The sequence below is a fragment of the Trachinotus anak genome, unplaced genomic scaffold (genome assembly GCF_046630095.1).
Source record: "Trachinotus anak isolate AG129_WGS33_773 ecotype Australia unplaced genomic scaffold, CSIRO_AGI_Tana_v1 ptg000011l, whole genome shotgun sequence".
Taxonomy (NCBI): domain Eukaryota; kingdom Metazoa; phylum Chordata; class Actinopteri; order Carangiformes; family Carangidae; genus Trachinotus; species Trachinotus anak.
Window position 1 is genome coordinate 10,064,752 of NW_027273862.1, and position 144,179 is coordinate 10,208,930.

Genomic DNA, 144,179 nt, shown 5'->3' on the forward strand with positions numbered 1-144,179 from the left:
CTCACAGTGAACATGACTTAAGTTTCATCTTCTTATGGCTGTCTGCCTGACTGTTCACCTGTCTGTGACAGCATGGGTGATGAATTTGTTTTTCAGCCTATTGATTACACCAGCCAGAGGAAGTAGGGCAAATTAAATATGTACACCTATACCATATATTACATGTAATTCCCTGCCATCACTTAAAGTTATTAAAATAAGATTTACTTAAAGTGAAACACATTAGCCACATGGTAGAGAAAGTGAAACTTCTCAACAATCAGAATACATTCAGCTGCTTTACAGTAACTAAAAGTATCAATGATGTAATGTAATGTAAACATATACGAGGAACTGTTCTCCATTCATTTACTTGGGTGAATGTTCAGAAAAATGTACCTGAAAGTATCAAAAGTAAAAGCAACTGTAACTGATCAATTACTTTTATTTGATGGATAGTACAATGCATCAATGGATAATCTGTATTTTAGTGTTGTAGTTGGTCAAGGTAGGACCAATTTTATAAATGTAGTTATTTTGAATCAGTGGTTCTCAACCTGGGGGATGCCCCCCCCCCCCCTTCAAAGGATCACAAGATAAATCTGAGAAGAAAAAAATAAGTTCTGCTGCACAAATTTATGCACGTTTTGGAATTTTCTCAAATCTTTCTCTCTGAGCGACAAACAGTCTTTTAAATGAAACCATATGAGAAGACTAGTGTAGAGGGGAAATGAGTCCGGTGCATAAACCAACTCTGTGCACCACAAAAGTGCGGGGTCTGCTGCAGGGGTAGAGGTTGCTCCTGAGAGCGGTGGTATTTGAGTGAGTGTGTGTGAGTGAGTGAGTGCGTGTGTGTGTTGTTAGGTGTGAGAGTGTGTTGTTAGGTGTGTGTGTGTGTGTGTGTGTTGTTAGGTGTGGGTGGGGGCTGGGGGCCCTGATCTGCTCCGGGAGCCTCCTCATGACTAGAAGCGGGGTCGCTGCTCGGAGTCTCTGTCCGAGGTGCTGATCACGTGACCGCGCTCCCTGCCTCCGCGAGAGCAGGGTGCTCTGCGCGCGTGCGCGCGTGCGTACAGGCCACGCACGCGGACACTTCAGTCCTCATCATCGGGGCTCGTGAGGAAGGTCTGTGGAGCTCGCGGCGTGGACCCGGGGCAGCTGAACGCGTGTCCGTGGCTCTCTCGTTTCTTCTTCTTCTTCTTCTTTCTTCTTCTCTGTCGCCGTTTGCAAACATTTAGCGTGGCAGCTGCGGACGGGCACGCAGGAGTGGGCTGCTGCCCACCAGGTCTGGCTGTGTTTCGGAGCCGCTGAGGAGAAGAACATGTAAGAACCCGCAAGCGTCCCCGCAGATCGTCTCGGATTCGCAGCCAACATGCAGAAAGGGATGAGACTCAATGACGGCCACATCACCTATCTGGCTCTTTTGGCGAAGAAGGACGGGACGAGGCGAGGTTGCCTAAGTAAGAAAAGCTCAGACAACACGAAATGGCATTCAAAGTGGTTCGCTTTGTTGCAGAATATGCTGTTTTATTTCGAAAACGACTCCAGCTCACGCCCCTCCGGACTGTACCTGTTGGAGGGATGTGTTTGTGACAGGGCACCGTCGCCGAAGCCATCTCTGTCCGCGAAGGAATGCTTAGAGAAGCAGGTAAGATGCTGATCAGCCGGGGGGCTCCCTTCAGTCTGACTGGCTGACGCCGTCAAGGTAACCCGTCTGTCGGAGCGGACGCGCTCATCACAGCCGCTTGTTGTCTTTCTCTTGACGGAGAAACTTGCTGTTATCAACCCGACTCTGGGTTTTACAACAATAAGGGGAACAGGCATTTTGTAGACGCTGCAAAATATAAACGACACAGTTGCTGTTTTTTTGTTGTTGTTGTTGTTGTTGTTGTTGTTGTTGTTTTCAAATCCCAACATCTATTTATCATGTAAACAATTTCCCAGAGATGCTTTTGCATTATAGTTCACTTGACGCTCAGTGTTACGTAATGGCGTCACCCTAAGCGATTGATTGTCTCGATTCTGCACTAAAACAGCCTCCCAGCCTTCCTTCCGAGGTAACTCATCAAATGCAAGAAATCCCAGAAACGCACTGGTTCAAAGTTTGCGGGATTAATGCGATTCCTTGTGCAAACTTTGCAAACACAGGGGCTGTACTCTCCCTGCCTCCGGTACTCTTCTCGTCATCAACATCACATTTGTTGCATCACATTTATAGCCGTCAGACGCTCTCATTTTTAGACATCGCAAACGTTCAGAGATTGCAGCACATACGAGGGGAGTAAACTTCAACTGCATCCAAACTTTGCAGGTTGCCATCTTGCGGAGGAGAGCTGCCCCTTCCCTGTCGTTTTGACGTATTGATTTAATTCCTTGTCTTGATATTAATAGCATCCTACCTTGGCAACTGCGTCTCCCCGGTTTATAGCGGCTTGGTTCATTTGATAGCTCTCTCATTATCACGGGGTTGTTAACGACAGCCATGAATGAAAACCAAACGATGTCTCAGGCACGCTTTTGTTTCTCAGTACATCCCCCATTCGTTTGAATTCCTCGGGAGTTTAGTGCCATGGATTAACATGTGTTAGGGCTGTTTTTTTGTTTTTTTTTTAATGCAAGCGTTACAGTCAGAAATAACCTCAGCAGAGGGATGGTTGCCTCTAGTGAAACAGTTTTGAGAGGTAAGGAAGGCTGCTGCTGGGAGAAATAAACCTTATGGAATAAAAGCATTTAAGAGCCAGAGAAGTGGTCAAGCTGCTGTGAGCTATGACTGCAGTCACCTCCTGAAATCTGCTCTGCCAGCTGCAGTCTGTTCTGCTTTCCCTGCAGCAGAGATGCTAAAGAAATGGAGTCAGAACTGCGAGTGATGGGTCATTACTGACTGTAATCTTTGTTTAGGTTGACAGTTTTTTCCCCCACTGTCATTAACATGTTAAATATAGTAGTTGCACCAGTGGATGGGTGTGAAAGTTTACAATAGATTGCTGGAAAACCTGGACTTTAGCCTTTGCTGACATGTTGCACTTTTATTTTGTAGGTTGCTACAACAAATTAAAGGCACTCAAGTTTCATTTTGAAGAATCGAACGCAACAAGTTTGCATTATAAATTTGGGGTATTTTGTCTTTTTTCCTTACATAAATATACATTTGGATATTTTAGTCATGCAAGAAACGTCCCTGACTATCATGACTGGGATTTTAAACCTCAGGCCACCAGGAAGACCCATGGTGTGTTTTTCAGATCATGGAGTGGGGAAAAAAACGAAGAAGAAACAATTATGGGTGTCTATTATTGAGGGCTCACAGGTGTTTTGACCAGGTTTTTGTTCCAACAGATGTTTAAAATAACTCCAGTGTAAGTTTAAGTTGATGGATCAGCTCACACATTTGGACAAATATGATTTGGGTAATTAAAAAATGACTACGTTTCAAAACTCATGAATAAACAGTAAGGGAGGAAAAGATTACAGTAGATAACTAGAGCAACAATTGTTTACTTTCAATCCCCAAAACAAATCAGTCCATACTAATGCTGTCATATATGTCCCATCTACTATGTTAGTTAACTGTGTATCATGCTTTGACAGTTCACTGTGTCTTACCTTAGGTTGTCTGCTTATGAGTGGGTTTAGAACTGTAACCCTGATTTATAATATTTGTGTTTGACTGTAGGTCTACAACCTCTAAGGAGGAATTGTCAATTGACAAATAAAGGATAGACGCAGGCTAAATCTTCTGCAGTGGCACGTACAGTTACGCTCTATGTTCCTGTTCCCGTCCACTGAACCAGGTGTCGCTGTCCGTTGTGCTGAACTCTGCTGTATGTCACGCTCTTCAAACGCTTGCCCTCTGCTCTTTGTTGGCCGAGCCGTCAGGATTAGCGTCCGTGTCACCAAGAGGGCGCTATGCAGATGTGCCAGCAGAGCTCAGACAATTCCAAACAAATAAATGAATGCATGTAAAAACAAAAATGAATTTATTTTAGTCCCCTCCATGAGATTTTTATCCAGTTATTAAAATGTAGGGTTTGGAGTTACAGTCCTCTTAAGAAAACCAAACAGCACTGGTTGTTTGTTCAGAAATGTGACAATGTCTTGTGGTGAGGTGGAGTTTGACTGCCCACCAGGTAGCAAAGGAGTCTTTTTTTCTTCTTTAACCAAGTAGTTAAAGTAGCAGATCATAAAAAGCCCACGTCCATCGTAAGGGTTGTTTTGGAAAGCACTGACAAAGAACCTACTTTTTGTGCCCAGTTGTTGGTCACTCTCATGGCTTAAACTGTTCAACTTTGTCCACTGCCAAGCCCGCTATGTCAAGACAAGAAGCCTGCTCTATTCTGGGGATGAAATATGGACTGAGTTACATCTACTCTGACGGATGTTCATGTGGACTGCTCCAGTGAATTTATTTCAACAGTGAATTAAATGAATTTGAAAGCCTTCAATTAGCATAACACAGTCTTCTGTTCAGCACGTGCCCCTTTACATAATATGTGTCAGGAGTCTCTCAGTTTTATGTTATTTGTGTGGTGGTGTTCTTTTTCTGCACGAACGCAAGTGTGCAGTCAATCACCTGCCGAGAGTGTGCCTGTCTGTGTGCGTGTCCACATCTGTACATCTTGTGGGCCTCTGTGCGTGCCTGGAAGTCTATATTTGCCTTGCTGTGTCCTCCTGCATACGCCACGCCACTGTTGATCTATAAAACCGAGCAGCTCCACTGAGAAGGTGAGATGAGGACAGAAAGAGTAATCAATGCTGCAGGTGTCCGAGGGCATTCTGATTTCCTTTTCACTTTTCCCCACTCTGGCAAAAACAAAGACCGACACCTGAGTCGATGAGCAGTCTGCAGAGGTCGTCCGAGGCGATGCTACTGTACATTTCTGACATTAAAACTGTTACATATGCAGATTGCAGCAGATTCCAGATTCCTGTTCAGCGTGTGTGCATTGTGTGTGCATGTACCGTATGTCTATGTGTGTCAGAGCTGCGAGAGGAATGGCCGGGCGAGCACTGGATCTTATCTGTGTGTGACAGGGAGAGGGACAATGCAGCGAATAGATGCCAAGCCAACTGCCACCTTGCAGGGCGACAGCGCTTTTTATAGCCCTCACTCCTCAAAAAGGCAAAAGATCTTTCTCCCCACCTCTCTCTCCGTCTGTCTCTCCTTTCTCATTGTATTCTTTAGAGTGCTCTACTTTTTAAATGTTCTTATTCCCCATTTAGAAGGCGAGCTACGTTTAAGCCCCCAGTTACTATGGCAACCCCTATTTGCATCTGAAAAAGTGCATTTGAAGGGGCCAACAAAATGTGCAACAACATGCCGGTATTATGCTTCACTAAGCAAGTCAAGCAAATATGGGCATATGAGAAATGTGTGTAGTCCGGGGGTGGAGGTGGTGGTGGTGGTGGTGGGGGGTGGGGGGGTGGGGGATTATATATTTAGAAATATTAAACAAATTAATAAATAAAGCAATGCATAAGAAGTGGACTTTTCACCCATTACTCCAAATATATTTCCAACAGTTTTGACATGCGTAGATTAATATATTTTTACTATTTAATTACGGGTATTTCATTTTTACACAAAGCCATTAGGTCACATACCATTAGGTGTGTGACCCTTGTATTTTTTTGTGTTTGGCATTGGCTTTACTTCATTATAAATTGTATATACTGTATATATGATTATTAAATAAATATTTCTTGTTGTTTTATTCTTTTTTCTTTGTTTTTTTCTTTGTTTTTCTCCTAATGTGTAAGTAGTGAAGTGGTAACTCTTCCTATTGCCATGGACTGAAATATTTCATGATTTAGATGTTATATTGGTCACTCAAGAGAAATGGCATTACTTATTTTTGGGGTCAGTTAGACCCCAGAAGAGGTCTCGCTCTCTGTTACACCTCTCAAGAACAAACTGTTATAAAACTATTTGGGGATCTGTAAAGGAGAGTGATGTGAAAGAATAGATACAGAGAACATAAACAATTCCATTGTATTTAAGCGTGTTTTACAACTGGAGGCTAAACAGAAGTTACGCATCATTTTCTAAAGCAGACTTCTGAAGCACGGCATCAGTTCAAAGTCATGTTCATCGGCAAGTCTCATAAAATCAGAAAAAGTTATCAGGTGTCTGTACTTCTTTTAAAACTTTTGGAAAAACCAAAAATTTTTAATGGTTTCAATAGTAATAAAGTAAAAAAGCCCACCCAAAAAATTTATAATTTATTAAAAAAAAAAATTAATCAAAGAAGTTTTTGGAGATAAACTTTGAAGTTTCGTAATTGAAAGTCACCTTTATCCGTTATCACTAATAAATGTGTTTACTCTTTTCACATTTTCTCTGTTCCAGATGAAATTCAATGGTTTTTGTTCACAGATTTTAAACAAGGATTTACTACAGGCTACGTTGTCTCACTTACCGACAGCTAATGTCTCTGTGGCAAAAAATGTAGTGACGTGGAGCTAAATATAGCTGCCTAAAAGGCTTGACACACCAGCTCACAGGAAGCGCGAGATGAGAAGCACATTATTGACAAAGGCCCGTTCTGCTGCTCATCAGGAAATATGGAACATTACTCCCCTTCACAAATGATTTGCTCTTGGCATTTGGGAGGGATAAAAAAAATCCAATATATTGGATTTGTGGGGGTCTATTTACAATGCATCAGTGTTATATAATTTGATGCGTTTCTACCACAAATAGTCTTTCTGTACTATTATTGCAATGACCACCAATTTGTTGATTTGAGGATTTGATCTGATAAGCCCATTAGAAAACAATTCCACATGCATTTGCCATAATCGCCATAAGTGAACCTCCAAGGCTGTAGAGTCACTGGAGATAATTGGAGAGCGAGTAAAAAGCAGTAAGGTCCCTGGTGTGTTAATGTCACTAAAATGCAGCAAAAATCACTGGGATGTAGGTAAACAAAACTAAACACAACATGGCGTCATTTGAGAGGCTTCCGCCAAAGTCTATCAGGTTACAGACAGAAGGCACATAGGCTTTATAATGAATCTCTCCAGACTTTTCCCTCAGGATCTCTCTCTCCCACTCATTCACACACATGGGCATGCATGTGTGTACATATGCATAAAACTTCAGTTTCAACAAAATCGAAGTTAAAGAAAAAGACAGATTTTCCTATACCTTTCAAAGGCTTTAATATATTACAATTGATTCATTATCTGCTGAACAAATATTTGACTGTCTGTCTCTGTTGTTTTTCCAGTATTATTTTACTGTCACGTTCAATCATGACAACCAGAAGGCTTTGGAGCTGCGCACAGAGGACGTCAAGGACTGTGATGAGTGGGTGGCTGCTATCACACAGGCCAGGTACCTCTCACACATGACCTCTGACCTACATACACACATTCAGCTGAGAATGGTTTTGTTGAGAATTTGTGTGTGTGTGTGTGTGTGTGTGTCAGTTATAGTACCATTAACTTCTTACAGACTGATATTTGAAAAATAAATATACAGCATAACTTGAATCCTAAATAACACTACAGCAGGTCTGTGAGGCTGTAACTAGGCACAGCAGTACTTTGAGCAAAATGCTAACATCAGCATGCTAACATACTCACAACGGAAATGTTCATGTGCTGATGTTTAGGTATAATGTCTACCATTTCAGTTTACCAAATTAGCGTGCTAACATTTACTAAACAAAAAGTATTTGGCCATAAACCAAAGCAGTGAACAAATTAATCTGACCTGATCTGAGATAGGGAATCACCACAGTCGTAATGATTCACGTCTATGGAATCATGAAATTTTATGGTAATTTTTCCAATATTTGCCAAGATTTTTCTTTCTGTGGTGGGCATTGGTGCCTTGGTGGAAGTTTGTACAAAACAAACATCAACCATTCTGCTCCACTGCAAAATTATCCATCATGACTTTCCCGCCAATGCAGGAATCCCACTAGACACATGTTGTAAAGGTCAAAGAGCCATTTTATCCAATGGTACTCAAACTTGTGCTATTGGTGTGAAAGCCTTCTGCGACACAGTACTGACTCTTATATGATTCCCTCCACTGGATTATTACATGGGTAATTACTGTTCATAAAACTATTGTCTAAAGAAATACAATAAACACATTATTATTAAATGTGATGTATGGAGTCCTGAGATGTATAATGAGCAAAAAAGCCCTTTAAGATTCAGAGACAAAAGAGGGTCATGAAAGACAAGCAGTACAATCATTCAAAATGTCAGCAGTGTGCATTTGTATGGTGAAAGGTCAATTGATTGCACTCATTGAAGATTACATTGATTAGTACTCAGTCAAGGCTGCAGGAGTAAGTTGGCCTGTAAGCATGTAATACACAGCAGGGCAATATTTGCTGACTGTCATTTAGCTTTTTTTGAGGTTTCTGGATATCTGGATCATTGCCATAGTCTAATGGTTTGAATTTATTTCTTTATTTCTCTTTCTTATTTCAGCACATTTCCAGTTTAACAAGATGTTTTCCATTTTTGTGTCCGTTGTTAAACTGAAGCCCCCATGCACTGAGCAGCCCCCGCTTGTCAGGAGACATCCGGATTCAAAATACTTTGTGGCCTGATTTACATGAGCTTGAAGGAGTCGGCTGCATTGATTTTAAACCTCGCTTGGCACACGCACAAAGTGTTGAACTGGCTAATGTATAGAATTATTTCTCATGCAGAAGCAGCATTTACACATGGTTTTCTAAGCTTACAAGTATTCGAAGAATTGGTAGCATAAGTGCCTGTGCTGTGTGGAAGGTCTGTGGTTCAAACATATGCTGATCAGAGGTCTGCTTGTGCTTTGATAAGTCTATGGAGAGCCCATGAAACATCTGTTAATGAGGTCCTTGCAATGCTTGTGTGTGTGTGTCTGTATAGTTACAGGAACCTGGCGACAGAGCATGAGACCCTCATGCAGAAGTACCTCCATCTACTCCAAATCGTGGAGACAGAGAAAACGGTTGCCAAGCAACTTCGACAACAGATAGAGGATGGGGAAATCGAGATTGAGCGACTAAAATCAGAGGTAACTTGCTTTGTAATTTCATGCTAGTTACACCTGTTTGTGTGTGTGTGTGTGTGTGTGTGTGTGTGTGTGTGTGTTTTGTCTTATTGTGTGGTGCACAGTGGAGACAGAGAGAGAAAAGATAAAGTGAAAGTAGACAGGCACAGAGGCTAAAAACAGAAAGGGGGAACAGGACAACGGTCAGAACCACAATGTTGTGAGGTCATGGTAAGCATCGAGATGTCCATGTCAGAAACGCTGCAATACTGTTCACTGCTTTGTATCCTAATTATTCAGTCTAAACTAGATCAAATGCATCTCTCTTTAATGTGCTAATGGCTCCAATAGCTCCAATTGAATTGAATGTTTTCAATATGCATGAATCAGCATCTATTGTACCTGATACTGCAGTCTGTACCAGAGCATGATAATCGACTGTCTCACTTTCTATGCTAAAATGTGTCATAGTAATGGATTTTGGTTGGTTTTGTTTAATTTCAGTCCTTTATTGAAAGCTGCTTTTTTTTTCAAATCTGTTCTTATTCACTGCCCAAATGCATATGTCATTCTAATGGGAGTAAATGAAACAGGTTTGAATAAAACAAAGTAGGAACCATTTTGATGCGGCTCCTACAGTTTATTCATATATACTTTCTTTGATACCAGCTAATGGATGGTAGCAAAGTTGAACAAAAAGAAATTTAAAAATAGTGAATAAAACATGCGTAATCATAATAAAAACACACAGTGGAGTGAGAGACCAAGTTCATGAGAAGGATTTTAGCTGCACAGAGTATAAGGTACTCGCCACCTACTGAATAAATGCATTACTGGTTTTTGTGTTGAATTTCAGATTGCTGGACTGCTCAAGGACAATGAGAAGATCCAGTCAAATCCAGAGGTGCCACCCAGTGAGGATGACACGGAGATCAAGAAGATCAAAAAGGTGATATGTGACTGCTTTTGAAAAGAGAAAGCCTAACTGCATTTGTGTGCAGTTTTCTTGATCAAGAAAAAACAAAGCAATTCAAACAGGAAGACCAAGTAGGAAAAGGGAGAGGAGAGAGGGTTTGGCTGAGTGTGAACTGTTATATCATATCAGGGATACGTATGGTTTTTAAACACTACATCATCTCTGGGAACGTGCAGATTTTATTTTTAACCATCATTTATTCAGAGAAGCTTCACACTCACATTCATGGCAGGGTGCTTCTTATCCACTACTACCGACGGCTGGTCCTGTCTTCAGTTCCACTGGCAGCTGCCTGCTCTTAAATAAACCTGGGGAGTTTGGAAAGTGACAAACCTACAGCTAATTCTCACTCAATTCTGTAAGAGAGCATTTTAGTGCCTTTCAGCTCATTGTTTTGTTTTTTTTCTGGCTGACAATTTTACTGTTTTGGTTCCTTCTCAGTGCTCTCATTGGCAATATACAACAGCAACAGGCAGCTGCTCTCACACAGCCAGTGACAAACAGAAGTCAGACAAAGTTAGTGACTAGCTAGCTGGTGGAACATTTAGCAACTAAATGAGTGTATTTCCCTCATGAGTTGGTGAAGACCAAAACATAGCTGAAAGGAGAGTGAATATTGAATTTACAGAAGAGACTTGATTCAATATAAATGCTAATGTCTGCAGGATGTGTAAACAGGCAACTGTTTCCTACATTCTCCATTGCAGCTTTTTAATGTTATGTGTTATTGTTGTGTTTAAAGTTTATTATGATGCCCCCAAGTGGCCAAAAATAAAGTCAAACACTCCTAATTCTTTATCAGCCGTTAATGCTGTGGTGCTCCAAACCAGAGCTAGCTTAAGCTGTTTGTAGCAGTGACAAACAAAATATGGTGCATTTGTGCATTCCTGGCTCTTTACCTTGTAAAGTTGGAAATCAGTTTACTGCCACGATTATCTACATCTTGAAGTGGCTTTTTCATTGTTCCACATTATACAACATTGAACATATGAAGGTAAACAATGATAGTTGTCTCACATCTGGGATATGTAACTCTATTGAATAAATTTTTCCAGACCCAGTTTTGATTGTAATACTGTTTATTGTCACATGATGACATCAGTTGTTAACATATGATTGTCATTCTATAATCAGGTATCAAAGAAGGTCAAGTTAGGTATCAGATTTTTCCAAACCTTGTAGGATAAGTTAAAGGACCAAATACTCCTTTTTTGTTTATTATTCACTAAGACCCTTTGAAAACCCATCGCATTACCTCAGGAATGTACAGTCACAAATGTATGGCGGTGCATACACACACAAACATATGTAGCTTAACTTGTATGTTTTGTATATCACAGGTCCAGAGCTTCCTGCGAGGTTGGATTTGCCGCAGGAAGTGGAAGACCATCATCCAGGACTACATTCGTTCACCCCACGCTGAGAGCATGAGGAAGAGGAACCAGGTGGTGTTTAGCATGCTGGAGGCCGAGGCCGAATATGTCCAGCAGCTCCACATCCTGGTCAACAACTTCCTGCGGCCGCTCCGCATGGCTGCCAGCTCCAAGAAGCCGCCCATCACCCATGATGATGTCAGCAGCATCTTCCTTAACAGGTGGCTGGTGGTGAGACTGGTTGTGATAGTGATTTGACAGTCACAGCGGGAGCTGCCAGGATTTATGAACAAAAACTAATAGCCGCCATTTCGCTTATTTGTTTTATCAGTGAGACCATCATGTTCCTCCACCAAATCTTCTACCAGGGTCTGAAGGCCAGGATAGCCAGCTGGCCGACACTGGTTCTGGGTAAGAGGCACAGAGACGACCCCACAGTCACCCACACAGATCATTAGCCTTGTCTTTGCTGGGATTGTTCAAATCACACAAAAATTTAAGATATTCGCAGTTAAATTATTGTAGGTTTATGAGATACTTACTTACGTCATCAACCCTTGTACCCTGTACAAGGGTTGGTTTTGGCACTCACAGCATCTAAAAATGATATTTGAGAAAACTAACAGCAATTCCTTTTCCAGAAACAATGTCCTTCTTACTCACATAATTCACCCAGGAAACACTAATAGCTAAGAACTCACTAATATACAACCTGTTTCATTTTTAAATTAAAATACAGAGCAACTCCTGGTGTTTGCAGGGAGTTTTACAAATATAGAGCAACTGACTTGTTTTCATTGAGAAATGTGGAAGAAGAATTGTAAACAAACATTTGTTTTTATCTCTTATTCGCTGTTTGTTTGTGTCTCTATGGGCTATATTCATTAGATAAAATGTTTCATGATTATACAATGAAATATACTGTTTGTATGAGTTAAAGAAAACATACTGTACATATTCTGCTTCACTTTACAGCTGACTTGTTCGACATCCTGTTGCCCATGCTGAACATCTACCAGGAGTTTGTGAGGAACCACCAATACAGCCTGCAGATCCTGGCCCACTGCAAGCAGAACCGAGACTTCGACAAGCTGCTGAAGCAGTACGAGGCTAAGCCTGACTGTGAGGAAAGGACGCTGGAGACCTTCCTGACTTACCCCATGTTTCAAGTAAGATTCCTGGGATACAGTGTTGAGTATTCTGTCAACTTTTCCAAGGTACTGACGTGAGTGTGCTTAATGTGGTTTGCCCTGATACAACAACGGTGGCAGTTCAAAGTTTCTCATGTCTGACTTTGAATTTTATCACAGTTAAACCAACAAGTGTAATGTTTTGAAACACTAAAAAATACCTCCACGTTTTCTCAAAATCACACACGGCTCTCTGACATATCATTTTTGAGTTGGACCTCTACAATAGTGCTTCATTAGGCTAATCAGCTTCATTTGTACGGATAGTTGTATTCATTAATTGTCGGTGAGATTTATGCAGCTGGATTTAGGGTCTTTGAAAGTTCTCATAAGATTTAACACCCCTTCTGGTTTGATCTAAACTGGATCAATAGCTCCTGGAAGATGGCATTTGGGTATAAAATGCTGACTGTTAATTGTGGGTCAGGGCAGCAGGTGTACAATTAAACACCACAGTACATCTAAGCAGCATCTTTACAACTTCAAACTTCTTAACTCCAACAATCTTAAACACATTAGTAATGCAATAAAAAAATGTGAGCCATCATTATAATGCCTCTACTAGGCAATCAGTGTATTTTTAAGTGAATGAAATGAAAAAAAAACCAAAAAAAAAAAACAGTATTTTAGTGCAACATTCCACCAAGTCTTTAAAAATGGATCCTTGTGAGATATAACCTTAGATATCATCTGTTAGACGGAACAACTTCTCCACAGTAGAAGCAATTTTGTACAACAATTCAATGTTCAAGTTAGGGCTGAGGTTTTCAGAGCTGCATTACAAGACATACATTTTGATGGAAATATAAAGTTTTATTGAATATTTATTGAACATAGTCTCGTGTGAAAGTGGATTATTAGCTTTCTGTTAAAAGAGACAATCAAAGTCATAGTTAATGCAACACATTTGTATTGATTTCAAAGAAGATCTTTCAGCCTTTCAGGCAAACCGTAGACAGGCCTCGTGACCAACTAATTACCAGTCCATGGTCATCAGAGTTAAATGCCTTTAAAAAGCTTTGAATCTCTTGACTTGAAGTTTGAAGTGTATATTTTAACACAAAAAGTGTTTCAAGCATATCACCCTCCCTCTATGTCTCTCTCTCAGATCCCTCGTTACATCCTGACGTTGCATGAGTTGCTGGCTCACACACCCCATGAGCATGTGGAGAGAAACAGTTTGGACTATGCCAAGTCAAAACTGGAGGAACTTTCCAGGTAGATCCTTTATCAGTCGGTCAAGCAATTGAAAATGTGTTGTTTGTACTGTATGTTACAACTCGGTGAGCTTAACTGGATCCAGAGCTCTGTAGGACTTATATTGTACATTTAAGTTCATTTTGCATTGTTTTTCGTCATATCACAGCGCGCTAACACTAAACATGTGGTTCGAGACACTCTCTGTTCTGGTTTACAAAACTGATCCAAGCTAACTCTGTAGCCCAGTGAATTGTATGTTTTAGTGCATGTAATTGAATCATCTGCAATAAAACATATCATTAAAGCATGCACAGGACACAGGGCTACTCTACTGTTTTTTTGTCGTCAGGTCTCTTAGATCAGGTGAAGTGAACATGGACCAGAGTCACAGACAGTTGGTGATACTCTATTAGCAATAAAGCTTTAACTGTGAAGTACTTGAATCAGTGAATGTTTTCTGTCCTTTCAGAATCATGCATGATGAGGTGAGTGAGACGGAGAACATCAGGAAGAACTTGGCTATTGAGCGGATGATTGTGGAGGGTTGTGAAGTGTTGCTGGACACCAGCCAGACATTTGTTAGGCAAGGTAAGTTTGTATCATTAAAACACTGGCAGTGAAAAGATTAGCAAATAAGGGTTAAGCACAAAACGTAGATAATTAATTGAAGTGTTTAATTTGTCTGGTGGAGGACGCACCACCTGAACACACAATAACTAAAGAAAGGTCATTTAATGTAACTTACAAACTACAAAGCTGTGAATTGCATCATTAAAGTGAATTCATCTGATATTGTGAGAAAGTCAATATACAAACTGTTGCACAAGGTTATAGGATGTCTTACAAAGTTAAAACACAAATGTACAAATGTGTACTCCAATCCATAAAACTGGAGAGCAACCATGCCTTTATACTTAATTTCATAATCTTACACAGCAGGTTTAAATGTGTAAAACAGTATGTTATGATTATACTGACAGAAACAGGGATGTATTACAATAAAATATGAATTCTTCAACATACAGTCAATGCCAACCATGCTCATCTCTCCTGTGGCCTTCTCTGTTGCAATGCATCACATGTCGTTTCACCCAGATGTTCAACACATTCCTCCATCTCTGCAGATACGTGAATAACATTATAGATCACTGCTGCACAAACACAGCTGCAAACCACAGACAACAGAAATCTGAATGTTTACATGCACACACAAACTGCAACTTACAGATACACAGGATGAGTAAATACTCTATGCACTTTTACCTGCCAACACCTGATAGAGTGTCATTTGATTATTAAATTATACATCATGAAAGGCTTTTTGCAGGTCTGACACTAACATCCAGCCTAAAGTCAAAGTCAGTATGAAGACCTAAGAGGAAATTGCACGTTTTTCTAATGTTTGTTTACCTGTGTGCGTTACTCCACAGGTTCTCTGATCCAGGTGCCGATGAGTGAGAAAGGGAAGATCACAAGAGGCCGGCTGGGCTCGCTGTCTCTGAAGAAGGAAGGGGAGAGACAGTGTTTCCTCTTCTCCAAACATCTCATCATCTGTACCCGAGGCTCTGGAGGAAAACTTCACATCACTAAGGTACAGCAGGATTGTAACTGAGAGGCTACAAAAAAAAAAAAAAACTTAAAAAAAAAAAAAAAAGATCCAGTGTAATTCAAATGTTGAAGTTTGGAATTACAATTTCCACAGGAGTACCAATTAAACATGTAAATAGATTAAGAGAGCTTCTCTTTAAAGTAAAACTTTGTTAAAACTACACGTAACTTCATTGTCTATTAGCTGGTAACATGGTGTGCTGACCATGCAACCTTTCTCCCCTGTGACAGAACGGAGTGGTCTCTCTCATAGACTGCACACTGATGGAGGAGCCAGAGGGGACAGATGATGAGTGTAAGTTAAAACGTACAATACAGTATATTCAACTCCTCAGTATACTGCATATACAATCTGTATAAGTTGTCTGTATAAGAAATCACAAACTTGCAGCAACCTCAGTCAGTGATTGATAAAAACTGCACATGCTGTGTCTCACAATACTGACTTCCATGCAGAAGATATTAATTAACCTTACTTGGCTGCTTCCTTCCTTCCGATAAATAAATCAACATCAACAAGCTATCTTGGTAGAAGAATCTTTAAATAAGCATGAAGTGATATATAGACAAAAGGGGCTGAATTTTCACCCCTTAACATACATTTATAAAGAAATTGTAATATGCTGTCCTGACTCCTAGTTGCATCATTTCTACCTTTTCCCCTTCATCCCCACAGTAAGTGTGTAGTTATAATAAATCAATACCTTAATACTGTAAATAAATAACATGTTACATTATTTTCTAACTGAGAGAAGTAGTGTCTTACAGCCCTTTGGATACAAACCTGACTCCGTTAATGCTCCACAATAATCCTGCTTACATGAGCTGTAGACTTTTTTTTTTGGTTTCTTAACAGATATTGTTTCTTGACTCACCACTATTACATTTAACCAACACAATCACAGTCATAATTGTTGACTGGTTGACTGGTGTTACTTGCACATGATTCGTCAAGGTAACCACAATGGATCATTGTGCACAATAGAGCTCTGCTTTCAAGCCACACTTTTCAAATTAGAGGCTGCAGACAGAAAACACATATCTGCTGCTACCTTCAGATGAATGTAGGGGTTTAACTTTCTGAAGCAGAAGGCTTTTATACAGTTGAAAGGGAGTTTTCTTTTGTAACAGATCCTGGTAAGATCATGACAGAGTGAGATTTTTCTAAAATTTCAGTCATTTTCAAATATTTTGATTTGATGGTTAATGTATAAATCAATATAAAACACATCAAATACTAAAATCTAATATTATATTTGGCCCTCACAGAGCTTTGAACTACACACAGTCACTAAAAGAAAAAGTAACTAAGCTTTGCTAATACCTTAATTTTATTACCATTTTCTACATTATGTTGTTTATTCTTTATTCTTATAGTGTTTTCGGTTAGTGTATTTTATTTTGTCCTGTTGTTGAATTTGTGCTTTGCAGCCAAAGGGGAGCGGAGTGGCCAGGACACGGAGCACCTGGACTTTAAAGTGATGGTGGAGCCCAAAGAAGGCCAGCCTTACACCGTCATCCTGGTGGCTTCATCCCGACAGGAGAAGTCAGCATGGACGAGTGACATCAGCCAGGTACGCCTCCTCTTCTGTGTTCAAATATTTAACACTGAATACAGTATGTTCCACATAAACACACAGCAGGATTGTGAGGTGCTGATTTGACTAAATAAGCAGTCATTATATGATGGGGAGCTTAAACATTAAATCAGAGCTCAGACTGCAGGCTGCAAACATCTAACGCTTCCTCCAGATCATGAGAGGAAAGATAGAAGGGTAGGATTGAAATTTAATTAAAAAAAGAGGCTAAACTCTGTAGATATTGTCACACAGTTAGTATAGAAGTGAAAGTTGTATACAGCATCAACAGACTAAAAAAGACTGAAAAAAGAAAAAAGAAAATGACTACGCTGTTGACATTCTTGTGAGACAATTTTTAATCTGTACGTCAGCTCCGTAGTTCCACATGTAATCTGATGAATTTTGAGACATAATCATTTAAAGGATCTGATCTGTTTATGGCCTTTACAGCACCTGGTTATGGGGGTAGAAACGTGTATCATCCACAGGACTGTGAACTCTGTCACCCTCTCGTACTCACAGCCCTTTCTCTGTCTGTGTTCTTGCATTATTACAGTGCATTGACAACATCCGCTGCAACGGTCTGATGATGAACGCCTTCGAGGAAAACAGTAAAGTCACTGTGCCTCAGATGATAAAGTGAGAATCGGACGCCATGCAGCAAAGCACATACATTATACATGCTCAAACCAAGACTGGCAACAGCATTACATAGATACATGACGAATGCATAAATATGTGCCCAAACTCACACGTATACCTCTATACTTGTGAGGACCTTTAATGACATAACCTATGCCCTGGGGTCTAACCTCAACGATCACAACTACATGCTTAACCCCAAACTTTACCCTCACCTCAAACAGCAGTGAGAACACAAATTAGCCCTTACGCAGACAGAAATACGAGAACACAAAAATTACAACTTCCTTATGAATGCATAAAAAACCACCACTAGAAATTTTGAGACTCCCAAGTTCAGCTCAGCAGCAGCACTGACACAATAAACAGCCACAATCCTTTGCCTGGTCCAAGAGACCTTGAATGATGGAGAGTTCCTTTAGGGTCATTTAGGGCCACTAGAGACTAGTGGCATGGACTCACAAGGAGTATGAATCAACTTTCAGTCAGACATAAAAGTCTTTACAACCTTCTGAGACCTTTGCAAGGCTAAAACTACTACTAAAACTCCTGTAGTTTGCTGAACATTTTCAGGTTTTACATATTTCACATTTTTATTCTTGTGGTTTAAATATATTAATCAACAAATTAGTGTTGGAAAACTAATTATCCCTTCCCATTTCAGTGTTTGCACATAACCCGATTAGCTACACATGACCAGAAAATATCTACATACCACTTGGCTGCATAAGTGCTGGAGGGCAAATCCCCCTTGAGTAACATTCCTAACCTCTCTTGCCCTCCTCCGCAGGTCAGACACCAGCTTGTACTGTGATGATGTTGACATCCGCTTCAGCAAGATGATGAACTCCTGTAAGGTGCTGCAAATCCGCTACGCCAGCGTGGAACGCTTGCTGGAGAGGCTGACCGACTTGCGCTTCCTCTCCATCGACTTCCTGAACACCTTCCTCCATTCTTACCGCGTCTTCACCAGCGCCGACGTAGTGCTGGACAAGCTCATCACCATCTACAAGAAGCCCATCAGTGCCATCCCTGCACGGTGAGTGATCCCCTGAGTGAGTTGATTCCTACAGGGTTGACAGAGGGTTGCTTTAATTCCAGATCTGTGGATCCAGGGAAAGTCGACCACTCTGACTGTAGTTCATGAAAAAATGTCTTTAAAGGAGCAGATCAACATTTTGGGTAAACTTGCTTATTTGCTCCCTTGTCAAGAGTTAGATGAGAAGACAGAGAGCCCTCTAATGTCTGTCCATTAAATATGAAACTAGAACACAGCTAGGAAACAGTTAGCTTAGCTTAGCATAAAGACTAGAGACAAGGGGAAATAGCTAGCCTGGCTCTTTCCAAAGGTGCCTCTAAAGCTCACTAAAATTAACACATTATATCTTGTTTGTTTAGTCCTTACCAAAATCTTCTCTGGTTGCCTGACAAATTCAAGGTGATAGCAAATTTTCTGCAGATAATTATGCTTGGCCGAAAGAAAAATTAAACCACAACTTGCCTTAACAAGTAAACCAGATACAGTATAATAGATTAATTAATAAGGGATTAAGTTACTTGGGAGTCATTGTAGTCATCAAGTGTTTCTATAATTTTATCCATCCCTGCACATTCCCTACTAGCATTTATGCGGAAAGTGTTACATAGCAGAACTAAAATCCTTGTGTTACATTAAACTTCTCCAAGTGTCTCTCTGTGAGGCCAGGCCCTGCAGCTTGTCACTACTGATAAAGGGACAAAGTTTTAGATTTTCACATATTTTCTCCTGAAGATGCAGCAACAGTGCTGTAATGGTGCAGTGAAAAGGTGGGACTTCCCTGGTGTTTGCATTTGTCTTGGAGCTCACGTGGACTGTCTGTAAGCACCTCAACATGCTATCATATCTTGTCCAGGTGAGAAGGGACCAGAGAGGAGGCAGTGAGAGGTCACACCGACACGTCTTCGGTCCAGCATCACAGTTAATTGGGTCCTGCATCCACCCACCTCTCCCGAACCCCTCCTCTTCTTTCTCGTTCCTCTCTTTACCCTTTTCCATTCTCTCGCTTTTATTTTTCTTTCCACAAGTCTGACCATCCCTCTCTCCGCTGCGCCGTCACCATGGCAACCCTTCACTCTGCTGCAGGACCCCACCCTCTCCCTCTCTCCTCATCTTCTCCCTTCCACCCTCCCTCCCTTTCTCCCTCCCTCCCTCTCTCTCCCTCCCTTTCTCCCATCATCTGCAGCGGCTCTACGGTATTAAATATTGATGGTGGTGTTTTGCACCCAGACCCTCCTCTCCTCTCCTCTCCTCTCCTCTCCTCTCCTCTCCTACCAACCCTTCCTCCTCTGGTTTTTCCTGTTTAATTATCTCCTCTCTTCTTTCCTCTTTTCCTTTATACGTGTCCTCTCTTGACTCTCGAGTTTGCTTTTTGTCCTGTCTTTCTCATTTTCTTTTTGCCTCATCCTTACCTGCTCATCGTTCCTCTCCTCTCCATCCTACCTCTTCCTTCCCCCATCCCCATATTTGCTCCTCTCATCTTTCTTTTACTGTTTTGTGAATTTAGGCAAGGAGACACAACATGGCTGCAGCTTACACCATACAGGGCTGGAGGCTTCCCATTCGCCCACTCCCAGCCAGCAGCCTTCACTGTGGTGGAATTCATATCCACTATGTTGCTCCTCTCTCACCCCCCCCCTCTCTGTCTCACTGTTTTCGCCCCTGCTTTTTTTTTTTTGCATTGCACCTCTATGTCTTTCTCCCACTTTCCCTCTCTGTCTCTATCTGGCTCCCCTTTTCGCTCTGTTTCTCTCTCCCCATGTCTCTGTGGGCCTCCCCTGGGCTGGTTGCTGTTGGCAGCACCCGTGCCTCCCACACTGTCACTTGACATGCTATTTATAGGCCTTCAGAGGGGGTGGCTCTCAGTGCAAGGAGGATGCTGTCTTAAACAATGTAGCTTAAATAAAAGAGGCAAGAGCTCCCGAGGATCCCTGTGGTTAATGTGTTCCCTCTCTGCTTCTGTGTGCAGACACCAAGTGCACCACATACCCCCAATTCTCCCCTTTCCACTGTCTCCTATTCAGGCCACTGAAATATTCACCCAAAATTTTAGAAAGTGTTTTCTTTTAGTAGTGAAACTTCCTCTTGTTTTTCACATGTCCTTTCGTTTTCTCCTCTGTTTGATTCTCTCCTTTCCTGCAGTTCTTTGGAGCTTTTCTTTGCCAGCAGCCAGAACAACAAACTCCTCTATGGCGAGCCACCCACATCGCCGCGTGCCAGCCGCAAGTTCTCCTCCCCTCCTCCTCTCTCCATCACCAAGACATCCTCGCCCAACCGACGTCGCAAGCTTTCGCTCAACATCCCCATCATCACAGGGGGCAAAGCCCTGGACTTGGCTGCACTCAGCTGTTCTTCCAATGGCTATGCAAGCATGCACTCCACCATGTCGCCCTTCAGTAAGACCACCCTTGACATCAACAAGCTCTATGTGTCCAGCACCATGGCCAGCAAAATCCCAGACGAGGGTGAACCCAAAGCCGAAGGCAAGGCTGACGAGTCTGTCCTCAACAAGCAAGGTCAGAATCACTGTCCGAGGGATTTTGCTCAGTTTTAATGAGGCTCTCGTGTACCGTGGCAGCAGCTTTACAAATCCACTGTCATGCTCATATCTTCTACTGTATGTATCCTCTGTATTCCACTACACTTGTAAAGTGGTACTGATGTATATTCTGGTTATATAAAGGGTCTGAAGGAGACATAGTTAGTTAGGTGCTGTTTCTCTTTTTAATGATTTGGGATTGAACAGCAAAGGAGCAGCCAACAGAATCTGAAATGGGGGATGTGGTTGTAACCGTGAAATGTAATTTTATAACAGAAAAAAAGACAATGACCATGAGTTTGTTTTGGGATCAAATTAAAAAAAAGAAAAAAATTCAACTGACCATGACATCAACCACAGAGATTTAAAAAAAAATCCTTTCTCCTTTCAGATTTCATGGGCTTTGTAGTTTCCCCAGCTTTTGTCCAGACCTTTTGTTTTCTTCTCTACCCCTACCTTGCCGTTCTCAGCCCCAAACTCTAACCCAGTGGTTATGTCTTTGTCTATCTTCTTGATTATGACACACTTTTTTTTTTTGTCCAGATCTGTCGGTGAGAGAGGAATGTGATGAAGACCCAAGTCAGAGTGACGAGGCAGAAGCTGAGATGTCTCCTCCAAAGTCCCCATCAACACCTAAGAATGTCAAGTCAAAAAACTCTGGTACTGTATGACCCAGTGTAGTGACCCAGTGTTGTGCCTTTAAAGATGCTGTACGTCCAATACTTGTGTAGAACCACTTGTGATCTATGTTTGAATCCCAACCCACGGCAAGAATATTAAGTAACTTGGCAAAAAAGTATTAGCTGGCAAACTGCAGTAGCTTAGTGCTTAGTGCTAGTGACATACAGTACTCGCTGGTTGAGCTTTTTGGTGACTGATAATATAACAAAATAAGATCAATAATAATAGATATTGTCAGTAACAAAACCATTGATAACATGAAACATGTTTAACAGACCTGCGATTCCTTTGTCGCATCCTACCATTGAATGACTTCTTCTAAGGAATTACATGACTGAACTTGTTAGAAAACAAAATAATATGAAATGAGCAGTTACACTGGAATGAAAAGCATTTATTTGCTTTCTCACCGAGAGTTACATGAAAAGATCATTACTCAAGTCTGGCCGGTTAGCTTAGCTTAGCAAAAAGACTAGAAACAGGGGAAAACAGTCAGTCTGCCTCTGTCCTAGGGTGACAAAATCCTCCCACCAGAACCTCGAAATCTCACTATTTTCTTGTACAAGTTACATGTTATTTATTTTATTAGTACAAAGACTGAAGGGTAAAAATGATGGATGGTTATGGATGGTTATAATATGGACTATTTCTTGGTCCAGAGCAGCAATTTCCACAAGCCTTGTCATCACACGAGGTTTCCAGGCAACCAGGGGAAGCCCAGGTAGTAGCTTTTAATTTGTGAACATTAAGAGGTGGTTGTTGGATGTGGATTTTTTATTTGTTTGTTTTTTTGTTTGTTTTGAACAGAGGCAGGCTAGCTGTTTCCTGCAGTTTCCAGTCTTTGTGCTAAGCTAAGCTAACTGACCTCTGATGGTAGTTTTATATTTACCATTCACACACTAGACACTAGAGTGGTACCAATCTGTGCCAACCTTTGGCAAGAAAGCAGATAAGTGTATTTCCCTAAATGTCAAACTATTCCTTGAATACATTTAACTTTGCATTTCTTGTAGTCACACAGACATCGTATACTTCCTGTTAACATCTAAAAAATTGGGGAAAAAATCTATAAACTGTAATTATTAGCAGGGAAAACTGTACAAAAATACCAATGTCCAAGTCGTCGTTTCTGCATTATATCAATATCAAAGGCAACATATTGTGTTTTTGCCATCAAATCATTCTTCAGATCAAATCGGGCATGTGAGAAGAGTGAAAAGGTTGAGATTCATAGAGTTCAATAAATATACCCACAGCAGACTTTAGCAAACTTTTTTCAGAAAACGACAAGTGTAATTATAGCCAAATATGGTCTTGATAAAAACCACCCACAGCCTCCTAGCCCTCCCCATACTGCACAGAGAGGGAGCATCCACCCCGTGGGTAGTCAAGCACAATTCATCCCCAGTGTGTTCTCTTCCCACGGTGCTGGATACAAGGGAAGCCAGTACCTTGTGTGAGTAGGTGGAAGGAAACCTTGTACCTTAGCAACGATGTGCGTGTTCTTCTATGCCGCCCCCGGCTGAACGGAGGAAGGCAGGGAGGAAGGGAGCGAGTGAAGGAGGGAGGCAGTGAGGCAGACACGGTGGAGTGTACACCGTCACTGCCACGAGCTGCAGGACACACCGTGCTGGGTCTGTTTTAGCTCTCTCTTGCCCTCTTCTGGTCAACAACTTAGCTTGATATCCACAGCGTTTCATAAAGAGAATCCAATCACCTTAATCGCCCTAGATGCTCAGAAATGTCCAGTGAAATTTCAGAAAACAGGAGCTGTTTTAAATTTAGTGGAAGTTTCTCTTCGCAATTTCAGAACAATAATGGAGAGTGAGTGAGCGGTTTAACTTTACATCTCTGTTTGTTTCCCTCCTTCTAGAGTTTTCCCTGTTTTCCTTCAACAATGGCATGGTGGTGTCATCTTGCCGGGAGCTGGACAATAACCGCAGTGCCCTTTCTGCTGCCTCGGCCTTCGCCATCGCCACCGCTGGTGCCAATGAGGGCACACCAACCAAGGAGAAGTACCGTCGCATGTCTCTTGCCAGCACAGGTCAGTCACATGATGGGATGGTGCTCTTGTTGGCCATTACAAAGGCTTGTTGAGGACTATCTATATGTTTCCTGTGTGTGTTATTGTTCCGTCATTTATATATTATCATCTGTTTTTTACATTCAGTTTGAATGTAATTTTGTTTAACTGGTCCCAGGTTTTCCGACAGACCAGAGGAATGGGGACAAAGAGTTTGTAATCAGAAGAGCTGCCACAAACAGAGTCCTGAACGTGCTGCGCCACTGGGTCTCCAAACACTCGCAGGTACAGTTCACCCTTCCTTCTTTCTTTTTCACAGTTTCTTTCTTTCTGTGCCTTTACAGAAGAGAAATCCTCTTGTAATGACACTGTTGTTGTTGTTCCTGTGCTGGTCCTCAGGATTTTGAGCTGAACACAGAGCTGAAGATGCGGGTAATTGGTTTCCTGGAGGAGGTGATGCATGACCCAGAGCTCCTGACACAGGAAAGAAAGGCAGCTGCCAACATTATCAGGTTGGTTTGCTGTTATCTTCGCTTGATCACACATACAGTCATATATGACACATCTGTTTGCCAGCACCCAGTAGAAAAAAGTTTCTGCAAGAATAGTTCTGATGCCAACAGTCAGACATTGTGATAAAAACAGTAACTGGAGATACAGTACATCGGTGCAGGTCCTGGTCTAAATCTAAGCGCCTGTGCACAAAATACACCTGGACTTTGGCAGTGGAGCTTCAGAAAGTAGAAACGTTTCATCATTACCTCTGAGCAGCACTTTCACAATATTTCTGAAGTATATTCTGTTCCTCTGGGAAAGACAGAGAAGGTTTTTACCTTGGTGTAATTCAGCAAAACTGGAGTGAAAAGTCCAGTATGATGAGCAATCTAACCAACAGTGTTTTTGTTAAACATTACAAAACTGTGGAGCATAAGGCAAAAAAGAGAAATTAATACCCAGCGTGAAGTTTACCACTTTTCATCTGGTTGATTAAGGACATAGCAATTTTGGACAAAGCTGTCAAATAATGGCCAAGATTTGTCTTTTTGTATGCAGGACTCTGACTCAGGAGGACCCAGGAGACAACCAGGTCACCCTGGAAGAGATCACACAGATGGTGAGGGAAAAAATACAAAAGCCTTTTCTCAGTATAGAAAAGCTCTTCTTGAAATTACTGTCTTTTGTAAATGATTTATTTTTGATTTAGTTGTGATAATGCTTTTCACTGTGTGTGTATGAATGTGTGTGTGTGTATGTGTGTGTGTGTGTGTGTGTGTGTGGCAGGCCATGGAGGACTGTAAGACCGAACCGTTTGAGAGCCACTCTGCCCTGGAGATAGCTGAGCAACTCACACTGCTGGACCACCTGGTCTTCAAGGTCATCCCCTACGAGTGAGTACACACGCAAACACACAAACACGGGCTCTCAATTTATAAAATAAAAATCATAGAGGTTGAGTGGGAGGGAGAAGGGAAGTGCACACAGTGAACGATGTTTTTTTTTTTTCATTGTTGATTATCTGAACACATTTTTTTCCCTACAGGGAGTTCTTTGGTCAAGGCTGGATGAAGAATGACAAGAACGAGAGAACTCCGTACATCATGAAAACAACCAAGCATTTCAATGATGTATGTGTTCACACTGCTACAGATAGATAGATAGATAGATAGATAGATGAATAGATAGATAAACATTGTTATCACCATATATCTTTCTCTTGTTTTGCCAGACCAGTAACAGGATTGCCACAGAGATCCTGCAGTGGGACGATGTCAACATGCGTGTGGCAGTGATCGAGAAATGGGTGGCAGTGGCTGACATCTGTCGCTGCCTCCACAACTACAACGCTGTGCTGGAGATCACATCCTCGCTCAACCGCAGCTCCGTCTTTCGCCTTAAGAAGACCTGGCTCAAAGTCTCCAAGCAGGTATCAGTCATTTCTGACATGTTCTTCCAGTGGTGAAGTTAGACAATATTTCACAGTGTTGGAAGATTTTCAGGTTTTTAGGTTTGTTTTTCCGGAATTACCTGTCACTGCTCCAGGGCAAGAAGTAGTTCCAGCATGTAACCCCTCATAAAACCACAACTTGTCGTTTTTACACTTTGGTTTTTTGCGGATTCAGCAGTTGAGATAGTAGTGAGCTTTAGATTGGCTGGCAGTTAGACTTTTACCTTTTCTTACCTTTCGAAATAGGCAGGCCAGCCCCCTCTCTCCAATCTTTATGCTAAGCTAAGCTAACGGCCTCTAAACTCTAGCTTCATATTTAGTCAACAAATATGAGAGTGGTATCAATCTTCACATCTGACTCTTGACACAAAAGTGCATAAGCATATTTTCCAAAATGTTATTGAAATTCCTCTAGCAACTGTGAACATTTCCACCTTTAACTGTTTATAACTTCTATCAAAAATGAAACACAACATTTTGCGAGTGAAACAAAACGAAAGGAAGACAGCGTGCTCTTAGAGAGGCTGGGAATAAATGGTAATTTTGAATAACATTTTTCTCGACTTGTAAAGCTTTGGCAAACAAAACATTTCCATCACATCTCTGGCAATAACAGTTTTGCTTTGATCCATTCTCTAGACGAAGACTGTGATTGACAAGTTACAGAAGCTGGTGTCATCAGAGGGACGGTTCAAAAACCTGAGAGAAGCTCTGAAGAAGTAAGTGTTCAAAGCTCTTATCTTTCCTGTACAGTGTTCACACAGGAATTTTGTATATTCCATATTTATTCTTTGTTTTTTTGCTTTTTTATTGCTTTTCATTGCTTTTATTGTGTGCATCTCTACAATTGCTGTCTCCCTCTGACCTCCCTGGTGTCCTCAGCTGTGACCCTCCCTGTGTTCCCTACCTGGGAATGTACCTGACTGACCTGGCCTTCATCGAGGAGGGAACCCCCAACTACACCGAAGACAACCTGGTCAACTTCTCAAAGATGAGAATGGTATGGACCACCTGTGTGCTGACGTACATACACTACATTAAACCCTCTATTGTTTCTTGTTTGTCATTTATGTTTCGTTTTGGCAACCTGTGCATCTAGTGTGTTCATTTGTTTATTTTTTCTGACTGTGAAACTTGCTGACAAAACTATCAGCAAGTTTGAATTTCATACAATTTTCCTTCCATTTGTCTTCAGATATCTCACATTATCAGAGAGATACGGCAGTTTCAGCAAACAGCTTACAAGATCGATTATCAACCAAAGGTGAGATTACTTTTTATGCTTACTGTGTACTTACATACATTTCCAGGAGCTTAGTAAAAATCAACACTTCCACTTCAAGTTTAAGATGAGAAAATCAATGACAATGTGCACTTTTATAAAAAAAAAAGTACATTCTTTATTTTCCATTTATCCTGAATAAAGAGGCACCTGAGATTAGGCAACACTACGATATACTGCCCACAAGGCTTCTAGGTATAATGTATACCTGTGATTACTAATCAGTGATTGATAATTAACAATATATAGTAAACTTTTCTGTATTTTCTTTTCTTTCAATAGAAGAACGCTACCAGTTATTCATATGATTTTGACAGAAACAGCCTCCTCTTTTGTGAACCAAACCACGTGCTCAGATGGGCACAGGACTATCTAATATTTCCATTTAAAGAAAAATTCACAAAGCAAAAATATCCAATTTTTAAGTAAGAGAGTAAATAGGCCAATAGGCTGATATGACTTACTGACATAAGCGACCATGTTATATATGTTATATATTTAAACAAACAGCAGGTGTGCGTGCTCTTATTTAACATATCCATTCTACACGTGAAGTTTGGAAAAAGCAAACTCTGCTATGATTGTGTTCTTTATTGCTTTAGGTGGCAAAGTACTTGCTGGACAATAGTACAGTGCTGGATGAGGAAAGCCTGTATGAAGCGTCTCTGAGAATCGAGCCCAAAACTTCATCCTGAAGAGGATCTCTCTCTCTCAGCTGTCATATGGAGTGTACAGGAACAGTATATTATAATGTACATATACTATTATTTGTATTAGACACAGTAGGCTGTGCCCTTCTAGTATGTGCTCCCCAATGGACTTGTTGTGTATAATTGTTATTAGGGATTGAGTAGAAGCCCAGAGAGGTTTTATTTATATATAGTTACAGAGTATTTATATGTTATTTATTGTCTGAAATACCATTTTATGATGAAGTTATTTTCAACCACAGATTAAACAGATGAGAGAGTATATAGACATCATATTTGGTCATATCCTGATGGAAACATGCAGTATAAAAAAAGGCGGTCATTTAGGAGAGATGGTGGTCGCATTTGACACATGATGATCAACTCCCACTTTTCTGCTCTCATGTCAGAGTCAATAGAGAGCTAAACTTTATTTAAAGCCCCCGTACAGACATTCTGCCTTATTATAGTACAGAAGCCATGTCTTCAGCCCATTTGTCCTCAAGTATGAATATCTGCTAATCTTCTTGCTGCATGATCATTCATGTAAAGTTGTACTCCTTAAGAGTTCAGTCCTGGTTGATTTGAATTCAACCACAAACAAATAAAACTACTATATAGGGAGGTAGTTATTGAATGTAAATAGAGTACATTGAATGGCTATTGCAGAAAAAAAGTATCAAGAATGGGGTGTGATTTCATAAAAATCTTAAAGATTTGAACTTTAAGGTTTTGAAATTGAGACATTTTTTTTTTTTTTTTAGAACTTTAACTCAGAAATAAAGGAGGTGGAAAGTGGGACTGCTGCGGTGGCTAAACCTGAATCATGTGCTCTGATGTTTTATGTAGCCACTGAAACATAAAGACATTCCTGACACACCTGCTGATCGGGACTGAGCTGGAACATGTTATTAGTGAGGAGGGAGGTGGGTTTTTATGCTTTTGCTTATTATCACCTTATTCCCCTGGTGGGCAACGTGATGTATATACAGTGTAAGCACCGGGCAGTGTATGTAGCAGATGTAACCAATATTGAGCCACTTCAGGAAGTTAAATTCCCAGCTTTTACACTCAGACAGTGAGAGCATAGTTTTTATGGTTAATCCTCTTTGGCCAGTGCATTATGGTTTTGCCTTAATCATGAAATGGATTATATACCACAAAAGTATGTAAACTATTTTGTTCTACAATTTGCCAATGAAGCAGAAATATTTGCTGTGTACAATATTATGTACAGGCGGTCTGATGCATTTCCTAATGTGCAATGTGTTCAAAACATATCCCTTGAAATGTGTTATCCTTATGATCGTTCAACTCTGTAATAACTTTTCTGTGTATGATACTTTAAAACAAATGTTGAAAACAACTTATAAGTGTAACACATTCTGTATCCTGTCTATTCCAATGTGTTAGCAGGAACTATACAGTAGTAATATTGTGCTTATTCTTGGAATATTTATATGTATTTTTTACAGGCTTTGTATAGAACAACACCTAAAGCTTAAGTGGCAGGCATGTGCCACTTTCACGTGTTTAAATCAAATCTATATCTAGGACAGTATGTGTACTGTATTTAAACCCCACCCTTGCACATGAATCTTTATCCTCTAACAGGCACATCAAATGTTTGCAGTGAGCAATACCCAGTGGTATGAGAATTATATTTCAGTCTATTTCAACAGCTTGAGTAGTATTTCCAGTTTTGTATAAAAGTGTATTCTTTCCTGATTACCTCTTGTTAATAAATCTATTCTTTCTCAGGGGGAGAAGTGTCTTGAAGGCTGTTAAATGAATTTATTTTTAATTTTTTTAACACTGTACTAGCGCATTGGCTTTGCTGGGCAAATATCAGAGGCAGGGGGTGTTATGTAGTCATTATGAAAGAGGTCCAGTCATGTGACGCTCTCTAAACTTGTTGGAGCTTAGGGGGAAGCATGGCGCTCACCGGTGTGTGGTTCATCATCACCGTGTTTAGTTTTGTACATGCAACACCGTTGATTTTACCGGAAGGTGAGCAAACAATATATTTATTTATCTTTGTTAAATGCAAAACGGCCGCTGTCTTCTTCATGTCTCGCTTGAACGAATTTAAAGACAGAGAGTTCAACAGTTTTAACACTTCACAGTGTAATGTAAGTTATTCAACTGGTTTACATGAGTCAAAAATGTACTGCAATACAAAATACTCTATCACAAGTAAAAGAACTGCGTTACAAATGTCATGTTGGCAAAGTTACTGAAGCAAAAGTACGTATTAGCAAAATGAAGTTGCAGGTAAGAAATGGTAAGAGCGCTCATGGTGGAAAAAGCGTGCCTGTAGGTGTTAATATTACAGGATTATCGTTGTTGCGTTTATGTGTAGTGGCAATAAACTGTCCTGGTCGAGACATTTCCTCTGGCTAAACCTGTAGTACATATTTTACCATACAGCACATTTTATAAGCAACTCGTCTTATCTGTAAAATATTTTATTTTACTAAAGATTTATTAAATTATTATTTATTATTATTATTATTTATTAAAGAATTTGTCAGATAAATCTAGTGGAGTAAAAAGTACTTCATATAATAACTCAATATGAAATGGTAATACTCAAGTAAAGTACAAATACCATACATTTGTAGTCAGGTGTTGAGTAAATGTGCTTACATTTCCCCAGTGATAAATAAATAAAAGAATGATCAGAAACAGCAACACAACTCCAGGACGAAATTTGAAAGTCTGAATTGATGAGTAAGAGGCTGCTTTGTTCACTGTGGGCTTCTTTCTGTGTCCCATCAGAGGAACATCGATTCAAACAGTGGATGTCACAGGTATGTATGTGATGACAAAGTTAATGAAAATTTACACTGAACAGTCCTGAAATTTCATTTATGCTGATTGGTCCCATTACATAGTTTTTAAAAACTCAATTCCTTCCTTTGAATATGCTGTCGCGTCTTTCTTTTTAACGTCTAGCACAACAAAGCTTACGACACTGAAGAGTATCACCGCCGGCTCCAGATATTCACTGAGAATAAGAAAACAGTCGATCATCATAATGCTGGGAATCACTCCTTCACAAGTACACTGCATATCTCCCATCTCATAATGTTTAATGTGTAGATCATTATCACAGACGATGAACTGCCAATTTTAAAATGATGTGTATCATATTATTAGGTTATGAAATGAATGCAGTTCTCACACAGCTGTTCATTGTCACATCTAGTGGGTCTGAATCAGTTCTCAGACATGACATTCGAGGAATTCAGGAAATTCTTCCTTTTAACAGTGCCACAGGTATGATATATTTTACAATACATTTCATTTTATGCAGCTGGTGCTTTTACTGTATACTGTATATGTGTTGTTTTGGTTTTCCATTGCCATGTTATGATTCTGGTCTCTCGTAGAACTGCTCAGCTACTAAAGGGAGTCATGTCAGCAGGGCTGGTCCTTACCCCGAGTTTGTAGACTGGAGGATGAAAGGCAACTTTGTGACTCCCGTGAAGAATCAGGTATCTTGATATGGTGCTGAAAAAAGAACCAGCAAATTTAGTGAGATAATCAGGATGCAAACAGTTTGGATAAGGACATTAATCCAAAGATATTCATCAACTTTGATTTAACTGTGAGCACGAAAAAGGTAAAGTTTCATTGACAATTAGCTACATAAATAAAACCTGATGTTACATTATTTTCTGGGACCTGACTAAGAGAATAAATGGACAAAACTGCATGACCAAAGCTGTCAATGACAGCAGAAAAACCAAGAGATGGTATTAGCAATTCTTTTTAATGTTATACATCATATAATAGAAGTGGGATATCCTAGATTTGCTTAATATAGTGCTCCCATTTTCCCATCATGCAACATATAGCACTGTGAACATAGACCTGGCTTATAACACAGGGGACATTATACAGCTGTTTTCAGAAGCAATTTACCTTCATGTGTAAAGTCAATGTAACGACCCTTTAACATAAGTGAATTATCAGTTGTTTGAGTTATGTTGTGTTTGCGTCTTCAGGGTCACTGTGGAAGCTGCTGGACCTTCTCCACCACTGGATGTTTGGAGTCAGTGACTGCTATAGCCACTGGGAAGCTAATACCTCTGGTAAAATCTGACTATTTAGTAATACTCAACTTTCATCTGATAGATCTTAGATCTCGAGAGCATGGACAGATGATGGATTTTATCATTTAATTTGGAGGACTTGTGTTAATTCAAAAAAAGATCATTCTCATAAATCAAGTATATCTCTGTAGGAAAGTCAAAAGTAAAGTTGTTTAATGAATGAATGATATGAATGGTCATGAATGGTAAGTATATCTATTTGTCACAGCAGAACTGTCTAGGTATAGAAACCTAAAAGTTCATAACAGTCAACAATGGGGTCTCAATAGAAATAAATTTGTGACTTGACGGTAATAATGCAAAACACAGTTTTGTTCTTATATGTATTTGAGCAAGCTAAAAGTAAAAGATAGGTAATGATAATCATCTCCGCTTGTGTTATTGTTAACACTTTCACACTCTAACATCATTCCACTCCTGTGATAAGGAGAAAATCCACTTTGGGGTAGGAGACAAATCAGGTGCTGATTTAACCTACACTGTGTGTTGTCAGCAGTGCGGCATACTGCAGTTTGCTCTTAAGCAGAGAAATGAGGGGGTGGGAGGGGTTCAGAGCATGCAGTTTCATTATGTTAGCCAAACCTGTGGCTGGATCCTTGGAGGAGGAGCTGTCTACAAACAACTTTAGGTCAGCATGAGGCAGCATGTGTCTCTGAGATCTGGTCTGGGGCTGCAAACATGGCTGCTACACATTCATGAGGCTCACCATCGCCTGGCATGGGAAGAAGAGTTGCAGTTCAACGCTTCACTGTGGTGTTGGCATTTCAAACAGGATTGTATTGTTCCTAAACCAGCATGCTGCTGACAAATGTGCGGTCTTTTGTTCAAGCACAATCATTGAGCCAGCATGAGGAACTAGCAAAGTTGGGTCTTGGTAGCTGACAAAGTCATGTGAAGTGAACACTACTTTCTCAGCAGCTGAGACAGATTTGAAGGCCTGCAGCTCCTGCATTCAGTGCAGATGAAAATAGGCAACAGGTTTCATCTTACCTCTGTGCTCTTGTAGCAAGACAGAAGTCATGTAACTATTTTTATCTACAGTCTGTGTGAATGGTTTTGCCACTCCAGGTCGTCCTAACATAGGTTTGGATTGTTGAGAAATCTTGAGGTCAGCGAAAGCTTCTTCAGTCTTCAGTCCAAGCCATGTATTGGTTAGCAGTGAGGCCTTTACCATAGATCATACTACTAGTTTGGAATCCATTGTAAGATGTCATCCCAAACTTGTTTTTTGGTTTTTGGTTTAGGAAGCTTTTGCGTGGCTACGTGTTTTGGGAATAAGGATTTACCTTCTCTAGTGATCACTAGAGATGCCCCTAAAAGGTTACTTGCTTTTGAACCCATTTTAATTTTTAAGACTAGCTTTATGACCATTGTCACCCAAATTGCAACAGTGCTATGTGTCTCTTTTGTAGGCTCAGGGCAGTTCATGAGGTCATCAGCATACTGGAGGAGCACACTCCTCCCTGGCAATGTTAACTTCTCCAGGTCTTCATTTGGTGCCTGAACAAGAACTGCTGTATTTACTTGCAGGTCTTGTGCAAACCTCCATTCTGGTTTTCTTAACAGGAAAAACAGGAGTTCTGACTAGAGACATGTCACATGAAACAATGATGCCTGTTGCTAGCAAAGAGTTGAACATAGGTGTAATACCTTTAAATGCTTGCACATCTTTGCACAGCTTATAATCAGATCACTACAGGCTCAGTATTTTTAATGAGGCCTATGCCACACTTTCTCTGTGCCCACAGTCTAGGTGGGACTTTTGAGAGCTCTGGTGATGAGACAGTTAACTGTCATTACTGATGTCTGCATCTGCATGTGCTCTGTGGCTGTGGGTGAACACCTCTTTTGGCCATTAAACTCATTGCACATTATGTTCTGTACATGTTCTGTACAAGTGCTGATTGTAAAATACCTGTGGTATTCCTGTCTCCTCCCACTGCACTGCCACTGCTTGCTCTTGGCTGCAGAGATGTGTGGATACAAACCTAACATTTGGAAGTATTTGGTTGATCAGTTGAGTTGGGACGTGACAGTGGCAGTGGCAGCGCACATATCACTTTTCCACTAATGCCATCTTGTCAACTTATCTGTTAGAAATCCTTCTCTGAAGCAGTCATTCTCATAGTCTGTGTCTGCATCATGTGAGATGTGTATGGTGTAATGCAAATTAGTTTCAGCTACTGAATGTACTGAACTTCCAGTTCCTGCATGCAGCTGAGAGCTCGTTTAAGCAGTTTGGATACACAGTAACAGCACTGTGGGGTTTAGGGTTCTGCTGCTCATTTTCAGAGCAAGATTCGAGTCAGTTGTTTTAATTACAGATTTCCTTGCTCATGAGTCGACTAAAAAGACGACTGTCTCACTGAGACTTTTTGTGTGAATATTGGCAACACTTTGTATGTTTCTGACTTACACATTTCATAAGTTGGCCACTGTGAGTGTGTGTCTGCTTCCTGTTTATGCTCCAGGGCCTGTATTGCATCTTGAACTAATTGATGTGTGTCAGTGTTGTTACTGTTCTCTTTTGTCCCTGCATCTGTCTCTGACCCTGCACACTGTCATTCCTCGTGGGTGCTGTGCTGCTGAAGCTCTGAGCAGTGTTGGTGATAAGAGGCTATGATTTCACCCAGAGCTCAAGCATTTTCTTTCCCACGTGCAGATTTTAGTTCATTCGTTTTGTCATGTCCCAATCAGGCCAGGGTCGATCAGAATCAGGAAAGTGATGCAGTGTGGCCTCCTGCCACAGATCCGTCCATGTGACTTTCCAGTCAATGGTTGGCTCCCACCACATCCAGGCCCCTGCTTAACCTCCCTTCCTCCACTGCAGCCCTCAGCTCCTCCTGAATCCGCCTTCCTTTCTCCTTCCCCTCGTGTTTCTCATATGGGCTGGCCTCTTCTTCTGTGTGCCAAACCTCTCCAGGGCTAGACTGGTGACGATGGTTGTGATTGCCTGCAGCCTCCACTCCACTTTGCCCTTCACAGATGCTTTGAGCACCTTCTTGACATCTTTGTCGGCATCCTGTTAGACACTCAGCACCGGTCTCACGCCCCCAGTGCTCTGCTTCTCACCCACTTGACCACGGTTAGGAAGCTGTCATCGGTGGAGGTATTGGAGATGTCAGAAGCCCCAGAGTCCTGCGTGCTTCAGTGATGAGCCTGAGACTAGTTCACTTTCAGTATCCCATCCTTGTTGCCAATTTGTTGTAGAAATTCTAAAGTTATGATTCCCAAAAGAGAAGTTTGTCTTTATTGTCCTTTATTCTAACATTTGCACAATCAGACTTGTGTGTTGAAATTTGAAGGGATCTATTTTACATTGTGGGGCTCTAGCTGCTCTTTTGTATAAAGGCATAATGCAGTTTGTTTATCTTCATTTCAGTCTGAGCAGCAGCTGATAGACTGTGCCAAAGACTTTAACAATCATGGATGCCTGGGGTAAGTTACATGTTAAAAGGTTTTATAGTTACAGGTACAATTTATAAGATATTACAACTTACACTATTATGAGAATACTTGTGTATAAAGATTTAACAAGTTTTAGTAATAACTGATCACTTTTCAGTGAGATAAAAAAAAAACTACCTGGTTTGTTTCAGTGGGCTCCCCAGCCAGGCGTTTGAGTACATCAAATACAACAAAGGTCTTATGACAGAGGAGGACTATCCCTACAAAGGCTATGTATGACTCTTCTGAAGTCACTTTTTCTAAACTAAAGTGTGTGTGTGTGTGTTTATTTATGAAAAGAAATCTAAATAAAAATTTCCTTCCTGTTTTAGGATGACACTTGCCATTTTGAGCCTGCACTTGCAGCTGCTTTTGTCCTGGATGTCGTCAACATAACAAGTGTGAGTTCAGATGTGAAGTTACATTGTGCAAGACATTGTAAGTGTCCTTTAAGAAAAACATCTGGGTCACAAAGTTACAGTTAACTATGTCTATGCCAGTAACTTGATAAGAGGAAGAGACTAGAAGTGGCCATTTTTGCTATGGACAAATTATTTTCCTATAATTATGTGACATTACACTGTTGTGAATACTTGTTACAGTCTGAAATACTACATTGCTGACATTTCACTCACAATATAATAAATGTACCTCTTAACCATTTTTTCTACTCATTTTCATATTAAAATTCCTGAATGTGTCCATCCAAAGAATGATGAAAAGGCCATGGTTGATGCTGTGGCCTGGCTCAATCCTGTGACCTTCAGCTTTGATGTCACAGCTGACTTTGTGCACTATAAAGAAGGTGTTTACACCAGGTGAGACAAGACCTTAATAACTAAACACTCATATATTTACTGTTATGCACAAATAACATGTGGTCAGAAATGTTCAGAGGTTCAGTGGCCAGCTTGTCTCCGTCCCTTTTGCTCTATTAAATATGTATAATTCAATAATTGGATTTTTGTTGCATAATCCAGCAGCACAGAAATTATTTAGTCATGGAATAGGATTATGGAACTCACAAGAATGTTTGTGAAATCTGCAATGAAAATCTGCAGAAATCATGCTTGCACCCACAGTAGAGCAAATGTTTAAAACTTTTGTCAACTTAAATTTTCAGTTTAAGTAATTACAACGATAATTTTGGTTGCACGACTATCTATGTTAAGAATTGATATATTTTTGTTGCTATTCACAGTAGTGCCAGGCCAGCGTAGTGATCAGAGTAAAAGCACAGTGCTATGGAGCATTTCATTCCATTACACAGCGTACTGCCTGCTGGCTTGAAACATGTCCATCCCTAAGAAGGAGCTTATTCTTATTGATGTTCTTATTGTTCATGGTGCTTACAGTTACGAGCACTTGTGATTCACTTCACTACAACTTTCTGCCCTCTCATGTAAAAGTAACTCAGAAGAAGATAACATTTCTTCAAAGTGTTGTGTTTTAGAACTGATAGAGAAAAATGAGCCAGTTTTTTTAACTGTTTAGATTTTATTCATTTTGGTTCAGTTCTGTTTCATGGGTCACTCATGAAGATATCTACACAAACAGCCACACAACACGTCTTTACATAGGCAGGATTAATAAGATATTGAAAGAGAAGAGCAGCCCACTCACACTACAAAAGACATGTACTCTGTTGATCTAAAAGCATCAGTGTTGTCTTTTCAGCACCCAGTGTAAGAGCACAGCAGACCAGGTGAATCATGCAGTTCTGGCTGTGGGTTACGGCACTGGGGAGAACGGCACACCATATTGGATTGTGAAGAACTCCTGGGGCACAGCCTGGGGAAAGGACGGGTAAATATAGCCTGTGTGTATTTCAGTGTGATGACTTTACTGCTTTCAAGGACCATGGACACTTTTCTATTCTATTCCATCAGGTATTTTTTGATTGAGCGAGGAAAAAACATGTGTGGACTGGCTGCATGCTCTTCCTACCCTCTACCTTCAGTCTGAGAAGCAACAAGGCAACAAAGTGGAGGACTGATGAATCAACCTAAATGGACTCCATGTGATGGGTAGTTGGTGTTTGTGACATTTATGTGTTTTCATGTTTCCTGAACAATTTTTGTGGCCCATCCAAAACTCAAGAGTCAAAACAGAAAGGTCTCAGGTTGTTTTCATTTTTGTTTCTACTGTTTTAATGGTCTTGTGGAGTTTTTTGACACAGTTTTTATTAATGGCGACAGAAAGAAAATGCATTTAATCATACTCAGTCCTATAAACCATGTCTGCTCAGAAGCTTGGACTGTACTGCTTTTCGGGAACAGCAATATATAAAAACAGGACAAATGACCAACAATTGACCAGTGAGCAATGAGATCCCCCTGTGACCAATCATCTATGGATCATTGACGTAGTCTTTCAGAGTGGCCTCTTCATGACTCTATAAAGAGAAAATCAAATGTGTAAAAATATCTGGACATCTTTAAAGACCGCTTCTTTGACCTGCACAGTTTCAACACACTTTCCAGATCGCCATTCACAAAAGGTCAAAAAGACACCTCAGATGTCTGTTTTCATTTGAATGTTTCGATAATAAACGTGTTATGCTTTTGTGCCTTTCATTATATTTTTACCTTTATTAGTGATGACATCTTTTTTATCTGTGCTTGGGTATGTCTATGAACTGGGGAGACAGTATTTTGTATTTTAGCTTAGCATAGCGACATATGGGCAGTGGGTGTCAGTTTATTATCGATGCATTCTTAACAAAGATGTTGATTTTAATCCTGTTGTGAATAAATAGCCCAGATTTATCAATAACCCTTCCACACATAATGGTCCCTACAGTGGACAGCTGTTCAAAAGGCAATGTCTTGTTTATGTCTTGGTTTGGATCATGATTTAGATCTCACTACAGTGATCAGGTCGTGAAAACACTACAGGCTGCCACCTAGTTTCAAACAAGTGTAAGTGCAGCTATAAATACCCCAGCATCCAAGATGGCCGACGAAATAGCAGACAAAAACACTGCAGAAATATCTGTCCAGTCCTATAGCAGAAGACTCCTGCAGGTTAAAAAACAAGTTGATAACAAGTATGTTATGAACAATATTAGTGTTCCATTATCTGGTTATAATTTAGCTACAAGTGACAACTAGTACTAACATTTTCTCAGTAAATCAGTCCATAGCTGTAACAATAATGGAATTTGCAGTATGTGAGCTACAAAAACTACTATATTTGTGTTTCTTATAGTCATGTGTGGTCATGAAAATCGCTGGCTTCAGCTATTTAAGAACACAAACAAACGGTGTTACATGCACCCACAAAATCTAGATCTGTCTGTGCCATTTTAGCTTTGCATCCCTGGTGTATTGTCAGTTTTTATAGTCAATAGAGTTGAGTTTTCACTCCTGGCACTGTGAGGGCTGCAATTAAGAATTATTTTCATTATCAGTTAGTCTGCTGATCATTTTGACAGTAAACTGATATTTTTGTTTTATTTTTTTAAGGAAATTTATTAAACAAAAGTCACAACTTCCTATAAAGAAAAAGTGTCTTCACAATTCTACACACTGTAGTTTGAACTCTTTTTCCAAAGCCCAGAGCATATGTTAAAATATGTCAAAAAATATTTGTTTTGCAGTAATAAAATGTTCATGTTCATGGCTGTCACAAAATACAGTTATTTTTATTCGACTGTGAGCTATTACTTTACATTGAGAGGTTAAACGCCAGCTGTCCACCACAGTGAGTGGACTTGTCAAAAACCTCATAAAAAAAACTAAGAATTTTGTAAAGTAAAAAATAAAACACAAAACAATGTTTAATGTCTTAATGGAGAATAAGGAAAAGAGTTTGACCTGGGCGCCTCTGCTTCTTGTCGCTGCTCTTGCCCTAATCTGTCAAAAGGTGGCGACTTCATCAGCGGCTCTGAGGAAGAAGACGCAGGGCGCGAGAGATGAGATGTCAATCAAATCGAAAGGCGTTCATTGGCTGTCAACAGCAGAGAACAGCCCCTTATTCCGATGACGTATTATTTCTAGCCAATGAGCTTCCGGGATTGCGTTTCACAACATAAGGGGATGGGCTAGTTACAAAACATTTCTAGCGTGTGGCGCCAATTGTTTCACGGTCCTCACACAACCATCACAGTGAGCACAGAGGAAGTACACTCGTCTCACCTGCCCGCATTTCTCTCTTGCTAGTCCTTGTAAGTGCATTAATATGTCGACGAGACGAGTGAAATGTGAAGCTGTTGTGAAGCTGCAATTATTGGTGAGTTGCTGGAGTTTTTAAATGTGGTTTCGGTATCTTAACCTGCCTGTGTTTGCCACTGAGTAACATTACATAACTGATTATGTTTGGGAGCGACACTCACTTAATGTGATTTAACAGTAACTCAATAAGGTAAACATTAGCAAGCAATGATTTTAGACTTAAATTCAGTATGCTTCTTTGGACAACTTGAATGAACACATTAGTGTATTATGCCAGCTGTTTGGTCAGTTGTTGATAGAGCACATCTTGCAGGAAAGGATCCCTGTGAATCTCGTGGAGGAGGTCCGACGATCATCTCGAACCACCCTGTTACCTAAACGCTGTCGAGACTCTTCTGCAGCTGAAACGCCCAAGAAGAAAAGGGTAAGAGACACCCCACAAAGACGTGGATAACAATAATAAGTCATTTTGTTTTGCTGTTGTTAATATGTCAACATTTTCTCGACAGAGAACTAAAATGCACAATGACAAACAAACCCACAATAAGACACAGGATCTTAAGGAGGAGGAAGCTGAAAGTGGTGATGAAGAGCATACCTCTGTAAGCATGAAAACCCGGCACAATTAATCATACACACCACTATGTCAACAGGATGAGCAAAATGCAGACCTGTGGTGAAGGTACAGTTATTGAGTTGCTGAAGTTCTGAATGTGGTTTTGTCATATTAACCTGCCTGTGTTGGCTGATCAATAAATAACATTAAATGGCTGATCATGTTTATGAGCTACACTTGCTTTATATGTTTTAACAGTAACTTAGCAAGGTAAACACAGGCAAGCATTATTTTAGGCGTAAATCCAGTGTGCTGTGAAAACGTATGCTTCTTTGGACAACTTGAATTAATACATTAGTGTATTATGCCAGCTGTTTAGTCAGTTGTTGATAGAGCACATCTTGCAGGAAAGGATCCCTGTGAATCTCGTGGAGGAGGTCCGACGATCATCTCGAACCACCCTGTTACCTAAACGCTTTCAATACTCTCCAGCAGCTGAAACACCCAAGAAGAAAAGGGTAAGAGACACCCCACAAACATGTAGACAATAATATGTAAACAATAATAAGTCATTTTGTTTTGCATGCCAACGTTTCCTTGACAGAGAACAAAAATGCACAATGACAAACACATCGAGAATAAGATGCAGGAGGGGGATGCTGAAATCAAGAGGGAGGAAGCTGATCTCAAGGAGGAGGAAGCTGAAAGTAGTGATGTGGAGCATACGTCTGTAAGTATGAAAACCATGTACAATTAATCATACACACCACTGTTCTCATCTTGACTGTGACAAAAGTTTTGGAAGTTTCTACAGACTGTCAGAGTTGTGTCTTTGTGTAACACAGAGTGGACATGGAGGACTTTCTGCATATGAACTGGAGCGACTGGAGAACATCAGACAGAACCAAGCCTTCCTGTCGTCTATCAATTTATTCAAGGTAGGTTAATAAAAATGACCTGCAATTATCAGTTTGTGTGTATTTTGCACAGATGATGCAGTTCTCTTTGGCCGTCTTGCATCTCATTCCTCTCACTGTCACTGAACCGATAGGATCGGTATTAACTGTTGTTTTCTTTGTCAAAAGGCCTCTGAGGAGCTCAAGGAGTTGACACAGCCAAAGCCATCACAGAGAGGTCTCATGAGGTACATTTGGCTGAAAGACTGACTGTTACAAAAAAGCTCTTAATTCAGTGTAGCAATAATTTCTGAATAGAATAATTTGGGGGTGGAGGTGTGTGGCATCTGGGATGAATGGTGAGCGGTAGAAGTGAAGTGTTGGAGACCAATTTAAAAACTGTAGTGACAATGATACAATAGTGATAATTGTGTTTCTTTTCATATTCCTGTGAATGTGTATAACATCATCTTCATGCATTGTACTGCAGATTATTACTTAAAATGTCATTGGTAATGTGCTGTTTTTTTTTTTTAGTTTAAAAGGGAGTAATTGTACAAAACATCACTTGACTTGACTCAAGTCAGACTGACAGATGACTCGAATGGACTTGGCTTTTTTAAATTTATTTTATTATTTATTTTTTATACATGATTAGGTGATCTCTATTTTGATCCTTGCAAACCAGCTATTATGGGAAAGACCAGAAGTTCCACATAGAGGTACATTGTAATAGTAATGACTAGAATAGCACTCAGTCAAGCGCACACCTCTGCCAGGGTCAGACAATCCTACACATTAAGGAAAGTAATAAAGATATTTCTGGATCTGCCCTTTTAACTGGATCTGCACCAAAATGTAACGGGTTCTTCCGTGGCCCCTCCCCCATCTCTCCACCAAGTTTGGTGCAAATCAGCTTGTTACTTTTTGTTGACAAATGAACAGACACAGGTGAAAACATAACCTCCTTGAGGGAGGTAATAGTACGAAGTCTAATAATAATATTAATTGTAGCAGTGGTTGGCTGTCAGTCACAGAGCCAGACTCTACATTGACATAAAATCTGAAATATCAGTAATATTTATAAGGTGAAAGCAGCTGCAACAGTTTTCAGTAATAAAACAAAACTTTCCATGACTGCTGTCTTGTTAGTGATTTAATAGAAACTGAGGTCGATCATCAGAACTTTTGACTAACTTGACCTGAGCGATGACACTTGTCTTGTTTGACTTACAGCCACATGTGACTCCCACCTCCGGCTGAACGTAATTGATTTCTTGACAAAAAAGGAATTTGGCTGTTTTGCTGATTAGTTGTCATCAAGTAAAAATATTATATCTTATTCTATCCTTTTAAACCTTTTAAATTTCATTCATCTGTTTCAAAAGTCAGAAAACTTGTTGATGTCACTGTAATGCTGAGTTTCTGTGGTGGCAGGTCACATTCAGCTGTAAAAGAGATGCTGCCAGCTCGCAAATCCCTTCGTCTCCAAAATAAAGAGGCAGAGATCTTGACACTTCCCCCAGAACCCACGAGCACGTCATTCCATGAACAGGTATAGATACATATAAATAACTTAAAACTTCAGATATTTTTGCTATCAGGTGGAAACCTTGTATGTACAAAACCGTCACTTTTCAGGAAAATGAAAATGTTTTTAAAATAATTCAGCACTGCAGGATTTAGTCACAATGTCTTGTTAATACTTTGGTTAAATATTTGTAAAAACCCACCGACAATTAAATAGACAGAATTAAAGGGTGAGCAATAGCATTGGTTTATGGAAAAAAAATAAAATAAATTAAATAAAATGTATAATGAAATGAAATATCTGAAATATGGAGATATAAGGTTTCTGCCCAACAGTGACAACATACTCTGTATGATGACTCACTTCAGGCCTCTCCACTGCTGTGTGTTCAAGCATTTCCTTTTCTGGCTGTTCTTTTTTAAAAATATATTATTTATTTTATTTAATTTTACTTGCTTTAAAGTCAGTGAAAAAGGCTGTTGGCCCTCTGCCCATGGATCCAATCAACATGGAAGAGGGAAGCAAGCTGCCTTCACAACTTCTTGAGCTGTGCTCTGAGGTAGGAGTCACCTCTGTAATGTTTCATGTGCTATCATGTTTAATATTTGGTTATCAGAGTGGCTTTTTAGATAGTCTGTACTTTGTTTTCTCTCCTGACACAGTATTAACAAAAACACTTTGTTAAGGAAGTGATATAAAATAAAGTTTATATCTCTTTAAAAGTCAGTTCTTGTTGTTCCCATTTATTTGATTGAAAATGGTAAATGCATGCAGTGCTGTTAAGCCGTCGACTGTTGTGCCACCCACACAAGAACACAGAGTAATAGTTAAAGCTAAAATATTTTGGAAATGCCCAAAGGTAAGATATGCAGGCTTACATCTTTGTTGGTCTACTAATTGTTGTTTACTTATGCAGCTTGTAAATCAATTGTAAAGCTTAAAATTGGTTTCCTTTTCATAGGTTTCTGAAGAAAAGAAGGTGGCGCTTGATCTGGATGGGTAAGATTTAAAGTTTTGATTTCATTTCAGCGAATCGCTCAGCTAAGAAAAAAACGACTGCTTCACCTCTGAGGCTGTATTAGTTGCTTTTTGGCTAATGCGTTGATACACATTTTTTGTTAACATTTGAACATGTTGATGCAGGTGAACAAAAATCTGCACTGATGTCTTGACACAGGTACAGATCAGGCCTCAAGAACATGAGGATAACTGAGGGCAGAGTGGCTAAAGTGGTGAAGGATCGCATCTTCTCTGCCACTTTCCACCCCTGCACCAGCAGCCTGTTGATGGCTGCAGGAGACAAGTGGGGGAAAGTTGGCCTCTGGAAGTTGGTGGGTCTTTTTCCTTGTTTTTTTTTTTTTCGACTGTGGTTTTAATGTTGTTGAAAATAGGCATTTGACCACTAGAGGGCAGGGACAGTGCTCAAAACAAACTCAGAGGAATAGCCCTTGACATGCTTGTCTAACGATAACACTAGTAAGAAACAACAGGAAAATGCCATCAGACACGCATTTCTCGCCACTTGTAAAATGTGAGACAAGTTGTTTTAGAATTGCTCTTTCACTTCATCTCCCTTTCATCTTGCTTGGTCACATTGCATTTAACCTGATTATGCAATGTGAACAGCTTTTTGAAATGTTTTATGAATAAAAATAAAATAAAATTTCCTGGAAGCAAAGCATTGGTCACTGGACACAAAGTCCCTTTAAATGTCACAACTGTTCCATGTCTTTGTATGAAATCCACATTAGGAACTGACATGTATTTTTTGCATATGTATATTCCTTCAGGAAGGTGGCTGGGGTGATGATGGCGTGCTGCTCTTTGAGCCTCACACTCGTCCTGTAGGCTGCATGGCGTTCTCCAGGGCTCATGCCGCACACCTGCTGAGTTCCAGCTATGATGGATCTCTACGCTGCATGGACGTAGAGAAGGCCGTCTTTGATGATGTGAGATAACTTTTGTTGCATGAAATGTATGATATAAAAATTTGTTCTGTAGAGGTTGTGAGGGAAACTGACTGAATGCAAACTTGACTTGTAATATCATCATTCATCAATAACACATTTACTCCTTATTCAAAGTGTCCTTTTTCACCAGTTGACGTGAGGTTGTTTTGTTTATTGTTGCAGGTGTATGACATCGAGGATGGCCTGAAAACCTTTGACTTCATGTCACACGATTGTTTGACACTAGTCGTTGGGACCTGGTATGGAGAAGTTGCCATTGTGGACAGGCGCACCCCGGGGTAACATAATATTGGTAGTGATAATGAAAAGAAGTGGTTTTTGGTCTCTTTGTATTGAGATGAATTATGGATCAACAATTGGAACATTCTTAATGATGATATTATTATTATTATTATTATTATTATTATTAATAATAAGAACATGGTGCACTGGTGTTTAATTTCTCTGCAGAAACTCCCATGAGTCCCTTCACCTATTGGACCCAAAGACTTTGCGCTGCGTTAGCGTCCATCCTTTACAGAAGCAGTACTTTGCTGTTGCAGAAAGCAAGTATGTCTGATCATTGATTTTTATTTCATTTTTTTTTATCACGAAAATATGTTTTACTACTGTCCTCTATTTGATGTCGGACTGTTTTTGATGTTAATAAATGAATGTTTTTGTCTTGTGTGCAGGGTAGTGAGTATTTATGACAGCAGGTACCTGAAGAAGAAGAACTGCCAGGCGGTCTCCCAGCTGCAGGGCCACTCTCTAAGCATATGCAGTGCTTATTTCTCCCCTTGCACGGGGAACAGAGTTCTCACTTCCTGTATGGATAACAATATAAGGTGCAGCCAGCTCAGCACTTTGAATAATTGTGTTATACTTACTGTAGTTCATTTTGAAATCCTCGCTCAATGTCTTCACTTTTTTACAGGATATATGACACATCTGCAATGACTGCACAATCTCCCTTGCTGACAAAAATCAGGTACATCCATTCAGTTGAACATGAACTTTGTATTCAGATCAATTGTTATTTCACCAACGTTGTGCTCTCCAGTTCCTCTCTATCCTGTGCCTCGAGACTTGTGTTATCTGAACTTACTTACCACCCGTCCTCTCAAATTTCAGACATGATATGCAAACAGGCCGCTGGCTGAGCAAACTATCAGCAGTGTGGGACCCCAAACAGGAAGAGTGCTTTGTGGTGGGAAGCATGTTGAGGCCCCGGAGGGTACAGGTGTTCCACGAAAGCGGCCAGCTACAGCACTCCTTCATGGATGACGAGAACCTTAACACAGTGCTGTCCGTTACTGCTTTTCACCCCACAAGGAATGCCTTACTGGGGGGCAATTCATCAGGGCGCCTGCATGTTTTCTCTGACTAAGATGCCTTGAGCAGGGTAGAAGAACATGTCACTGCTGGAAACTAGGTGTGACTCTTGCTTGTTCCTCATAATTCTCATATTGTAGCTCAGTAACATACCTGTATTTAAATATCAGTTTAACACTCTTTAATTCACTTATCATGTTCATAGTTATGTTACACTCACAGATGTTACACTCCCTGTGAGTTGGTGCAGTGTCAGTAACGAAGTATCAGAATTGTCTTCCTCACTATTCCCATCAAACTACACACGCTACATGCTGATGTTGCTGCATAGGGTAAGTAGTGTCAGCGAGTAGGTGAATTTGAAGATCGTCAAGTTGTGACGCATCCTGCTCATGTTGGAGACTTAGTGAGTTTGATCATGTTTATTTAAAAAAAAAAAAAATCTATCTATCTTGGATCCTTTCAGATCACATCTCTTCCTTCATTCTGACGTCTGGTTTGAACAAGAACTGAACTTCTTGGCCATGCCTGCATGCTTTCATGCATTGAGTTGCCGCTGCATGATTAGCTTTTTGCATTAATGAGTAGGTGTCAGGTTTCACTAATATTAAATTACAAATATAGAACACCACTATATTCACTGCTTTCAGCCTTGAGTCTACTGTGTGGATGGGTCTACATGAGGACATTGCACTCTTTTCCATTCTTTACAAAACTGCCCAAGCTTTGTCAGGTTTCATGAGGACTGCTAGTGAACAGTTTTCTGCCACCAATTCTGGACTGACCTGAGGTCTGGACTTCAGGATCATACTGTGTTTTGAAACCACTCCTGTGTAGGTTTGGCTTCATATTTGGGTTTGTTGTCATGCCGAAAAATACATCTCAAGTTACAGTTCACTTGCCAACAGCAGCCAGGTTTTCCTCGGGGATTTACCTGCCCTTTTCTGCCTTCATTTCACCCTCTGCCTCAACAAGCTGTCAGGGCAGTGCAAATAAGCATGCCCACAGCATGATACTGCCACTGCCAGCCTTCATGGTGGAGAGGATGTGTTAATCCTCATGTGCGGTGCCTGTACTGTATCTGAAAGAGCTCTGTTTTGGTCCAAATTTGGCAGATGTACAGCTGTGTTTGATTGTTGCCTCCTTCTTTATGGTAGGGGATATTCAGTGCCTTGGAAATTCCTTTATCTCCTGATGGGAACTTCTCAATTACCCCGCCTCAGATATGTCATGTTTGCCATCTTGTGTTTCGAGAGGATGTTGAGTACCCAGCTGTCGGACTTGTCAGATAGATTGATAGAAGTGTATTTAATGTCACTGTAGAATTTCTGTGATAACACACAAGTGATCTGTCTTTCAATTCCTGTCATCTCTAAATAATATCATTTATCAGTTACTTCTGTTTTGTACTTCATCTTCATACAGGTCAAAGTGTGGAGATGTGTCTGCTTTGATACTAGCATTTAATCAGTAACCAGCAAGTAATCACTTCCTAATCACATCCAATGAGATGGGGGTGGGGATGATCAAATATGTATATATAAAGTAAGTTCTTGTTGACTCTGCCGCTTATTTTTCTATTCTTATGTTTACTATTTGTTATACTCTGAATGCCTTACCCAAGCAATTTCTAAAAATAGTTCTTTCTATATTTGTGTTTTTTTTTCCTTCTTTTTTCCTTGTGTAAAGTTGATTGTGTTCATTTCAAGTTTTCTTTTTATATGTGGCTTCTGAACCAAATAGAATAAATATAGAGACACTTTATACCAAAAGTGTTGAGTCTGAATGTTGCTATTGTCAGCAGTGTTAGTATTGTTTGTCCCTTCAGATGGCAGCATTGTAACATGAAAGTATCGTGCGTGTTAGCAGTGTCTATCACAGTCCATTGTTTTAGAGCAGACACACTGAATTCAAAACTTGTAGCCACACTAGCTGCTAGATGTCAAGAATAGATAATATTTTATTCATAAATAGAGTACACCAGTCTTCAGTCAGTGATTGGAAATAAGCAGTCTTGTTGGAGGTAATAAATGCAGAACACATGCTTACAGAGACATTTCCATGTGCAGGGCCATGGTACAGGAAGGAAGCTTGCAGTGAGACCACATCTGGGGCTTTATTTCCTGTTTACATAATTCAGGAAAACAAAACTGGCAATGGAACTGTCACCCCTCTTTATCAATGAGCCGGTCCAAGTGATCTGGAACACATGTTAGCAATTTAAAAAAAAAAGTATTGAACTGCATTGCACAAAGAAAGATTCAGGTAGTTGAGTATGCTACTTCTGCTGTTTTTAATCGGCTAAAAATACAAACTGCTCTGCTTTCATTGTGGTAAAAGCTGTTCCAAAGTCAAGTGAAAATGGGTCTACTGTCAGTTCATTTACATGTACTTTTCATCTTACCTTATTCTATAAAATGAGTCAGAAGAGCAGGCTAGGATTAGGCAACAACCAATCAGGGTTTACATGAAAACATTTTTAAAAAGTTTTGGACAACAGGTATTTTGGAGAAGTATCTGTTACCTCCCACTGTGACTTATCAGGAACAGTGGGCACCATTCCCTTCACACATGCATCTACAGGCTGTTTTACCCTCCGAGAGGACTCAAAAGACATTTTTCATGTCTAGCAGACAGAGACGAACATTAGTTTGTAATTCATGGTTATTAGTGTTCATTATGTTATCTGTAATATTATTGCTCAAATTATGTTTTTTCATACGCATGAACATAAAATGAGACTAAAGTACAAATTATATGAGGTAAAAAGCAAATTTTCAGCCTCTACTGGTACCTTTCACCTAACACATCAATCGAAAACCACTGAGCACCATCTGAATTAAAGCAAATACATCAGTAATTTATCTGACAACCGCAAAATATGTTTTTTCTATTGAATATAAATATATTAGTCAATATTTCTGTTGCTCTAACTCATCCAACTCTACACTAGAAGGAAAAAAGACAGAATTATGAATACCTCTGGTCATTCCACCATCGCTGAATTTGAAAATATCAGTACTGTACAAAAATAACATCAACATTAAAGCCTGGTATTTAATACTACAGGGATTCCCAAAGCACTGTTTTCATATTAAGTTTCAACTTGTGGAAGTTTGTTGGAAAGATTTAAACAATAATACAGTAACTTTCCAAACAGCCCCTCTGACACCTGCATATCATGAACTGCTCTGCCAACCCAGTCCTAAACCATTCCTCTTGTTGCATAAATAATACATCCATATGTGTTTTTTTTTTTTTTTTTAGGTATAATGTTGTACACCTGCTGATCAGCCTAGAGTTACCACTGGCACACAGCATATACACCTACATACAGTATATCCTAATGAACTACTTGTAGGTTTGTCGAGAGTTAACTGTCACAAACTATGGTTTTTAATGATGCTGTTGGTTACTCTGGGCTGTAGGCTAACCTGTGAAAGAACATAATAAGGCTGGAGAAGGACAGCACACTATAAGAGCTTCCATCTGTTGACGCAAACTGACAGAAACATCAGACAACAGAGGTTTTCTTTGGTAGGCGCGATGATGAAGATTGCAGTAGGACGTAAACATGACTTATCTTAGGATCTCCTGTAAGTGAGCGTGGGGCTGAAAACCATATATCCACTGTAAAAATAATGCTTCAAGTCCATTTAAAGTCACCGTGAGGAAATCTCCATGTGCTAACCAGACATCGGGTTGTACAAAAATGGAAACATGATTTAAATATATTCAGCTTATACAGATAAACGCATAAACATGAACACAGCAGGGCTAAACAAAAATGGAGCATGGGTCTTGAACTAAAAAAAAACAAAAAACAGTACATTAGCTCCCATAACTGTGTATTGTGGGAAAATAGCACTCATTTTTGCACTTTACAAAGGTAAAACAAGGTCAGATTTCCCATCATGGAGAGGATCTTGAGTTTTTTATATTAACAGTATTGCACATCAAGATAAGCTCCTTCTACAGACTGTGGGAGTCAAAGAGCTAACCAAACACTTCACTATCACTACAGCGCTAACTCACAGAGTGCCATCACATGTTCAACTACTGTCAAAGTAACTACAGCAAAGTGACAACTGTTCCTTACACACAGAAGTTGATTGTAGTTATTAGCATTATTTGGCTGCTATTTAATAAAATCAGCAAAGTTACCACCTCCATCACTTACTTACATCCTTACAAGAGCTTAATTTGTAGTCATGGGACGATTAAGCTTTTACTGGTGCTCTGGACATAAAATGGTAACGTGAGCACAATGTTAACACACATCTGACCACAAACTAAGTCATACTTATAAAAAAATCATTCAAGGCTTCTAACAGGGCAGCATCGACATCACTCCTGGGTCAGATGTCTACTACAACTGATTCATAGCACTTGTTTGAATTCAGTGTGCCAGATTTGTGATGTGTACCACATCAGGAGAATTCAGGGATGTGGTCCGGTCCTTAAAAGTGCTGAATTCTCTTTGCTCTACACAACAACATCCACATCTGTCTAATGACTGTGTGGAACAAAATATAAGATTTGCAAATATTATTTTACCCAGGACCGATCTACACTTGGTAAGTGCTGCTCAGCTTTCCTTTTCACACTTTCTCTAACCCCCCTGTTACAACTCCAAACAGCAGTTATCAGTCTCATAGCAGCGACCATAAAAACATGTAATCATCGTGAATGTTGTTGGCTGTGAAATTTGCGAAAATTAGATGAGCTAGACTGCCCCCATCTCATCACCTTCCTGCAAAACTACCCTCAGACTCTCATCCCCCCGCCCCCCCCCCACACATCAAGTCGTTCTGTCTTACAATAATGTTACAACATGTATAAATTAATACAAAAATAAAGGCAACTATTATCGGTGGCATGAATAAGACTGGCTTGTCCCTTTCTGTGTTTAAATTAAACCCTGTTGCTTGTGTAAAAATAATAATAATAATAATAATAATTTCCAAAGGAAAATGTGATTTTCGTTCCTCGCAGTGATGGTTAAACATTATCAACAAGGCTTTTCAGGGGACAGTCCGTGGCCTGTGACGGGATCTCCGTCCTGGGGGAAGCTGAGTCCATTCTGGGAACAGGGCTGCAATCTTTTACCTTTACTTTCTTCCTCCTTCTCCCCCCTCTCCCCCTCCCTCCTGTCCGTCTGTTGTATGTGTCCCGTCTCCCTCAGCGGAGGCCTGTGATGCGCCGCTCAGTCTCTGCGTCTTCCCCCTCGTCTCACTTGCTGATGAGGAAACCTCCCATCCACCTTAACTTACAGGCGAACCAGCGCCGCAGGGGGCAGAAGTATTCAAAGTGGAACTGCTGGAACTCAGGTGTCTTGCGGATGTCTCTCAGGAAGGCAATGTCCAGGTCTGACTCTGTCAGCATGATGAGGAGCAGCAGCAGGGCGAACAGCAGTCCGATGGTGACCAGGAACAGACGTAACACGCTCAGGATGAACTTATTCAGCTCCTCCACGTCGCTCGGTGGCGACGGCCTGCTCCTCACCATGCGCAGCGCTCTCCTGCCGGGCCCAAACTCTGGCGCCTGCCCCTCCTTCGATGTCCCCGCCTCTGACCCCTTCTCCTCATCGCCGCTGCAGGTGGAGCCATTGAGGTGGCGGGCCAAAGGCATGTCGTGGCCGTGCTCGGCCACGGGTGTAGGCAACACGCTGTCCGAGGGGCTGTAGGCCTCGTCGGAGATGACTGCTGATGTACTCGCCTCGCTTCCGTCCACCATCTGGCCCCGGGAAGGCATGAAGGAGTCGCCGTGGGAGACGGAGCGCACAGGCGTGGAGTGGGCGCTGTCTCGAAGAGACTCCAGGCCTGGAAACACATGAGAGTGAAGACAGGTCATAACAGAGACACAGTGCTCAGTTAGTGGGAGGTGTTGTTGCAGGTGGAGATGATCTGACATGACTGTTTTATCAAACCGGGAATAAATCAGTTGAACATATGATCTCCTCCCTCACAGCTGGAAACCTTACCACACGACGCAGTGTCCATGCGTGTGTTATCACAGTGTCAAACATATAAAGTAGTCCATGAATAACTAGGCTATGTAATATCAGACGGGGGCCTCCACAAGCATGCACACTTGCATGTTGTGTGTGTGTGTGTGTGTGTGTGTGTGGTTATTAGGGCTGTGAAACTACATGATTCAGTATGAGACTGATTTTGAGACAAATTTTATTATTGTGTTTAACATTATTCTAAAGCGCAGTCAAAATGGTACACTTTGAATATTTTTTTTTATTACGTTTTTCATGTTTTGCAGTGATATCAAACATGTTAGAGAATACATCTGATTTGACAGATTACTTGGTAAAATAGTAAAAGATCTTCTAATTCTTGCGATTTCAAGTCTCTATTATCGCTGGAACAAATTTACTGCAGCACTTATGCTAATTAGGGATTACACTCTTCTTACCACTCCTTTCCCCATGGATCACATTTCATCACAGTTAATAGCTACCCTGTTTTCTGCTCGGTAAACTCATGAAAAATGAATAACCTGTCCCTGTTTTTGAAGCCACTTGAAAAAGTTGCTCTAAGGGAAAATTGTCTTCATTTGTGTTTAATTAGAGATTCACTCAGCCTCTTCGATTCTTAGGCTGACTTGCTGGGCTGCCAGAACATTCAGGCACATTGTGGTCTGTTGAACACGGTGCCAACACTGTAATCCTGATGTGGCCGGAGAGGAAGCATGATTTTGTTTTTCGTGCCTAGCTTGTTGTCACCTACAGTATGCAAAAGAAACAGATCCAGTTGTCCTGTTGTGTAATCTTTGTCCAAATGAAATACTTAGAAGTGACAACTCTAACCCTAAAGTAAACATGAAACATAAGAGCGACCTCTAAGAGCTGTCTCTCAGCCCCTGCTTGATCCTCATGTTCTCGGGAAGCTAGATAATGACAACGTAAACTTTAAAACTTAGATAACAGTGGATTCAACAACATCTTATTGTAAATCTTATTGTGTAATTTACTACGATATAGTATATGTCATAAAAAAATGCCATATGTCATAGAAAAATACAGCGTTCAAACGCTATTCTTTAACGAAACCCAGCCAACTTGACATTTTACGACTTGCTCTCTTCAAGACCAGGACCATGTAGGAACCACAAAAAGGCAAAAATCCATGACCTTGCATATCAAAACCACTCTTGGTTTTTTACCTGCAGAACTGCCTGGTGGGCTGCAGCCATGGAGTTGAGGCGGGACAGCTAGCCTGGAAGGGGTCCTTGAGCTCTGCCCCAACCCTGGCCCAGAGCCTGAGGTGGAGGAACCCCCAGGGAGAGCGGGGAAGAGCGGTAGGACCCCCAAGGCCTTGCCCAACAGCCTGGGTCCCAGAGAAAGCACGCGCACCTTCACATCTCGATAACAGTGGTTGATCATGCGCAAGTGAACGTTCACCTTGGTCTTGATCCGGATCAGACACTTCACCATGGTTCAAGGGTTGTAAAGAACACCTGTCTAAGCTGAACTGCCTTCAAACACACTTTTGCTGCTCGCCTTTTTGTTTTTTTTTTACTTTTATCTGCCTTTTTTTCCCCTGCTGTCTCTCTGACTGTGGCTGGCTAGCTAAGCAGCGCTCCCTTTTCCACGGCGAGCTCCCACATGCTGGCAGGCAGGCTGACAGTGATAGATAAATGGAAAGACGGACAGCGAGTGAAAGACAAGGCACAGGAATGTGGTCCACTTGTGCCACAGTTCACCTCTCCCACCCCTGCTGTCGGCTATGACACACACTGCATGGCCTCTGACAGCAGGAGCTATTTACAGCCTGAGATATTATTACCAATGGAAATACCAGAGCAGACAGAGCAGCAGGACAAAACACAGGGGGTTTGTTACACTGTTGCAACAGTGGGGTGCAATGTCAGAGCCTGCTCTCTGTGACAAAGACAAGAAGGAGGGCTAGTGTGACAAAAGAGTTTTTTTGTTGTTGTGAACAGACAAAAAATTAATTTTTTTATTTTATTCAGGCTGTTCAACTAACAGAAAACGTACTCACAGTGGCAGTACTGGTAAAAGGTTAATAGCCTGTAGGAGGAAAGAGGGTACAGTAAGTGCCCTTTATAAACTGACGGGATGACTCTCTCATGTCAAAATAATGCCTGAGGCCACTGGCTGATGGGTGCTTCTTCTGTGTGTGTGTGTGTGTGTGTGTGTTTCAGAAAGCGCACATCAAAGAGACAAGTGACACACAAATAGATTAGATGTTCATATGGACAATGTGTAAGGGTATTAAAATTGTGTGAGAGTTCAAAAGAACGTCAGAAATTTTGCACTGTGGGTGTGTGATCCAGAGCAGATCAAGTCACGTGAACTAAGACAGTGATCCACAACCTGGGGCACTAGAACCACAGGGGGCACTGCAGCTGCCAGGGGGTACCATTAAAGACTGTACACACTACAATTTGATTTAAAAAAAACTAACAGGGTGAAGGGAGTGCACATTGAAACAACTTACACAGGTTTTGGATCAAAAAACAAACGTTGGTCTGTTTAATTAGATTTGTGTGTGGATCTTTGTCTGACTTATGCTATTAAATCAAAGACCACCCATGTATTAAGTCAGCTGTAGTTTGAGTCTGAACAGTTAGCGAAAAGTTATGGCTAAATGTCTGAAATATGTAGATTGCCAAAGTAATGAATAGACAATAATGAATAGATAATTATTTATAACAACTGATTGAAATAATTAGCTGGATTTATTTCATTGTCAATTCTGCCACTAATGTAACCCATAGAAACGTGACCAAACTCATTCATTCACAGTTCAATTGTATGCAAAAAATCACTTTAATAACCTCCCATTTATTTATTAGTAGTGTTGTTAATCATTCCCTTTAAAATAAGTTCAAAGGAACATGAATGTGGTTCTGGATAAACGGGGACTGTAGGGCTACGTCTGAGAGTCTAAGAGACATTTTCTTACTGACCAACATCTGCTACACGCTGACAGCCTCTCCCTGCTCACCCTCACCCTTTGACCTCCTGTCAACATGCCTAGTGCTTTTATTATTCAGCCACACTTAAAAAAAAAAAAAAAACCTAAACTATTTCTCTGCTGTGTGTGCGTTTTACCTTCCATGATAGAAATGTGCACAGCTCTTCGCCGGGTCCTGGGCACGCTGGTCAAACGAGGGCCGTGGGTGATGGATGGACAGCTCCTACTTGGCACCATGCCAGCCCTGGACAGACACACACACATATGTATAAATACACACAGAAACACATGCACATATGCACACAGGTAAGTGTGAATGAACAAACATGCTTAAAATCATGAAAATCATTCATAACAAATATGCAGTTTAAGCAATATATTGCACAAATTAACTAATATAGGAAATCTTACCTGTGGATCTCAGGGGGGTCTCTTTTAATTTTGGCACTTTGTTCCATGACTTCCTTTGCAACCTTTCCACTGATAAAACACAGGGAAGAAAGTCTTAAAAACAAAAACAAGCATTGCAACGCTAAGGATATGTGTACAACATCTTTAGCCAAGGTCCTTGAAAAACTACACAAAATGTTCTAAATATGTAGTAAATATGTAGTTAATACTCCTGAGCTGTGCATCTGTAATATGCTACAGATTCACTGTGTGCACTTGATACCTGTATCTAAAGCGACTCCCCTTGAAGAAGAGATTACTACTGGACACTGTGCGGACCTGACTCGACTTCTCCAACCTGTGAGTGAATGGGAAGAAAAATCATAAACACAATAACAAACCTAAACAAAATGATGTCCATCCTGAGGTAAATGTTTGCAGGTCCTGTGACTCACTTGAAGAAGGCCTGGTTCTCGACTCCACACTTCCACAGATGCTTACAGGCCTCCGGTGTAGGTGCAAAGTAAGTCAGTATGATTTTCTTATCCTGTAACAAGCAGAGCACATATGGTTATATGTATATAATGGCGCCGCAGATGGCTGCCTCTGTGTTTTGGTGCGCTCTGCACCAATCACCAGAAAAAATTCCTTGTACGTGAAAACATACTTGGCAATAAACTTGATTCTGATTGATTCTGATTCTGATTACATGTTTTTAACCATACAACAAAAGACTTTTCTGATTAGCTCTCAGATTCATTACAGGGCTGTATCGCCCATCATCTGAAGCAACCCCTCAAGAAGCTGGACTTGTACGACATCAAGTGTGTTAACCAACTCTCACACAGCGGCTTTACTTTGCTCTCTTGTGTGCTAAAACACATGGGTAACATATAATATTAGAGATAGATTACTTTGGCTCCCCAGTGACAGTGTCTCCATGCATAAAACAAGGCCATACTCATTTAACTTCCTGAGCTCCACAGGCCAGAAAAGGCAGCGTTTTAATAATGCATACACATACCTCCTTCTGATTTGCATATATATGGAATGTCTTTGCTTCAAACTTGAGTTTGGTCACCTCCTCCCTGAGAAACAGAGACAGAACAAAGGGCAGAGAGACAGTGAGGAAAAGAGCGATGAGGCAATGACAAGGTAAAATAAAAAGAAAGAAAGAACAACAGAATCAAAGAGAGAGAAGGAGGCAGAGCAAGGGGGAGAGAGAGAGGCAGGGGAAGAGGGGAGAGACAGAAATGGACAAAGGTGCTAAAATATTAATTGTGGCTGGAGGCAAATTAATAAGCAGCACAGGCTTTTATTTCTGTGTTGAAAAGTCTAGACACATTGATTGTACATTATAATTACAAATTGCAAGAGTAAAATGCAAGATTTAAAAAAACAGATTTCTACAACAACACAACTCCAAACAGCTCATACAGCCTCACAGCTGCATGACTCAGCTGTCTAATATCCTCCTGCACAGATCACTGGTTATGTTTTGTTTATTTTAGACTCCTTTGCCTCATATTTCAATAATTTTGCAGATAAATAAAATGCTTCTCCTACTACATGTACAGTACATACCATGGATGTCTTAAACAGTGGTTGTGTCCGATCATGGTGGCCAACCGCTGCCACAACACAATGCATAATCACATTTAAAGCACAGCGCTCTTCCTGCCAGATTGGTATGAGCTAAATGTCTTTGTTTGGATATTTGGCTCAGAATCAGCTACATTTATTTTCTCAAGATCAAATTCATTGCACTGAAACAGATTCAACTCTGTCGGGATAATTTTTACACAAATTTAGATTTGTATGCAAACCCTATGTCTTATTTTATTTGTCCGCAACATTGCACATAAGATATTTGCCTTTTATATAATGATTGATAGGGTGCATTGTATAATTAGCCTACATTTGATCGATGTGGGGTCAGGAATCTAAATCCTGAAGACAATGAAGTGAATATGAGAGGTTTGGGCTAACTAGTGTAACAGTTTGGATTCAGCCACATGTGCTGTTTGAGGTAATTTTAGGATTTTCTTTTAAACAACATGGTCTGAAGAATGTCGGTTATGATCTGTCCTAAATCACTCATTGCACATTGTATGGACATAGAAACTTGAAACTTGCAGTTTGTTGAGTTTGCTTTGTACAAGCTGTTAATGCAGGAAGGATGTATGTTCATGTTTTGTTTTTTGCATAGTTCATATGCTGCCTAAAATATTTTTAGAATATATCTGTTTCATACGCATACAGCCACATGTGGCTGGAAACTTACACTCATGCTCTGACCTTTGATTTGAATTAGAGTATTATCTCGCTTCTATCCAACATCTATGTCCGTTCCATGTCTAGTTTTGACTGTTCACCTCTACTCACCATTTGAGGAAATGGACCCTTCTGTTTCCTTGCAGCACAGTGAATCCAAAAGGAGTGAAAGCCAGAAAAGCTGGGTTGCCAGACACATCCTGACAAACACAAATCCATGTTTTTTGTTATTGCAGAATCAGTATTTTAAATGATAGTGAGATTGTGTGTTTTGTTAAGTTTCTACATTGACAAATGACATTCAAGAGAGCAGTGTAGAAAATCAATTTGGATTTACTTATTGCTCATCTCACATTTACTCAAAAAATATACAACACTTCTTATTGCATCAAATTGTATATTGAGAAAAAATAAACTCATAAAAGCACAAGTTCATAATTACAGAAGAAATTTGTTTTGTAAAGACCACCTTGCATGGATGAGGGTCCACTCCATATGTCTCCAGCATCTGAGCCTTCTGGAGGAAGTTGAGCTCTGATGTTTCAGGAGTCTGACCTCTGGGAAATAAAAAAACAATAAGTCTGTTAACTGGCCTCTATGACAACCATCTGTCAACTCAGAGCACATCATTTGACTGAAAGTTTGTGCTTATTTGAGATGGAAATCAGACTTTCTCACTTAACTAGAAAATATTGTATATAAATGGCATAAAGCACATGGCTTGTTGATCAAAGTGTCTATGCAAAAATCTCCTATTGTGATATTTTTATGTGTAATGGAAAAAAATCATCTTGCCACTACTCATGTAGGGAAAACCTGTGATGTATTATTAGTAAAGCTAAAAACTTTTTTTGTCAGAATTGCTGTCTTCACAGTGCTCAGTGTTTACTGTTTACCTCCCAGGAAGAAACCTGAGCTGCGTATCTTCATCTGATAATCAAATATGGTCACTGTGTCAAAAGAATGAAGCTAAAGCTGGCTCATAATTCAGAGGCCTATCTGATCCTATTTGTCCCAGGTCAAAGACTAAAGCAGTAACTAATGTTCTTATAGCAGTTGTACTCAGAGGTTAGGTACTGACCAAAAGAAAAAAAAAAAAAGGATTAAAAATCAGTCTGCAGTCTTTTTAATTCTTACTGAGGCCGTGAGTGTAACTAGTCTTAGTCAAAGTGCCCGGTAGTTTTGAATTCTGCCAGCAGTGTGATAATCTTTTTCTCCCTAAAATGGTTTTGGGTACAACTTCTTCTTGTACTGACACACAACTGCAGAGAAATGCATCTGATTGTTCAAAACTGCTGTCAAACAAGAAGGTGGAAATGAGCAATAGAGGGCAGTGCAGGATCAAATGTATAACCAGTGTCCACCTGGGTTGTATATAAGCATGTGTGTGTGTGTGTGTGTGTGTGTGTGTACTTGTACTTGCTACATAGTAAGGACCAAAAAAAGTATTTTACTAACAGAGTGAGGACATTTTGGGAAAGTGAGGCTCCTCACTTTTTGAGACACCTTAAAATCACATTTTGAGGATTAAGACTTGGTTAGAATTAGGTTCAGGTTAAGGTTAGGGTCAGGGTTAGGGTTAGGCACTCAGTTGTGATGGTTAAGGTTAGGGTAAGGGGCTAGGGTATGCATTATGTCAATGAGTGTCCTCACAAAGATAGAAGTACAAGTGTGTGTGTGTGTGTGTGTGTGTGTGTGTGTGTGTGTGTGTGTGTGTGTGTGTGTGTGTGTGTGTGTGTGCGTAAGATAGAAATAAAGAGAAGACAGTAGAATAAAATACAATTCAGAGGTTCATTTGACAACAAGAGTTGAAGTGAATGACTCAAACAAAGACTGTGCATTATAACCTCAGATCTCAGATAAAGCATGACAAGGGTGGAGGTTTCCATCTGTGCTCATGTTGCTTGGACTGATGGAGGCAAAAAATCCAAATGCTTTACTCTACCTGCTGTGACACCAGTCGCACACCAGGTTGAGAGCTTGGCCCACTACCTTCCACCTCCAGGTCAAGAAGGCAAAGCAACATTAACTGAACCTGACTGAGCACCTAAAATTCACATCCGTCCCCAGGCATAATACAAACAATGTGCCAAGAGAAGCCTAAAATCACTTGTATCCAGCATTCATCAAACATCACCATTCTTAGGCACTGGCGATCAGATAGGGCTGCTTTTGCAGATCATACAGCACCACTCACACACCAAGACCTCTCTCTCTTTGAAAGTGCAAAAACATGTACCCACGGGAGTGGCAGAGCGTCTCTCATGATGGCCCTACTCATGAGGAAGGATAAGTGGGGACTTTGACAGTCTGCACATCTGCACCTCAGATCTGTCCAGCACCATGGTCATCACTAGCTGTATGAGGACAACACCACCACCATCACTCCTGGCCCTTTACTGCAGACTGGGGGAACATGCAGCCTGTGACTCTCCATATTATTAATATTTACTTTCCCACTGAATATAAGATGTCATCTTTTGGTTAGTCCAAGTAAAAAAAAATGTTTCCAGATTGTTATGGATTATATATAATCTGTTCTTTAAAGGTATTCTTTGCAGATTAATCAGTATCAGTATATTACTGAAAAAAGATGTTTCTCTTTGTCACCATTTGTGATTTTGTGACTTTCCATCCCACAATCATGTAGAAATGCAGGAATATGTTACAACTGAAACAAACTGTATCAGTGTTGCACCCACAAGTGTTAATGTGTTAATCTGTGAATGAGCTGCTGCTACTGTAACTGAAAAGTTGCCATGCGGAGACCTAAAACCATCAGAGCAGTCATCATTAAGATGCTTTATGAGAATACAGTGTACAGGAGCTATAGGTTAGGTGTGCTTCCTGCAATGTGGTTGCTATGGCAGTGAAGGAGTACACATGGACATGGATAGGTGTCACCTTACATCAGCTCAGTCTTGTGGATCTCAGCAATCCGCCGCTCCAGCTTCTCTGAGTGCTTGGGGAAGAACTGGAACTTGGAGCTGTAGCCCTCTGGGTGTTTCCCGGGGTCGTAGTCACCGATTTCAGCTAGAAAATGGGAAAAGAAGAGACACAACATAGGAAAAGGTGAGGATGACTTTCTGTTTGACCCTATAAACTACTTATTTCCAAATGAAGTAAATACCCGATGACCACTCTTGACTTAAACTTCTTAATTGTTTAAATGCACTAAAGACACAAACTGTTGTATTTGCTCAATTTAAAAGAAATGATTCTCTGCTCTGAGCATGAAAGCCACATAATATCTACTATAGTAACATGCAGAGAGGCACAGATTGTGTTCTGTCTGTAGTAGAAGGAAAATAATAAGTTAAACTGCATCATTCCATGAACATTTACATTACATGATGCATAAATACAAGTGATTATGAAATATTTTTCCTACTGTGAGCAAATGGTGATGGTGGGCAGATGGTTCATTGACTGAGTAAAATGTAGTTGCAATGATGAAAGTCAAATTTTGATATCAAGCTTTTTCTGATATGAAAAACTTTTCAATTATTTCTTATAATTAATATTATTACATTTTATCTTTATTATGTATTTAATTACTGTACCGAAGGCATGTTTTGTTTTAAACTTTGTGTGTGGTCGTCCTGTTGTGCATTGCGATCAAAACCGTTCGTCAGCAAAACGACACAAAAAAGAGAAAAGCCTGCAGTACACATTTGCATAATACACAAGGCAAAGACCAAGAAATCAAGGTTTTGAACGCACCTTTGTGGAATAAAGGCAAACACAAAAAACATCAGTGTGCATAGCAAATAGGCCAAGGCTGACTCGGAGGAGCTCCAACCCTCAGATCTCTAGCTGACAAAGATCCACATTACTTAAATCAACAGATGACAGTAATTTATTGGATTTTTTTATTTTATATTTGCTGTTTAAAAACTCGAATCTTTTTAAGAACATACAGAAATACACCAAAAATGTGCATGGAACAAAAATTTCTCTTGAAAGAACTCTTTGCCAATTTTTAACCATGTCTCCATGTATAAGTTATTCAGTTGGAGCATCTTTATCATCAGATTACCTGCCAATGTTCTCAGCATCCCTGTAGCCAGATGTAACAGCCTGGTTTACAAACCAATGACATCAGATTACAGATGGTGGAGGAAATACCAGGAGAGTTTGGCTACTTGTCTTCTCTCTGGGGAGTACACTGTACTGTACTGCTCAGGCAGCCGTCGCTGTCGAAAGCTGCATTTTGTGGAGGCAACACCCTCCCAGTTTCTATGCACAGTAGACATTATGGATTCACATTTTCTGACATGTTGTCAGTGTCTAAGCATGCTCAGAAACAGCTGGTGAAGAAAAACCTCACAGAAAGGCAGCCACTGATTTGGCAAAGCAGAAAGTTTATTCCCCTTTTCTTTCTTCCTATGGTTATTGACAAATTATTTAACTAAGCTGGTATTATCTCTTCCTCTGACGCCACTCTCTATTATATTGCATGATCTGTTAAATATACAGAATATCTCTACTGTTAGCCAGTGCTAAGGTTTTTTTTTTTTTTTTTTACCAAATTATCATATGGTGTAAATAAACATATGAATAGATGTTATGCATAGATAGACATTACAAGCCAGTGTCTTCCAGTATATTCATGTTCTGTCTTGTGCATATGGCCACACAGAGACACCCAACAACATTCAGATGCAGGGACTGGCTGAGAGGCAAAAGGCTGGCAGGATGGCCGGTTGGCAAGTTCTGTGACAGGTGAACTGCTCCTTAATGTATCTCACCTCTCAGCATGTTGATGAGCCAGACTGAGCCAAAACAACTAAAGGAGCCAAAAGAGAAATACTGTTCTCATTGAATGCCTTGGTCTTTTTTTCTTGTAAATGATAACTGTGTCTAAATTGTTTTTATGCCGTTTAAGGCTTTAAAATGAGTATTTTCAATTTAAGATAAAAACAGCAAATTCAGATTCTCAAGGTCTCTGTAAAACAACAGTGATGTATTAGCCTTCATACATCTCTGTGAACATACTCTGCTTGCATATTTGCACACACCCACACAATGAAACTACACACACACACAAACACACACGTTTACACAGCTGGCAAGTGTTTATTAACAAGCCAGGGTCATATGGAAATCATACAGTCTATAGAAGTTTATAAACATTATGAAATATGGTAATTTAGTTACAGTCTGAGTTTGAGGTGATGATTTCCAAATAAGGAGAACAAATATGGAGGATGAAAGCAGTCAAGACTGAAATGAAATCAGCTAATTTTCCATCAAAACAATTTGTAAGAAATAACATTAAAATTGCCTAGTGTGAGGTTGTTTGTGCTTTTTTGAGAGCTGCTGCAAAATAATGGTACAGCAGTCTGATTGAAATCTTTTACGTATTTTCTTATTTTATGTTCTTAAATGACCACACTGTCATACCTTGCAATATGTAGGCAGCCAACAGAGCAGCATCTGATGTCTTGCACAGGAGGCGACCATGGTAGAGATCCCTCTTAACCTGCAGGAAGACGAGATATCTGTGGAGTGGAACACAAAGAAACTAATTTGGGTCATTATTCAGATAGGATCAATATATTGACAGTTCTCTTCTTGGCAACACATGCCGGATGTTAACGACCTAGTGTGGCTAAGAGATTATTAGGAGAAAAAAAATCTCCTTACTTAGAAAGTTAGGACCTGAATGATGAATATATAACAGGATAAAGTCTACAGCCATGCTACTGGCTCTGTGAGGCTGTCCTGCAGTACAGCAGTGCTTTGGGCTAAATTGCTAATGCTAAAGGTAGCCTATACCTTTTACCATGTTTACCATATTAGTTTAGCAAGTTAGCATGCTACAATGTGCTAATTATCACAAAATTTGCATGTGGCTGATGGGAACGTCATTAGTAAAATGCTATCGGCTATCAAGTCGCCCAGAACATCACTGGTTTTTCAAGTATTTACTAATAAACCAAAGTTGTGAACAAATAAAAAATTTGACCTGATGGTAGCACTTGAGGAAAAGTCACCAAAGCCATTAGGAATTATTTTCTATGAACCTTGAATGTGCATGTACCAAAATTTTAGGGTGATTTTATGGTAATCCATCCAGCATGGCTACAAATATGATGACAGGCTAAAATGATCAGCATTAAAGTAAAAGGCTCAGAAACAAGAAAAATCACAATATCTTATGACATAGGTGCCTTTGTGTTTACCAGCCAACTTTAGATACTATATTTGTGGCTATTACAGGCAAGCTGCAGTTCCTCAAAGCTCTACACAGCAAAATAAACAGCTCCATTAGTCTCAGGCCCTTTCACAACCTATTTGTAATTAATTTATAATTAGAATTTTTAAAAACTAAATAAATGTGTGAATGATAATCCAAAGTTATCTTTTGGAACATAAGACACAGGACATGCCGCCTGCCCCGAGGCACAACACAACCTAAAGCATAATCATTTTCAGAGCTGACAATGATTTAAAATATGATTGCTGGTCCGCACTGAAGTCCACTGGGAGCCACTCAATCTTCTGGTCTCATCCACAACATCCAGAGATTACTCATATGTCAATTTTCCCGCCCAGCATTCATTTCATACGCCTGTGATTCTGCTTGTCTCTGAGCAGCAAAGCAATAAATAGTATGGCAGCACTAAGCATTGCTATGAAAACCTTCAAAGCAGAGTTATATTATGTGCATACTGAGCGTTTTTACATTAGTGAATGCACAAGTTATCACCTGATGATATTACCTGATGTCTGTAGTGCAGGTTGTATGTATTGTATTTGCTTCATTTATTATAAGAGTGCTTCAGTAGGAGAACCTCATTTAAATATGGATCTTTATGGTTTATTAGACAAATGTGTCAAATCAGTGCCACTACATCATGTGTGCACATGTGTAAATGACTGCATGGTGTGTCAAATTCCCTCTGTGAAATAATAATTAAACCTAAAGGCACCCTAAGAATCCATGTGAAGTGTTGTTACCTTTCATCTTTTTGCTTATCTACTACAAATTTGTGTGTCTGTGAAATCCTCCAGTCAGAACAGATGGTGGAGGATGGAGGAGCTCTCCCTTGCCGGAGCTCTGCTCTAACAAGAAGAGCTGGATTGCGAATAAAAGATTTCATTGCGTGGCAACCAGTCGAGGGATGCGATTTAGAGGGATCTGTGCACTCAGTAGCTCTCTGGCTCACTCCTCACAGCAGTTTGTTCAGCTGTCAAGGATGCCACACACAATATAGAAATGGTGAGGAGCATCATGACACTGCAGCTTATGAAAAAGGGAAGACTCAAATCCCCCTGCACATAGGCTCACTGTATGGATGCTGTCATGAAATTAAACTTGTAGTCTCTCTTTTGCAGCCTCAGATTACTTTATAATATAGTTTTACTCAATTATAATGAAGGCAAGGTGAAAACATATTTCACTTTTAAGTTTTCCATGAAAATCCGTCATAAAACTATTCAATTTTTCAGTTTTTACTTAAAAGAACTAAGTAATTAAGGGATATAGCTTTATTAAAAGCCTTTAAGTACTGACAGAAAAGATTCTCGACTCATACAAAAAAGTATTCTTCTTTAAAATCACCACAAAGCTGCAGTGCTTGACTCATTTTTCAATTTATCTAAAAGCTGGCTGCAGAGACATAAAACAAAGACAGCAAAATACTTTCTATCTGATTTCATGAGACAGGAAAGTTAATAGAAAGGAAGGAGCTAGAGACATCCCCAGTGGTTCAATAAAATCAGTCTCAATACACTGTGGAGATTTTATTTTATATCTCCCAACTAGCTTTGCTCTACGTCAGCATTTTAGACAACTTGCCAAAATTGTGATATGTATTGAAAATGCTCCTTGTTGGGTGTAAGACCAATATATGTTGAATTTCTGTTTTAATAATGTGGGTCTCAACCCTCCACTTTCTCTGCTCAGCCACAGTCAGTAGCTTTAAAAAAAATGGGAAGAGTCCACTTAAACCAAAACTGGCTGACTTGATGTACAAAAGTGAACACAAATGTGCCCTTTTTGGTTTGTGTCTACAGTTTTTTTTTTTTTTTTTCTTTCTGTTGCACCTGGCAACTGAAATGAAAACGCTAAAAGATGACAGTGCAATTTTCTTTCCACACTGCCTGGTTGTGGTTTATGTTTTTCCTTGCTTCCAGTCTGTCCTTGCAGTTTTGTAATTCCTACTCCCATCTCAATATAATCACACACATCATGACCTCTCGCTGAAATGGCTCGGCCGTGTGACTGTCAAGTGATTGCTCCTGACTGCCTTCTCGTCCTGTACCACTCCTCATTACACAAAGTACAAGAAACCACTTCTCCACATGATGTTTGATACCAGCAGTGAGTTCACAAACAAACCAACAGGTAGCTGCTATGAATAAACAGACCTGCGATACCACAGGAAAAACAACAGAATTACAGGGATTTCTAAGGATGTTGTGGATGTCTGTGGAAAGGTTGATAAAAAATACTGTGATATTATCAAATGTTTGATTCAGAAAACTGTGTGCTTACTCAGCCTCTTTGAAAATACTGGTGCCAGTTTCACCAAATCTGCACCATACATGGTACAATTTGCAACATAAGATCATTTCCTCCAGTTAGTTTCAAAGTTTCACTGGCCTGTGCATCAGTGGACTTGGACTTGAAAATTTACCTCGCAGTCCTCGCAGATCAATCTTCAAATGTTCCCTCAAATCTTCGGGTTATCCTTTGGCAGTCTATAAAAACTTGTCACTTCCTTCCAAGTTTCTTTCTGCAGATGATTGTGCAACTTCTTTTTCCTCTATTTTAGCGATGTTTCCTGTATTTTCTTCATGTAAATGCACGATGGAAGATGCCTCTGTGTATACTGACATCATATACATAATCACTTTAGTCTTTTAGCCTAATTAAATGGCTGCGGCCGGGTTGACATATTTCACACTGACAAACTGTCAGGCATGGCTAATTATGCCTTAATTAAACTCTAGTGCTTTTTGTACAGTTTGCTTGTAATACACAGTATAATTGGTTTAACCCAGCTGGAGATGCAACACAAACCTCTGAAAAGGCAACAACATGTCACTACCCTCAGTTTCAATGAGAGAAAGGTGGGACATGCAAAGTTTGACTTGCATTTACCTTGAATCTCTGAACCCTCTCCACCTGTTGCCCAGTGAGCTATCTTAAAATCTTACCTGGTGATTTCCTCTCTCAGGGCAGCAGGGTCAGGTGGGTAAAACTTGACACGTAAACACATGGTGAATGGAGGCTGGGCTGTGGAAGAAAGACAACATTTCTATATTTTGCCAATTTTTTGTCATAATTTTAATGTTGTTGATCTGACTTTTTGGTGTGTTTTTCTTTTACTTTCTTTTATATGTTTTGCCACACTTCTATTGTGGTCATTTTAGAAGTGGATTCAGCCTGAAGAAATGGCACACACCAATCAGGTATGTTAAATGAAATACTCACATTTCATTTGTTTGGCAATTGACTTTGTAAACTCCAACCAGTGCTGAAAGGGAGAGAGAGAGAAGTGAAGAATCTATAGCTGCTAAACTGTCAGTCTGGAGTCTGATTGCTCAGCAGCTGAGCATGATGACTTGAAATCTATAGCCGGAAGGCACGGTAGAATTGCTCCGATCTCCCTGCCTTCTGTTTATTTAAACTCCCTCCAACGCCATGCAGAGAGGAGATGGAGGAAAGCAGTTTGAAAGACAATCAGGGGAGCACTCTTTTCTGTCACAGTGCTAAGCATCATGAGTCGAAACTAGCTCTAATCAGTGAGATGATGACACGCTGACGATAATGGGCCACTGCACCACACAATGATACTACACTATACCTTTGTTAACGTTTTGTTTTTTTAGCAACACACCTACATTCACATTTTTTGAAAATGTCTCTTGGCTGGCTGATGTCTTTGCAGAGCATATAACATTTTCAAGCCCTGCAAAGTATTTGTAATCCTATAAACAGCTCAAAAATGCATGATAAACAAATACTCAGTTCAAGCTCTGCAAATGCACCAAGAACTGTGTTCATTTCTGTGACTGATAATCATATCAATTAAAGGGGCTGGCCTCTCACAAACTTGTATAATTGACCTGCAGACCTAAAGAACCTGCCTGTGCTGAATGTTTATGTTGTGGAAAAAAATAATAATTAGACCAGTTAGACCTGGGATTTATATCTAACAGCCTTTAATTCAGTATCTGTCACCTATTTAATTGATAATCTGCTCTACCTGGTGATAAACAGACTCTAAAAGTGTGCAGTGTAGAGATGGTAATGATGGACTGGAACAGCAACAGAGCTTCCTTCTTATATTCTTGTATTAGTTCCACAGGATTTCCATGGGCCCTTTAAGATTTTTAATCCTTAAAATCAATTCTACCTTCTTGAAAGGAACAAATCATGTAGTTTATGTGAAGTTATCTTTAGCTCAAGGGGACAAATGACTAATTTGTACTCAAAAAGGTAAATTGAAGCTCCCACAAGGGGAAAACCTTTAAAAGCTGATGTCACATTATGTAACTTGCTGAAATCTAGTTGAGATTATTATAAAAAAAAAAAAAAAAAAAAAAAAAAAAGAAACTTACCCTCTGCTTGTCTGGATCAACATATCTAATGCCAAAGTAGTCTTTCTCCAGCAGGTTGAGATGGTGGCAAATGAGGTCAAACAGGTACTGTCCCTTGGCATCCCGCTGAAAGAGAAATGATATGAGAAAATTCATAAAATGTACTTGCTATTGAAGGACAGTGGAGAGAAGGAAACAGAACAAAGTGAAGACAGAAAATTTATTTCACAGGAGTCATCTGCCCTCATCCTCTCCACCCTAATATCTGCACGTTCACGGTCACAGTTAATGAACCTCCCGCAGATCAATGTTGCATATGTGTGAACACTCAACTCCAAAGTCTACACTCTGCCCAGGAACAGCGGCAAACAACATCACACATTATAAAATGACAAAGACTTTTTTACAAACATGTTGATATTGTCACATCAAAAATGATTTTCTCCCCTCTCATCAGGAAGTCCATTTTTTGGAGCCTCTGAGAAGTCAAAACGGCCGGCAGAAAATGTTTTAATATTTCACTACCCTCAAGGGAGATATATGAGGGCTATCAAATATTCATATCAAGGCAGCAGCCATCTGTGAAAGCTTTGAGAGATTTTCTGCTGCAGAAACAGACCTGGAAAAGCAGTGAGACAAGGTGTGGGGAAATAAAAAGGCAGTCTGATAAAGGAGAGGAAGCCTTTGACATGCAATGCAGTACAAACATCTGACCCTAACAAATATATGAATACTGTTTATATTGTTTTTTGACATTATTGAAGAACCTGGAAATGCAATGTTTTGTTAACTGAGGAAACCTCTGAATTAGTTAAAGTATGGAGAAACCAAATCCAAATATACTGTGGTCTTCACTGGGAGTGACAGTAGAGAGGAAGCAGGCCTGCTGTCCTGGCACTGGCATCTTAACTCAAAGTGAGCAGGGAATTACAAAAAGCTGCGTCTACCCCAAAAGGCTCATTAAAACCTATTTTTAATGGAGTGTTTATTTAGATGTAACTGCAACAGTAAGGTATGTGACAACAAGGCTGCCACTAACGAAACATGAGCCAGAAATTGGAGCTTTGCTGCAAAAATCTGCAAAATTCAACTCTGAACTAAGACACTGCCATTTATTTAAACAGCTGTAGCCCCCCTCGGTCGTATAGACCATAGGTGCGGAGGTGCACACCAGACCACAGCTCAGAGTCATGAGGCGAAACTGTACTGAGCAGGTTCAAAAGCATCCTGCTCATTTCAGATGAATGAGGGGATAGTTCACATTGATGTGCTGATGTGCTCAGCCTGAGACGTGCACGAGCAGGATTTTGTGACATTACAAGCAGCTTGGAAGCCAAATGTGGTCCAGTATGAAAGTTGAACAAGTGTGATGTGGAAACCTCCACTGCTCATACACTAAGAGTGAAGGCTTCAGTGAAATTTTGAAATGTGCACTACTAGCATATATCCATGGACTCAGAGGGAGAGGGAGCAGATGTTATTTTAAGAACCTTTATCCACACTTTTTTGTGGAAAAACCAAAGCAGACACATATTATCATTTCAAGCACAGTATGTTTTATATCTTAAAACACATCTGGAGGTGATCTTCTTTCGGGTGCGACATTGAGCAAACTTGTGCATGTCTGCATAGTGAGTGCATGCACATCTACTGTTTATGTACCATGTACACATATGGGATATAGCTTTTCTGTCCTCAGTGGTAAAGGACACTATAAAATATCCTACTCTGCCCTTTAGGAGAGACAATGTCTTCACATAAAGTGACACAAAACTGCCCAGTCAGAGAAAGTCAAACGTAGATATATGAGAAGGGAGGAGGGAAAAGAGACGAGAAAGACAAAACCAAATAGAGAGTGAGAGACCAAATACACAGAGGGAAAGAAAGGAGAGAAAGGAGAGAGAGAGAGAGAAGAAGCAAGGTCGTATGACGCTGATCTGTCCCTCTACAGAATGCCACAGCACAGCATTCAAAAAGAGAGAACAGGGGAAAGGCTGCATTGAAGGACTAATTCATCCATGAACCATTTTCAGATACGGTCCTTGTTGAGACACATTAGACAATGTGAGAATCTCTATGACGAAGCCTGTTCACACCTCTGTTTCACTCAATATCAGATCAAATGACAGAACAAACAGCCCCCAGGTGACCTGTGGTATAACACTGTCAGGGGAACCTAAGATTAGAGTTATCGCCACTCTTTGCATTGGGTTAAACCAAAGTTAGACTGCAGTTTCATGAGCCTGGTGTCAGGGCTGCTTCTTTCAAAATTAAAAGGAAAAAACAGACACTCCAGTTCTTTCTGTTACTATTCTCCTGTCTCTTCTTTTTCCTCTTGTCTCTGTTTATGAAGCAGATTCATGAATCCCCAGGATTTTTCACTCAAGCTCAAGCTGACAAGTTAAAGCATTTTCAAGTAGGCTGTACGTGCCTTCGTGTCAACTCGTGCCCCTCTGGCAAATTTGCATCTAATCGCATCTTTCCACGGACTTTGTGAGCAATCCTCTAAAATGTTCTTGCCGCTGTGTCTGACCCCAGTTTGTCTTGTTTCAGTCCTGTGGACAACATCAGATATTCTGTGTCTGCTTGTACCAGCACTTCACTGAAGATGCAGTATATGAAATATTATGACTTATATCAAAGTGAAATCTTTGTAGATTAAAAAAAAAAATACTTGTCTGCACAACATGGGTCTGTTATGATAAACCTACCGAAGGATTTGAAGACCAATTGAAAAGATTAAGCTACATCACACTGAAGTACACAACTGAAGCATCAAGGAGATATATGCATGAATTTATTCAGGCGATGCAACTCATGAAGGATAAATGTCAAATTCTAGTATTTTTAATTAAGTCTTTGAGCCAGAATTCAACCCATAGCAACTCAAAGCACAACCCAACATCAACATATCAGGTCCACTTGTGCCAAGCAGTGCACTGGACAGAACTTTCCCAGGATGCACTGGGCTGACCCTCCATCTCCTCTGTCAGTGTGTCTGTATGTCACTGTCACGACATAGACCCTGACACACCAGGACAGGCCTGCTGAGTAGCCCAGCAGCAAAAATAGAAACACTCTCACACACAAAAACACACGCAGACACACACACACACACACACACACACACACACACACACACACACACACACACAAGGATCCTCAATCTTTCTTGCTCTAATATAAGTGTCTGTGGTACACCTGTGAAACCTCTAGATCCACAACATTTTCAGAGCCTGTACCTCCCACTCGCTCCATCTGCTGAGCTCTGTAGTGTAAACTACAGTGATGCTCAAAAAAGCCTTCCCAATTAATCATGTTGCCACTGTGCGTTTCCTCCTATGTGCACCAATGTACTAGCATATAAAATGCCCATATGTGTTTGTGTGTGTGTGTGTGTGTGTGTGTGTGTGTGTGTGTGTGTGTGTGTGTGTGTGTATGTGTGTGTGTGTGTGTGCGTGCGTGAAAGAGAAAAATTAGTTACTGATGATCCACAGCCAAGTTTTGAAAAAACAACAGAGAGGCAGGGTGATTTATCTCAGTCCAACACTTAAGCAAATAAATGAAAACGGATGAAATGCATTAATAGAAACCATTCATGAACAAAGCCTGAGAAAAAAGAAAAAAATCTCACTCACAAGCTGCAGTGTTTTTTTATAGCAGCAGCACAACTTAAATACCCACAATTTCTACAATGGATTTCTCAGCTGTTCCAACAGATTTTTAAAAGTGCGACTTAATAAAGAGCTTCTGATCTTGAGTCTTCTATTGTGCTTTACAATGAGTGCAGGTAATCCTATTGTTCCTGGTAATTTACCTGACTTTGCACTCTGATGCAGTTTGTAATGACGAGATCGAAGCACTCTAACTTTGTTCTGTGCTCACTGTCTGGCTCGACTAAACAGTGATAGAATAAGGCGGTAGAGTCTCTCTCATGTGGAGGCAGCTGGCCAAGAACTTGTAATGTATATGTGGTGTTGCTTTGCATAATGATGCGACACACTGGCTTTCAGTGCACTGACCAGGGCTCCACTGGGACACAAAGCCAGGCTCTGAGGCAGAAACATTATTGATCTAAAGTTAAGTGTTCTTCAACATCGTTATGAGATTTAAACCCAGAGCTTAGCTGCAATACACCCGTGGCTGCAGGGAGGAAATATTATACGTTGCCAGTTAAAGCTGTGTTTTATTGTTTTTGAGTTGATAAACTGCAGATCTATTATGTGGTTTGTGATCATGTGTTTCCAGTGTGGGAATTGCTTCTCTCACTGTCTTCTCTCCCTTAGGTTTTATTGCTGTGGTGGAAATAATAAGATCCATGTTATCTTTGGATTAAAACCCTAAAATTGCCCTAAATTGCCAAAATATTAGGGAATAAAATAAGATCCCACTGAGAATCATGGCCCTACAGTTTAGAACGTATACAATAGGCTTTGCAGTGGAATTGATTTTTGTTTTATTCTGCAACGTGAGGATTTTTCACTGACTGCAGAGTGTATTGTGAGCAAATTCTTAATGACGTGCCCCATCAGACAAAACTGAAGGTGTCACTTATATTAACCCTGACATTTCAGGTGAGCAGGTGTTACAATTCTTTTTAATTACTTTTGAGGGAGGAAGGAAAATCTCAGAGAAAAGTCAAAGTGCTCATGTGACAGCAGAGCACTGCAATCAGGCTGTAGTAATTGGGTTTTAAAAAGAGATTCACTGAGTTGAGTTTGAATCAGTAATGCTACATCATATTTCAGAGTAAACTAAATGTGGATTAAACAACTACTGTCATCTCATCCTGTTGCAGAGAACTGGAACTATTAATGAGCCTATGGGTTCATTTGGAATTAGTCTGAACTGACATAAAATCGCTAACAGAAAAAAAAGCAGCTGAATAGACACAAATATCTGTTTATTTCATGCAAACAATGTGTCAACTAGACTGCTTTCGTGCTGCTCTACAAGTCATGGCTCTACATGTAGATCCCTTTTAATCTGATGGAGTCACTAAATAACCATAGGGTTTTTATGACACCTTTATTCAACAACAAGTCTGACATATTTTTGGCCAGCTGCCTGATCGCCCTCATGTAACAGTAGTTTGGGTTGATCTGTGAAACCCACAACATATTTACACTAGCAATGAAAAATGGTGTTTCCAATAAACACACTCAGTTGCCCAAACAAACTTTGCAGAGTAATTAATGATTAGTTATTTTACAAAATAAGTAATAGCAATTTACAGTGTGTAAAGATTCAAGAGGGGCTAGATTTTGTTACATTTCTTAGTGAAAATGATTAACTAAGGTTAGTCTAATCTTTAGAATCTTTAGGCTAAAAAAAATTACTTTATGTTGCGATATATGTCAACAAATGAAATAAATACATACATATTGTGATAAACATTTGTGTCATAGGAGCTTGTCCAACTGTTAGCAACACCACCACAAGATTATCACAATAAACAAACAGCATTTACTATAACGTCATATTATGGCACTGTGTATGCTGGCAGCTTTGAAACATAATAATAATAACAAAATAAAGGAGCCGGGTCATGATTACCTGTCAGCTTCCATTCACTTTACGGGGAAGTCATTAAGGTGTGGTATTTGATCTCACTGGTCTTCCAGGATCAGGACAAATGGATGGCCTGGAGGCCCTGTTCGCTTTGTGCTGTGTGCTTGTGCAAGTGTGTATGAGATTGCTTGCACCTTAGATTGCAACTGAATTTAACTGAAGATAAATCTTAACACCGTATAGATATGGATTTTACATATAGCATCAACCTTAATGGGCGGGTTTGCCTCAGGTATTCAAGAATCAGCAGAAGCAGTATCAGCAGACCAGAGGGACTGCAGCAGCTTTTGAGGTGACAGGAGCAAAATCTTGGGTGAGGAAAAAGAGAGGGCCTTGGAGAAGGACTTTCAGTTGGCCTGAAGGTGATGGAGGGGTTCAGTTCAAAATGTTCAAGCATCTTGAGATGGTCTTCATGAGGGGGCGTATGAGAAAGTATGAGAGTGACAGAAGATTGTTGCAGTTATGTGTGTTTTGTAGTGGATTTGTGTGGTGAGGAGGAAGACAAATCTCTTCATTCACCAGTCAATCTATTTTCAAACCCATAGGGGAAAATTTCATTCGCAGAGTTTCTGGACATACCCTCAGGGATAAAGTGAGGAACTCACATCAAGAGGAACCAGGAGTAGTGGAACTGCTGTAGTTTAACATTGTAAGAAGCCAATTGAGGTGGTTTAGGATCCTGATCAGTGTCTCCTAGATGACTAACATGTCCAAATGGTATGAGACCCTGTCGTAGAAGTAGTAAGATAACTGTCGGTTGTATTGACAGTTAGCATAGTATAATTTTGTGTGCACATGTTCGCGTATGTAGTATGTTTCTTATGAGACTTATGTCATATGTTAGTGATAATAGTAATAATAGTTTGAGGGTGTGTAGAGCGGGCAGCCATGATATTAGCAACAGTGACTCATGGGTAAATGAGATTAGTGCAGACCTGTCAGTGGGAGAGGAATATATTAAACAAGCAGAGGCCTGTAAATGCTTTATGGAAGCACGCGCTGCGTTTCATCACAGCTACAATAAAAGTGATAAACGGAGTGCTGGAAATAACCCAGACTGGGGCCAAAATGATCACTGTGGTCCTGAGTGGAACGTCAGCAGCAGCAGCACGCCGCTCTCTCAGCCTGGCCGGGCCTTGCGTCAGATTAATTATTGAGAGGGGTTCCATATCAGCTTGGAAAACACCACATCAATAAAAGATGGTGTCATTTTCAGCTACAGGATGGAAATTGCAACAACTGAGTGAATGGTCCTGAAAGGTTTCTATAGCAGCGTCTGGTAACACTGGTGCTCAACGCTGATTTGTTTTAGTTTGGTATTAACATATAGCTCTGAGCTCCTGGGTAGCAGGGGATTAAGTTGAAGAATGGTTTGTGGCGGTTTTAAATGACGCCCGCTTCTTGGGGGCTCAGCCTGTGTTGATAGCTAGCATATCTCAGTGCCCCACTTCATGATCTTTATGCAGATTTTTACTGTCCTTAAAGTTCCTGCTTCCAGGGCTGCCAGCAGCAAAGCCTGTAAATGACTTACTATAATCTTATGATATGGTAATGTGTACTTCCCATGCTCCCGAGCGGAAACGAAAGTCCATAGTGGATGCTCCTGTCAGTCAGCAGCTGAATAGTATTAGAAGATTTACACCCAACATGTTTTCCCTGGCAACTGAAAGGAAGCAATAAATATAAATCAGTGACAGTATATTACAATGCTGCCTGCTGATAGGCCGAGTGGTTATTTATGTTATAGGTACAAATTTTGACTTACTTCAAAGTAATAAACAGCAGGAACCAATGATGTAATAGTGGTACATACATTTTTATAAACTGGTGAGGGTTTCAATCAGTCTCTTTCCATAACAGAGCTGAAATGAAAGAACAAATTGGCCGAATAAAAAAACATTAGCAGGATAGAAACCTGTTTTGGGTTGTCATGCCAAACTAAATTAACCAGCTGCTGACTACAGCGTCATATTCAACAGACAGACATGATAGTGGTAGAAGGTTTTTATTTGTCTCTTATTCGGATTGAGAGGAGCATGGAGGAACATGTTATTTCATGAATCACACCAGTTCAACTTATATAAGGCCACACTACATAGCGGAGCACATATAAGTGCATATTTAAGGTAAGTGTTTCAAATATGGACATGAGTACTAAACTTTTAACAAATCACACAGCACAAATCCTTCTTGGTTATTACTCTTTTGATAAAACATGATAGCCACTCAAAAATTCAAGATAGCCGACATTTCTGAAAAGGAAACGATTTCCCCATATGAACTATATATGTCTCAAATCATACATTTTAACAGCATAGAACGTATGTAAGTACAGGGTAATGGAGTCAGCACTGAATAAAAACAGGGGACCATAAATTAATATATATTTTTAGGAATAAATGTACATTTATGACAAAAACGTGGTTTCGTTGTAAAAATTTAAAAAGTTTGACTACATTTACAAATTAAAAGTTCTGCTTTGTTAGAACAATTATGGCGGTGGACAGGCCAAAAACCATCAGCATAAAAATAATTTCAATCATTTAAAAATAACATTTATTTGACATTTAGAATTGTGAATTTGATATCCTCATAGTCAAAAACATAGGATTCAACTGCATAATCACTGAAATCTGTCCCATGGGTAAAATATGCATTTTCCACACTAGAAATTGCAATTTCTTCAAATTAATGGCCTGAGCGGGATAAACATACCAATTTTGGTGTTCATATCCAAAGCGTAGTATATGGCTGGAACATGTCACAGGCTATTTGCATCCTATCTAATGTCAGCCAGTTAAAGCCCTTTATCTTTTTGTCTGCAGAGAGAAAGCTGGACCTCGTGCTTGCAGGGCAATACTGGCCGCTCTGTTCTAAAAAGTAGCTAGATTTGTCGCTAGGTGGTGTTTTGAAAAAAAGTCACTAAAGGGGTCCACAAAAGGGCGACAAAGGTGCTAACAAGTAACACTGCTTATTAGCGCTAAATCATTTTGAATGGGCAACGACCAATGAGGAAACTCCAACACTCTGGCCAATAGCGTAACCATATTATTATTAAGTCATGTGACATTCGGCTGACCAGTGGTGTAACTTCATCACTCAGTCAATCAGTAAGCAACGTGTACTTATAGTGCTGGCCCCAATTATGCAGCGAAGTCAAAAAACTGTGAATAAAACCCTGCTCACTGATAATTATATGGAGATGAGTCATGCCACTGCTTATGGATAAGGCTCCCTCCTTTCCATGTAATTCCCCAAAACTGTGTGAGATTGGATCTTTATTTAGCTGCACCACCATTACTTTGGCTGCATGCTGGTGATTCATTCTTGCTGCACAGCACTGTGCCATTACTTAAATTGCTCAGGCTATATGACTTGTCCCTGAATTTAACCTCAACATAACTCAAGAAACATTGTGGATATAATAATGTTGATAATAATGCTGCTGCCTGGACTTTCACTGTATAACTGCATTAACATTTTATTTTACTTTCAAGTATGGTTATTTGGACTGTACTGTGCAGACCTTGCATAAACGTTTTAATAAAACATTTTCTATGTCTGTGTAGTAGAACAGGATCCTTCTTCCAGCTCTGACTATGAAACCTGACTTTGTTTCTGAAGAGTTTGATAATGATGAGAAGATTGATAGCGTGATGGTTAGGAATACAGAGCCAGCTATGAGGTGATTAGCTTAGCGTGGCATTACGACTGGAGGCAAGTGGAAACAGCTAACCCGGCTCAAAAAATACATCTAGAAGCACCTAGAAAACTAAGTGGCAGATCAATCCACACATTACTTTGTTTAATCCACATACATTTTTTTTTTTTCTGACATGGAGTTATGTCTTGTAAACTCTAGGAAGTCAGTGGGTCTGGTGATGAATAGTTACAGTATGTAGCTCTTTGTAAAAACCAACAATTATCAGTTTTAAACTTTTCTTTGTGTACAGATTAAAAAGCAAATTACAACATATTAATTTGCACACTGTTGGACAGAGCCGAGCTGTTTCCCCCTGCTTCAGTCTTTATGCTAAGCTAGGCTAATCACCTCCTGGTTCTAGCTTCATAGCTGCCTAGTGCACGGACATGAGAGTGATATCCATTCATATCCTCCCATAACGGACAATTATGGTTTTTGTCTCTTTGTTACTTTTGTCGATCTTATTTCGAGTCTATTTACAGATGTGCCCTCCGAGTTCATGGTTGTAGAAATGAATACCTCCACTATAGCTGGACAGAATAATTACACTGAAAAATCTAAACCCAAGCAAAGATTTCTATAGATGTTTTTACTGAGATACTGAGTCACCCACCGACAGCCACAGAGCAATCACTTTGTGCTGAGGATTTTATTTTGCCAAACTTGTACACAGTTTTGCATCACAGAATCTCCCTCAGAATAGAACATTCAAACAAAAGAGCTCCGTAATGTACAATGCATAACCAGCCTGTGAGACAACAATATGCTCTCATCAAGTATGACATTACTTGACTACATATTCTGTGTAATGCACCTCTACCCCTGCCTTTTCATTTTCACTCACATGCCCCTAAAAACTCCACAGCTGCGAGAGGGAAAGACAGCGATCCTCTTAAAAAGATGTTCGCTGTCAGCAGGCTGCCATCTTATTGCCCTTGAAGTGGCCCAGTGGGACTCAGCAATGCTGGGGCTGCGTTCACAATCACTGCTCAGTTGTGTAAATCCTTTCTCATTTAGATAGAGGCTTGTGCTCCTGGGGGTTCCATTACGAAGATGCCACACTGGAGAAGTGGCCCTGTGAGCTGGAAACCCATAAGAGTTATGGGCACAACCATACTCTGAGAGTTTGCTCCTGCTTTAATGCACTGGTTACTGGGTGTTTCTGTGAGGAGAGGAGAGGAGAGGAGAGGAGAGGAGAAGGGGGCATAGGACAGAGTGGACAAGGAAGGTGAATGTAGTAGATTGAAGGAAAGTAGAAGGACAAGATGACGCAAAGGAGAAAAAAAGTGGAGAAAGCACCAGGGCAGAAAGAAAGACAACAGTCACAAAGTGTCTTATTGCCCCAGTTGAGCAGTCCCTCAAGTTCTTCTCCAGGAAAAGGGCAGTGATGTGCATGACACAAAAAGAAGCCAAACCACTGAGCACCTGTTCTCTCCGTCCTTCCTTTAACCCTCTGGCTCGAGAGACTCAGCAGTGCACTCACTAAAGAAACTTAATGCTTATATTGATGTAACTCAGGAAGTTTTCAGCTTGGATCCTTTCCTTCTTTTTATCCCTTTTCAACCTGGATGTGTGAACCCACTGTGGATTTTTAACTGGCTTTTTAATTAGCTAAAATGTAGGAAAACATGCTTTGGCTACTTTTGTGTTGGACTAACATTGGTTCTATAGCAGTGTGTTGGCAAACAAAACATGAGCACCTCTACCTTCAAACAATTGGCAAAGTAAGCTATTCTCGCTGGCTCCACTGAGCAGCCTGGCCAAGCAACGTTGCCAAAATCGTAGGTTACTACTCCCCATACACTGCAGCCTGCAACAGTTCAGGGCTATCTGCTCAGAACCTGGCAGATGTTTTAGATGTGTGTCCCGTAGGGTGTGATGTTTCAGTCTCTGGAGTTAGTAGTTCACATCACCATGATCAATTAAACAGACCATAAGCTGTGACTCTACATCAAAACTCTCCGACAGTTTGCCACATTTAAACACTGTTAGTGTTAAATAGTGTTTTTCAGGTCTATATGCTCTTTAAACCGACATAAAGATCTAAAATCCTCTATGTCAAGGTTTTAAACCAAAAGTTATCTCATGTGTTGCTAAGAGTTTATGATGGGTGCACATCTTACGCAAGCAGCTATAAGCAAATGAAGAAAACATGTCTCTTCCACTGCAATCTCAGTGGTCTGTGGCAATGAACTATAACACAAGCTGTTATGTCATTTAAAAAAACCATGAACTATCAGACAAGGGGAATGTGTTAAAGACAGGAGGCAGTGCAGTTGAATCATTGTTCGCTGTAGCCAAAGGTAAGAGAGGATGCCGTGTCTGGCATTTAAATCAGCTCTGCAGCAATGTATGCCCTGTCAACATTTTCACTGTAGGCTAACCTCACACACAGCAAGTGAGAAATGCCTCAGTTTACAGGGTAAAATAATATTATTTTAGTTGGAGACAATCTAAAGACTGTTTGACTTAGATTAATTATACTCTTGAATGAGAGCCAAGCACATTGTTCTGCTTTACTTCCTTTAAGATGGACATCACAGAAAGAACGTAAGTAGTATATAAAATGCACACACGACAGGTGATGGTGTTGATAGGGAGGTATACACCTTGAAAATTTAGGTGGATCACTTTCCATGCAGTGGTTTCTGCAACAGATGCACCGTCAGCTGTAACAGAGTGCTTTTTTCTGCCTAAACTTCCTGTCTTTGTTATCTAGTAGATCATGGCTGGTATGACATCAACAGACGCATCAAGGACAGAACATACAGAATCAATAGAACTGCCACCTCCAGGTATACAATCCCGTCTCCTCCAGAAGGGACAACACATATTCACTGGAAACCTTCTAGTAACTGTATGGTCCTAAGAAGTGTTTATGCTTAACTGTTTCTTCCTTTTGTAGCTGATAGCAACCAAAGCATGATTACACTTTTCCTACAGATTATAAATATATGCAGGTGTTTAGATGAGGAAACATTTTAGTCTTTAAATTTTAGCATTTAAGTATAGCTGAAAGTAACTTACTAAGTTATAATATCACATCCAACAGTCTGAAAGAATCAAGGGCGGAGATAATACACAGATCATGTTCCCGTGTATTATATTTCATGTGTACCTCTGATCAACAGTGATGTCATTTTCACTTTTCCAAATAGCAGTGGAGACAGCGTTGGCCTCCAGATATTACCAACACGTAATTTGTCACACATTAAAATATTGCTGTCATTCTGAACTGAGCCTTTTAAGAAATGAAGGGACACTCTAAATTGGATTCACTAAACTGTGCCAAAAATCTGGAACATTGCTCCTGATCACAAGAGACTTCCTGCAAATAGAAATGTAATGTCCTTCATACTAGCATTTTTTTATTCTGAGCTTTTCTGCACGAGATTCATTTTAGCCTTGGAGCTCATATAAACATAACTGCAATTAACAACCACTAAACCTGCGATTCCTGTTGTCTGCTGTGGTGTGTTCAGTATCCTAGGACAATAATACCTGTTTTGTCATTGTATCTGTGTGTTTCAGTGGGTGTAGTTTGAGCATCATTGGAAAAAACTGTGATACCTGCACCATCTGGCATCTGTCAGGACATAAAACGGAGCTACTGAACTCACAGACATTTCTTAGACAAGCTTCAAAGGAGAGCTCGTTACAGCAGAGCATGCTAAACACTCACTCGAATCCAAATCATAAACAAAAAATAACCTATCATAGATCTTCAGTACAATTATGTTGACAGCTAATATTGCCTTATATGCATAATGATGATGAGCTGGCTCTTTCAGGAGCCCCTGTGATTGTGACAGATATTAGCCAAGAGCAAACTGAACTTCGCAGCTACAGCTTGTGGTGCATGCTTTTATTATCTGTTGTAGCTTCAAAAAAAATGTGTTCATTAGTAAGTACAGTCATCGTTGGTGGATGACAGATGCTTATTGTCGAACACAAGGTGGAGAACATTGCTGGAAAAAAGAGCATTTTCCTACTGCTTCCCTGAGAGATGTTGACTTAGAAATAGATGGATGATTTTGATTAAAATCAGGCAGAGTGTTGTGTGTCGAAATTTATAGATTAAAACCGTTACTGCTTGAAAAGTAATGTTACATCCAGATGGCTTCAAATATATTAGCTTCCCTAAAATGTGGTGTTTTCATTTGATAAACAGCTGCCAGGTTATTGAAGCTTTGCTAAAACAAGACTAAGACTCAGCAGCCTCACTAGCAGCTCTGTGTGACTGTATGTCAGGAGCGAGATTTTAAGGACCCAAATGCAGATGACGCAGCTTGTAGATCAAAATTTAGATCAAAGTTTAAACAGGGAAAAATGTAAAAATCTTACTGTGATGCCAAAAGAAACAAAATCCACACAGGTGTGACAGGAATCCAAAGTCCATAAAACAACATCCAAAACTCAGGAACTAAGAAGGGTAACTTATAAAAAGAACATGAACTAGAAAACTGAGCAGAACAAATAGGAGACACAGGGGAAACTCAACTGAAGCAAACAGGAACAAAATCAGACGAACCTACAAAGTCAAGTGGGAGCACAGAGGCTAAACACACGCAAGGGAGGCAAGGTTGATTGAACGCAGGTGAAACACATCAGGGCGGGGAAGACAATCAGCGAGGGGGGAAACGCAAGACAAAGACAGGAAGCAAAACTAACATGAGACACAGGGGAATCTACCTAAAAAAATAGATAGGAAACGATCAAAAGTACAAAGAGTCCAAAATAAATCCCAAAAGTGATCGAACAAGTGCAGTGCTTTGAGCTCATGTCAGCATGCTAACATGCTAACAATGACAATGCTAACATGCTGATGATCCATGCTCACCACCTTAGTTTGGCCTTTTAGCATGCAAAACGCTAAGGACACTGAAGCTGACTGGAATTTCTTTAGTTTTGTGGTTTTTGCGTGAATCTAAATTCCGAAGATGACGTGATGATGTTGTTAGATGAAAGGTCAAGGGATCACCAGGGTTAGTTACAATTTATCTTGAGGGGCTCATGAATGTCTGTACCATTTCACTCAAAACCACATCAACATCGACCTCTTGGTGGTGCTTGAGGAAAATATAGAGGATCATCAAAGTCATTCGTCTTCATCCTCCACCAAAGCAGCGGACCAACAGCCATCTGACAGACAGACATTGCTTTCCCCACAGCAAAGCTGCTACTGTGGCTAAAATGTTTTGGGCATGAAATGGTAATCTGATCCTACAACCAAACAGATGAAAGCGGAGTAGGAGGGTCTGACTGCTAAATGCCACTGTTCTACAATATGGTTTATTAAGGACACCAACAACTTGTGCACTTGACTGACTCAGGAGCAGAGAGAAGGTCACCGGAGGAGTACAAAGCAGGTAGACACAGTACATGGCAGAGTATTACAATGCGATAAACCTCAGCTCTTCATTAAGCCAAACCTTCAACGTCCAAATCAATTCTAAACAAATTAAATCAACACAAACTTAACCCAGATCAGGAGGATCAGTGAATAAGGTATTACTTTAGAGAACAACAGCTTTGAGCTCAGTAAATGTCAAGCAGTTCTCCCAGAAATCACTCACCAAGAAGAACTAGACTAAAGAGGAGCAATTGAAAAACAATAACAATAGATGAAGCAGTGATGGTCACAACATCTAATAAAGCTTCCCTTTAAACATTAACAATAGATAAAGTGTTTCATGTGTATTATCACATTCAGATTATTAAACAGTTAGGCATGAAGGTGTGGGGGTTTTAAGCTTGATTTTGAGCTTTGTTCTTTGATTCACTTGCTTTTGAAAACAAGGCCACAACCAGTAAAAGCAGTCACAGTGCTTTTCTCTAAAATAATAAATTGTATGTGACAAGGAATCCAGCACAAACCGGGGCTTGTTTTCTCAGATGTTAAGAGGTTGTCTGTATTCAATTGTCTACTTGACTTGCATCTGGCAGTGCATTCCTTCTGTGGCGCTTCTTATGTAATGGTGGTGTAAAACATAATTCCAGTCAAATACGCACATTTGTGGAAGGACGACAAATTTCTTTACAAACATCAGTGGGCAAACTAATAAATACATAAGGGATCAAATAGAGGCCTTGATTCTTCCCTCCAGTCTCAACTCTGAGCTGTTTGAAAAGCACTTTATGGTGCTGATGGCCTCTATGTTTTTTCATTCATACATCATGGCAAAAATACGTGGTTTAAGTATTCAGAGGCTAACTGCAGTAAATGCCCAGCGGTCACTTTACCTAACAATTACTCAGCTTCTTAGGCCCTATAATGGCAGTCCATTTCAGAGATTAACTGAAGGAGCACTGCTAATACAAAGATGTTATTACTTGGCTGAGCAAGCAGCCAAGATTCGCTGCATGAGATGTGTGAAATTAGTGAGCGAACAACTCAGTAATACACCGTTTGAAAGATGTGCAAAGAAAAACCTCTCAGCTACAACATTAATGTGGCATGCAGAACAGAACCAATATGCAACAATGATGATTTAACATGATCTCAAGACACAGCTGCTTTATGTTTTGTAAAAACACCTTGGCTGCACGCTAGAAGCAGCACCGAAGGGCAGGACTGTAACAAAAGCTTTGAGCTCTGACACCACAGACGGTGGTTCGTTCTGTGAAAAGTGCTAACAGGCAATACTGTTGCCCTGACCGAGCAGTGAGCAGGTCGAATGTGTTACTGATCATGGCCCATGATGGGAGGAGGCGCCCTGCATCTGCTGCACTTGCATCCAGACAAGGATCCAGAAGGGCACTGTGGCGTTCACACACACCAGACACTCAGCTCTCTTAAAGCTGTGCTCACGCGTGCACATGCCTTAACATTATCTCATTTCATCGCAGTGCCACACAGACATACCCTCAGACAATGCAGTGGCGATGTATCCTCCTCACAAACAGTCTTTCATTATTTCCTAATACTCCCCAGAATGCACTATGAGCACACTTGGATGAATTGGTTTATCTCCTTTGGGGACAATGTGACCGTCAATGTGCTGTCATAACACTCAGGATGCAGCCAGATTGATGTCGTAAATGGAAAACTGAGCCAGAGCAGCAGTAAAACAGCTTCCCTCTAGTACCGATCTGTTGATAAAGGCAGCAGGACATGCCTCTGTAGCAAGCAGGAAACCCGAGAAAACCTGCATTGTGTTTGTAGAAGTCTTGAACTCATGCTTCTTACTACAAAAACACACACAGTGGGAATCATATTGGCTGCTAAGTTGAGAGTGTTGGGTGTGTGTGTGTTTGCTGTATGTATGAATCTGTGACCTCCACTTGCTCGGGGATCACGTGATTCTCAGGAATGCAGCCAAATGCCATGAGAAAAACAGATGCTTTCAGAGAATCTGCATTTCTGAAAAGTTTACTACTCTACTCTTGTCCTCTTTGTTTACTGTCATCTTCTCATTAAATGTAGACTTTATTGCAAAGTAAAGAACCACTTCACAATTATAAATTCATATAAACTGTCCACTGTGGAGCACAAGAAACCGATGTTTACCTTATTTTTATTTCAATCTCAAGCAGATTAGAAATATTTCATACAAATCTAAATTCCTGCTGAGGGTAATTTTCTTAAACTGCCCACACAGTTAAGTTACCGCTGCAGAACTTAACCACAGAGAAAGACGCCAGCTTGCAGGCAAACCATCTCAATCTGTACACCTTTGTTTACATTAGAAATCACAGAAACAGATGATGCATTCATGAGCAGTAGTCTCAGTTTCAGAAGATGACTTTAGTAAGAACCTTATTTTTCAAACCTATTTTTTGAGTATACAATTTTAAATTCTCAAAAGCGCATTCATATCAACTCTCTTTTTTAAAGTCTTGCTTTGCTTTGTTGGACATTTTCTCCTTTACAACCCTGTTGTACACACAGTATTACAATATTGTGCTTTCTAGTGTTTTAACCTGCAGGCATGCACAGCTCTCTGCTGTATTCATCTCATCCATATAACCTCAGCACATGAGCAGTGATTAACCGCCCACACATGACCTTTACACTGCATACGCGCCAATGTGAAAACACAGCTTGGAAGTGTATCGTTCAGTTTGAGACCCTGAACCTCATGGAGGTGTGTGCTGAAACAGGAAAGTCAGTGGTCCACAATAGTGAATAACAAGCTCACACTGCAGTAAATCATCCAAGAAAGCTCCCTGCTCCTACAACATATATCCAAGACAATAAACAACAAGTGATCACTGCCGCAGAGTCAGAAACCAAGAAAATGGTCCACTGATTTATATACTAAGCAGTGGCTCACACAATGGAAGTTTATATCACAACAGTAACTCTGAATATTCATTTTCTGAATTTACAAGCATTTGCTCTGCGAACTCTTTTGAGCCCATCCCAGGTTAAAAGTATGAGAAAGAATTTCAAAATATTGTTGCAGAAGGCCTGATGCGAGGAACAAGAAAAATCCATTGAAAAGAAAGGAGAAGAAATGATGATGATGGTGTTTTTCTTCTTCTACATAACGATTTGAATGTGAGAAACTTCTGGCCTTGTTCCAGCTCCTTTCCAAGGAATCCTCATTAATCCTTGTCCTTTCAGTCCTGTCAAAGGAGCTGATGACAAAAATGGTTCATCCAATGGAGAGACAAATACAGTCTGTGACAGAAGAGGAAACTTGCTACATTGTTTTTGCTTTAGTTTGTTTTACTTTTCAGTTACATTTGGGGACACGAACAAAATTTTTAGTGATAGTGATTATTTATTTAAACTTATTTATTTGATCCTCCTGGTCTGGGTTATTTATTTAAGCTTAAATTGTTGCATGGAGTGACAATTTTCAATAATAATCTTCATTACAAACAGTACGTATGCAACATCTACCAACATCTGGCCTTGTTCCAGCTCCTTTCCGAGGAATCCTCATCTCATTGCCCTTTGCCCCCCACCTTTTTGAACACAAATGCTAAAAGTGCATTTCACTGGCAAAAAAAACACCAGTGTGCCTTAGTGATGATTGTGACATGAAAAATTCTAAGTGAAAGATAAATTGCATCTTAATTGCATGACTGAATAAATAGAAAGCGGGTTTTGGCAATTAGACCCTTTGAAGAAATTATCCTCGTCACATGTACAGATAAGCAAAAAGGGTTCTAAATTTTGAAAACAGCGTGATAATTGGCTCTGATACTGTGTGGAAAGATATGTAGACAGTGGAAAAACAGCTTACTGTGATGTAAAACCTTGTCTCTGAGTTAGTGTGTATAAGAAATGTAGTCCTCCTAATTGAAAGCTGGGTATTGCTTCATTAGCCCTTATCAATCCACATTACTACTAAGCTGAGAAGTAGAAGAGATTTCTGGAAACTTTATTTCAAAGTTAAAACCTGGTACAGACAAAGGAACACGAGGGCTTGAAGAAGAAAGCCCCTGTGTCCGAGCAGGTGCCTGCAGGACAAAGAAGCACTATGAAAGCTGCTCTTTCCTCCCATTGAGCTGTTATCCACATCTCCAACCTCTTGTTCTGAAAGTCTGCTCCGTCTGCTGAAGGGCAGCGCTCTAAAAGTATAACCTTTTCAACTAGGCTTTTAGAGTTTGTCAAATAATCTATTTTAAGATGAAACATGTACTTCCTTCTTGTAAAGTTTGAGTTTTATTCCCTTCCATGTCTGTGTGAGCAACACACAGAAGGACAGCATCATACCCAGGAGTCTCCTATATGGTCTCTGAAACATTTTTTAACAGTGGGAAATGCAAATACCACCAGTGAGAGGAAGAAGAGTGAACAAATGACAGTGAGAGGGAAGAAAGTTATCATAGATGTAAAGTAAATAGGACATAAACACAGACAGAAGCTTTACATGGTCCAAGTGGAGACATTTAATGTATTTTGGATGGACTGGGACACAATTTTTATGCTTTTCCTGCCAAGTCAAATCATCCCAACAGGGACACAGCCAGCTGTCTTTAATCCAACACCTCACGGTACAATCACTTCCTCCAGTGCAGACTTATATGGAACCAATAATATTAAAGCCCATAGAGTCAAAGTGTTAGCAGGTGCAGACATGGACATAGCTCTTTTTTTGGGGGTAGAACATCAGCATTCACTGACTTGAATTGACTGCAAAGCACATTCACTTCCCACATTTGCACCGGCGTCCTGAGACGAGGTCAGTCGTCTTTCCTTTGCCTTTCTTTGCCGCTCTTGCCGTCCTTCAGCTCTGTCACATTACATCTCCAGTGTCAGAATCAAAATATCTCTGATGACAAGAGTTACTCCAAACATACTCATATGACTTCAAGAAAGTCTAGTCATATCATGTCAATATATTCAGCCTGCTGGACTCTATTAGCAGAAGAGCTTCTGACGAGCACTCACCACGTCGGCCAAGCACGAGTTTACAGTTTCACTAAACCCTTTTTAAAAAAATGCAGTTGTAAATCTGTCAGTCCACAATGAGTTGAGCCTAACTTAGAAATATCATGTCTTTATCTCTAAAGTGAGTGATAAAAATAAATAAATAAATAAATAAAAAGTGGTGGAGACAAATAAGCATAAAAATAACTTTTAGAATACAAGAATATAAAGGCTAAAATTGAAAAGACAACAATTAAATTATAATAATCATACTTATTTATACTGCTCTCCATGATGCTGTTAATGCATTCACCCTGCTTAAAATCATAGGCAACGTACATGTAGCCTGAGAGGCGAAACCCAGGGCAAAAAAGTGTACAAAGTCCTCACTGCACCACATTGCTGCTTGATGAGCTTACTGCTGTGAGTGCACAGGACAAACTGAAGGTGACTCAAATGATTGTGTCAATACATTGATCAACTCCCATCCTCCCTCATCTGGACAGAAAAAGAACAATATTTAGACAAACTTCTGTAACAAAAAAAAATCCCTTAACTATAAAACTGAGGGTGACACAAGCAGCATTTTGAAAAGTGAGCAAACATCTGCCGCTCCCCACTTCCTTTACCAATTACACTCAGCACACAGTTAACGTCACCGGGAAACACAGTGCTGGAGTCCATGTAAACAGCAGCTTCAAAGATACAGTGTTTGCTGGCAGTAAACACAATCACAGTGGCCTGCAAATATCAAGAGGGATGCAGAGGAAGCCAGAAAATGGGTTTTGCTGAGTCATTAAAATGCTGCTGAATTGCAACACAGCAACTGTGGCCACAGGAAATAAACACATACACACTCGATGAGATGGACTGCAACACATTTACTTTACCCCAATCACTCAGTAGTGATCAGATGACTAAAGGTAATGCAGAGAGAAATTAAAAGAAGACAGCATATTACAGCTGTTAGGTACAGCAAGTACAACTGCATTTATCAAGATTTAAGGAGAGGGGTGGAGAGAGATGATGTTTGGACACTGATATTTCCTCATCACAGGTTTCATATGTGCATAAGTAGGTGACTGCGTACAACCATTTCTGCAGACAAGCAGGACTGTTTCCTTCTCTACTTAGTCATGAATTTAACATAACTTAGATCCAGTTTGCAAAACATCACGAGGTATGATTGAATTAACTTGAACTATTGTTTAATCTCTTCCCTTTTCTTATATCATCATTTAAGGCACAGGGTTTAACAGAGGGGCCAAAAAAGAACCAAATTAGGTTTGCAACAAGTAAGACAGACTGCAACACATTTATTTTACCCCAATCACCATGCTACTCTCTGCAGCTGGTTCCAGGGTGGAAGGATAATAAGGATAAAACTGCTCTCACTAAATGACAGTGGAGCTGGAAAGACCTCTGGGACTGGGATACACACACACACACACACACACACGTATAGAAACACAGTAGCATGTGCCTCCTACTGTATGCGCACTGACAAACACACTGAAGATGTACTGTACAGATGCATATGAGCACTTTGACACACATAAAAAACCACTGAGGGATTTGTGGGTAAATTCCTGGGATTAAGATGATAATTAAGGCTCATGATTCCTGACAGTGTGTGACTGAGAGGTGTTGGGAGATTATTGGTTTCATTTCATAGCAACAAAGAAAAACTAACATTAAGTAGAAAGTTATTGTTTCGATTCTTAAAAGTAATTATTTTTCTTGATATTACCTGCTGTTCAAATCCTCACAGGTGAGCACAGCAGCACCTACTCCAATACCGCCAGGGGCAAACAGCAGCCTGTGACAGGGACGGGATTGCGGCAGCATTCAGGATGCCGACACACAGCGGCGGAGACAATCAGCTGCAGAGCTGCAGAGATTCACTGAACCCCTGAGAGGACAGCCAGGAGTCGTTCGTATTCCTGTCACACAGCCTTCAACAACACTCTCCTCACACACAAGCCACACTGGCAGAACGGAAAAAAAAGCTTAAGACATGATTCAGATTGTTTATGTCTGGGTCCGACGTAATGTCCGACAAGACAGACAGGTCCAGGAGGGGGTGCCTTCAAACAGAGCAGAAGCAGCCCGCTACTAAGAGATTTTCACTGTGTATTTGATGATCTATGTTGCTACTTGTACTCATGCACTGGTAGCTTAGCCGCCAACCTTGTAAAATTGTAACTTGCTTTTTAAACTAATGTTGACTGACTGACAGTTTACAAGGCTTCCACAGCAAATGCACCTAAAGTGCGGCTGGAGGCAGGAGGTCAGTCTGACTGGAGCTTCAGGTCAGAGCTGGATATTGCATTTAAAGACACAATCACACAGAGGGCTAAGCTGGCTCATTTCACAGGGCGGCGCCCGCTGCCCCTGTGTGAGCTAAGCCTCTTCTGAGGGCACATGCCCGGCTAAACCCAACAGCCATGCCAGCTTCCCCTCGTAGGGCATTGTAAGCAGCGCTAACATGGGTAAACAGCACAGGCAAACTCTGCCAAACCGGCATCCAGTACAACAGGAGAGTGAGCAGTCCATCCCCCTGAGTATTTGTCTTTACTGAGCCAGCAGCAAAAATGAAAGGGATAAAAGAGCAGAGAAAACACACAGTTTGAAGGGGATTTAAGAGACATGGAGACAGGTCGATATGATTTTCAACTACATACATACTGTATGTGTTTTTGACCATGACCATCTGTGCAGGTACTATCTTTATTGCAGGTCAACCTTTTAAGCATCTGGACCCTTCAAATGAAGCAATGCTCATTTGTGATGGGTCTAAACAAGATTGGTAAGCAGATCAACTACAGGGGAGTTATTTCTACCATGATTATTTCATTTGAAGCATTTTGGGCCCTGAAGAGGTATAAGAATGAACTATTACTCAAGAAAGAAGCCTGTGAATATTCTCATTTGTCCAGGTCATAGTATCTCAAAGGAGTTTTAAATCGAAAGGAACTGGACTTGGTTATTTGTAACCAAGTCCAGTTGCTTTCGATTTAAAACTCCTTTGAGACTCAAGAAAGAAGCAAAAAACTAGAAAAACGTCAGGAGAAAAAATTTGTAACAAAATATTTTTTCTAATTTGCTTAAATAATTAATTGCTTTAGTCAATTCAATAAACTGACCTCTTGGTTTCCTGCCAGTTAGCCCTGCTCTGCCATCTTCAACCAGCCAGCCCGCAGTTTGCCACCTCATTGTCATCTGCAATCAGTCTGCCAGCAGCTTTCCGTCCTAAACACCATCTCCAACCAAACCCCCACAACTCAACTACTGTTACTAGTTTTCAAATAAAGAACTTTATGTGTTTTCACCTCTACAATTGTTTTCTGCTTTGTGGGTCCAGATCTACTGAAAAAACCTTGCACTTTGTGTATGAGAGGGGACACCCCAGTGAATTGTCATCCAATTCTGCAGTCCTGCTTTTTAGCACTTTCACTATTTCTTTTATTTTTATTTTTTAATGACCCCCAACTTTACTGTTCGTGTTCACTCTCACTGCTGTCCTCAGTGTCGTCGCAGCAGGAAGCTGTTTTCAGTGAAAAGCTGTACGATACCTGTTCACCACCAAACAGCGGACAGAAAAACCTAGCAACAAGCTGGTGAACAGAATGACACATTTAGCAGCCAAAGAGAGAGATATTAACTTCAGGATTTTGTGCAGCATTAATTTTAGCCTGCATCTCATTTAGAATCTCATCAGAAGGTGCAGGCACCTGCATCATGAGCATATTATTCTACCTTGAACATAGGCATCACTCCAAGGAACAATTACTCTCTCTTCTTTTTTTGATGTCATTAGAACATTATGGCTCTACATACATTTATTTTCATAGTTGTAAATGTGGAACGTAAACATCTACAGTAACAACTTTTCTATCCTAAGGAGTCTTTAACAAAAGATTCCTGTCCTCGTGTCCTGTGTTGTACTCTGACAACAGAGGGAAGAGCTGCTGAGCTCATGTGCTTGGTTATGGAGTACAACTGAAAACACTTCATTTAGGACAGATACTTCCAGTACAAGTCTGTCAATTAAAAGCTCCACTACCTCTGAAAATTGTGTCACTCTGACTGTGCACTAAAGAGGAGAGAAGGGGAGCTTCAAATGGCAGCTGACTGCTCAGCTCACGTGCTGCCAAGCCTCTAACATAACAGGCCTCCTCTCTCTGCATGCACTGCATTATAGGGAGGATGACTGACACATGAAAAAGCCCTGTTTAAGCCAGATGTCCATAGCATCAGTGTCTGCATGAGCATTAATGTTTCATCTGAAGGCGAACAGTTAATGTATGCCGGATGACTGCCGTCTAGCACGTGCATCCTGTAAACTGAGTGCAATCAAATAACCTGTGAGGTTGTTAAGGCAGAGCTGCAGTGTTTCTTAGTAATAGTCAGACTTGCTAAACATTCATCATTACTCCACTGTTGCAATATTGAACAAATGTCAAATGAACAAATGATGTGAAATAGCCCACCAGACTTGGAGAAAGTCTGTTCAACAAAACATAGATTAATTGAGAGAAAATTGGGTTTTGAGGCCTCTGTATCATTATTAAGACTCTGTTCTCTGTAACGAGCAGAGCAATTATTGATCTTTTGAGTTGGTAATTGACTTTTAGATGCATTCTAAATATCTTTAGCCTGGCTGGCCACGGAGGGGAGCAACAGCATGACGGACACAGGAAAGACAATAACTACGGCCTTGGCAATGCATAAAACTATTGCTGGAAAAATGATGGATTTTTACTGCCATTATTTACGCAAAAAAGTATCAAAGGTGCCTTATTGCTGCATGGGAAAGTGGGTCAGTTTTGAAGTCTTTGTGAAATAGACTAGAGTATTGTTTTAAGCCATACTGGTGGCAGTTCTGTATGAATCAAACAAAGACAATACAACATGTTAATATGTTAGCTTTAGAGGTGCTCACAAGTGGATCTTGTTATCTTTGGACACAGCCAGGCTAGCTGCTTCTCTGTTTTCAGTTTTTTTGCTAAACTAAGCTAACCAGCTGCTGCATCCAGTTGTATTGGATGTTCACATATGAGAGTGGTCACTGAGCTCTTATCAAGAAATGTGGCATTGTTTCTTAAATAATCCACTATCTATACCGCTTATCCGAAGTATAAGTTTCATTTTCTCACCCATAAACATTAAGCTGTAATAGTGCTTCAGCGCTGAGTACCGTCTACAGGTTTTCCTCTAAGGGCAGATATAGCCCCAACCTCCTCCAATTAGACGATATAGTTTAGCATAACCTGGGATTCAAAACCTGGGGCTGAAAAGTACCAAAACTACTCACTACTCTACATCATGCTTAGTACTATGAGTACATGGTAGTAATTGAGGCAATCTGAATAAGTATATATATTTTTTTTAATCAACTGAGAGCCTCTCTCATCTGGGTTTTGGCAGCTGGGCAGTCAGAGAATACTGTTTAGATAGACTCAAAAGAGGAAATAAACTGAAACTGTGAAAATGCAAGGACAAAATTAGCATTTTGAAAATGAGGGGGACAAGTCCTCCACATCCCCAGTGGATTCTACAGCCTTGGATGAGAATAATGTTGCTGATTTATCACATACTGAACAACAGTTTTCTCCAACATGAGCCAGAATTCACTATAAGCACTTTCATGCTGGTTTATCCTCACAAGAGCAAATGAACGACTAAATTCAGGCAGGAGGATGGGAAACTGGGGACAAGCTTTTTGCAAAGTCAGAAAACACTGACTAATTAATGATTGACAGCAGTTGAGCCATACCTATACAGCAGGACAGAGAAGGGGGGGGGGGGGGGGGGGGGTATATGATGTACAGTACAAGGCAAGGGCTCAGAATAGCTTTAGTCAAGTCATCAGACAGATGCTTTTTTTCAAACAAACAAATTTAGGCACAAATTTAGGCACATCACCTGAAGACATCAGATCCTGTTTCAATAGGACGCTTAATGGGAAAGAGACATATGACTAAAATGAACAGGAAAGATGCATTTTAGAGTAAAAGTCGTTTTAGCAAGCCTGTTTATCCAGTCTGTTATCCAGTTAAAATGATGTTTCTCAGTCAAATGTGATGTGTGCTAATTCAAATAAGGCAGGAAACAATACAATATTCATAATTAAGAAGCAGAGAGATCACAACTTTAAATATTTTCTCCACAAACTTTACCCTCTATTTCACTTGATTTTACAGGGGCTCTCTGACCTTCCCTGACCTTCCCAAATCAAACAGGCACTCCAGTGTTAAAATTCATTAATACAACGCATATTAATTTATACATATTAACTTTGGGCATGTTTTAATTCAAGGAGTCATTCTGACTGCTCATTTGTCTGCTTTAAGGTGAATGTCTTTGTAAATTGATGTCAAATGGGCGACATTTCATTAATTGAATAGCAGCCACCTTATTCCATAATTAACACCCCTTTTATGTCCCTTACGGCTGCAGGGAAGTGCCAACAGTGTGCTCATTTTTCCAGAGTGAAACTCAGGGCACTCATATGAAAATTGAATGTGCATTGGATGAATGTCTCAACTATAGAAACATACATTTTTTCTTAACCTGCCACTGTGATAAAGGTTAATCCTGAATGATCTTAACAATTTCCAATCAAGACTTCAATAATGTGAGAGAAGCTTTTGCAGAGAATACAACAAATTCAATCAGCCTTTCTTTAGGACATAACCAGAATTGAATTTTCATTTAATTAAGAAATAAAATATAACTCATTATAGTTCACAATGAAATTCAGTCACAATGATTCTGTAACAGTGGCTGAATCGTGACGGTCACTTGAATATTTAGTGGCAACCACTTTACAATGGCACTCAAAATGGCACTGAAAAACGTGCAGCGCTCCTCTGGGTTAACTGGTACCATGGCTGGATTATGATTTACTGCACCAGAGGACTAGTTTAGTGGCTTCTTAGGACAAAACACATATAAAATCAAAGACTCTGAATCAAGAAATTCAGCAAATATCAGAACAAAAACAACCAAGATGTTCAGCATAAAATCACATATTTATATGCTGTATACGTTCTTGGTGTGACAGTTGCTGTCTCCTGTCTCCTGTCAGCAATGCCAGTTCTTTATCTGAGATTGTGCCAATTCTCTCTTTCCCTAGACATATCTGCCTGGACCTCACCTCTCATTCTGCTGCATTATACTCCACCTTCTTAATTCCCACCATCCATGACCCTTCTGCAGATATATGTGCTGACATCCTAACTCTAATTTTAGCTCTTCTCAAAGATTTACTTGAATTACATAAGAGCCGGACAGGTAAGGGCAAGCGAATGATAAGTAACAGTCATGGGTAGACACACATATCATATTTTAAAATAACATACAAATGTTTCAGCTCACTGAAAATATAATTCTACTTCTTTATATACTGCAATTCCAGTTGTGTTATTTAGACTGCACCACTGCCCCAGCCAGCCAAGTGAGACTCACCTGGGGCTCTCTCCCAACCCTCCATCCTCTCTTCCTCCTTCTTCTCTCCTCTCAGTCCAGTCAAAGCTCTTAGTGGGACCCGAGGCCCTATGACATGCTGCACACACATAAGTGTCCAGTTGGAGCAGACAGAGTTCACTCAGGCGGCAAGGTCACTCTGACCTCCGCTGAAGCAGGAAGTACACATGGCCTTCTGGGATAGACTGTCCTGTCTGCAGCGGCACTGACAAGTTGATGAATTACGTAGCTGAGGGACACAGTGGATTTCTCAGCCTTCTTGCACTTGAAACAACCTGGCTGGCAGGGACAGGGGTTAAGAAAAGGGAGTCAGCTGCTTTGGAGCTGCGCAGGTGACAAGCCTGCCGTTGGACCTTTTTGCACCAATCACATCTTGATGCTCTGCATGTGCACATCACTGCTGGCTGGAGGTAAGTTGCTTCCAAGTGGCCATCTATCACAGGCATCCACAGGGACCCAGCCCGCTGAAAATTGGGCTACCAGAGACTGTTAACCCCATTTAAAGAGTGCCAAACATTTTAAGGACTAACCTTCCCCAAGGCGAAAACCAAACTGGGGTAGAGGAGGCTACAAGTGGAGAAGACAGCCACAGATTCTCAAAAGGACATTGCAAGAAGAACGTAAGGTCACTGTGACTTTGGCCTTTGACCACCAAAATATAATTAGTTCACCCTTGAGTCCAATTAAATGTTTGTGCCAAAGCTGAAGAAACTCCCTCAAGGCAATACTGAGATATCACGTTCAGGAGAATGGGATGGACGGGCGGACGGACAGACGGACGAACAGATGGACAACCCAAAACCATACTGCCTCCGGCCCTGGCTGTCACCGGTGCGGAGGTATAAAATGCAGCACACTGTCCCATTTGAGAAACTGGAACCATCAGATGTTTAGCATTTTGGCTCTGATGAAGCCTGCTAAAAATGCATGAATGCTTTTTATAATCGTACTGCAGTGTAACGGCTCAAATGCACAAATGCAGGACATCAAAGGGAGGTGGCCCTCTGCCTTTGAACACAAATTGTTTTCTTTTCTTTAGATAAAAAGAATACATTTTACAATTATAGATTCTACACTCAAAACCCAAATGGAAATAACTAGCTCCTCTTTATACGTTTTAAGATATGGTCAGGCCCTTGTGGTTAGAAGAGTTAAGACAGAGGGTTCTGGCATGTGCAGCAGCTTGTGTGTGTGTGTGTGTGTGTGTGTGTGTGTGTGTGTGTGCGTGTGTGTGTGTGAGATGAGTGTGTGGAGTCACTGTTGGGCTGCCGCAGAGCTTGGCCAAACACCAGCTTGACGACAGCAGCTGGAGAGTAGTGATGTAATAATCTTGTTGCCATGGAGACCTGTGGTTCCCCAGCATCTCCAAAAATCCAAGGGCGGTGGAAAGTCACCGGGCTGGTTGGCTGTGCCATAGCACTGCTGTGACGAGACGATGATACACAGCCACTAGTACCTCTGAGCAGACTTATGACACTGACTTATCATCAAGCTAATGTGTGCAGTGCAAACTTAACGATAGCTTGTCATGTTGCACAAAACCTGATTCAAAGCCTGAGTTTTAAAAACAACAACAGAAGTATGATAAAATCCACATTGTCATATGGTTTTCATTCTTGTTGAGGCCGAGACATTAAAAACAGACCATTCGCTACATGAGGAAAGCACAGTAGTAGAAAGATTTTCATGTAAGAAAGTCAGCCCTTCAAGCTAAACCACCATGACCTTGTCAGCTTTTGCCATGTTGTAAAAACAGCTGTGTTGGGATTGCCCAAATCCTCAGACAGTGGTCAGTAAGTAAATCTTCCAATCAAACAGATGCTGGGAACGTGGTCAGGGGAGAGTTGCTGGGAAAGAAGAAAACCTGCTTTTCAAATGAGTCTCCACTGTCTTTCATCACATTCACCTTGTAGAGCAAATGCAAATGCAGGAAAGTTTTCACTGTGAACCCACAACAGAAACCTTCCCATTATGTGCTCCTCTCAGTCAGTATTCTCCCTTAATTGAGGCTGAGAACCCCTTCAGTCTTTTGATATAGATGATTTGAGATCCAGATGAGGGTCTGGAGAAAGAGAGAGAAATAAAGGACTGAAAAAATTGGCTGAAACAGTAAGAGAAAGAAAGCAGCGGGAAACAAAGGATGGGGGGGGGAGAAGGAGCATCTCATCATCAGTTAAAGCCTGGGGATTGTGAAAATGAAGTGGTGCCCTTGATGTCTGAGGCCCAGAAACCAAGCTCTGGAATCTAATTAGGTGTCTGTTTGTATTAGAAATCAGTAGTATGTAAAACCATTTCATATAATAAAAAAAAAAACCTTGCTTGAGTTCTTTGTAGTGTGGGACATAAAGATCGGGGTATTTTACTCCCTCAGCATTTTGACAGCTAAAAATTGTTCATTCAAAATTTGAACCTCTGTTTGAATGTGGGGGAAAACATTAAACATTTGTAATGACCTTTAATGACTGTGATCTGTACGAATTTAAAGTTTAGTCTGTATGTTTAAACTAGTTACAGGTGTGAACACACCCAAGACGCACTGAGGACACATTTGAGATCCGATCACTCAGACCACATCTTCTTTTAGCAGTGAAGGACAGCCTACTCTACTCACATCCTCTGACACAGTCTAATTAATCCCACCACAGTTTCATAATGAAATGAAAATATTTTACTATTTGAAATGGATAAAACCTTATTTTTGATTGTAGAGCTGTGTGCAGCGCATCGATTCGTTCAGCCCGTCTGCGCCCCTTTCTCTCTCTCTCTCTCTCTCACACACACACACACACACACACACAAGCACATTGACAAGGGAACTGTCTATCTGTTTATTTGCATATGAACCAGGGAAATGACATCCGATCACAAATAGTCACTCGAGATGCATGTGGAGATGCATTTTAAGGCCAGATGTGAACTGATGTACTTAGAGTTGACCACTTGTGATGGGGTCACTGAAGACACATGTTAATGCCAGGTCAGAACAGGGTCTAAATGAACAAGTTAACGATGAGGGAACAAAGTCTGGACTTTCTGGATCCCATGCATTGTTGATGTTATGGCTAAACTGTGAACAATTTGTTCACCTGCCACTTCCGCTTACATGCTAATGTTGCTAACACTGGTCAGTGGTTTTTACCATTCTGAAATATCCTACTGAGAATGCCAGGTTTGTGGTTGCTGCTGTTATTTATGGTTATTCACTATATCATTGATTTTTGTATGTGATAAACAGTGGAGATTTCATCAGTCCAGTTTGTCTGTTTAATGGCTTGCAACCACAAACGTCTGTGTTTAGCTTCAAAGGGCGTCTTCAACTATGATATTCTATTAAAATGAAAGTCATCTTTTTTTTTTGTATTCCTATTCTGACATCCACTTGAACAAGACTTTTTTTCCTTATTCTCATCTGTTTCCCTCCACTTGTTTCTGCAGTTTTTCTGTCACAACAATGTGCTCACAACTGCAGTGATGTAACTGTGACAGCCAATCCAAGCTGGTCTATTGCATGTCCTATTGACCCGTCAGTTCACTACGCTAATAAATAAACTGGAGGTGGACAACAGCAAGCAAAGCTGTGCAGATCAGATAATCACAACTCAGAGGCATCTGAGAAGCAGTGTGTTGAAGTATTTTGGATTCTTCACCATAGATGGCCAAATAACCAACAAAGATGAGGCTGTTTGCTGACTTGTCAAAATAAGCTCCAGGACCAGAATCGAGAATGGCAGAGTCAACTGTACAACTTCTTCATCTACTTTTCACCACACTCATCCTCAATATCCTCGCCATGGGCTTATAAAAAGGCCATCACCAATAAAATAGCAAGATTTATATGAAAGGATATTGTTTCAGTAGAAGGCTTTCAGGACAATGACAGAACCAGAGCCATGATATCAAATTACACCTCAATCTCAAGACACATAAATCTGTAAGATCGTTACATCGTCTGGGAGAGTCCTGTGCGTCTATGTCCAGTGACATTGACGATATTGTTGAAAGTTAAAAATGAGATGGAAATACAGAATGAGCAAACACATCTGTAACCCTCCCCTGCTGCCTCTCCATTGGTATGTACCTCCTTAATTAATGACAAGTCAATTACCTAACATGTTGAAATTACAGGAAGTGAAATCTGATTGGCCAGAAGTGGCCAATTAGATTCCAGTGCCACCTTGGCCCTGCTTTGTATTACACAATGTTTTACAGCTGGTTAAAGGCTCTGAAAACCTATTCTCTCAAACAGCTTCTTACTTTAAGTGATGGGGTCCGACATGTACACACTACGTTCCACCAAAGTTAAAGTTTTGGTTGTTTCATGAATTTCTGCATTTCTTTTTGTCCTTGCTTTTCTCATTGGTTTAGACTGGGTGAGGTTCCCTGGGAAAAATTTACTACCAATCAGAGGTCAAATGTAGTAATATTTGAATCTAAATTTGAAGGGGAGGACTGTTTGCTAGCAATGTCAATCAAATGTGAGCGAGCAAAACAACAACACACACAGTCCTGATCAGTAAAAAAAAACAAAAAAAACACTTTTATTTAAGTTATTTTAATTAGTTTTAAGTTAGTTTATTTTGGGCATTTTGTGCCTTTATTTGACAGCACAGTGGAGATTCACAGGAATTGCAGAGACAGAGAGCAATGGAATGACATGAAATAAAGAGTCCAGTCAGCCAGGAGTCAAACCAGAGACTCACAACACAAGGTATCTGCACCCATGTGGTATGGGCCTTGAGCATTTGGCTATTGGGTCATCCTGAGCATCAAACTTTTAATAAATTAAAATGATAGATGTATTTCTTTCTTTACTAGAAATTGAATTAACTAATTGATTACTCATTAATATTGTAGAAAACACTGTTTTTAGTGGCTTTAAGGGTGAGGCAGAGGGATAAAGGAAAACCCAAATGCAGTTGACAGTATATAGATAGATGTAATAATTTAACCATAAAAGATCCTCCATGAAAAGGCTTTAACATGAGCTAGTGCTGCTGCTCAATAGAAAGGTGACTCTCAAACCTTAGGTACACCTGTCTCCTTTCTTGCTGAACATCTTAAAAGTCAGATTCTAACAAAAGGTACAGAGATCTCATCAAGGCTGAGAGCCAATCTAGTCAATTAGACGTTCTGGGGACGTCCAAGTCCGTATTTCATACTGTGGCCATCGGAGCTGCAGTGATTGCTGAAAAATGTGTCTGGAACAGATCCATCGCCTGCCGTGGTGCTAATGGCAAGAAGGCAAGCGTCTGACTGTGTGTCACAGTTGTGTATGTGTGTGTCTCTGTCAGTCTGTGAGAATATGTATGCACTCACAAATGTGTCTTATCGAATACCTGGGCAAGACACAAGACGCTGTCTAAGAGCAGTTTTGTTTGGCACTGATGACTGAGGGAAATGTCAGAAAACGTTGTCATCAGTCAGATATAACTTGGTCTGATTTTACTTGACATTTAAGTTTGATGAGTTATTGCTCAAAAAGTCACATGTGGTAGTAAAACACGTTCATTCATCCTGTCTACTTGCCGCTCTTCTTTGATTTAAATATACTCTGCAATAATTCTTCTGACCAAAAGACTCGCATGACAGATGACCACACCTTTGATGGATCTCCAGAATTAAATGTTAAATATTATTCAAACCTTGATGCACAAACATCAACCTATGCGAAGGAAGTGCTTTGTCCATCAAAAATAGCCATTTAATTTGAACAAAGACCTATGTTACACAAAATGTCAGCAGATGCACTGTATGAAGTCAATACAGACACCTAAGGGCATATCAGGTCTGGGAGATCAATCCCTCTCAATGAGTCATTCTCATGCTGTCCACCTCTCTGAGAGACATGAAGACAAGAGAAGAGAAGAACAAGAGCTCCCACAAGACAGGCCATCCTTCTAGTTTTACGAAACACACATACACAGTCAGCAAAAGGCACTGCTGAACAGCCCTGTGTATCAGAACTGCAGCTCTCTCCAAGACGTCATGAGATTACAAAGTAGTCTGTTAGCCAGTCTGCTCACTGATCGCGCTGCTTACCATGCCAGAAGAGGCTCACAAGAAATTAAGCTCAGCAAAGAAACAAAGACAATATTACTGGGGCGATGAAAAGAGGGTGGGAGAAAAGTCAGAGATGTATGGCAGAAGAGATCAGATTGATTTCATGTTCGTGTGTACATGGAAGAGCACAAGAGGGCAAAGCAAGAGAGCAAGGAAGAAAAACAAGGGCTCTTTGGCTAGCACTTGACTGAAGTGTGCGCCGCTCTGCGTATGGTAGTGAGCCGATGATGACTACAGTTACCCACAGTAAGAGAGGGGATGAGCGAGAGTGAGTTAGAGAGGAGGAGTGCTTAATATTCCACGCACGTACAGTTGCTCCGCTATAGCAAGAGCTTAAAAATAGACCGCAGCAGACTTGTGGACTGAGGAGCTGAGCTAAACAGAGGTGCAGCCGCGTACGATGAGGGGGATCCAGACTGGTCTGGATGATGTGACGGGGATGAAAATGGATGGCTTTGCCCTTGGTAATGACAATTATTGACTTTATCCAGTTAAACACAGAGCATTGGAAAACATGTAGTAAACCATAGACATGATCTGCATGATGACATATTTACCATTACTGTAGCCAGTCCTGCATTGTAAAAGAAACACTGCAGCCTAAAACATAAGATTAAACACAGAGTTTTATGAGAGTATTATGGACTAACTTTAACAGACAGAGGACCTGAACTGTTGAGTGATGTGGTTTACTTTACATCTGCTACTAAACAACTACACACCTTTGTAACTATTATTGCAAGGTTTACAAGAAGTCCTCCAACCTAAATGACCATATGCTTTGTTTGTCCCTAGCCAGTGATACGACCCAGGGGGACGTTTACTGGGAGGAGATATGCCACAGATAAACAGTTAAAAATCACTGCTGTTAAAATAAATAACTAACCCTTTTAAAAGTTTGGTTAGGGTTAGGCACAAAAGCTATTTTCATCATAGTTACAATAATAAACATGTAGTTAAGGTCCATCCAGGACGACCTCCTCTCCACATGGCAGATGTTAAACAAACAAAAAACTGATGCTGTCTCACAGAATACTACTCAACAAATGAAACACAATGAGCTAAACTGGCTACTCTGGCTCTGCCCCAAGGTAACCTAATCTGCCTACCACCACCTCTAAAGAGGACTAGTTATAAATCTTGCGTGGTGTAGGAAGGCGGGCGAGGGACCTTGTCTCTAGTCTTTCTGCTAGGCTCCTGGCTATAGTTTAGCTTCAGATTGAATTGACAGACATGAATGGTATCAATCTTCTCATCTTACTCTCTGCAAGAAAGTAAATAATTGAGCGAATTCCAAAAACATCAAACTATCTGAATTCATATATAGTGTTTCGCAGATGCACTGGTGTGGACTGTGCCACGTCTAAGTCATGGTTTCTGAAGATACTGTATGTACAGAGGCATGATGCATAAATAGGATAAAGTTTTAAGCTATTCTAAAAGCACATACAGCATATCACAGAGAGGTTAACTACTGGCCCCATATCATCAACTTAAGTGAATTTAAGGGCAAAAGCACACATCTTTCCTCATGAGCAACAGTATAAATCTACATTCAAACAAGAGAAGAGTTCTGTATTGAGGAAATATCAAGTGCACTTTCTCACTTCAGAGTTGCTCCTTTATAAAACACACTGGACAAACCACGAGGATTCAACAAACGGTTTCTTTTCCAAAGGCCTGTGAAAAATTGATAAGTCTTGATGCAAATAACATTAGTGCAAACTGTAGCCTGAGTTTCCCACTTGAACTCTTGAATGAAAATCTGGATGCTGCCATGTGAAGGACTGGAGAGGTTTGTTTTACTTCTGTTCCCATATTTTCTGAGGAGCAGAGTCTACCACTGACATTCAAAATACATCTGCTAAGATTCCGGTACCAAAAAAGCTAAGGTGTCCTCGCAGATGAGGTAAAAATCTGCACAGTAAAAGGTTGATGTCACACAGGAGATAGTGGAAATAACGACCTGTCTCACATCATTTTTAAGTCTTTAAAAGACAGAAAGAGATGCAGAGTTTTAACTTTGTGGGGATGCAAAAAACAAAATTATGAGATGTGTTTTTTTGCCCAACAGGAAGAGTATTTCACAATAACATCTCTGAACTTTTGATAAAAAAGGATTAAAAACTACTTGATGTAGCTTGACCAGTTTTAATTGAGGAATGACTGCTCTTACATTTGCTGTATCTGTATTATAATGTGCAGAGATAGTAGAAACAATGGGAAGTAAATATGCTAAATGAGAGCAGGTCAGAAAAGAGTGAAGCTGCTGTCTATTACATGAAAGTAATACCAGGAGTATGGAAGTAGAAGAAGTTGCCTGGTTGCTGATGGGGAATATTGTGTGGTCTAGATTTGTGTCTCTATGGCAGGAAAAAGTGTACCATCTCCAATTCTCATTGTGTTTTACAAAATAAACCAAAGAAATTATATGTAAATTGACCTCAGTTCATATGAAGCAATAAGTCAAAATAAATATCAGCACTTTAGTTGGAATGAAAAAAACATTGACCGCCGAATATGAGTTTAGACACAGAAACAGTGTGTGTGTGTGTGTGTGTGTGTGTGTGTGTGTGTGTGTGTATGCATGTGCATGTGCATGAGCACTCTGGACTAAAAAGTTGCTGACTGCTATGCAGCACAGTGACTTATGTGCGCAGAAAGGGGCTTACTGTAACCATTATGATCTCATACAATTTTGCTGCAGCAAAAAGCTGAAACAGTAACATTTCTGGCACATAGGAAACTATTATAAGAACATTATGTATTAGAAACATTTCTTCAATTGAAATTTAAATGTTTTCAATTATAAATCACACAACAGAGCAAAGCAACAGGTGAACATTTATACATTGATTTGATGATTTATACCCTTTGCATTTCTCACCTTCAAGCCAACAATCATTAATTGGCTGCATAGAATAATAGTAAGACGTAAACACAAGGCCTCAAGACAGAACAAACATGAAGCAGTTCTTCATGATACCTAAACCTGTCCTGTGTATGATGTGGCACACTCATTTGCCAGTTTATTGCAGTGAATCGTACATTCATGAAGGTTATTTTTGGTTTAAGGTGTTTTAGGTGTTTATTCAACTTTACAGTGATTGTGATTTTTTGGTGCTGTTAAATTGCATTATACTGAAATGTATTTTTAATACAATTCAGCTCAACCACAAATTACATCCTCCAAAATGACCATAAAGTTGAAACAATACCACAGGAACAATTGATTTTATTTTCCTGTCTGACAGCAATGCATTTAATTCAATTTAGATTCAAATTTGTTAAAACTATCAGCTGTATGTCTAAAAGATAAACAGAACTGTACAAGTATTTCTTGGATGTTCACTCTTGTAATTTTAATGATGCCATGCTATTCGTATACACATTTTTTTGCTCACAGCATTAAATTTCTGATACAATATGACCTGCTTAGCAATAGCACAACTATGATTCTGATACTGAACACTGATACACACTATAGTATAGCATTGGTCTGATCTGTAGCCCCAGGCTTTGTGGCTTCCACCTCTTCTCTTAAACCAGCTCTGTGAAGAAGCTTCATCCCACATTACAGCACAGACAGCCACACAATCCCAAGAGACAACAAACAACACAAACACACACACCACAGACCGCAACACATGGCCTGGGTTGACCCCAGACGGACACAGGCACTCTACATTAGTATACTGGATGGTAAGCCTAATGTACAAACTGCACATGCAAATAGACACAGTCTTTAAAAGTCCATCAAAGGCACATTACAGCAGCAGCAACATTCATTAGCGTAGGTGTGTCAGACATCACTGCATGTTCCCAGGCATACAGTTGTGTGTTTTCACTGCTCACATCACAATAAACATAAAGTATCACAACACTGCAGAATCACAACACTTGTAAGAATCATAAAAAGCACTGAATTTACACATTCTACTGTATATTGCATTGAACTGTGAGTTTTTTTGTCTCTAAACATTACTTCATTTGCATTTTGTCTCTGCTGCAGAATAATTAGCAGACACAGTATGTTACCCTCGTGACAGTCCTGGAGCCATTACAGACATCTTCATGGTGTAATGTCTCCATTTCTCTATGTTCAATGCAAACCTTCCTTCCTAAAGCCCCTGCACGCACGCACGCACACACACACACGTATGCACACTCAGAGGATACTGTTGTCTGTAATGTGCCGAGCCAGCAGGCAGCCTTACAGGACGTCAGCATCCATGTGTAATTAAAGCTTTTTGCCTTTTCTTTACAAAGCACCCAACTAATACCCCGGTGGACACATGACACCAACAACATTTTTTGGTCTAATCTCTTATGTATGCATGAATTTACATAAATATCACACAGAAGAAAATCAGATATGCAGGTGAACTATTTGTTTAGCACTGACACACACAAATACTGCTACATTGCAGACACACAAGTTAAGAAAGGACATAAACACACACACATAAGAGGACCTCGGTGGAAACATAATTAATATGGTGATAAAATATCAACTGTTGGAGGCAGAAGTAAGTGGATCATGAATAACACATGAGGCCCACGTCTGTCCAAAAATCACAACAGAGTGATTTCCAGGTTCAGTGCTGCCGACATCAGTCTACACAGACTCACCACTGTGCCTGAACTCTCTCTCCAGTGACATCTTCAACTCCACAGCAAGCCTCTGCCTTTCCAAAATAAGTTTCCCCCTTTCAAGTTTGACATGAAAGAAGAGAGAAAAGAGAAAAGAGGAAGAGGCACGTCGGAGAAGACACCATCGAGAACAAGATGTCGCTCTCTTCTTTCTGTTAAGTCTTTAAAGATTTCCCTGCTGTACAGCCTGTGCTAGGGTGAGAAGGATTTCTCTGCCAGTCTGATATCAACCAGCATTGAGAGACTAATACACATTCATTCTGCTAATCTTCAGAGTTTTAAAGCCACTCTCTGAAGACATGGCATACCCCTAACACCTTACAGCAGCTGGGCCAAATGTTGTGGATGAAGCAGTGACAGAATGTGCTAATTGAGAGATATTTGAAAAGATGTAAAAAGAAAAAAGAATGAAGAGACACAGACAAAGAGAATTACAAAACTAAAGAACATTAATTTCCAAACCATTTTGCCACAGAGCTTTCTCAGTCCTGTGGTCGTCAATCCCCAAGCTGCAACTGCTCCCATGTACAGGCAGCGGGGTGATTTAGTTTAGCTGGTTACAGTCTGGCTGCTGCTCAGTTCCCCACATGAAACCATAATCTCCTTGATGCCTCCCAAATATGACAGGAAAATTACTTAATTATGTTTCAGCACAAAATTAAAACCAGCCATACAGGGGACTTATATTCACACTACGCTGTGCAGAAAATCTGCAACATTGATCGTTACCATTTTAATTAAACTGATGAAGCTCAGCTTGACTTGATGTGCTCTTGACCAACCCTTCTGTAATCATGTCTTCAATTCCTCATGTGTTTGTGTGGACTCGAGCACCCCGCTGTCAGTCGACTGCAGACAGACTCATCTTCAGTGCCTGCCAACAGTGAACAGTTTTCAACACTCATTTCTCCCATTTTTATGCCTAAAAGCATCAAAGTCAACGGCAGATACACGCCGCTTCCCTGAGAGAGATGTGATCATCACTGAGGAAAAGAGGCAGAGGATGAATATCGTTGCACATTAATTGTTGGCTTCCATGTGCGTGTCCTTATTTTAAAACTTTAGTGTGAGAGAAAAATAAGGTTTGGTTAAAGTAATGCTAAAAAGAACTGAGTGACTGGCATCTGGGGCAACACAGACTGTTATGTACATGTACATGTAAAACTAACAGCCGTCTGTGACTACAAGTACAAACAGTACAAACATAAGACCAAGACCCATGAATCGTCCTCACGTCAATCAACCCGACAGTTATTGAGATATTTCAGTCTGGACCAAAGTGTTCGACCTACCAACCAACATTGCCACCCCCATAGCTAGCATGGATAAAATATTTGAAACCGCCATATATGCAATTGCAAAGTGCTGATGCAGTTGCATACTTACAGCCTTTTAAGTGTATAACAATGGCTGGAATGTCTACAGCCTTCAGTGAAATGCCTCTGGTGCCCTTCTTGCTGTGTCATGTATAGTATGTCTTTGCTGTGTCTTCTACCGGTGTCAAGTTCAGTCGGGGCAAGCTCATTAATCTGCTCAAGCTGCAGTGCTACTGGCTGAGAGAGGAGAGAGACTTTGACAGAGAGAAGGAGAGGAGAAATGAAAGTGAAAAAGGAACAAAGAAGGGATTTTGTGGAATTCAGGGGCTAGCCATGAGACAAAGCTCAAAGAAAGATGAAAAAAAAGAGACTGAATCGGAGAAAAACTGAGAAGAAGATAGAGAAATACAAGCAGGAGTCTGCGGAATTAGCTTTGCTTCATTATAAACCGAGAGTCCTTCAGATGCTGCTGCACAACAAATCCAATTACGTCACTGTGAGGCAGCTAAGTGCTCTAAGTGTAAGTTCTCCTATCACGGCTTCTTCTGACTTCATCAAACACCTCCAGAAACATGTGTATCAGGGACCACCAACATTAAATATTCAGTGTTGTCACACACTTTTGGAAACCCCAACAACCCAGCAACCTCAGCTTCAGCCATTCACACTGGCATGATTTCTGAATGAAAACACTGGCGCCTCTGAGGTTTAATAAACTCCCATTCACACCGGATTGCAAATCCCACTGCAGATGAAAATTAATGATAATTAAGAATAAATGAAAGGGAAATGATTGCAACTTATATTTAAACATGTAATTTTGTTCACCAAAGGATTCACATTTTCTTAAAATCATACACTTTTTAAAACAGACACAAAAAATGGCTTTAGGTTTCAAGATATTCCAGCCAAAAAAAAATGTATGTTTCAAGTAAATGCTCATTAAACAATTTGATTCAAGCGTATCATCTATTCAATGCTTTGCTTTTGCATTGTATGTGAATATTAAGGAAATTTCAGTACTTTAAATGAAATACTCAATCTATCTGTCAGTACAGAAAATAAAATCCACTGTGTAACTTGTTGTCAAACAATCAGTGGTTAGAAATCTACTGATTATATTGAAAATTATACATCATCATGAGCACTAATAACTGTACAAAAGCTGGAGCTGGTATCTACTAAAAGTAATTCTCACTGATTGCTCATTACCATGAAGTAACCAGTACACTGTGATGTCCTGGATTTTAGGAACCTGTTACCTGAACTTTGAGAGCAGAGTTTGTGTCTAATCAGTAATGTTTGTGTCTAAATGTAATGTTTCCCATTCAGCTCCTTTACCTTACACCTGGGAGATTCCCAATCCAAGCAGAATTCTGTTATCAGCTGCTGATTTAAATCTCACAATAGTCAATCAGGAAAGTACTATAGTGGTGCTGTATCTGCTCACTAAAACATTCAGTGAATGGGGTGAGCAGACATCACTGGAGTCGTAGATATTACTGTCATGGCCAACGGCTGAATGTCCTAATCTGAAAGCACACCAAAGCCTTGAGGGTTTATCTCACCATTTCTCCACATTATGGATTAACATGTTATTTAACAGGGCGCCTTCACATCAGGAAGACATGTGTCTCGCAGATTTCAGCAGGGCGGCACATAGCTGGCAGCAAGGCTGATAAGCAGGAGCTCTGTCTAAATCACATCCTATTTTTATTCTATATTAAGCCTTTACTCGTTAGAAATAAAGCTACTTAGGGAACCAGCACTCCCAGTCTGTGGATTATTATGGGAAAACAGCCCTCCCTGAATCCCATGCTTGTGAGCCACAGGCTGAATGTTTGAACGTCAAGTGAAATTCATGTTCGTCTATCCAATAACTTTAAGCTGAATAGTGTATCTGCTAAACCTTTGTCAAGGAAGGCTGACTGCGTTTGCATGGCCTTTTTTAGCACCACTGTTAATACAGTTCAAGGTGCTACGTGTAGCACCTTTAGCTGTGGTGTGAGAAACAGGCTATCCACAGTCTCTCATTGGTAACATGTTTAAAAATACAGACAGAACACCTTGTAATGCTTCCCATTCAGCTCCTTTACCTTACACCTGGGAGATTCCCAATCCAAGCAGAATTCTGTTATCAGCTGCTGAGCAGATCCACGGGAGCTCAGACGGGGGGGCCTGATCAGAGACATTTTGACAGCAGTTGTCAAGCGAAGTGAGGGCATTCATGCATGTCCCAGCTGATCCAAAATTCAAAGATGTGTGCAGAATGTACAACCCAAATCACAGGCTGCTTGGATGTCCATTGAGTAAATAAGGTCTCAAACTTTTGGCTGTTTCCCAAAGCTGTCATGAGTAACCTATTGATTAACACACATTTACTCTAATCCATAAAATGCCATAACTATTACCATAACAAAGTCCAGAATTTGATTATTTTAAATTGCTGACGTCATCTGGACAACAGTTACAAGTTATAATCCAAAAGTATCCAATATACAAGGATATGAAACTGTAAAAATGAGCACATCCTCACATTTCACAAGCTTAAACCGACATTTACTCTGTATTTTTATTACCCAGGCTAGCAGCCTGGCTCCACGGATGACAATATTTCAACAACTATTGGATTGATTGCTGTAAAACTTGGTCAACACATTCATGTTCCACTCAAGGGGACCTGCTAAACATTAGAATGTTAGCACTGTCATCATGTGCATGTCATCATGCTGATGTTAGCGTTTAGCTAAAGGCACCACTGTGCTGAAGTCCACAGAAGCATACAGAATTAGTTTCTGTAATTAATTCAGTTTCTGTCCAGTAATCTTTTAATCAATTAGTAATCGTTTTAGCACAACCTGAAAAAATTATTTTAATGACAATGAATCACAGGCTTAAAAGAAACAATCATCAATATCCTATCAAAACTCATTTCAGCAGCTGAAAATCCTAATAGATGAAGGCTAAATAAAGGATTGCTGCAGTTCAGTGTGAGGGGACCATTTATATATTTGTCAGCCTCAGTAAAGAGTAACAATTTCACACTTAACTGTGATAAGCAGTCTCTGTGTTCTCTCTTCTCTTCCTTTGCAAATTCGTATTTTGCTAAGGTTTGGTTTGGACAAATTTAAATAATTAAACCTATGCTTTGATTTAGGGGTAAGATAATCCATCATCATTATTTTAGTGTGTAAGCTTTGAGGCGAAGGCAACATAAGCAAAAGAACAGGCCCGCCCATGTACGAAAACAAAATATATTACAACCTCTATTCCAATTTTAGCAGTGCACACCAAGAGGAAAACAATATGAGTGCAGGGAAGCCACTTAGGAGACAAGAGCAACCTATTTCAATAATGCATTCACGATGCAAAACAAAGGAGCTCCTTCCAAGTTATGCATTTGGCTTCAAAAGAATGTTCCTAATTTCATTATTGAGCTATACAGGATCTGAGCTGGTGCCAAGTGGCCCAACCACTTACTCACAGTGATGAGGTACGTCTCTCAGGATCAATGCTGTTCTATCATTCATCTTGCTTTCAGTCTCTGATATGCATCTTTTGGTTCATGGTAGAAATTTTAATTTCAAGCTAATGGCCTCGAGTATCTGCATCTAAAAAATAACTGCCAGACTGCTTGGTGTCTTACTTCCTCAGATGATGAGCTGTTTACATAGTGTCGGGCTACGAGTGGTAAATTTTAGCCTGACTTCTTAATAAGAGAAATGTGTGTGATCTACATCTTATAATAAAGGTTATGATTGGTGATTTGAATTACGTACATTCTTATAATAATCTAATTAAATTCAAACTCAATTGAATGTGAGACAGTGGTGTGTTTATTTTACTCTTCTGTGTTATCTAATAAGATCCTGCAGATTAATAGTGCTAGATCGTAGCTGTTTAACCAGACTCCATGGCTACACAATACAAAGTCATCCAGGGTACAACTGCCAAACAAAACGCAGATCTAAATGATCTCTGTGTGTACTTGGCTCCTTAATTACAGTGATATTAATTTGGAAGTAAGAGGTACTCTGCACAGGTACTCAATGGCCTTATCATGACTCTATGTTAAACGGGCTATGGCTAACAGTTTTCACCACAAAAATAGTACAATTATCAAAGTTTGTCATGGCGACACCAGCACAGTCGCTCGATCTCTATGTATTAACTGTAACCCAGTGCAAACGGTGTGGCTCACTGATATGTTATTGATAGCTTTTGAAAAATAATGGAGCTCTATGGCACATGGGACTAAGCTATATCAGGCTTTGGCTACCCAGAAAATACTCACTCTGGTTAGTAGGATCAGAAGTTTCACCAGCCTTATTCTTTATCTGATCTGGCCAATCATGAATTGGAAAAATTCTATTCCTATATACAGTATATTATAATATATTTGCAACACTCATTTATGACATAATATATTCGATGGACATTCAATCAAGAAACTGCTTATCCTGCTATTGATGGGGCAGCTGTGGCTCTGCAGGTAGAGCAAGGCAGGTAACTGCAGAGCTGGCGTTTCGATCTGCTCTCACCCTGTGCTCCTCATCTCCACAGCTATCCTTGCATAAATACCCCAGATTGCTCCCTCTGGTTTGCCTCCAGGATTGGCTCACACCTTTGCTGATGATCACCACCAACATCATGTGGCTACACGCTCCTGCTCCTCTTTCTCCTGAACTTGTTATCGGCTGTCTGAGGCCTCCCGAGTGCCCATCAGGGGCTTCCCAAATTGTCTAAGTGCCCTTCTCAGCACCTTCCACCTTTTTCCCACAGCAGCTCACCAACTCCACAGCAAAGCCCTCTGCTTGCTTCCTCCCACATGAACCCTCTGCCCGACTCTCTGCCAGCAGAAACAGGCACTGCGCATCAATCTTGGGTTGAGGCTTTGGGAGATTGTATTGTGGCCTGTGGATGTGAGCTGCCTGAGAATATCCTGAAGGGCTCAATGGTGTCATAAGAACAGGAGAGATCAATGAACATGAATCCCCTCATGCTTTCAGGGTCATGATGTGAGCAGCAACAGCGTCATCAGTAGGGACATGGGACAGGTACACAGCATGGGTGAGATACAGTAAATGGGTGGCGGTAATGGAATCTGATCTGGTCAGTAAGCCTGGCAAACTGACAGAGAAGTTTTGCGGGGGCTCCCTGTCCATGTTAAAAAACAGGTCGTGTTTGCTGTATCTTTGCCTGGTCGCGTTCCTTTTGCACACTGCTTTCACTTTCATTTATGAAGGTCATGTCTGCCATCACTCCCCTATGATGTGATTTCACTGTAACAGCAGCAGTTCAAGGTGTAGGCTAATTGAGCTAAATGGAGAGTGTGACGGTTGTTGAGCCCCATGAGGGCCCTTCATTCTGGGCCACATCTCTGAGGTGTGCAGGGAGGGGCAGCAGCTATCCGCTCTCATTTTCAGTGAGCCAACTATGTTGTCATCCTCCAGTATGGCCACTGTAATGATGTGTTCACCAGTGTTTATTTAGCATTACAGATGCTTTGTGTGGAAGATAATTAATATAGCTCCCTAAACGTCGTGTTTGCATATTCTGATGGCAGCAAATAAATGGTGATGCTGTTGCTGTAAACAATAGATGATTTATTAAGCCGATGATCCTATTTATGTTTCCATTTAGACCAGTTGTGCTTCATCGAGAGCCCCACAGTGTGAAATAATGGCATATTTCATTATTTCCCATGGTGGAAATAATGAAATATGCCAATAGAAAGCTAATCCCTCTCAAATAGAAGCTGCAGCAGAAATTAAGTATTCTGTCCCTGCTGTGTACTTACAGCTTCTGAAAAGGCGGGATCAGCATATTTTGACAGCCGAACACTTTACATCATGACTGGGTGAAGGAGCTGCTCGGAAGTCAAGGGGGAACAAGTGTGGGCTGTACTCTGGAAAACAAGACTCATCAAAAAACACTAGACACACCATGTCTACTCAGATCAGTCAGAAGGCACAATCTTACACAGATTTTTCCTTGTAAAACATTAACATAAAAGGAAAAGTTAAGTTGAGAAGTTGGTCAAAAGTTTCATCATCTATAAAGCATTTCTTATTCGAGCAAGATGAAATGGGGGAGAGAGCTAGGAGGACGACATGAAAGTCACAACCATTTGACTGTGTGCTCCCACACGTTACATCAAAACATGACTGCATGAATGAAATCTCCTGGGAAACAATCCTGGTCTTCCCACTTGTTGGTGATATTCATTATTTAGTCACAGACAGGATGAGGACGAGACCTGAGACTGACGAAAAATGTCATCTGTCCCCTGAGCGCTGCCACTTTAACTTGTTAGACGTTGAAAGGTTTGCTTTTCCTTTGCTGTCAGATCCTAGAAATGAGCAGGTGGTGATGGTCTTTGTGTGCCATCGCCTCTAATTCAGCAGCAATGGAATCCCTTCAAATAGCGAGCATCAAACGCAGCTCCGGCAGCTCAAACTACCAGGTTAGATGATGCACACAGCAGACTTCTCAGTGATGCAGCCGCACAAAAGACACCACAGGGATGCACACGCACACTTGACTATCAAAGGAGGTAATACACATTAATCGCTCACTCTTAGTCCTCCATTCTCTTGCTTATACACACACGATCTGTTGTCTCGACTTCATTCATGCCAATATAACAATTGATTTTTTTTTTTAACAACTCAGTGTACAAGAAATACAGAGAAATGATTCAACCAAATCTCCAAGGGACTGAGTGAAGTGAATGACTAATCCAATGCACAGGAAGACTTCTGAATAAACCTGTCATGGAAACAAAGAACACTGATCTACCCAAAAGTGACCGGAAAAATAGAAACACCTTTACAACACAATAAAACAGACCTGCAGTAAATTCTACCTTCATCCATCCTTTGCAACACCACCACAAACTACAGAAGTGACCGGCAGAATAAATGCTTCTCTGCCACTGTGTCAGCAACAAATAAAAACCGGTGACGGACTCATACTATAGCTGAAACCAACAACCACAACGATACAGTGAGAATGAGCGAGGTAAGATTCAGTGGGGGTGACAGAATTGGGCAAATGCAAACTGCTTGAGAGCTGCTCAGCTATAATAAATGCATTCTGGAGGAGTAAAAAAAAAAATGCTCATTTGGTTTTCCTCTTACAGCAGTAGCTGCAAGAAGAGCTGGCTTAAGTGATGTTTTTCATACTGTGTTTTGGATAGTCAACTAATGAGTAACAATCTAGACTAGGCAGAGGGGATGCTTGATTGCCTCGATGTGTTTCGCTTTCAGCTCCAAACCTTTAAAGACTCCAAGAAAATCTGGATCAACAAGGCCTTGCTTCAGCACTTCTCAGAAATTGGCTTATTTTTATCATTTTAAGTTTTGGGAAGGGAAGCGCCCACACTCAAGTTGTTTGGTCACCAATATTGGATGTAAGGTTCTGTCATCACTGCAAAGTGCCCATTGCTCGGTCAAAGCCAGGGTCAGTCTGAAGGGCAAACAAGTGAGAGTATGACATCTGCTCTGTTCACATAAATTAGGAAATATCCACCTTCTTTTTAGACTAACTGGAGTCTAAACAATATTTTACTTTTCCCTGGATATAGACCAGAACTTCATGTGCCTCTACCTGCCTTATGTAGCCAGAGGATCCAAAAATCCACTCTGAGCCATCCACTGGATTTGTTCAAAATCAGACTATCCAGATTAGTTTCATAATGCATTCAAATCAATGCATGCATGAAGCTGCTGGAATGGTAACAGCTTATAAACAGATATTATACAATATATGTATATAGAGAGATTTATTTGTTCTTTTTTAATATCACTCTTTCTGTTAGAATTGCATCTAGTGATAACTGACAGCCCTGCAAATTTGCTACGCAATTCAAGCACCACAAGCATCATGATGGGATGTCCACACAGGTAATGTCTCCCATGAAAGCAACATCTGCAGCCCCATGGTAACAGACACCTGACCGTGAACACAACACCATCCAAATATGCTGAAAAACTGAATGTCAAGGTGAATGACACCTGCTTTAGTCAGGATGTTTTTTTCTTTGTGGGCTATGTGAAAGCAGCAGAAATAAATGTGCAGTGAGACGTCATTTTACCTGATCACCACCCCACTACGCGTCAGTATCACGTCCTCCACAACAAGGTGATTTGATAGACAGGAAATGTTGGCCCCCACTGACCTGAATCGTGCAGGTGTACTCCGAATCGTCCAGCAGCCTCACAGTGCAGTTGCATTCCCTGTCCAGACTCCTGATGCTGCTGCTCATCAGTCGGCTCAGCATCTTCTCGATCGTCTGCGTACGGGACCAGGGAGAAGGGCGCACAGCACACACATACAAGTTTATCTTCTGTCACGTCAACGACGTCCCTGTTCCTTGGTCCAACACCTGGTCAGCGACAGCGACAGTGCGGAGCGGCGGCGGTGGGGCATCGTTTCGTCAGTGTGTGCGTGTGTGTGCGTGTGTGAGTGAGAGAGAGAGAGGGAGAGAGAGACAGAGAGAGAGAGCGCGCTGAATGGCAGAGGTACCACACGGTGCGTTTCTTCAGTCAGTGCAGCTACCGCTGCTGTTCTCTCTCTCTCTCTGGTCCGGTTAAACTGTCACACCTCATTGCGCCCCCCCCCCCGTCTCCTCGCCGTTGCCATGCCGCTCTCAGTGCTGCTGGGCGGGCTGGTTGGTGAATGGCGAGACTGTCAGCCAACGGAGCACTGACTGGAGATGCTGCCTTCACAGAGTTAACGACAGGAGTCGAAATTCCGATAGGCCGGTAAACGTCGTGACTGTAGCCACATGGTTGGGAATAATAACAGAGTGCGACCTCTGTAGTTTCACAAGTCAAACAACAGACAATTTATTTTATGTTACTTTATGCTGCTGCAGAAGTTGATCAACTGATGATTGTCTCTCAACATGAGGCACCTAGACTTTTTAAACCCATGAAAAATTAGAAACACATACTCATATAGCTACTCGTGGTTTCTCTAACTGATTAAGACGCGGGCCTCACATTTCATGTCATATAAACAACTATAATCAACAAACGCATCACCTTGACTTAAACGTCACATCTCAGTCGCCCGTGATAAGTCAAATTCTCGCGTTTACTGACTTGAGCGCTTAGTTTAATTGCGGTATTTCCGACAGAACTTGAAGGCAGCAACAGATTTTAACATTCCTTCATCGCATCCTTCACGGGCTGATTGTCAGCGCGACAACGAGATAAAACGTAGCCACGTAGCGCAAAGAGAAACATTGTTTATATAACTGATACTAACATTATAATCTGTGAGTCATGTAACCGGGATCACTTTGATATAACGATTGAAAAGCTGTAGTTTTTCTAAAAGTCCTTGGGAGACCACGTAAATGCAATCAGAGCATAATTGTTGCATCGATAACCACCCAGCTACACAAACGTATTATCTGTCATCAGCCTTTAATAGGGACAGTTTCTCTCACGAATACTTTGAACATCCCAAATGAATATGGCCGTGAGAAGGCTGAGTGTGAGTTTGACTCAACCTGTGAACAGTGTATTGTCCTGGTTTCTTTGACGATGTCTCCCTCTGGCCGTGCTCCATGGTAATGACGAAAAAAGTGATTAAAAGTGATCAAAAAGTTCCGCGTAAAACAGAGCCAGCACGCCACAGTTTTCTTCACGTTGAAAGGTTATCCCCACGTTTAAACAGAAGGCCGGCTATCGAGCAGCTGCTTGACACAACATCACCCACAGGATTAAAGGAGCACATGCAGTAACAGTCCGGCTGTATTAAAACACAGCTCACCTGCCGTGACATTGTCCCACGATGCCGTGACTCGGATTCGAACCGAGGTTGCTGCGGCCACAACGCAGAGTACTGACCACTATACGATCACGGCGAGCTACGATGAGCCCGTGGGCACTTTTTGGAGAAATGTAGAGTGTTTGAGAGAATAGACTCGGTGGGCTTCTGTTGGATGAAGACCTTTTTTTTTTGGACCGCAGAGAGTACGTCCCTCTGGTGGGCCCACTGCCTGTTCTGTGACCATCCTGTGTCATGGATAGTCAGTCTGGGGGGGTAACCTGCAGCTGGGTGATTTAAACTTCCAGATGCCCCCAGATGTTCTCTTTCAGAAACAGCTGTGACATAAGGTTGTTGTGACAGTGTTTATCTCATTAACCTCGAGTATTGTTTGCACTACAGTGACATCTGGTGGATAACGCGTCTCACAACCACGTGTGTGCGCCTTCAGCAGACCTCCTCCGGTTGGCTGATTCTGCTGCAGACGTAGCGCGGCTTCCCGTTTTGTAACACAGTCAACGTGCATGTTACCAAACACGGAGTTTGTAGTAAACAGGAGCGGAGCTGTAACTGAGAGGTACAGCTGAGGTAAAGTTACGCTTTATAACTGTGCATCATTTTGGTTTAAACTTGCACATGTAACTTATTGCCGATGTGATATGATGTTATCGCAGGGTTGGCTCGTTGTGTTTTGGTTTGTGTCGATGAATGAATGCACGGTTTATGCAACTGTGTCATGTTGTGGGTCTTAACAAACGGAGAAATGATTCTGAATCGATGTTCAGCTCCTCTAGATTGATGCGCTTCTGTAAAATGCAGTGGGTTGTCCGTGATGTGTTTACAGGGTCGCCGACATGGCTCATACATGCATTCACTGGTTCCGCAAGGGACTCAGGCTGCATGACAACCCGGCACTGATGGCCGCTCTGAGGGACTGTAAGGAGCTCTACCCTGTCTTCATCCTGGACCCTTACCTCCATAACAATACCCGTGTGGGCATCAACCGCTGGAGGTTCCTCATTGGAGCCCTTAAGGACCTGGACTGCAGCCTCAGGAAGCTCAACTCGAGGTACAAACACGGGAGAGCTTTCAGAAACATTGAATACTAAGAAAGTTAAAAACTGCTCCGACACTTTTTTAGTTCTTGACTGGCTTTACAGTATTGTCATATTGTGGTGTGTTCGACTCCTTCAGGCTGTTTGTTGTGAGAGGAAAACCAGAGGATGTGTTCCCCGAGCTGTTCAACAAGTGGAAGGTAACAAAGCTGACTTATGAGTACGACACAGAGCCCTACAGTCTGAGCCGGGACAAAAGAGTGACTGCACTGGCCAAACAACATGGAGTTGAAGTTATCTACAAAATCTCACACACTCTTTATGATATAGACAGGTACTGCTCAGGCTGAACATGCACACATACACAATCTTTTAGCATTTTTAAAGACTATTACTATATCGCTCACTTGGTGAATATTATATTGTCTATCTTCTCCCTGTAGGATAATTGAGGAAAACAATGGCAAGGCTCCCCTTACTTATAACCGCATGCAAGCAATAGTGAAAACTCTTGGTCCCCCTAAGAAACCAATCCCTGCTCCAACCATGGAAGACATAAAAGGTGGTCAACTACCAGAAACACTTGATAATGCCAATAATCATGAAAACCAATGGCTCTATCGAAATATGACATGCAAGTGTCAAACTTAAGCGCTCATTCACTGAAATATATCTCCTCTGGCACAGATGTAAAGACCCCTTGCTCAGATGATCATGAGAAGAAGTATGGGATCCCTGCACTAGAGGAGCTCAGCCAGGACACTGCAGCTCCTGGAGAGGAGCTGTTCCCAGGAGGAGAACAGGAGGCTCTGAGGAGACTAGATGAACATATGAAAAGAACGGTATTTCAGTTTCTCTTCTTGCTTTGTATGGCTTGACATGATTATTTTAGACATCTAAGAAAATGGATAAATTTACTTAACCAACATTTAACTGTCTAATTGTTTCCATATTTCAGGGATGGGTGTGTAGCTTTGAGAAGCCCCAGACATCTCCGAACTCTTTGAGCCCCAGCACCACTGTTCTCAGTCCGTATGTCACCTTTGGCTGCCTGTCTGCACGCACCTTCTGGTGGAGGCTGACAGAGGTCTATCAGGGGGTGAGTGTCGCCATCACTGTTCAACTGTGTAGGTCATGTTCCACTATGAATAAGGCTGCACCGTCGATGGTCTATAATGGAATTGGAAATAAGCAAGCATGCTGATTTAAGCTGTAGAAAATGTGTCACAATATGTTCAGTGCATGAACACAACATAATAAATGAATTGAAGTTTTTCATGTGTGTTTTTTGCAGAAGAAGCACTCAGATCCTCCAGTTTCCCTGCATGGCCAGTTACTGTGGAGAGAGTTCTTCTACACGGCTAGTGTGGGTGTACCAAACTTTAACAAGATGGAGGGCAACCCTGTATGCACTCAAGTGGACTGGGACACAAACGCTGAACATCTGGCTGCATGGAGAGAGGTAGCGATGTTTGAGTGCATAAATAGAAAGGAAAACAGAAATTGTGCTGTTAGCGAAAGTGTTTTCACAATGACAAATCAAATTCCTGTACTATAAATAATTCCTGTCACCCTGCACTGTATTTCCCTAAAGGCTCGGACTGGTTTCCCCTTCATTGATGCCATCATGACTCAGCTGCAACAGGAGGGCTGGATCCACCATCTGGCCAGACACGCTGTCGCTTGTTTTCTCACCAGGGGAGACCTATGGATCAACTGGGAGGAAGGCCAGAAGGTGTGGAAATGAGCTTGCCTTTATAACTATTCTAGATAAACTCAAGATGTTTCCCGTGTACATATTTCAGACAATGGCTTATTCCAGTTCGGACAGGAAATTTCATGAGATATCACTGGGTAATGTTTAAAAAATAACATTGTGTATGCTAGTTCATGCTAGTTAATCCAAAAGATCACCTAAAAACAACATATAACTACAAGAGCACTCAAAGTGCAGACAACATCTGCCAAGGCTAATGTAAAAAAAAAAAAAATTAAATTAAACTACAAATGATGAATCAAAATAATCTGGCAATAAAGATGCATGGCACAAATGACAGTTGAAGCATGTTAGTGATAGAGCGCTGAGCATATCTGTAAACTGGTTTTCTGTTGCAAGCTTCATCACATGGCAATGAAGCAAAAACAAAATTCGATCATTACAAAGGGGTTTTCAGGTTGTTTTCTCTGTGTCTGTAGGTGTTTGAGGAGCTTTTGTTGGATGGCGACTGGGCTCTGAATGCTGGGAACTGGCAGTGGCTCTCAGCGAGTACCTTCTTCCACCAGTTCTTCAGGGTCTACTCCCCTGTCGCCTTTGGCAAGAAGACAGACAAAAATGGAGACTACATCAAGTAAGATCATAATTGTATCAAGCTCAGGTTACCACACATTGTACCTTTGTTACATTCAGTTAAAATTTCTCTACTGTCTTTGCAGGAAGTACCTTCCTCTTCTTAAGAAGTTCCCAGCTCAATACATCTATGAGCCTTGGAAAGCTCCTCGCAGCATCCAGCAGGCAGCAGGATGTATTGTGGGTAAAGACTACCCACATCCTATTGTACAGCATGAGGTCATCAGCAAGAAGAACATCCAGAGGATGAAGTTAGCTTATGCCAAGAGATCCTCAGACTCCACGGAATCACCCAGCAAAAAGCAAGGTATTGCAGGAAACTTTTGTTTTCTAGACGTTTATCTCTATCTTGATGTTATTTTTACTGAAAAATCCTTCTCCTTCAATATTTCTTTTTATGTTTTTCTCATAGGTGTAAAGCGCAAGACTCCATCTGTTGTTGACATGATGAAGAAGAAAAAAAAGTAATCATATACAAATAATTCCAAGTAATAGAGGTAGTTCATTACAAATAACTGAATACATGGGTTTTGGTGTTTAGCTTCCAGCTTCCTCTACCGTGCTAAAACTCTCTCTGGACTGGGAGCTGTTTGACAGCAGGCTGTCTACTATATCAGATTTTTTTTATTGCAACCTTCTTTTGTTTCTAGTTTACATTTTGAATGTGGGTTTTATCTTTACTTTTTATATTGTATCTATTTCAGTGTTTAAGAGAATATCCATGTATTAAGTTAGATTAGGTTAGTTAGAATTACACTTGGAAACAATGTCTCTTTTTTAAATGCTAAAATACCTTATTATTATACTCTACACATAACTTCTCAGGTGTTTGTATACAATAAAACTGATACAAAATAAGACGCAGCTATTTTATGTGTGAGCATCATCTCATCATCCATTTATCAGCTCAAAGTGACAGAAATATTGGTGATGTCTGTGGCATGATCTCATACTCATTTAAAAACACAGTTTTCTCTGCTTTTTGATGAAAGATCAAAACAAAAATATATATTCTGTCTAATTTTACAGCAGAAACTGGCCATATTTTACATAAACAAGTTCAGTGGTGAGATTTCAGAGCACTCGCTGTAACCACTAGAGGTCCCTGTAATTCCACCTGTAGAAAAATCAGTCACGTTGGTATTTATTTATACCGAGAATTATTTATGGAGTGAATAAATCAAATCAACAAAGAAACCGCTAGAATAATTTAAAGTGCTCTTATCTGCTAGACATGTTTAGTTGTTGGGACATTTATTAATACATCTTTCCGTACTGAAAACAACTGTTGAACTAATTTGTAAACACTTAGCAGCTGTGGTCAGCACCGAGCAGCAGATATCTAAACAAACATACACACACAAAATTAAAAGTGATATTGTTTTTTCTTATTTATTATTATAAATATCTAGTCTTTTAATTCTAGTGCTCCACATATACATTTCATAATATATTTTACCTTGCACTAATTCCAACAACAATGTCAACCATCTGCTTTTTATGAGAAATTCATTTTTCAGCTTCCTCATTCCTAAAACTTCAATTAAATACAGAAACTGGCCAAATTGAGCCCACGCATCACAGTGGCCATCAGCTCCTGTCTAATCAGGAGTATGCTCCTCACACAGTATTAACTCAGGGCCATCAGTCAATAAAGAACAATTAACTTTATGTTTATAGACTGTGCATGTGATTGGCGGAGCAGTGTCAGCAGTGCAGTAAAGGCAAGATGCGTGTGAGAATGTGTGGGGCACACAGCTGTCCATGGAGGTCAAGTCTTCTCCTGTTTCTGCTTCCTTGGAGCTGACACTGGTGTGAATATCCAGAAGATGATGTCACAGCCTCAGCAGCGGGCCAGACGACTGTACAAAGCCAGGCTCAGTTTCCACAGAGACCTGTCAAACATCAAAACAGTCTGCTGTCCAACTCTGCATAGGTTACGTATGGGAGGGTTCTTTGGGGGTACACCTGGCGCTGGGCCACTCTGCTGATAAACTCTCATGACACAGTCACACAACAAATCAGACCCCAACAGGTCTGGCTGAACAGAAATCACTTAATAAAGGATACATTCATTTACTATTTTTCTGTCATGTTTAATGAGGGACCTAAAAGTCAGTACACCAGAATATATTCTGCAGTCTTCTTCCTATTGACATCGATCCCAGACAGATTCATTAATTTATGATCATAATCACAATTAAAACTGCCCTGACCCCTGTTTGTCCACTGGTTTGCTCCTATCCCTGCCTGTTCATGTCGACACCTCACTCCTCGAACTATCTTGGATCTGGGTGTTGTAATATCCCTCTTGGATTAGAACAACGTGTTCCCATGCAGCTGGTGTTTCATGTAGCTTTATTGGAGTGATTTATCTCAAGAGTTTATTTGCTCCAAGGGCAGCAACATCAAATACTTAATGTCGACTTTATGCATTCCAAGGTCCCTGGTTGGGAGAATAGGAAATGAGCCAGCCAGCATTTAATAAAGCAATGAGGCTTTATTTAATTTGATTTTATAGTTCTATAGTTTTTTTTAACATAAATCACGGACAGTAATAATAATAGGGCAATGGCTCTTTCAAGTTCATTAGGAGCATCATTTGAAAGAAATATTTTCCATCAACTGACATAATAAAATAAGATGAACATATTCAACATAACTAAACAAGTAAAAATACTGACAGGTACTCCCTCATTTAAAGCAGGAGCTGTCTTCATTGGCTTAAAGTGGGTCAGTTCAAGTTTACATCACCATTTTCTGAAGATTACCACAACATCAGCGGGCATGCCCACTTCACCCATTCTAATTCTATGCTTCAGTGTTTGCCAAGAAATGATAGAGCTCCGTCATTCAACACAAAGGTACCTGTTGTGGGGCTACTTTACCTGGTGGGTAGTTACAGATAGCACCTGTTCATAACAAACAAAAATGCTGCGACTGCTTAATTGCACAGAAAAATAAAACTACACTGACACTGATTTTAAATGCAGATGTTCCCCAATGAATAGCTGCACTAAAACCAACAAGAAAAGGACTAATGATCTCTCTTACAGTTGTGCCAATGACATTATAACAGGAGAAAGAGGGAGGGAAAAAAGGAAGTTGTGAGTGAAAGGTTCATGACCACACATTGAAAGGTCACTATTTATTGGGCATCCATGGAGCTGGTAAATAAATGCCATGGTGAAACTGAAGAGCTGACAGTTGTCCAACCTGCCTCATACCTTTTGGCCTATCCCTGTCTCCACCGACGCAAACACAGCCACACACACACCTCTGCATACATGCTGAGCAACAACAACAGTTCTGTAGACCTGGGTCTGTCCATTACCACTCTGGTTCTAATCAGTGATAATAACAATTTACATTTGCCCTGCGGTAACCTCCCTCTATTTCTGCTAGAGTGCAAAAGATAGTGATAATGGATAAACAAAAGATAATGGTATAAACAAAGCCAGAGGTAGTGATCTCAGTGAGCATCATCTGAACCTCTATAAATCAGCCAGACTAAGCCATAACAAGGTTTTGACAAGCGCTATACATAGGAAAGCATGAGGCAATGGGCATGCAATGTTGAAATCATGTTCCCCAAAGACCTCATCTGAATTCAGATTTGGAGAGGGATGGTTAAAACACTGATGTGATGATTCATTTTAGGGGAAGGGAGCGTAATATGACAGGGATTGCAACAATACCTCGAAACAAAAGTTCACGGAAAAGCTATGATTAGATGTCTGTCCCGTCATTCACGTCTTAAGAATCTTTTATTTCCACTGAATCCTGTTTTTATCAGTAGAGATGCAGGTCTCTTTCTGATTTTAACCTCTGCCTAACTACACAACTGTACATTTTTCTGTATCTTCATATGGTTCAGTTACAGGAAATCCCTCTCCAACCATGAGCAGTTTACCCACATGCTTAAGGGGGATCCACTATCAAATCAAGTCACACGACAGAGTCTCCCGGTCACTGTGGTGTTTCCACACCCTGTTATGCTTTGATCTCTCTGCACACCCCCCATCCAGAAAATGCAGACCATGCTGAGGCAACTGTGTTTTCCAGCCCCCTCTCAGGGAACGAGCAGCCCATCACACACATGGGCTCTCCAGCCCATACATGTCTATCATGCCAGTGTGTGTGTGTTTGTTTAGGGTGTGCTGTATGGGAATCACTTGTGGACTCCTTTATGTCCATTTTTGGGGGGGTTACAGGTCCTTCATTGTTCATGGGAATATTTACATGTGAGTTTTTTTTCTTATTATGAAATGAAATTCTTCTATTGATCTTGGTCATTCAGTCAAATCAGAATATCATCTCCCTGGCAGGAAACGTGGAAAGTGTACAGGTTACAGATGATGATGAATGGATGGAACAAAAAAAAAAAAAGGCACTTAGGCATGTGTAATATGACAAGCATATGTGGAAACATGAGACATAATTCCAAATGATGTCTTTGAACTTGATTCAGTAAGAAGTCACTAAGGAACTGTAATTCATATGTGTAATTCATACTGGGTCATTTAATCTCAGTTCAAAGATGAGCTGGAAGGTTTGCATTTCATTTACGATGAAAAAATGAATTATAAGGTGAAGAAATAAAACACTCTAAAAGGTAATTTTGACACTTTAATTCTCAACCTTACAGGTCAATTTAATTTAATAAGACAAAAATGTCAACAGAGTACCTTTTTTGAGACTGAGTCAGATATTTAAATGTTTGACAAAGTCAGTACATCAGGTATTGCACCCTTTAAGTTAAGTTGCTGATCACTGATTTGTGTGTGTGCACAAGATAGTGTGTACGTGTGTGCATGCTTTTGTAAAGATAAGAGTCCATAGCTCTATGGCGGTCAGCAGGATCTGCCTATATAAGGCTGTTCTATTCCTACTGCTTTTCCTTTGGGGATCTACTGCAATTGTCACTCACAGGACAATGCATGCCAGAGAGCTTACAAGGCCTCACCATCTTATATTATACTATAAACATGCACTTTTATAATTAAAAAACAAGATAATTCTAAAGAAGAAATCCACAGATGTACCAGTTGATACTGTTTTTGTAAGGTTTTGCTTTTAATCTGTGCCAACAAGCCCTTTGGTCATCATAACTCCACAGATTTATAATCAGAAGCTTGCTTGACTGGATGACTGAAAGAAGGTGCTGCTCATATTAATGGACTTAAAATTGAAGGCGTCATCCTCCTGATTGACAGGCTCATATGATTCTTTATTGCAGTGTGTGCGCAGAGCTAAAAAGTTTGAGGAGAAGAGCAGCCAACGACTGAGCACACAAGTGGTTCCTCCTTTTCTCTGAGCTCATGTTGACTATTGGTAACAGAATAGAAAAAAAACTTTCACCCTGTATTTTAAATCCTCTCCTCCTGTTCAGGGAGCTTCCAAATCTGGGATGACCTTGTATTTATCTTGGAATTATTGTGGAACTTTCTTTTACAAAAAGGTTTTTTATTCCTCACAGAACTTTTACAACAAGACTTTTCAGTTTTTGCTGCTCTTTGATTTTTTTAATATGATGGTCTGAAGGCAAGTTTTGGAAAGTGTGATGTGCTCTTGTGCCTATTTGCAGGCCAACTATAAATAGTCCAGCAGCTTACGCATGCTCATGTTTGATTGGAAATTGCAGTGCCTTGAGTCAGTGCTGTGGGGTATCTGTCAAAGGAGGGAAAGAAACTTGCGAATGGTGAGTAAACTGTTTAAAGCAGACCGAATGTTGTTTATCTAACTTATGTATAGGGCAGCATGTTAAAGAGATCTATTTTTTTAAAAACATTTCTTTTTTTTCTTTGTATTTCATGCCAAACTATAGAAAATCATTATCATTTTAAGTGTTTCCCCATGTTGAAACGTGACACAAGTTTATGTGGTTTAACTTTCTGTTTTTCCGTCTCTTATTAAGTTGTCACTGTTCATGGGTTCACTCTTTTGTTTTTGTTTTTGTTGTCTTTTAGCTCATCTTAAGCTCTCCGTTTTTTTTTTTGTTTGTTTGTTTTTTGTTTTTTTTCCCTGGAGAACGTTTTTTCTTGAGTGTCTCTATATCTGAGGGAAATGGGTTCCCGGAGGATGACAACACGCTCCACTTCTTGGAATGGAAGGTCCAATGGGGATAATAATGGAGGCAGTAGCCGGCCTGGTGGCTGCAGCTACCTCTCTAACGTGAGGCCAGAAAACAGGTACTGAGTCATGGCCAACACACTAACTGCCTGTTAAACACCTCTGTGGGGAGGATGTCGTCCTGTGTGTGCACTGCAATACACTTCTATAACACTTCAAGACTTTCCTAACCATGGATGAAAGTGTGTGGCATGTTATTTCTTTGTTTGTTGCCATGGTCACCGGAGTTTAAATAAACTGCTGATTAAGAGCAGCATCTCAGTAATGTACCAGGGGCCCCATTTCACATCAAGCAATACACTAACAACAGCTTCTGCATGGAAAGATTTGTTCATGGAACAAGCGGTGATGACCTTCACGTCTACCTCTTTCATGATACATCAAGCAATAAGAATAGAGAGATTCTTTTCAGACAATATGTATAGTTGTTATTTTCAAGGCAATACTGCAGGGCAACTATCTGAACCCAACCAGTCAGTTTTCTATGAATGTTTACTTAAGAATTTAAAAGAAACTAGATTTTTAATTCCTTGTTACACTTGTTTTCTTTTATTAGGAAAATTACTCAAGTGCTTTAATCTCAAGATGTTCAGTGCCCTATCACTAAAAAAATCATATCTGGAGATCCTTTTGTAGCAACTGATATGAATAGGAATACATCCTGTATGTGCCAGTTTATCAACAGAAAACCAAACACTTGGACAACATTGCAAAACTTTTTAAATGACTTTTAAGCTAATTATTGAAAGTATTTTTGTTGTATATGCTGTAGGTCAGCTCTGAATTCCAAGAGCACGAACAGCAGCAGCATGAAGTGCACATACTATAATCCATACATAACATGCATGTTATTTAGAAATGTGCCTGTCTTTAGCATTAGAGTCTTGTTTTGTTTGCTTAATCATTAGTAACATGCAGTGAAGTGTAACTGTGCACTGACCAAACACTGAAATGGATGTCAACACCAGACATGGATCAACTGCACGTAATGCAAGCACTACGATGATGCTTGTGATATGCATGCAAGCCCACATCAGTTCATATTATGATATTAAGATATATACTTGAACCATTATATTTATAGTGAACTTTCATTTCCGTAATTAATTTCATATGGACTGATGAGACCTCTCACAGGAAGTGCCAAGCAACTAGTCATAATGGACTGCAGATTTTTGCTTGTTTGTTTAGTCTTTGTGAAAAAACAAACAAAAAATATATAGAAGAAATAAAGGCATTGATTCAAACATTAGTTGTTTTTTTTGTTTGTTTTTTTTTTTTTTTTACTTTTGATGACCACACCAGCACATGTTTAAAGAAATCATGATCATGTCTCCCTTTTCTTCAGGAGCACAATCTGCAGTGTGATAGCACAGCTAACTGAGGAAATGCAGCCCTCCTTTAAAACAACCCTCAAGTCAAAAGCTGTGTCGGAGAATTGCAATGTGAAGTTCTCATGCGTGGTTACAGGTAAACACTGCTTCAAGCATCTTCAGGCGAACAGGTTTAGCGACACTTTGCAAGGTGTTAGTCCAAATTTGCATGACCTAGTGAAAATATACTGCAACACCATACATTAATATGCTGTATTTAATTTAAAAAATGTGGCTAAGTAGCAGGTTTTTAGAATTAAACGGAAGTGGACCACACCTGGTTCCACACATATTGAGCAGCTGAAAATTATTCAGATAGCCAATAGGGCCCTGCTTTGAAGCATTTGTAACCCAAACTAATTCCTTTTTTTTCCTGAAATCTTTTCTTTGTGTTTTTTTTTTCAGGATACCCTGCCCCTCAAGTTATTTGGTATAAGGATGATATGCAGTTAGACAGATACTGTGGACTGCCTAAATATGAAATATTCCGCAATGGACAAAATCATTCCCTGCACATTTACAAGTATGTATGTTTCAAAACAACAATAAGACATCACGAAGATACTACAGAGATCCACATTGTTTTATTCTGTATAACTTTTATATAAAGAAATTTAAATCAATACACAGCAAGGGGCAATCTGATGGAGGCAACAAAACCATAGAGTATTATTTTAATCTTTCTGCTAAGAAGTAATCCAAAGTCTTGACATTCTTGCTCAAATGAAGTAAACCTATTAATAAAGAGCTTTTCCCTTGAACAGGGTTTCCTAGTTAGCAATGTTTAATTTTGTTCTATCCATAATTTGTTTCCTTTATGTAGTTTTAATTAAGGTAACTTAATATGACTTGTCTTTGCAGTTGCACTGTAGAGGATGCAGCTATATACCAGGCCTCAGCCACCAACAGTAAAGGTATTGTGTCCTGCTCTGGGGTTCTGGAGGTTGGCGAAATGAACGAGTTCAAGATCCACCAGCGCTACTTTGCAAAGCTCAAACAAAAAGCTGAGCACAAGCGCAGGGAAGCGGAAGGTAAAGAAAACCAAGAGCCACTACGAACCATCAGTCCAGACCGTACACAGAGGAAACGGCGCTCCACAATGGAAGCCTTTCTTAGCACGCCAAGCTCCACAGAGGATGAGGGCAATGACGAGAGCCATCAGGTTGTGGGTGTAGAGACTGAGAACAGGTTGCAGAAGGCCACCGTGGAGGAAGCTGAGGAAAAGCCAGTCACTAATGGACAAGTTATAAATGAAAATGGAAACAGTGGTGGGACATACATATATGACAGTGCCCAGAAGATTTTCACTGCGCACCAACCCAAAACTCCCTTTGTCAAAAAGAAGATTAAAATTTCCACCAGTGCAAAAGTTGCAAAAGCAGATACACTGGGAGAGAGGTTCTCTGACGAAAGAAGGGCAAAAGACGAGACCTCAACCTCTGTAGCTCTGGCCTGCGTAGATACAGTACAGTCTGAGGGGAATTCAGAAGAGGTTATGGAAGTAGAGAAGCTTGTCAGTTCATCGATTATGGACTCAGACTCACAATGTCAGAAATCAGCAACAGAGGAAGTAGTATTTGTTGAAAGGCCTTCAAAAGATAAAAATGTAAGTGTTGTGCCTCCACAGAGCACTGCTTCAGTGTCCCCTACTCCATCTACAAGTCATACTGTGTCAGGACCCAGAGGTAGACAAGCTGCAAAGTATGAGAAGGAGGCTGGACACAAAGGCACAGAAGAAAATTTGGAAATGCAGAAACAAAGCCCTTACCTCAGCCTCAACATTACCTCAACAGAGCTACAGTCAAGTGTTGCATCAACACTCCTAAGCATATTAAAGGAGGACATTATTAAAACAGAAGACACTACAGCCATGGATACTGATGAGAAATCAGATACTTCCACTGGTGGATCTTTAGCACACAAAGACCTGACGTCAGTGGACACATTGTGTGAAAGCAGGAGTACTTTGCCTCAGCATCCATGTGAACAGGCTGGAGATCAGCTGTCTGACAAGGAAACAAGCCCCTGCCAAAAAAATGTGTCTGAGCTTCAGTCAGCCCAGCTGAGAGAGGTGAGTGAGCCTTTTCGCATGAGCTCATGAGTGCTTTGTGCTGCCAACACAGGCCTCATCAGTAACACAAGCATCCTGGAGCTATTTATAGATATTTATAAGTATGCCTCCCTGTGTGACAAAAATGAAATGACGCACACGTTGACAGTTGTAATAGGTATACTGATGCAATGCATTTGATATTGTAAGTTCAAGGGTCTGAGAGAAGGCCAGTGCAGCATTTCTTAAGATAGAAACTTAATAATTTGTCACTCTGCTATAATAGTACATGGATTAAACAGCAGGTGATTATCTTAGCTTAGCACAAAGACTGGAAACACAGGAAAACAGCTAGCCTGGCTCTGTTAAAAGATAATTTAGTTGGTTTTATACTTTGTTTTGTCAGACAAACAAGATAGACAGTGTTAAACAATGAGCTTTAGAGGTGCTGGTAGGTGGATTTTGTTAGCTTTGGACAAAGCCAGGCTGGGTGTTTCCCCTGTTTCTACTGCTGGCTGTAACATTACAATATATTTAATGGACAGATAATAAAGTCATATTGATCTTCCCATCTAACTCAAAAGTCCCCTCCACCAAAAGCGAATATGTGTATTTCCCAAGCAATTCCTTTAAAAGTGAAATGGATGGTGCTGTGATGGAGACCTGACTGACAGACTTGTATGATCCAAGATTCTCATAGATAGTCATTTGACAATATCTGCAATCAGAATTTGAACATTTTGCTGCTATTGGATTGTGAATCTTTATTGCACACTGCTTATGCAATCACCCTGACCTCAGCTGCGTGGCTGGATACTGACAACACTGAGACCTGAGACAAAGCACTGCATGGCTGAAGCACCTCTTAAAATTACTCACATTCCTTTCTGGCCACACTTCAATGCAAAATAGCAACCTTCCTCCTGAACAGGCCTCACCACGTCAGACTTAGAGGGAAAGGAGGGGAAACAAGCAGATATGCACATTTATGTGTTTTAACTGTATACTAGCCAATATGATTTTAAAATATTTTAATGTCAGTTCTATGGATGCCTTTTGAGGCACAATCAAGTTGAAGTTGGAGTCTCATACAAGTTTTAGTTAATGTGCTACATTTAGATTAGATTTCTCTTTAATATACCTACAAGAATGCAAATACTAATACAGCAGGTGTTTAAACTTTTGAACTTTTTTCATTTGAATTTGTCCAACATTACCAAGAGTGCAGGTTAAGAGAAGGCCACTTGTTACCATCACAAACTTTATCTCTTCTCTGAATCATAAATTTCCTTTTGCTCTAAAGTCTTCCCATTCCTTACTCTGTTTGTCGCTGGTTACGTTGTTGCTGTTTTTAAAATTACATGTGTTTAATCCATGTCCTGCATAGCCAGGGATAAGGGACAGCGTTTACAGCATGGAAACCTCTGCTTGTGTTATGTCCCAAGGTTACACAGGCCCATACAAAGATGAACAGGAATGATGCACCTGTCAACCTTGAGCTGCCACGCAGCCAGTGTACGATGAACGCGCAACCGCCACAAAAGACTCCATCAGAAAATGAGACCACAACAGATGACATCCAGACCCCGTCTTTACACTGTGGTCTTCAAGCAGCCATTGACAAAATGACACAGGGCACATGGGATCATTCCAGGGGATCAAATGAAAGCCCTATGGTCCTTTTTACAGACCTACAGAAGTCACCCTTCGAATGCCCTGCTGCTGGTGAGAACACCCGAGGGTGTAACGTTTCTCCCACCGCCCTGCAAAGCCAAGTTGATACAGCTATAAAAACTGTTGAAGGGACAGAAATACAAGTTGATGAGGAGGTAGAGGGTAACAAGGTACATAACTTATCGGTGGAGCCTGAGAGTGTGGCCCAAAATGAGAAGATAGCTGAGATGGAGACTGAAACTGCTGCTCTACATATGGTTGAGCAAGCTAAAACAGAAAAGACCAGAGATGTAGTGGATGAAGATGCTGATGTTGTCATTTCACGAAAGAATGAACCAATATCAAACATGGCAGAGGAAAGTCGTTCAGAATCACATGATCTAAAGCCAGATGAATTTGAGACTGCTATACCACCATTAACAAATAATCCAGAAAATATAAACACACTGGAGCAAACTATAGCCTTCAATGAAATTCCAAAACCTGTATCAAAAGTCATATCTATTGCTGAACTTCTGAGATCACAAATAAAGGCTCTTGACCTCACACTAGCAAATTCAGTGCCCACCATACCAGTTCATGCTGACTTTATAGAAGAACCTACAACAACTGCTACAGAGACATGTCAGGAATTAAGAGATGACAGAAATTATACACTGGAAACCAAGACTTCGATGCCTGGCAAGAAAACTGAGACAACTATTGACGAAATTCCTGCCACAAACATAAAGGCAACACTTATGGAGCTGTATCATCAAATAAATAAAACTGAGCAGGTACAAATTCAAACTCAAAGTGCAACTTCACCCCCTTCTCAGGCTTTACAAAAACCTCTTGTCATAGAGACCACGGGACATCATGGCAATGCCAAAAAATATAACAAGGGTGTTACTGATGTTGGCCAGGAAACTGGGACATCAAGTCTGGGTCCTCCTCATTGCCCAGTGGTTTCACTCGCTGAGAGTGAAAATGTCAAACAGAAATTTCTTCCTTCACCTTCTAAGGATGAAGTGACATCAATTTCAAACCTATCTGGAACTGTCAGTCGAGGATCCGGGACTCCTATAATGGCCAGTAGTCAGGAGTCAAATATAACTATTTTGGGGGATACTCAAGATGAACCTGTTCATGGTAAAGACATGGAATCAATTCAAAAATTTACTCCAGAAATTAAACTCAACAGCAAAACTGAAAGGGGGATTACCGAAATGAATTCAACAACACCTCTAGATCGATGCAAAATGGAAGAACTAAATACATACACAAGTTCTTTGCAGAGCGTCCAAAAGTTTCCCACTCAAAATGTATTTAGCACAGATACACAAGACCGTAATCTTCATCTTCTTCAGCAGGACAGCTCTATGGTTGAGGAATTTTCAAGGAGTGACACCTTAACCAATCCAACTCTTGATGCTAGTCCGTTATTAAAGAAAAGAAATTGTGTTTCACCTATTCCTTCTGCTACTCCACAAGAGCTGGCCTCTGGAGCCCGCCGCAAAATCCTTATACCCAAGGCCAAACCCAAAGAGGCCACAGAGGCCAACTCACCTGTTGATAACCAAGCTCAGAAAAAGGAGGTTTTTAGCAGCAAGCTTTCCACAAGTCCCTCGACCCCCTCTGTGTCCCCAAGCCTGTCTCGACGATCACATCTACTTCAGCCAGCTGGTGACCAAACCTCTCCTGTAGAAAGGCGTTCTCCACTATTGAGCAGGAGAAAGACAGCACTGGAGACTCAAACACCAAGCCAGCAGCCCACTGATGAGATCAGCACCCTGAAAACTGAGGAGAAGCCTACAGAGAAGGATAAGCATGACCCATTCAAAGGTAAGAAGTTTCAAATATGAATAAAACTTTTTAGTGAGGATGTTGCTGGAATACTTGCTGTTTTAATATAGATTTTTACCATGAGTTGTGTATGGACATTTTGTATTACTTTGGCACCCCCCAGTGGTAGAAGCAGTGGTAGTAAAGACAGTACATGTATTGCTGTGACAGACAACAATACATGTTATCAGTTGCCTGATAGACATGATTCACAATGTACTTAGAGTATATTCAGAAATAAAGAAAAGTAGAAATGGTTCTGTAGAGAAAGACAGACACAATATGTTTTTGCCTTTTTATGTTTTTTTTACATAAACATATAACATAAAAAATATACATATATATATAATTTTTAAATTACCTCAACCTCCTGGTTTGGCATTTCTCTGAAGTAATTTCTTGTTAGTTAGCTGACGTATTTTATTTACTGATACACACTGATATATGGACTTGGCTGATTTATCGGCCTAGCTCTTCTCCATTTGGCTAAAAATATACAGTTGTCAGTTGTACACTGGGGGAAGGAACCAGGATGTGCAGAACTTTTATACTTTATGTTTAACTGTCCAGCTTGTGCAGCAATCAGACAGATTCTTGCAGACTCATTTAATCTGTACTCAAATGAAACTGAAGTCAGCATACTGTATATGCTAAAAAAACAAAAACAAAAAAAAAAACAGTGGATTTTCAGTAAAAAGAAGAGTTACTTTTCACTCATCACAAGGTGCTAGTGAACTAGAAAATTTTAAATAGCTTCATTTATTCACTCCCAATACACAATTACTAACAGCTATATGTTTGCTGTATATAGGCTTCATCATCTAGCCAAGCAGCCTTTGCTATGTAGTTTAAACAGTATATAGCAAATAAATATCTGACTGGACACATCAAGGTTGCTTGATACCTAAAACGTAATTTGCCATTTTCTCTGTGCTGGGTGTTTCTCCCTCCAGCTCCTCAAGTTATTCGCAAGATGAGAGGTGAAACCTTTGCAGACGCCTCGGGACACTTGAAACTGTGGTGCCAGTTCTTCAATATTCTAAGTGACTCTACAATCAAATGGTACAAAAATGAAGAAGAGATTGCTCAGATCAAAAGAAAGTGAGTACTCTAAAATATACAAGGAGTAGCACAATAAACTGAATATTTGGAAAGATTCTTAGAATATATTACTTCTTATGAAATATTGTTGTCTTTTGTTTTTGTGTTTTTTTTAACAAAAGGTTTACATATAAAAATAGCTTTGACATTACTTACTTACTGTCATATTGTATATTATTGTTATCATATAACATATTATAATTTCCAGTTAGGCTTTAATGAACACTTTTTAGTTTTAACACACTTACACTACAAATAAATAAATAGATAATGTTCCTTAAACATTCTGTATGATTTGTTATTTGTTTCTCTCCCAGTGCAGGGGATGAAACTCAGGTCAATCTTGCCATTGTTCAAGCATCATGCAGAGACTCTGGTGTTTACAGATGCTCAATCACAAATGAATATGGGACAGACTCAACAGACACACTACTTAGTGCAGATAGTATGTGCTCTTCTACCTTACATTTGGCAGAAACATTTTTTCTTTGGTTTACGTGGCTATAGAATGTCTCACTCCGTTTTCCCTCTCACAGTCTTAGCAGGAATGTCCTTACGTGAGGATCTTGGTGGTAAGATAAGATTTTCTTTTCTTTTGGTACCAGCCTGGCATACTTATCTTCCTGGTATCCTTATACTCTTTTGCATGTTCTTGTTTTGCAGTTGGAGAGGAAATTGAAATGACACCCCTGATATTCAGCAAGGGTGTGGCTGACTCTGGCATCTGGGCTAACAAATTATTTGGCCGTGTAATGATGCAGGAGTCTCACATAGGTGATGGCTGTTCTCATAAAGTCTGGAGGGCAAAAGTCATCTATGGTCTGGAGCCTGTGTTTGAGTCTGGAAACACATGTATCATTAAAGTACGCAACCCTATCGCCTATGGAGGCAAAGAAGAAAGCTGCCTTATGGAAAGAAACCTAGACATTGTCAAGCAGGTGTGTAGGAAAGGTTTGATTTTTCTAATATACGCACATCTTCCTAAATTTAAATATGTTAACCAGTAAACTAACAATTACTGAATCAGTCAGGTTTCAACTCAGCCACCCACATAGGATTACTGTGGCTCTCATCAAATAAAGATTTAACATATTTTTGTGTAGGTTGAGCTTATCTTTACTGGCTGTCCTCCAATGTTCTGCTTACAGGAGTGTAAAATTCAGAACTTGGCTCGTGAATACTGCAAAATCTTCACTGCAGAGGCAAGAGTGATTGAAAACTTTGGCCCCTCTCTTGAGTGAGTACAATCAGTTTACTCTTATTACACATCCTGGTTATTCTTTACATCACATGGACCATGAGGGACTTTCTAAAAGTCAGGTACATCATGATCAATCTTTGTTACACAGGGTGGTTCCAGTCTACTTGATGTACCGACCAGCTAACACTGTCCCCTATGCCACAGTGGAGGCTGATCTGGCAGGTGTCTATCAGAAATACTCTGTCCTGGATCCTACAGGCAGAATAGACATGAGGACTGGCTCTGTGGTTGAGCAGAAATGCTGTGCCCTGCAGCACTGGATCTTTCAGTGGACCAATGGCAATCTGCTACTCACTCGGCTTGAAGGTAGGCTGACACCTGAATTCAGCAGAGGAATGTGATCTCTTCTTTCTCCCCAGATTTATGGCTAAAGTAATTAAGAATATGATGATGCAGTGGGACAGAGGACACCTTGAAACGAGTGTGGTTCATTTCACATTACAACAAAATTCACATTCAACAAGTTTTAATGAAAATCAATAGCGTATTGAAGAGGCAGTGAGCATGCAAACCTCAAAATTACATACCTTACCACCTCATAACCATAAATCATAATGTATAATAATGCATGCAATAAGGAAGAGTGTCAGGGCAAGAATTATGAGATGAGCTACTTCAAGTTTTACTTTCTCAGCTCTTATCATAGGTTAAAAGGAGGCATGATTCTTTCAGGCCCATCATGCACCATTTTATGCTGATCAAATTTTAAGTGTGTTGTGTTGCAGTTTTAAACTTAATGTGGTGGAAAATCACACTGCATGCCTGCCACATCTGAATAAATTACTTGGACAGCAAAAAAAATGAAGTAATTGCATGGTTTTATTTTGCAGGTGTGGACACCAAGATCACCAATGTTGGGATTTCAGTCAAATCTACGGGGTCAGTATACTTGTATTATGTTGTTTTTGCAAATGATACTGTGAAAACCTCATTTGCAGGTAATTTACATTTTTATTGATTACGACTGTCGCATTTGGTTTATTTGTGTGTGCTGCTGCAGGCATCAAGGTCTATCTGTTGAAGGGAATCCCAAAGTGTTTGAGCAGTTTGTCTCCCAGCACCAGTGTAACTACTTCTGTGGTCTGCTTGGCCTGAGGTCACTAAAGGTCATGGACACTTTATTAACGCCAGCGAAGCCTAAGGGCTCAAGGAGCCCATTACTTCAGCGCAAGATGGCAGCTGGTTCTTCCAGCCCTCAGACTGGCCGCAAAGCTGCTGGCAGCCCCAGATTGCCAAGAAAGGCTGAGCAAGAAGGCAGAAAGACCCCCACTAAACAAAAAACTGCTGATGCTCCCAAAGTTGATAAGATGGCATAGGATGAATATCTCTTAGAGATCACAGAGATGCACAGAAAGCCCAGGAAGACCTGGAGGGAAGATCAACAGCTGATGACACTTCAGAAGTATAAAACCCTTCAGACACCAGAGATGGAGATTAATAAATACGATGACTTCATTTAATTTTAACAGCCACCATTCCTTGCCATGATCACTTATTGTGGACTGTGGACTCACATGTTGCGGTGAATCTTTATTGTATCTTGCATTTATGTTCAAATCCTAGGGCTAAAGCTATTGTGTAAAAAGAGGTAGTGGCTTTCCTGGGTTTGTATTCTGTCAATCAATGTACCATTGGACATCGATTGTGGATGCCAATCTCAGGTCAGAGTATTTGTACTAAAACATTTTTGACTGAAGTGGCATTATATGTTGTCTACTGTATGTGTAATTTTCAATGTAAGAGCACAAATGTTATTCTTTTGAAGTCACCTGTGTCAATTCAAAAGAAGAAAAAAAAAATACAGTACACCTCATGGTCCTACAGCACTTTCTAAAGGCTGAGAGCAAACAACCATTTTCTCATGTATCAATCTTCACATGGCACTGTTGTACAGTGGCTAATGGTGCTGTGCTTTTATAATGTAACCTGTCATGTTTACTGGCTATTCTACATTGCACTGCATTTTTAGAAATTGCACCTTTGAATGTAACTGGCTGTAAAATAAAAGATATATTTACGTCTTGTACGTCTGGAGAAGCTGTGAAATTGCATGACATGGACTTTTTAAATTCAAAGTGTTGATTATGTAAGACGAAATTAATATAGGCCTGCTGTGGAGTGGGCTGAGTAATGAAAGCAATCCCTCTCAGTCTATCGACATCAGCATTCACTCATTATCATATAAACCGTCTACAAAGATGAGAACCCCGGTGTTATCTCACTGACTCTTATTATCTGAGAAGACTTTCTTTCATTATATGGACATGCACCCATTACATACAGCATGTGTTTCAATGAAAAGGGGTATTTGGGCAGACTAATTTAGTCAATTCTTGTACAGCAACACTTAATTTTTAGTTTTATCTTCTCCAGCTACATCAGAACTTCACAAGAGCTGGAAAGCTGATCTACTGCATGGTATCATTAAATGTATCTATCCATTAGCATCAAAGAAGTCATCCATTAAAATGGAACATGAATATACAACACAGCTATCGTAGAACAAGACAAGATCATCTGAGAAATGACAGACCTCGACTTGTTGGCAAGACAAAAGACAAAAATACAAACATCAGTAAGTGTCAAGAGTCTGAGGTTATGCAAGCAGCTCTGTGAGACTGTGGTATCTAGGTATGACAAGCAAGGTGCTTCAAGCTAAAATGCTAATGTTCAGCAGGTAATTTAGGTTTAAATAAGTTTCAGAAGGTCTCATTTTCTAAACACAATGTACAAATGAAGTTTATGGAAATTACTTTTGTAGGTATTTATCAATAAAATGGAACATCGGATGAATGGAAATTTGACTAGAGAGAAAGTCAATTGATCACAGAAGTTATTGTACTTCATCATGAAAAGATGGCAATGAAATTTCATGGCAATTCAATAGTCAATGAGACATTTCTTCAAAAACCTTCAAATATCAACCTCATGGCGGCACTACATTTAAAGTCAGGCCATCATGAATGGCAGTGGGATCCATTGTCTGAATGTCTGAATGTCTATACTAAATTTAAAGCAAGCCATCTAGTAGCTGATGAGATATTTGAGTCCGGACCAAAGAGGTGGACCGAACAACAGACTGATCTCTAGCACGGCTAAAACTTACATCCCATATTCATTCACAGATCCAGAATCATTTGTTTTCATATAATTTTGAGTCAGACCAACATAAACATTTGTAGTAAATACACAACAGAATTAATCACTTTATGCTGAAACATGTTGTGAATGTTGAACTTGAGAAAAGACATTGTAGCCAGAGCAAAAAAATAAATAAAAAAAGACGTGCATGTTTAACAACACTTCCACTTAGGGGCAAATCACATTTCTTCACGGTTATTAGAGAATGAAGTGTTGCTCGCAACCAGTGTGTGTTTGCGGGGTGAAAGGCTAACTTCATCATGATAATCGTTTGTGATTCCCAGTGATTAGTGAGTCATCGCTTATGTAAGCGGTGGCCTCACGCACAAGTGTGAACAGCACCGGGAAGCTAAATGCACACTGAACCACAAAGTTCACTTAGTGTCTCTTCTGATGCTGTTCATCAACATCAGAGGGTCAGATGGTGTCAACAGAGAGAAGAGATCACAGATTTTAGTGTGAGATAGCTGATGCTGACACTGTATGCTTTTAATAATCCATATATATCTACTGTGGTGGCAATAGGGAAAAATCTTCTTTCATTAAAAAGTAAAAAAAACTTACATATCATTGTAAAATTACATATTAGTATTATTAATATCATAATATAATATTATTAATTCCCACCATGTGTCCACTGATACTGAACCCAGTCTATTCCATGCCACACGTGAGACATCCTAGATGATGACTCGCAGAGGTAACAGACAGGATGTAGTGTGACTGAATGTCGTAACAACATGGAGAAGAATGGGCCGATTATGAAACAAGACACTCCTGCCACCTACTGTTTGTTCAATCAGCAGACCATTGATGAAAAGCAAGCAAGAAAGCAAGAGGAAAAGTCTGTTCTCTTGATTTTAAGTTTTTATTTGACATTCAAACTCTGTGTGGAGATCATGAAAAGAATGTGTAATTTACCTTGGAAAATGGCTAAGATGTCAAAAGCATTTCTCAGTGTCTGTGTCATATCTGTTCATGCTAAATACTATTGCTATTACAGCTTTTATGCTGAATAAGATGAGCAGTTTTCAAAGTGGCAATGATAAACAAACACAATAGAAGCCTGGTTTTTATGCCAAATTTGAGTACGAATAGTTTATGTAAGGGGATATCCACTGCACTGTCACTAACTGACAAAAATATGGAAAATCTATAGATATCACTTATTCTTATCTCGCAGTGTCATTATCATCGTGTATTTAAAAATTTGTTGTGTTTAATTTGTCTGAGAGGAATGACATCAGACACTGAGACGTACCTTAATCCAACTGTTTCCTGTAAGAGAGAAAAAATTATGAGTGAAGCAGGGAAATTACAGAGTAAAGATGCACTGGCACAGCTCCTCATGCTGCCCTGAATAGCTCTGCTATAAAGAGCACTGGATCACTCAGAGTAATCGCAGCATTAATACCCATGATAAGTTACACCAAATGAGAAAATTGTTAGTCTCCAACTGAATAAATTTTGCACGTACATTTAGTCCAAAGTAATTGCCAATTCATTTAATATGACATACCGTTGCGTTAATGTGAAGCTCTAGCACTCAGGGCCTGGCTCTTTAGCACATTAAACACATTTGCAGCATTCATTTTCACATTCAGGTTCATTGTGTAGCAACATGTAAAAAATTCTCCACACAAAAGATCTTATTTGCATTTCATTTTGATAGTTTTCAGAGATAACAGCAGCAACAGCAACAGAAAGGAGAAAATGGGTCTACGAAAGCTGTAAATGCCAGGATATACAAGGATATATTTTACATTCAACCAGGCATTATTTGTACAACATCAGTGGCACTGTCAGAAAGATCTCATTAAATCAAATGGATAAAAGAGGGAAAACAGAAACAGTGACTGGCAAGTGTGGTATCCAAGGACCACCCTCTCACAAAGCTGCCTGTGATTCTGACCTCACACTGTTGTGCCTGACTGACCTCAATTACCACTGGCGGGCCAGGGTGGTTGTGACCATTTAGGTAGATTATATGAGAAGGATCACACGTCCCTAAATGTCACAGACTAGTTGGCATTTGAAAAAAGTTTTATCTCCAGTCCACCAAAAGTCGAAGGCTGCCACTGGTCTTCGTGCAATGGCTAAGTTGACTGTCAGCGCTGAGTTAATCTACCATATCACAGCAAGCTTTTGCTGACTGTTAAATAATGACATTCAGATGCATATCACACATAATTTCCTCTCATGGCAGAATTTAAAGGCTAGATCTGAATAAAATCAGTGTTGTCTAAATACTACATGCATATGCACACGATGAAGGGGAGGAAAAGGAGGTGAGGATACCAGATGAATCCTCAAAACAATATTCTGATAAATTGGGGAAAATGGTTTGATCAAAGATATGTTTTACAGAAAGCTCACCACAGCCATCTATTGTGACAACTGGTTGTCAAGAGATATCTGTAATATCTGCAACAAAAAAACCTGGGCTATCAACTGGAACCTTCACTTCTTAGGGGCATTCATATTCAAGAGCCATTATGAATGAATGACCTCCAGCATCTTCAGTGGATGACCTAATTATGGTCTCACAATATTGCTCAGTGCTCTTGATGGTTGTAGTTAAAAATACACAAACAAAAAACATGAGCGTTTAATATCGTAAGGAGAGGCTTCAGGATCACTTCACAACTACTGCCCTTTGCAGAGGGGGGAGGGTTGTAGTAAAACTGATTAAGCACGTGCAGCAACCACAACATCCTCTGTATGAAGCAGGGTAAATCATCATCTTAAAGTCCTTAAGAGGTTACAACACCTGACGGCATGTAAAACACCACAAACCAACTGTGAAATTGATTTTTGCGTACAGTATTTACACTCTGCTTTGTTGATTTATGCCTAGATTCAGTATATGAGGAAGTATGAATTCAGAAAGCCAAAGCTGAGTTAAATTTTGCTCTTTAAGGAATATACAGAAAAAAGAAAATTGAGGTTAGAAACTGCTGAGAGGAACAGACAGAAATGAATAACTGAACACTGCAGTGTGTGGGAACTTGACAGCTGCTGCTATTCCATAAATGCACTTGGTTTTCATGCATGCAGCACAGATTGCATGTATAACTGAAATGTTTTGTTACAAGATTACATGTATGTCATTTCTTAACACAACACTTGAAAGGATTTGAGATATTTTAAGGCCTTAGACAGTTGGACTCAGGAGACAAAAATGAATATGATACTTTTCAAGCTGCTCCACTCCACTACTCTACTTTCTCCACTTCGGTGGAGAAATACAAACATTAGTATGACACAGACCTTGTCATTACTGGTGTACGCATGTATTCCTGCTGACCCATGTGTCACAGGAAAACCAAACAGTGTTACTGAAACACATTGCATTAGGGGAAACAAAGCACAATTCATAAAAACACATAGTAAACACAGTCTCACCATATGTGAAATTAAAATGAACTTTTAAACATGGGGATAGACACACACACACACACACATAATTAAATATGTGTCATATAAATGCCAACATAAAACCTGACTTTTCACGTGTGACATATGTGGTATTAATAATCTCCACAGACTAAGTCAACAACCAAAAAAGGCTGATAGTGTGTGGTCACCAGTTATGTTATCACTTCTTCAGTCAAACGCACTTCCTCTAGGAAATTAGATGTTGTCCACAATAAAATTAAGCAGTTAATAATTAGTTGTGATGAACAGAGATTTTTATTTTTTGTGAGTTAGATTATTACAGTACAGGACTGATTATGAGATAGTCCAGGTGCTAATTAAGGTTGTAGTGGAAAGTAAACTCACCTACATTCACTTTATGCATAATTTTATTTGCAGAATAGTGTTTACTGATGTTTAAAGGCGGCCATTAACATGCCATAAATTACTCATTCAGAGTGATTGTTTTGTAGTTGTTTGATTTGTGATACCCACTGAGTCATAGTATCCACATCACTTATAAGCCTTACTTCATTTGGCCAACAATAAGGGACAGAGTGACTGTTTGTAGCTTAATGTTGTTTTTAAAGATACACTCATTTTATTAAAACGACTCAAATGACTGTGCTATTCTATATGTAAGTATGTTGTAAAGTGTCACCCAACTTATCTCTACAAAGCATTTTAGCATCTATCAGCTCATTGTTTTGGTTTTACATCTTCACCAACCATCTTGGTTCGGTCTCACCGCTGCTCCTTACTGCCAACCTTGTTTCCATCAGCAGCAGGCACCTGTCAGCTCTAAAAAAGTTTTGATTAACTCTGATGAGGTTAATCTGTATTAGCTGCCCAGCACCAAACAACAGACAAAGTTAGTAACTATCTCCTAAGGAAAGCTCACGATAGCAGCATAATATTTTTCTCAAGAGGTTGAAGAAAACAAAACCACATATTAAAGAGAAGCGAAATGGATGTATAGGCATCAGATAGCAGAAAAAGGACTCTAAATGAATCTAACTGCTCTTTGTGTGCTGGAAGTAGACATAGCATAGGCAGCAGTAGTTTGCTAACATGTTAGCAACCTACTGTTGAAAGACCACAATATGGTCTCTAGTGTGTATTTGAATTCTGACACTGGTGTCCAGAAAACAATTGATCTTGCTTTAACCTATAACAATTATTGCAGAATAAAAAAGCTGAGTGAGTTGATTCAGTTGGGAGAACATTTATCTCCATCAATGGCTTTATTTATGTACGCAGCCGTAACGGTGGCTTAGGACTTCAAAGTCCACCTGCACAGCAGACGAGACAAGAGTCAGAGCTGACAGTACTTCCTGTGAAGTCTTGAGGTTGCTCAGCATCTGCAGTTTCATGGTGCAGATGTGCGATCATGCAGTGGTTGGTTTTTTGTTCTATGCTGTGGAGTGCTGGGGCAGCAGCCCGAGAGCCGCAATTACTAACAAGAGCTTAATATAGCAGTAAGTTGAGATGTAGGCCTATATGGTGCAAAGGTTTTAGGCACTTTAGATTTGTTGAGATCACACAGTATCGTCAGGGAGACATCTGATTGGTCCTTTATTAAAGTGACCCCAAACATACAACCAGAGTCATAAAGAACTATTACCAAGTATCACCTTTCACTGACAAGAACAACAAGGAATCCTGCAACAGATTTTACGGCTCCCAGAGCTCAACATCATAGAGTCAGCCTGGATTCAAATGGAGAGATCTGGAAAATCTACATAAAAAACATATTCATTTGGGTTGCTGCAATAATAACTGGTCTACTATTGTTTTATTGTCTCTTTTCCATATAACCCTTGACTGATGTTAAACCAGAACAATACAACACTTTCTGGACAAACAGCAGCAGCAGTAACGCCTCTCAGCTCGGTGCGGCACTAGTGGGAGCCCCCCATGCTGTCTCTCGTATCCTGGACTGACACCTCAACACAGCGCTCAGTGCGGGGGCGGGAC

The 144,179-nt window shown here is 40.3% G+C and overlaps 7 protein-coding genes, 1 long non-coding RNA gene and 1 other non-coding gene across 9 annotated transcripts in view; 6 read left to right on the top strand and 3 right to left on the bottom strand.

Annotated features, from left to right (window-relative positions):
• Positions 1-964: 964 nt before the first annotated feature.
• On the top strand, positions 965-29,507 carry LOC139627558 (ras-specific guanine nucleotide-releasing factor 1-like). Its single transcript, XM_071488416.1, has 27 exons — positions 965-1,624; positions 7,206-7,312; positions 8,851-8,998; positions 9,831-9,923; positions 11,291-11,544; positions 11,655-11,734; positions 12,299-12,492; positions 13,622-13,731; positions 14,183-14,301; positions 15,144-15,304; positions 15,553-15,616; positions 16,753-16,895; positions 17,458-17,540; positions 18,334-18,582; positions 20,722-21,095; positions 21,662-21,778; positions 23,673-23,843; positions 24,001-24,107; positions 24,222-24,334; positions 24,876-24,936; positions 25,104-25,210; positions 25,363-25,447; positions 25,549-25,746; positions 26,407-26,486; positions 26,650-26,767; positions 26,963-27,031; positions 27,652-29,507. The coding sequence occupies exons 1-27, from the start codon at positions 1,349-1,351 to the stop codon at positions 27,742-27,744; spliced, it is 3,774 nt and encodes a 1,257-aa protein (XP_071344517.1). The 5' UTR covers positions 965-1,348; the 3' UTR covers positions 27,745-29,507.
• Positions 29,508-29,607: 100 nt separating this feature from the next.
• LOC139627562 (pro-cathepsin H-like) lies at positions 29,608-37,880 on the top strand. Its single transcript, XM_071488420.1, has 12 exons — positions 29,608-29,748; positions 30,520-30,551; positions 30,697-30,802; positions 30,950-31,020; positions 31,134-31,238; positions 31,752-31,838; positions 35,242-35,297; positions 35,459-35,540; positions 35,639-35,707; positions 36,018-36,124; positions 36,984-37,112; positions 37,196-37,880. The coding sequence occupies exons 1-12, from the start codon at positions 29,673-29,675 to the stop codon at positions 37,269-37,271; spliced, it is 996 nt and encodes a 331-aa protein (XP_071344521.1). The 5' UTR covers positions 29,608-29,672; the 3' UTR covers positions 37,272-37,880.
• LOC139627564 (uncharacterized) lies at positions 37,562-39,259 on the bottom strand. The gene is made up of 3 exons (XR_011692583.1): positions 39,125-39,259; positions 38,248-38,326; positions 37,562-37,701 (listed from the first exon to the last, which is right to left on the bottom strand). It is a non-coding gene; the product is annotated as an uncharacterized lncRNA (long non-coding RNA).
• A 95-nt stretch (positions 39,260-39,354) lies between these two features.
• wdr76 (WD repeat domain 76) lies at positions 39,355-47,534 on the top strand. The gene is made up of 17 exons (XM_071488417.1): positions 39,355-39,539; positions 39,795-39,905; positions 39,991-40,083; positions 40,445-40,555; positions 40,642-40,767; positions 40,883-40,975; positions 41,123-41,181; positions 42,371-42,488; positions 42,928-43,023; positions 43,426-43,463; positions 43,642-43,795; positions 44,255-44,413; positions 44,597-44,712; positions 44,885-44,983; positions 45,109-45,261; positions 45,351-45,404; positions 45,548-47,534. Exons 1-17 carry the CDS (start codon positions 39,489-39,491, stop codon positions 45,801-45,803), a joined length of 1,887 nt encoding a protein of 628 aa, XP_071344518.1. The 5' UTR covers positions 39,355-39,488; the 3' UTR covers positions 45,804-47,534.
• A 3,020-nt stretch (positions 47,535-50,554) lies between these two features.
• frmd5b (FERM domain containing 5b) lies at positions 50,555-117,131 on the bottom strand. Its single transcript, XM_071488418.1, has 14 exons — positions 115,227-117,131; positions 67,945-68,049; positions 66,815-66,857; positions 66,538-66,616; positions 62,773-62,870; positions 60,276-60,399; positions 57,836-57,923; positions 57,478-57,566; positions 56,117-56,180; positions 55,548-55,639; positions 55,376-55,450; positions 55,114-55,182; positions 54,840-54,946; positions 50,555-51,570 (listed from the first exon to the last, which is right to left on the bottom strand). The coding sequence occupies exons 1-14, from the start codon at positions 115,326-115,328 to the stop codon at positions 50,981-50,983; spliced, it is 1,725 nt and encodes a 574-aa protein (XP_071344519.1). The 5' UTR covers positions 115,329-117,131; the 3' UTR covers positions 50,555-50,980.
• Positions 116,853-116,924, bottom strand: trnah-gug (transfer RNA histidin (anticodon GUG)). Its single transcript has one exon. It is a non-coding gene; the product is annotated as a tRNA-His (tRNA).
• A 138-nt stretch (positions 117,132-117,269) lies between the features above and the next one.
• Positions 117,270-121,087, top strand: cry5 (cryptochrome circadian regulator 5). Its single transcript, XM_071488419.1, has 11 exons — positions 117,270-117,415; positions 117,672-117,896; positions 118,022-118,216; positions 118,326-118,444; positions 118,570-118,724; positions 118,841-118,981; positions 119,177-119,344; positions 119,477-119,617; positions 120,079-120,230; positions 120,316-120,536; positions 120,642-121,087. The coding sequence occupies exons 2-11, from the start codon at positions 117,682-117,684 to the stop codon at positions 120,695-120,697; spliced, it is 1,563 nt and encodes a 520-aa protein (XP_071344520.1). The 5' UTR covers positions 117,270-117,415; positions 117,672-117,681; the 3' UTR covers positions 120,698-121,087.
• A 4,708-nt stretch (positions 121,088-125,795) lies between these two features.
• On the top strand, positions 125,796-137,670 carry alpk3b (alpha-kinase 3b). Its single transcript, XM_071489991.1, has 14 exons — positions 125,796-125,930; positions 126,199-126,420; positions 127,710-127,831; positions 128,140-128,257; positions 128,596-129,805; positions 131,230-133,282; positions 134,236-134,383; positions 134,701-134,828; positions 134,920-134,955; positions 135,047-135,321; positions 135,532-135,620; positions 135,733-135,950; positions 136,475-136,523; positions 136,645-137,670. Exons 2-14 carry the CDS (start codon positions 126,296-126,298, stop codon positions 136,958-136,960), a joined length of 4,887 nt encoding a protein of 1,628 aa, XP_071346092.1. The 5' UTR covers positions 125,796-125,930; positions 126,199-126,295; the 3' UTR covers positions 136,961-137,670.
• Positions 137,671-144,177: 6,507 nt separating this feature from the next.
• Positions 144,178-144,179, top strand: part of sec11a (SEC11 homolog A, signal peptidase complex subunit) — a 4,824-nt gene continuing 4,822 nt past the window's right edge. The window contains exon 1 of the mRNA XM_071489447.1: positions 144,178-144,179. This exon is cut by the window's right edge and continues 178 nt beyond it. The gene's annotated coding sequence lies outside the window, so the exon portion shown is untranslated.

Excerpts from the sequence above, each read along its gene's own strand:
- LOC139627558 (XM_071488416.1), top strand. The coding sequence starts at position 1,349 with ATGCAGAAAGGGATGAGACTCAATGACGGCCACATCACCTATCTGGCT. Across the intron at positions 7,313-8,850 it reads GCTGCTATCACACAGGCCAG|TTACAGGAACCTGGCGACAG; the intron begins GTACCTCTCACA and ends GTGTCTGTATAG. Across the intron at positions 26,768-26,962 it reads ACTTCTCAAAGATGAGAATG|ATATCTCACATTATCAGAGA; the intron begins GTATGGACCACC and ends ATTTGTCTTCAG.
- LOC139627562 (XM_071488420.1), top strand. The coding sequence starts at position 29,673 with ATGGCGCTCACCGGTGTGTGGTTCATCATCACCGTGTTTAGTTTTGTA. Across the intron at positions 29,749-30,519 it reads ACCGTTGATTTTACCGGAAG|AGGAACATCGATTCAAACAG; the intron begins GTGAGCAAACAA and ends GTGTCCCATCAG. Across the intron at positions 31,239-31,751 it reads TGACTCCCGTGAAGAATCAG|GGTCACTGTGGAAGCTGCTG; the intron begins GTATCTTGATAT and ends TTGCGTCTTCAG.
- alpk3b (XM_071489991.1), top strand. The coding sequence starts at position 126,296 with ATGGGTTCCCGGAGGATGACAACACGCTCCACTTCTTGGAATGGAAGG. Across the intron at positions 127,832-128,139 it reads GTTCTCATGCGTGGTTACAG|GATACCCTGCCCCTCAAGTT; the intron begins GTAAACACTGCT and ends TTTTTTTTTCAG. Across the intron at positions 128,258-128,595 it reads CATTCCCTGCACATTTACAA|TTGCACTGTAGAGGATGCAG; the intron begins GTATGTATGTTT and ends TTGTCTTTGCAG.
- cry5 (XM_071488419.1), top strand. The coding sequence starts at position 117,682 with ATGGCTCATACATGCATTCACTGGTTCCGCAAGGGACTCAGGCTGCAT. Across the intron at positions 118,217-118,325 it reads ACTCTTTATGATATAGACAG|GATAATTGAGGAAAACAATG; the intron begins GTACTGCTCAGG and ends TTCTCCCTGTAG. Across the intron at positions 119,618-120,078 it reads ACTGGGAGGAAGGCCAGAAG|GTGTTTGAGGAGCTTTTGTT; the intron begins GTGTGGAAATGA and ends CTGTGTCTGTAG.
- frmd5b (XM_071488418.1), bottom strand. The coding sequence starts at position 115,328 with ATGCTGAGCCGACTGATGAGCAGCAGCATCAGGAGTCTGGACAGGGAA. Across the intron at positions 62,871-66,537 it reads CTGAGAGAGGAAATCACCAG|ATATCTCGTCTTCCTGCAGG; the intron begins GTAAGATTTTAA and ends TCCACTCCACAG. Across the intron at positions 51,571-54,839 it reads GCACATTTCTATCATGGAAG|GCCTGGAGTCTCTTCGAGAC; the intron begins GTAAAACGCACA and ends ATGTGTTTCCAG.
- wdr76 (XM_071488417.1), top strand. The coding sequence starts at position 39,489 with ATGTCGACGAGACGAGTGAAATGTGAAGCTGTTGTGAAGCTGCAATTA. Across the intron at positions 39,540-39,794 it reads TTGTGAAGCTGCAATTATTG|GAAAGGATCCCTGTGAATCT; the intron begins GTGAGTTGCTGG and ends CACATCTTGCAG. Across the intron at positions 40,768-40,882 it reads GTGATGTGGAGCATACGTCT|AGTGGACATGGAGGACTTTC; the intron begins GTAAGTATGAAA and ends TGTGTAACACAG.